Consider the following 144,179-nt stretch of genomic DNA (forward strand, 5'->3'; position numbering starts at 1 on the left):
CTAATAATTTGAGTTATCTAAATTTGAGAATGCAAAATTTAATGGACTACCCTTGAAAGGCAGTGAAATTCTCTATCACTAGGCATGAAATAGGAGTTAAAGGACCATTTTTCAGGGATGTGATAAGATTTATTCATTAGATAATTGTTAGACCACATAACCTCTGAGATCTCTGAAAACTCAAGATACTCCAGTGCTATAACTCTAAATCCAACGGTCTCTATACATAGACTTGGGAGAAGTATAAATAAAATTCATGATCTCAGAGAAATCTTCAAGAGGCATGTGTTCAATGGCATGTTTATTAAACAAATGCTCACGACAGATTTTCACAACAGCAACAAATGTTATTTCACTCCCTCAAATCTCACTTACTAAGAAAAAAACGACAATGACAAGGTTGATGGATTTGAATTATTTTTTCATGTTTCTTGGGGGTAAAACCAGTCTCCTCAGTTGTTTTCCTCACTTTCATTTTCTTGATCATCATCAGGTTTCATTTTCTTCACCTCTTCTCTGGCTAAGTGTCCCCGGAAGGCTGCCTGGATTTTGAGAGCAGCATTCTCCTCTTTTTCCTTATCTTCTTCAGAAGATTCCTTCATGGAAAAGAGAAAAGTAAGAGACTTCTTGATGCCATAAAAGTAAGTGCATAAATTTAATCAATTTAGGGATGCAACAATCGAGATCTGTTGCTTCCTGAGGGAATTTTATATATTGTCATGTTGTATGTGTACCAAATGATGAATGCCAAAATAGCAGGCATTTTGTTTTGTCACTCTTTAATATGTCTCTGCAATAAAAGGTCATTGCCAACTTTTTCCCCCCAAAAGAGCTCCTATTTAACAGTTTCCTATTTAACAGTAACGTTTTGGGGGGGGAAAACATAGTAAAAATTTCAAGAATAGTAAATGTGCTGTTTCAAAATAATCATGATTACATAAAATGGATTAAAGTGTTAACTTCTTAATTTCTCAATGATTAGCTAATCAAAACCATACTCCTAAAGTAGAGTACCAAAGAGAAATCCATGCAGTATGATAATGTCAGTTTTAACACGGTTGGTTGAACTTTTGCATTCTTTTTTTTTTTTAACTTAGATATAATTTAGACAGTGAAATGCGCAGATCTTCAGTGTATAATTCAATAGATATATAGCTTTTAATATATCTTTTTAAATTATAAAAGTGATACATACACATTTAAAAACTTAAATATCACTGGTAGTGAAATTTTCTCCCACTTCCCAAATCCTACTCCCAAGAGGTAACCATTATTATGGGTTGAGTATATATAGCCTTCCAAAATTTTTCCATATACAAAGTATTCATATGGGTATATATATGCCTTTTTATTTTAAAAATGAAATCACGGTAATCACAATGTTCTGCAACTACTTTTTTTGTGTAACAATATATCTTGGTTACCTTCTTCTATGTTATTATTCAGTATATAACTATGCCCATTATTATTATTATTTTTTTATAACACCATTGCATTACATTGTACTGATGTACTTTATTTACTGAGTCTCCTATTGATGGACCTTTGGGTTGTTCACCCCCGTCCCCTATAAACAGTGAGGCAAATCTAGCTCTTAAAACTTTTAAATGCAAACAGAATGGTATAAAATCCTCTGAGAAGAGAACAGTTTGGTGGTTACCAGGGGGAAGGGAGTTGGGGCGTGGACACAAGGGGTGAAGGGGTGCATTTATAAGGTGAGTGACAAATAACGTACAACTGGAATCTCACAATGTTATAAACTATTATGACATCAATAAAAAAAATCCTCTGAGATGTTGCTCCAATATGGGCAAATGAATTACGCGGAAGTTGGAAATCAATGAGATCTCAACTCGAACTCATGAAAACCTATGTAAGGGCATCTATTAAAGATGTAAGAAAATGACACTCCCTTTCCCTGACCTCCCATTGCACCTTAGGCCAACGTTAGGCTGATTGAGTTGTATTGATATAATTCTGGAATAATTTGTAAAGGTTATAGGGATAAGTTATGCCCCACTGGGTAGGAATTAAGGTATTCCTTGAGGAGGATGTCCATTTTGGGTGTCAATTATTGGGTAACTAACTGGGACATTAAGACATGAAAAGGAACTCAGAAGTTTGGCCTTGAACGTTGTAGAGAGTGAGTTCTTTCTCACTAGGCTTGGTCCTCTTGAGTCTGGACTATGAAGAATATAAACAGTGATATGCTGGTAAATGTTTAAAAACTGGCTTTCCAGAAAAAAAAAAAAGAAGGCCTGATTTTTAGTATTTGCTATGGTCTTAATACTTTTATTCTGGCTCATTTCAAGCTACCAAAGTGCCATTACTGAATATGGGGTTGTGCAGAGATGTGCACAATCGTCTCGAGATCTGGCTCTAACACACCACTAAATATAGGTGTCTTTGAGGGTGGACTCTTCCCAAGTCTTTTTGCTTAGATGTAGACTGTCAGGCAGGAAGTCATTTTTTGTAGAGGGAAATGCAGGGAAGGTGACTAAGACACACGTGTAAAGCCATTTTATTTGGTTGTATGTAATTCCCTGTGAACTTCCTTTTGTTATCCTTGAAACTTTGCCACTGTGTGGTGGTGACAGCATCAATTAGTGAAAAATTCCCAAAGTGGAAGGTGAATCTGAAGGATCAAGACTGGGGCTGTGAACTCTGTCTGTTCTTCCCCTTGGGGAGATTTTTCCATCCATTGACAATATTGGAAAATAAGATTTTATTTTTAAGGGGAAGAATGAGTTTTCCTTTATTTATTTATTTATTTTTTTGTGAGGAAGATTGGCCCTGAGCTAACATCTCCAATCCTCCTCTTTTTTGCTGAGGAAGACTGGCCCTGGGCTAATATCCACGCCCACCTTCCTCCACTTTATATGGCACGCCACCACAGCATGGCCTGACAAGCCGCGCGTTGGTGTGCGCCCGGGCTTCCCAACCCGCGAACCCTGGGCGGCTGCAGCGGAGCGCGCGCACTTAACCGCTTGCGCCACTGGGCCGGCCCCTGAGTTTTCCTTTATAAGAGGCATTGCTAAAAATGATCCACCAGTTAGTTCATCACTGATGCTAGTTATCTAGAAAGCAAAATCATAATTTTAGCAATATGGATAACAGACTAGATTCACATTTGGAGGACAATTTTAAATTGAGTGATATCATTCTTTGTAGGAATCCAATAGTACATGGAAACTATAACTTACTAAGGCTGTGACTGGAGTCTCCTCTTTCACAGATGTCTGAGACTTTTCTTTGTCAGGCTCACATTTCTCAGGTGGTTCTTGCTCCTGGAGAGAGGAGAGAGGGCCAAATAGGCAATGTTTCCAAAATAGTAAAATCTTGGATCAAACTGCTTAAAGGTAACTAAATACCACTTTAAGTTATTGAGAAGTAGTGGAAATTAAATAATACTGATTTTTTAACAAGGAAAATAGATTGGAAAAAGAAGAAATAAATGAAAACTCTCAAGGAAATATGCATAAACAAATATTAAAGAGCAAAGAATTGATAAAAAATGATCTTTTGCTTTTGGAATGTGTGTGACATTGTTTGATATTAAAAACAAACCGTTGTCCTATAGTAAAAGTTGATAAGGTGCTGTAAAGAATCCTGGAAAAAGTATAAAAAAGAGGTGCCAATAGCTTCTAAAATAGGAACAAAATAAATGCCATTGTATTCTATAGTATGAGGTCAAGTTGATTTTTTAATGAAGTTTGTAGATTAAAAACTAAGTCCAACTTACTTCAAGTTTTGCTGTGGGGAACAATTTAAATAGAAAAAGGGAAACTAGCTCTGCCCATTTTGACATGGTTATTGAAATCTTCCTCCAAAACAGAGGCATTGCTAATTCACAACCTATGGAAAGAGCTTCTTTAATCCATAAAACAGAAATTTAAGGACATATAAGCTAATCAAATAAAGCCTTCAGAATTCAAAAGAAAAGAAAAAAAATCCTGAAATTGCTATGTGACACAAGGATTTAAAAATATTCAACATTATTCTTTTGATTTCAATAAAACATGAACACAGAGAATGCAGTTAAATGGAAATAAACAGAACACCCTCACATCTGGCAGATACAAATGGATGGAACTTCACTTTTGAACTTATGGAATAAGTGACAGATATTTTCCCAGGAAGTCCCCAAATGTGTTGTGGAACACCACCAAAACTTGAACATTGTTAATTCCTTTTAATTCTAATATCTGCTGGTGCTTTGTGGCTAATGTGTTATCTCAGTTGTTTAGAGTAGTGTTTCTCAGACTTTAATGTACCTAGGCATTACTTTGAGGATCTTGTTAAAATCCAACTTCTGATTTGTAGACCTAGGGTAGGGCCTGCGACTGAATTTCCACCAAGCTTCCAGTTGATGCCAATGATGCTAGATCCCACACAGCCTTTCCCAGTGTTCCTCATCTGGACCACAGAGCACAGAATGTTCTGAGTGACTATTTTCTTTTTCTTTTTTTTTTTAATTTTTTGTTTATTGCAGTAACATTAGTTTATAACATTGTAAATATTTCAGGTGTACATCATTGTACTTCTATTTCTGCATAGATTACATCATGTTCACCACCAAAATACTAATTACAACCCATCACCACACACATGTACCAAATTATCCCTTTCACCCTCCTCCCTCCCCCCTTCCCCTCTGGTAACCACCAATCCAATCTCTGTCCCTATGTGTTTGTTTATTGTTGTTATTATCTACTACTTAATGAAGGAAATCATGCAGTATTTGACCTTCTCCCTCTGACTTATTTCACTTTGCATAATACCCTCAATGTCCATCCATGATGTCACAAATGGCTGGATTTCATCATTTCTTATGGCTGAGTAGTATTCCATTGTGTATATATACCACAGCTTCTTTATCCATTCGTCCCTTGATGGGCACTTAGGTTGCTTCCAAGTCTTGGCTATTGTGAATAACGCTGCAATGAACACATGGGTGCATGTACCTTTACAAATTGGTGTTTTCAAGTTCTTTGGATAAATACCCAGCAGTGGGATGGCTGGATCATATGGTAGTTCTATCCTTGATTTTTTGAGGACTCTCCATACTGTTTTCCATAGTGGCTGCACCAGTTCGCACTCCCACCAGCAGTGTATGAGAGTTCCCTTCTCTCCACATCCTCTCCAACACATGTTGTTTCCTGTCTTGTTAATTATAGCCATTCTGACGGGCGTCAGGTGATATCTCATTGTAGTTTTGATTTGCATTTCCCTGATAGTTAGTGATTTTGAACATCTTTTCATGTGTCTGTTGGCCATCTGTATATCTTCTTTGGAGAAATGTCTGTTCAGGTCCTTTGCCCATTTTTTAATTGGGTTGGTAGTTTTTTTGTTGGTAAGATGCGTGAGTTCTTTATATATTTTGGAGATTAAGCCCTTATCAGAAGTATGGTTTGCAAATATCTTCTCCCAATTGTTAGGCTGTCTTTTCGTTTTGTTGATGGTTTCCTTTGCTGTGCAGAAGCTTTTTAGTTTGATGTAGCCCCATTTGTTTATTTTTTCTATTGTTTCTCTTGCCCGGTCAGACGTGGTGTTTGAGAAGATGTTGCTAAGACTGATGTCGAAGAGCGTACTGCCTATGTTTTCTTCTAGAAGTTTCACAGTTTCAGGTCTTACATTCAAGTCTTTAATCAATTTTGAGTTAATTTTTGTGTAGGGTGTAAGGTAAGGGTCTACTTTCATTTTTTTGCATATGGCTATCCAGTTTTCCCAACACCATTTGTTGAAGAGACTTTCTTTTCCCCATTGTATGTTCTTGGCTCCTTTGTCAAAGATTAGCTGTCCATAGATGTGTGGGTTTATTTCTGGGCTTTCGATTCTATTCCATTGATCTGTGTGTTTGTTTTTGTGCCAGTACCATGCTGTTTTGGTTACTACAGCTTTGTAGTATATTTTGAAATCAGGGAGTGTGATACCTCCAGCTTTGTTCTTTTTTCTCAGGATTCCTTTAGCTATTCGGGGTCTTTTGTTGTTCCATATAAATTTTAGGATTCTTTGTTCTATTTCTGTGAAAAATGTTGTTGGAACTTTGATAGGGATTGCACTGAATCTATAGATGGCTTTAGGAAGTATGGACATCTTAACTATGTTAATTCTTCCAATCCAAGAGCACGGAATATCTTTCCATTTCTTTGTGTCTTCTTCAATTTGTTTCAGAAATGTTTTATAGTTTTCGGTGTACAGATCTTTCACCTCTTTGGTTAAGTTTATTCCTAGGTATTTTATTCTTTTTGTTGCAATTGTAAATGGGATGGTATTCTTAATTTCTCTTTCTGCTACTTCGTTGTTAGTGTACAGAAATGCAACTGATTCTTGTATGTTGATTTTGTATCCTGCAACTTTACCATATTCGTTTATTACTTCTAAAAGTTTTCTGGTGGATTCTTTAGGGTTTTCTATATATAAAATCATGTCATCTGCAAATAGTGACAGTTTCACTTCTTCCTTTCCAATTTGGATCCCTTTTATTTCTTTCTCTTGCCTGATTGCTCTGGCTAGGACTTCCAGTACTATGTTAAATAGGAGTGGTGACAGTGGGCATCCTTGTCTGGTTCCTGTTCTTAGAGGGATGGCTTTCAGTTTTTCACCATTGAGGATGATATTAGCTGTGGGTTTCTCATATATGGTCTTTATTATGTTGAGGTACTTTCCTTCTATACCCATTTTATTCAGAGTTTTTATCATAAATGGATGCTGTATCTTGTCAAATGCTTTCTCTGCATCTATTGAGATGATCATGTGATTTTTATTCTTCATTTTATTAATGTGGTGTATTACGTTGATTGATTTGCGAATGTTAAACCATCCCTGCATCCCTGGAATAAATCCCACTTGATCATGGTGTATAATCTTTTTAACGTATTGTTGTATGCGATTTGCTAGTATTTTGTTGAGGATTTTTGCATCGATGTTCATCAGTGATATTGGCCTGTAATTTTCTTTTTTTGTGTTGTCCTTGTCTGGTTTTGGTATCAGGGTAATGTGAGTGACTATTTTCTCAACTCTCCCAAGGATGGTACATAACTAGAATCATTCTAGATACAAAGGAGAGACATTGATTTCTTACATGCAATGGGTGCGTTCAGCTTAGGGTTTAATTATTTTGAGGAACCTTGGTTGAGAAAGGCTAATTCTGAGAATGCTGCTAAAGAGAAGATAGATTCAGTCTCTAAACAGATTAGTTTTACAGAGAAAACTCTATACAATTACCATCTTGAATTCTTTTTTTTTTTTAAAGATTTTTATTTATTTTATTTTTTTCCCCCCAAAGCCCCAGTAGATAGTTGTATGTCATAGCTGCACATCCTTGTAGTTGTTGTATGTGGGACGCGGCCTCAGCATGGCTGGAGAAGCGGTGTGTCGGTGCGCGCCCGGGATACGAACCCGGGCCACCAGCAGCGGAGCGTGCGCACTTAACCACTAAGCCACGGGCCGGCCCACCATCTTGAATTCTAATCAGTCTTTTGTGAGATGTCAATGATAATGAATAATTGGACGAATAGTATTTGATTTTATGAAATATCCTTCATTAATTCAACAAATATTATTGAGTATCTGCTATTGCTAAGCACTGTGATACTCAATAAAATTTGAAGAACAAATGAGAGTAATTATTCTATAACTTTCAAGTACATTCTTCCCGTTGATCGTCTTTAAATTTAAGCTGAATCATCTGTACATGATTCAGATACGTTATGATTCTGGAGAGATCCCAATAATCTGTGTTTTGGTGACAGGAAGAAGAAATAACCAAATCTAATAGCTTCACAGGACCATACCTGGAATACATGGTTGTTATAGAAGCGGTCATCTACTTTACTCCCCCATTCTGCTGGATCAAAGTTGGTTTCTAAATAATAAAAATATAATAATTGCAGAGTCATTTTGAATTCATTAAAGTAAATCTAAAATAGTAACACAAAACAAGTTTTCTTTTTCAAATCACAGGTTCTGTACCGCCAGTTGAAAATGTTATTGATGTTGTACGTAGCCTAGTGCTGCAGAGATAACTGATGTTCAACAAACAGATGATGACAAATTAAACACTAGATGAGCCCTTGAGGATATTTAGAAAGGCAGTAAAAAAATATAATTGCTGCCTTCATAGAATTTATAATAAAATGGGAGAGAGAGAAACAAATGCCAATACTTAAATATAAGTATAGAAACTTATAAACATGTATTAGTAAACACAGGAAAACGTACAAAAATAAATGCTAAATAGTAAGGAAGTTTGGAAAGCAGAAGGATGGGAGAGGTTTTTTAAAAATGAGGCTTATTATATAGTCGTTGACATAGACAGGAAGAAGCATTTAAACAGAATTTTTCTTTAACTTTTCATTATGAAGAATTTCAAACTTAGAAAGTAGAGAGAATAATAGAACAAATTTCCACGTGCACATTACTCAGATTCAACAGTTATAAACTTATGATTTATCTTATTTTAGCTCTAGTTCCACTCACTTTCCTTCCTTTACTTCTGACTATTTTCAAGCCAATCCCAGGCATCCTATTATTTTATCTATAAATATTTATTTCAGTATTCATCACTAAGATATAAAGCCACAATATCATTATCACACCTAAAAACACTAATTGCTTAGTATAATCAACTATCTAAATTTCCCCCACTGTCTAATATATTATTTATTTATTTTTTTACTCTTGGTCTGTTTAAATCAGGACCTAAATAATGGGCATACATAGCCTTTTGTTATGTTTCTCTGCCTTTGAATTTCCTGTAGACTGCTACTTAGATCTATAGGTTTGATCTGATTCAGGTTTGATTTTTTTTTTGGCAAGAACACATTAAAGGTAGTGCAGTGTATTTCTGTCAGGAGATATATAATATCCAGTTGTCTCTCTTTTTATAATTTTTATGGGCCGATTGATGATGATTGTTTAGTTTCTTTAGGGGTTGCAAAATGGCAATGTTCTAATTTGATCATTACTTCTTCATTTCTGGAGTACTCAATAAAGAAAAACTTTCCCTCATCAACTATTTGGTTACCCTGAAATACAGTTCTTACAGAAAAGACATGTTAAAGGTTTGATCTTTCCCATTATTTACCAGTTTTCAAAATAACCATTTGGTTCCTTAGCGTCCTCTCAAGGAGTTCTTTTTGTGCTGAGGAAGATTCGCCCTTAGCTAACATCTGTTGCCAGTCTTTATTTTGTATGTGAGCCGCTGTCACAGCATGGCCACTGATACATGAGTGGTGTAGGTCTGCGCCTGGGAACCAAACCTGGGCCACTGAAGCGGAGTGCGCCGAACTTAACCACTAAGCCACTGGGGCTAGCCCTGTTTTTGTTTTTTTTTAAAATCATTTTGAACTCATGAGTATTTAACAAATTGGATGAATTTCAATTCATGGCATTTATTATTCTTACTGATGCTCTAATTGTCCAAAATTGTCCAGTAGGAGCTTTTTCAGGTGTTCAGATGCTCCTGAGTCCTTTGGAAACAACTCCAGTAATCTTTAATAGTTTCCTTATTTTCTGGGATGGCAAGATGTTCAGGCTCCTCTTGCATATTTCCTGCCCAGGTCATGGAATTAGCGAGTTCTCCAAGAAGCTCTGGTTCCTGGGAAAAGGTGGTTAGAGGCCACAGTCTAGGGCTAGGTGTTCACTGGTACTGGGTTGGTCATTATTTTGAGGGCTTTTAAAAAATGTGTAGAGCTAGAAAATACTTTTCATTTTTTAAAGAGAAAATATATCATGAGGACACACTGATATTTTCCAATTTGAATTTAGGATTACAGGATTTTATTAACTTCTTTCATTTTTGTATTTGTATGTTATTTTTCTTACATTAAAAATCTTATTCCTAATGACAGTAGGATAGTTAGTTATTTGCTATGTCCTACAATATATAAAAAATAATTTCAAAATAACTATACTATACTATTATTAACAATGACTACTGAAACAATTTAAGAATTTTTTTTACTTCATTTTGTTTTCAGGCTATGTCCACCAGTGATATACAGTCAAATTACTGTGTTATGAAGTCACTTCAAATAATCCCTTTCTGTGTAGTTATGCTACCCATTCAATACTAGAGGGTTCCTTTGTTTCACTTTCCTTCTAAATTTTAGACATCACTTAACAATTTTTAAATTTAATTCCATTTTATAACTATGTTAAGCATTTATGATTTTGAATTCAGGATATATTCAGAGAAGTCTAGCTTCTATCCTATTCCCTCCACTCTGTTCCTTCTCCCCCTAGAGGTAAATGTAAAATTTTTAAAGATTTATTCTTCCATTTAAAAAATATAAATGGACAGTTATGTATTCATATCAATACCCCTTTGTTAGATAATTGGTAGCATACTAAACACACTTTTTTCCACCTTAGTTTTTTCACTTAATATATCCTGAAGATCACTCCATAGCATCATATAGAGATCTTCCTCATTCTTTCTTTACAGCTGCATATCATTCCATTATGTGGATGTACTCTAGTTTATTCAAAAAATCCCCTATGATGGATATTTGGGTTTTTGCCTCAAATAACGATGCAATGAAAAGTGAAGAAGTGGAATTTCTGGGTCAAAGGTTAAATACATATATAATTTTGGCAGATATTGCCAAGTTCCCTTTCTTGGGGTTGTATCATTTTGTGCCTCCTCCAGCAACCTTCAGGAGTGCTTATTTCTTCTCTAGCCTTGCCTAAAATAAATTTGCAAATTTTTGGCTTTTTGCCAATCTGATGGGGGAGGATGGTGGTGGTGGGTGGTGGTATCTCAGTGTGGTTTTGATATGGTCTTCTGTTACTATGGGTTAGTTTGAGTATGCTTTCATATGTTAAGTGCCATTTGAATTTACTTTTGTGTGAATTGTTTGCTCATATCTCTTGCCCATTTTTTATATAGGGTTGTTGATTTTTTCTTCACTGTTGTTACAAGCTCTTTATTTATTAGGTTTATTAACCAGTTGTGATATAAATTGCAAATATTTTTTCTCAGTTTGTTATTTGTAGCTTTATTTTCCCTATGGTGATTTTTGCCATGTAAAAGTTTACTTTTATGTGGTCAATTTTATCAATCTTTTCCCTAATTGCTTGTGGACTTTTAAAATAATTATAGCAACTTAGCCAAAATTTTTTCCTCTTTTATGTTATAGAGAAACTCATCCATGTTTTCTTCTAGCATTTGTATAATTTCATTTAAAAAACATTTAAATCTCCAATCAATTGGGAACTTATCCTAGTGTATGATGTAAAGAACAGATCCAGTTTTGTCTTTTTCCATCTTTACCCTAACATCATTTAATAAAAAGCCCACTTTTTCCCTACTGATTTGAGATGCCACCTTTATCATATACTAACACATTTCCTGTTACAAAAACCAAAATTAAGACTGGTAATTACCTATGAAGAATGCTGGCAAGGAAATTCTCATATTGTGTGAGAAACTGGGCTAGAGGATTTTTTTCTTCCCTTTTGGAGAGACTAAATTCTGATACTTGTATCAGTTAGATAATTCACCTTTGGTTTACATGAGTGGAAATGGGTGTGATGCTTAAAATTTTTTCAAATAGTTTTACCCATTTTTTATCAGTTAGAGAGCTAGTATTCTGAGACCATTAATCTGAATCACCAATTGCTTTAATTATCATGATCCAGTAACGACGATTCATATGTTTTTGTAATGGGATGTTTCTGAGGTCTAAAATTAAGTAAATGACTACAGATGTTTTACTGCATAAATTTGCAAAATTAATGTTACAATAACAAAATTAAATTAAGGTTCATTACAATTTACCTCTTAGCCTAAAGGATTTCTCTTAATAGTTTTTTAGTGGCACTTAAGTTTCACATTGTACAACAAATATTCACACTGACTGAATCCGGAAAAGACCAGCAACATTCTGGAAATTGGCAGATTTTGAGCTTTGCCAGGGTAGGGCAAAGAAGGCAAGGGGGTGGAGCTGTGCAGTGTGTTTGGGAGTTGTTTCAATTCAAGCCTTACAGTAGGTTTCTTCCCTTTGCAAAATGATTTAAAATGGAATGTGGCTATTTTCAGTCACCTTTACCACTCTGCTGGAATATTGTAATCAAAAGTAATGATGATAACAGCTTATACAAAATGGTTGTTCTAGTCAAGAATGGGTTTTTAGTAGATACTTATAGCTGTAATAATTCCAATTTTGACCATTGGGTCAGGTCTTGATAGCCATGAACCTTCAAGGTTGGAGATTTGGAAATTTTATTTATGAAAGTGAAGAAACTCTGCTTTGGCTCTCAACCAGAGTCACTGTTAGCATGAATCTTAGTCTCTGGGCAGGATGCGACCTTGGGAGTATAGAGAAAGAATATAAATTACCTTCCCAAGCTGGAAGTTCACTTTTCAAAGCAGTTTTTCTCTATGCCTTTATTGCAGAACAGTTTCATATCTCCCAGTGAATACCAATTTATTTAATCTAAGGAGTGTAGAATTATTTTTTACAACACTTATAATACTTTCAAGTAAGAAGAGTCAAAATGTAAAGAAAACCACAAACTCTCCTCCTAGAAAGAACACACAGTCAACTGCCTGAGATACATAGAAGAGCCTGCTAGAAAATGAAGAGCTAGACTGGATGATCTCTTGAGGTCCCCTTCCACCCAGTGTGTCCATGAGGAATACAATGAGGAACATCTGGGTAATAAACTGGTAATTTTCAATAATGTGATTTAAGAGAACCTGTCAAAAAGTCACATGTTGTTTCAAATAGCAACAACTGTTATTTGAAGCTACCTGCCTCATAAAGGCTTTCTGTGGAATAGGAGTAGTCTTAAGCAAGTTTCACCATAACCAAATGCTTAGTCTCTTATTTTTTTTAGAATGCCTATTTTTAAAAAGCTTACTCTCTCTTATCTCTAGAAGATTCTCAAAATACGCTGCTGCAAAAGCTGGTATATTGTCCGGTTGCTCCCTCAGAATCTCGCGTGTCAGCCCTTCAAGAAGATTTCCAAATCCTTGTGGAATTCGGTAGTTGGTGTTGGAGAATGGAATCGACATCTCCTTGGAAGGAACTGCCTATTGTACCTAGAGATTCATTAAAGAGTACTGTCTTTAAATTTGTCTGATTTTACTTAGATAATCACAACTATGACAACAATTATTTCTGAGACAAATTTTCTGAACTTCAATTCTTTGTTCCCCAACACAACCCAAGTCCATCCATTTCTTCCAAAGAGTTTTGAATTCTCCATTAGTTACAATATTACAAATACAGACCCATTTAATAGGCCAAATCATTTTCAAAACTTAGAAAAATCACAGATTTTTTCACTATAACACTAGTACTTTTTCTCTCTGTCCCTCTTCTTTCTGTCTTTAAAAGGTGAGGGTAATTTTTGTTATCCCACAGGAATTTAGAGAAAATAATTGTTAAAAATTCATCATAAATTGCCAAGAAGACCCTGTTTAGGGTCTAAAATTAAAAAAAAAATTGTTTTACTCCTGGTTCTAGAAATTAATTTGTTGAAGAATTTTCACACTTAGTCCTTCCCTGAGCTTCCACTTCTGAAGCATGACCTATGATGCCTCAAAACACATCACACACTTTGGAAGGGGCAGCGGGGCTGCAGGCGGGAGGGCAAGGTCACGATTTTGCAATTCCAGTCTCCAAAATTTTAGGATTCTTATATTTTCTGGTGTTGTCTTGACCAGGTCTTCTCTTCCTGTCTTGGAATACAAGGGCTAGATTAAGGATAGCTGCCAAGCAGCGGGCTGGGCTACTGAGTATGCAAACGACACTCAGGGACCTCGCCTGGTTGTACGTGAGGGTGTCAACGCCAAACACGGCTGGAAGCCGTGGTAGGGGTCGAGGTGGGGGGCTAGACGGTTTAATGAGGCCCAATCTGTGGAGGACTTCTTTTCTTTTTCGAGGGAACAGGAGATGAGGTATCGAATCATTTCAGGGTTGAGAAAAGGCCTGGTGAGACCCTGAACCAATCTAGGGGGCAGAGGGCGGTCAGAGGGGGAACACAGGCCTGGCGGGGGGCGGCGCGTCGAGGATCTGGGAGGTCAGACTCTCGGAGAATGGGCAGCCTCGCTGTCTGTCTGCCCTAGGGTTCCCGGAATGCGTCCGGGATTCCGAGAGAATACGAGAATACGAGAGAGAGAATACGAGAAGCGAAAGGAAAAGGCGAGGTCTCAGTTTTGGAGAGGAAGTGGGGTAAACCGCCTCACCTCTTGGTTCTCTGAGAGCTGGTGCCGATGGTTGCCGTTGTTTTTCTCGTTGCTGGGTAACCGTTTTTTTTTTAAATCTACTACGGCGGCCGAGAAGGGGAGAGGCACTGCCTCCCCCGGCGGCCGCGGGCAGCTTCGCGAACCGAACGGCCTGAGAGGGTGGAGTCAGGCCTCCCCGGCCCTGCCCCCGCCTAGAGTCCGAGTCCCGAGTCGCGACGCCCGACGCCCGACTCCCGTGCGGGAGTGGCGGATCCTCGCCAACATGTTCGCACCGGGATTTGTATTTGGGTTGGTGCTGCTATTAATCCTGCGGGCCGACACAAGTGCAGGTGAGGCGGCCTGGTTCGACCCCTGCCCGTCAGCCTGCGCGGGCTCCGAGCTCCGCGCCCCCCTCTCAAGGTGGGGGAAGGAACTCCGGCTCGGTGCCAGGTTCTCCGCTGCAGGCCTGGGCTGCAGGTGTCAGCTGGGCGGGAGATCCGGGCCGTCTGCTTCCTCCACTCCCTTCCACCGTCGTTATGGTGCAGCGGGAGAGTTCGGTTTATCCGAGTGGGGAGGCCCAAATGTGCGCAGACCGAGACCCTCAGGGTCTCTGCAGGGGAGCTCGACGGGTAGGGGGCGAAGCTAGTTAGATACTATTTGGAAACAGGTGGCTGAGTCATCCGAAACATTTCAGTTCTGCCCCCTCAGGGTACCCTTGGGGAGGGTTTGCTTCAGGCTGGGCTCCTTGGGGGAATTAAATTTTACTAGTTTAAGTGGTGATTAGGGCTAAGAAATGCAACTGCCTCACTAGTTCAGAATATTTAAGGCTCAGCTTTGATTTCTGGTGCAGCTTACAGCTTTGGTGTTGGGAAAATATGGGTAGCACTGGGGAGGAGGGTGACTCATTTTCACTGTTGTCCAGGTCAGATCCTGTCATTTGACCCGAGGCTGGACACTGAGTAACAACCATGGAGAAACCAGAAGACAGAATCTGTCTGCTAATGAAAAGTAAAGTCATAAGGCTGGACCCGTTTTTTTCCCTCAAACCACTCGAATAGTGGACCCCAAAGATCCCTGTTAAGAAATGAAAGTTGAGGTGGAGAATGGACAGAGTGCAGAAAAATGGCTGCTGCTCTACCTAAGAACCCAAAAAGTACCCAGATTCAGACAAACTGCAGCCCATAAGTGGTTTTTCAGGGTTTAACAGAAGTGTAAACTAGCAGCACTCTGCATGTCATTTCCTGACTCTCATCCCTACTCAGTGACCTTTGAGTCAAGCCTATGAGGTGGGGAGAAGGTAGAGAGGAGAGTAGGGCCATAATTTTATTAGTTTTTCCGTTAAAGGCTAACTTTAATATCAATATTTTATCTTTGACTTTGGGTCGTACCGTTACATCACCTTCATGAACATTAAATATATTTTTCATTCATTAGTGCTCTAAATTTTCCTTCCTTCTTATTTGGTTGCATATCCTGACATCTTCCCTTCAAATGATCCGTTCTGTGCTCATGTTTATCATGTAATATTTGAAAAGTACAAATATATATGTAGCAATGAAACAATCGAATGAGCACCCATGGGCGCTCCACCCAACTTAACTAGAACATTACCAGTTTTATTGGATTTTCCTCCCTAATGCACCCACTAGTTCCTCACCAGAGGTAACCACTGTTCTAATTTTGTCAGTCTACTTTTAATGACGACTTTGAACGTCCCCAGAACACTAATTCCTGTTTGTCTACCCCAACACCCAAATGAAGGAAAAATTGAAGACCTAAAAAAAAATTTAAATGTTGAGTCTTGTGTTTGACAAAAACAATGACCGGTCCCGCCTCCTTTCTTGTTCTCCTGTTTTGTCCATTGCTCAATTCCTTGGTAGTGTTCCACTGTCTACTCTTATCAGCTTGGAACGTGAGCTTTTTAAGGACAGGGAATATGATTTTTCTTTGATTTACCACCAGTATCTAACTGCCACAGAGTGGAAATTGCAGTAAGTTTGGAATCAGGTGACATGGTTTCTAGTCCTGTCATAAACTACCTATGTAATTTGAGACCAGTCAAAGAAATTTAATGTCTGCAGTGTGTTTAACACTGTGCCCCACAAGTAAGTTCCCCAGTAGAATGTAAGCTCCCTGCTGGCAAGGATTTTTGTCTTTTTTTTCTTTCACTGTTATATCCTCAGTGCTTAAAATGGTGCCTGGCACATGGTAGGCAACAAATAAATATTTATCAACAAATAATATATATATCAACTAATAAATATTTGTTGAATTAATTAATTGATATGTAAGCTATTTTAAAAAATTACCTAATCTACTTGGATCTCAGTCTGTTGATCAGTAAATAACATGATTATACCCCAGGGTGTGAAAGATCCTTTCCACCTCTAAAATTCTTTAACTCAGAATAGAGCCATGCAGAGGAGTTTCAGTAGATGTGTGTTGGTGAAAACAAACTGACTTGGAAAGGTATTTCCCCAAGCCTATGAAACAGTGGCTGCACACATCTCTTGGAGCCCCTTGCATGCACCAGCTCATATGCAAGCGGCAGCCAGTTTTTTTCACTCCATTCTGCCACCCTGACCTCCCTCTGCTTAGCTCTTAGGCCTTTGGTTTTCAGTTTTTATTCCATATGAAGCACCTACCCAAGACTAGGCCCTCCCACACACGTGCCTCTCCCCTTCCCTCCAGCAGGCTGCCAATGTGCTTATGCAATCCTGGGGTGTTGTAGTCTCTTCTTAGAGCATTTTGCTCGTGGTAGCTGTGCATCTCCAGCCCTGTGGGCCTTCTGGATGATCCTTGATTGTCATGTAGGTTTTATGATGGAACTAACTCATAAGAGAGAGCTGAGGATGTTTAGGGACTGGGCTGTTATTTGAAGCGTAGTACAGATAGGCCACTGACTCTGTGTAGGAGACCCCATTAGCTATGCTGCCATGTTAACTATAGCCTAAGGGGCTGTCATCATTCGTAGCTTCCAGAGAGGAAAATGTCAACCTTGTTAGTTCTAATTCTCTTTCCTCCCTGTCATTTTTGTTTAAAACCCTTAAAAAATCTTAATTTTGTTAATTATTTTCTTCTAGGGATTTTTGTCTGTTTTGTTCAGACAAATTGGGACGTAACTTAAGAAGCTTTTTTTTTTCTTTGTTAAGTTTTGATGAGGAACTCACTGAGATAATTTGGATAGATGCTTGTTGTTAATAAAATACTTCGATATAGGCTAGATGTTAAAAATAGGAATGATCTTGTTAAAGTAAGTTCTTATTCAGTCTTGTTAGTGACTCTTTAGAGTAGAATCCATAGTTTCAAGTGGTCTTCCTCTTGTTCTTTTTGTATAATTTAGCTTGTGAAATGGGTAAAATTGCAATGAAAGACCTTTGTTCAGACATTTTGACCTTCTCTCTCTCACCGACCTCACTTTTTGCATCTTAGTTTATCTGAATTTACCTTAGAAGGAAGCAGATGTTGCAGATATTCATAAATGCTCATTTAGAATTTTTGGTGGGTTGTCAAAAACCCACAATAAAGGGGATTATTTGAGGGACATTGACACTGGTAGGAAGGAAAGGGGGAGATAGAGAGTGGACCTCTAAAAGATTAGAGAAGGCTGTGTTGGAGAGAGGCAGGCTTCTTTATTCCCAGCTATGAGGAGTGGGTGTGGTAATGGAAAGTAGGGGAAGGAAGTGGTTTATTTTTCTCATAAATCACTTAATGGCTGTCACTTAATGGCTATATAACTATCTGTGGGGTGCAAAATAGGAATAGTTTGGTGACTTGGGGGAAAGAGTTAAACGTTAGGGCCAAGCCCGAAAGCAAAGGAAGGTTAAGAGCTCTGAAGGGGAGGAGGCTTGTGACACGTTGGTTGTCCCAGGCTCTTTGAGTTTTCCTTATTTGTCATCTTGTACTATGATGCATATTGTTGGAAACTGTTCTTGTTATGTTGCTTACCTAATTAGGAGTAACAGGATCTAGTTTTGGAAGATTAAAAGGACTGGTTATTCAAATTCTCTTGTATAAAGACTCTCTGTTCTTGCTATTTAGCCAGATTCAATCCGTGATGAATCTTTCCAATGATGCTCTTCTAAGTGTTTGCTAAATTTTTTAGGTGCTGATTTTCGCTTTGCGTCGTACGTCCATAATCACATGGTGCTGCAGAAGGAGCCTGCAGGGGCAGTGATTTGGGGCTATGGCATATCTGGAGCCACAGTGACAGTGACTCTGTGCCAAGATCAGGAAACCATCATGAAGAAAGAGACCAGTGTGAAAGGTAAGGCAGCCCATCCTCTGTTCGCTTGGTCTTCTTCTGCCACCTGCTGGATTATCTGAATATGAATGCTTATGCTCCAGCTCAGGTCATCCATCCATCCATCCATCAATCCATCCATCTATCCATCCTTCCATAAAAGTTATTTGAGTATTTACCAGGTGCTAGGCACTGACGACACCAAGAAAAATAAGACTAGGTCAAAGTCCCTGTCCTCAAGGAACTCACGGAATAATGGAAATAGACACCAAGTCGTATAGTGCAGTGTGATAAATGCTATGATGAAGGTGTATATGGAGTGTCATGGGATACAGAAGAGAAACGTCTAACTCCAATTGGATGGTAAGGGAAGGCTTCCACAGAAGGTGACATTTGAACTGAATCATATAAAAGGGAGGGGCAGTATGGCGGAGAGGTTAAGAACGTAAGCTCTGGAATTCACTGTCTGAGTTCAGGTCCTGACTTTGTCACTTAATGGCTGTATAACCTTGGACATGTTATTTAACATCTTTGTGTCACAACTTCTTTATTTGTAAAGTGGAGATAATAATAGTTAGGATTATCGTGAGGATTAAATGAATTAACACGTGTATAATACTTAGAACAGTACCTGGCACACAGTAAGTACTGAATAAGTATTAGCTGTCATTACTATTATTATTATTACTAATAGTCATTCAAATATTTATTGAATTCCTACTGTGTGCCAGATAATGTACCAGTACTAGTGATACAGTGATGAGCAAAACAAATATGGTCTCTCCCCTAATGAAGCTTATAGGTTAGGAGAGGAGACAGAATAATGATAAACAATTACACTTAACTGTGATAAGTGTCACAATGAGGAAGTACAGGGTGCTATGGGAGGGATCATTAACTTAGTCTAAGGTTTATCTTGAAAGATGAGTAGGGCAAATCAGGTAGAGGGAAGAGCCTGGCAAAGGCATGGGGCCTGAGTGAGCACGGTCATTGGAGAAATGGCAAGCAGGTTGGTTTTTCTGGAACACTGGGGTATGTGACTGGTGGTGGATGACAGGAGATAGGCTGGAAATTTTGAAGGCCTTTTTGTCATTTCTAAGGAGTGTATACTCTATTTTGGATCAATGGATTTTAAGCAGCAAAATAACACAATCAGATTTTTATTTTGGAAAGATTACTCTGGCAAAGATTACTGTGGAAGATGGATTGGAGATCAATAAGACTAGAGCTGGCGGGAGCTATTAGCAGGCTATTATGATATTCAGGCAATAGACAATGAAGGCTTGACCCAAGATAGTGGCTGTGAGGATGTTCAAGAAGGTGAGAATTAGCAGTCTTTATGAGCAGAGAGGTCCTACCAAGAAGTCTGTCTAGAAGAGATAAAGATGTATGAGAGTGTGCGGAGGAGCAAAGCTAGAACTTACTGGATACAGGAGGGCATGCCCAGGGCTGGGTCAAGTGGAGACCTGATTATATCTTGGTTAGAGTTAGCTACATAGCTGTGGATGTTGAGATGAGAGTCAGACAGGTGAGGAGGCTACTCTGGGGGGTGCTGGAGTATTGTGGAGTTGGTGGTTTGAGCAGTGACTTGAATATATATGTGACAGGGAAGCTTGTGGAAATTTTACTGGCCTCTGAAAACAAGGACTGCCTAATTAGTTTTGTCAATATACAGTGCTGATATCCAGAGTGATCCAGACCCTGCTGCAGGCTCTTCATAATTCATTTCCATTCAAAAACACTTTTAAATACTATGTACTAGGCATAGAAGCAAGGTAAGTACTTCTAGCTCTTGGATTTTAAGACTTTTTTAGGTAAGAATGTTACTGGGTGAAACTAAGAGACCTGAAAGGGAAGCTTAAGCTGATTGAAAAGTTGTTCTCTGTTGAATTTAAATGCTGTTGGTGACTTGTAGGATGTACTGACAATGAAGAAGTCAGGAGACTAGCAGTGCTTTCCTTTTGTGTCGTGTCCATCTTAGAAATGAGCAGCACAGAGTACAAGTAGTGGTGGTCTCAGTAATGATGATGATTTAGAAATCCAAAGAACTGTGTAGTTTAAGAATAAGAAATAGGATTTCCTTGGTGCTAATAATTAACGTTACCAATAAATATTTAGGGGACAGAGAATACATCGAACTATAGAGATAGGTACAGAAAGCACATACTAACTATATGGCATTTCAGTTTAAAAACATATTTTTATGCATTATTTTTAGTTTCTCCCCCTTTCATGGCTGTTTCAGGACCAGTATTTGGAGTAGCCAGAGATGAGGCAGGAGGGTAGATGGTGACAGGAAGGAATAAAAAGTGTTAATTAGGGGATGAGCCTCTCTTTTCCTTTACAGTGATGGTGAACTTGCTCACTTATCTTGAGTTCAAATCTATGAACATCAATTGAGGGCTATTTATGTATACAACACTGAGCTAGAAACTCTAGAAAATACAAAGCAGACTGCAAACAGTGCCCATTCTCCAGGACCTCACTGTCTCCTGCTGTCCTTTCTCATTTAGTGCTTTAGGTTCAAGTCATGCTTCAGTTGCTTCACTGCAAAGTGATGCGTCATTTGGAGTCAAAATATCCAGCAGCAACTCAAGGGAACCAAGTGATTCATGGACTGTTGATGGCAATTTCATGGGAAAAGGGGTTGTTGTTATCGGTGGTGGTGGGATTAGATCTATTAAGTAGGCTTTCGACATTTGCTTGGTAGACAAGACAGGTATTTTAGTTTATATAGATCCACAAGCCTACTTCAATGGGCATCTTGCTGTGTCCTGTCCGTGAAGCAAAATGGATAAAGTGTTATTTGGAATGAAGGAGGTAGGCATGTAGGAAATTTTATAGGGCAGAAAAGAAAATGTTCCTCAAAATAGACACCACAGGGTATATTGAAGGTTTGACTTCTGTTTAAATTTTGATGAGGACTCTGGGATTTTCAGCAAGACTACCTCAATTTGCCACTCCGTCTATCTCTGTTAGTATTTAACTTATTACCTAGAATCCCCTAGGTGCCCACAACAAAGTGGAATTTAACAACATGAAGGTTTTTGTCCAGCAGACTGACACTTAAGCATTGGGAAAATTAAAACCTGAGGGATGATTGGGAATATGGTCAGGTACTAAGCCTGTTCGAACTATGTTGTCAATGATTCATTATGATTCTTTCAGATGCAAGGAATAAAATTGGGGAGAATAGGGTATATCTTCTCATATGGGGGAAGCATAGGTAGGTGATAAAATGAGGATGTGTCTGCCTGAATTTATTATCATGATTGAGGTAAATAGATATATTTTTCTCTAATTTAGAAAAATATGAAAAGCCTCAACCACTTAGAAAAATAGAAAGCTCCTGGTTGCAGTGTTAGCATGCATACTAGTTTTCTATGCTACGTAATAAATTACCACAAACGTAGGTGTCTAAAACAACACACTTTTACTATCTCACAATTTCTGTAGGTCTGAAGCCTGGCCATCATTTAGCTGGGGTCTCTGCTCAGGGTCTCACAAGGCTGAAATCAAGGTATTGGCCAGGCTGCATTCTCATCTGGAGGCTCTGCTAGGGAATGATCTACTTCCAAGCTCCCTTAGATTGCTGGCAGATTCATTTCCTTTTGCCTGTAGAATTCATGGCAGTATCTCTGCTGCTTCAGATCTCTGAGCCCTAGACCCTCTTTTAAAGGGCTCACCTTGTTAGGTCAGGCCCACCCAGGATAATCTTCCTTTTTATTAATTTAAAGATAACTGATTAGGGACTTTAATTACATCTGCAAAACCTCTTCATCTTTTTGGTATAACGGAACCTAATCACGAGAATGACATCTCATCCTCTTTGCCAGTTTCTGTTGGTTGGAGGCAAATCACAGATTCTGCCTGCACTTGAGGGGAGGGGATTATACAATCCCCTTATTGGGGATTCCCCAGTAAGGATTGGACTTACTGGTTATCACCTTAGCGTATGTCCACCATAGAATGCTATAGTTAAAGTAACTTGCATAAGTTTTATAAATTTTTTTTTTGTGTGTGTGTGTGTGAGGGAGATCAGCCCTGAGCTAACATCCGTGCTAATCCTCCTCTTTTTTTTGCTGAGGAAGACGGGCTCTGAGCTAACATCTGTTGCCAATCCTCCTCCTTTTTTTTCTTCCCCAAAGCCCCAGTAGATAGTTGTATGTCATAGTTGCACATCCTTCTAGTTGCTCTATGTGGGATGCGGCCTCAGGATGGCCAGAGAAGCGGTGCGTCGGTGTGCCCCCGGGATCCGAACCCGGGCCGCCAGCAGCGGAGCGCACGCACTTAACCGCTAAGCCACCAGGCCGGCCCCTTGCATAAGTTTTATTGGTAGAAAAGTATTTAAGCTGGTTTTGGTTTTATGTTCATATTTGGTGGTGATGGAGGTGAACTTTATACAGAATAAATGCAGATTGGGGAGGGGCAGTTTGGACAGAAAGGCCGTCTTTACCTCCAAGCCACTTCCACAAATCACTGAACCAGTTTGCAGCTGGGGAAGTGCCAGGGTTCTGTGGGGCAAGAAGTGAATAGGGCTGCTTCTTCCGGCTTAGGTTGTTCCTCTTGGGAAGCGGAAGGTCATGGTTAATTTTCCTTTTTCTCTTCTTGGCATCTGAGATTGGCACAATAAACTGAAAAATAATTCACATCTGACGTGAATAGCAATAGGAAGAAAGCAAGAAAGCACTTTATGACTAATTGTGTCTCTAGACAAATTATTTTAATTTTTTCCCTTTGATTGTTCTTCCTATTTTGAGGTGGAAGTTGGTTGGAGAGGTGGAGAAAAAATGGAAAGAGTTCTTTACTTATACCTTTGGCTGGAATATGAAGAGAAGAGGGACAGTAAGAAATAGGCCAACAGATATGCTAAGTGTTAGAGACGAAAACACAAAGCCCTAGTCAGTTGGCATGGCTTTCTTGTCCGTATCACCCAGGGCTGGGGTTTACTCTGCCATCTGCTTGATGGAGTGCCTGGCAAACAGTAGGCACTCTAAGTAGCTGTGTAATGAAGGAAGGATATGAATCTTCCTAGATGGGAGAAGAAAGAATGTGAGGAAGCAGAGATTTGAATGCAACAAAAATGAGAATTTACAGAATCCTGGGCCTGGATTGGTAAGAGAGGTTACAAGATAGCAAGTGATTAGGGCCTAGAAGAAGGAACCAGAGCAGCTGTTGCTTGGAAAGCCCATCAGCATCAGTGGAAAGCCATCTGGATGGTGAACGTCACCTCTGTGGTCGGTGACTCAATTTTATTATTTGGTGAGTCAACACAGTTTCTAAAAACTATTACTCGACTGTGGTGAGCTCCACTTTAACCAAATAGTCCTGAACTGAACTAGTCCAGGCTTTTGCCTTTATAATCCTATCCTTGCCTTTAGTCTAACAAACAGTCTCCACAGGGGCTGCTCTACTTTGTATGTACTTAGGTGGGAATAAATCCTCATTGTTTTAAAGGAATCGTTTCTGAGTTAGTTTGACCATTAGGGACCTCTCTGTAGTGGATCTGGTTCCCCCTGCCTTGCCTGGAAGTTAACTTCACTTAATGCCCATTATTGTGTCAGAGTTTATTTTTCTTTTATCAAGTGGGAGAGGAAAAAAGCTAGAAACTGAAAGAATTTGAGGACTAGCGCAGAAGGAAGTTCTCGAAGGTCTTTGAGGAAGTTGAGAGGTTTCATTACGAGAGCAGTTCTTGGGAATAAGGCTTAGGTCTTGATGCTTAGTTCTCTTCAGATGCTTTAGGCCCTAGAGAGAGCTTGGCGTCTGGCTGTAGTAGGATGGTTTTGCCATGGTTTGCCCAAATGTCTCCCCCTTCCCTTATTGTCTTTCTATTGCTGGGCAGCAAAACCTTTTGAAGCTCTGGCGAAAGTAGTTTTCTTCACCAGCCTTATTGCCTGGATTGAGACTAAGTGTAAATATCTAATTAACAGCAGTGACTACGAATAGATTGTACAGTAGTAGAAGGCTAGAAAATAGTCCTGTCCTAGGTTTTCTGGGGGTTGACCTCGTCACCATAAATGGGTAATGTCGTTGGCAGGAGGACAGAGTTCCAGTAAGATGTGTCAGTGCAAGAAGCCTGGAAAGACCTTGGCAAGACTGTAGTGAGGACAGATTGGAGCGTCTGCCTGCTCAGAAGTGAGCCATATGGAGCACATCACACCTGTGCGACACAATCTGTACTAGCTGCCCACTGTTTCCAAAACAGTGGTTTTTCTGCTTTAGTTGAATTATGCATTTAATATGTTGATGTCTGGCTATTAGTGGTATAAAAACAGCAGTGAGCGTTTGGTCCTAGACTTAATTGACCTCTTATGGATGGGAGTAGCAAGCTTAGTCAGTTGTGCTTTTGAGAGGAGCAAACATGCATCCTTTCACTGGTGCCTTGAGAGTTTTGGACATTTCCCCCAAGACTCTGGGCAATTCTTTATGGTTTGAGCTTTTACTAATCTCCCATCATACATCCAGACGTCTCATGCTTCTCCTTAGCTCTTGCTAAGTAGAAAGAACTTAGCACAGTATCTACTACATATTAGGCACTTGGACAGTATTTTTGTAATTATTCTTTACAGGTTGGTATATAACTTTAGGGTGATCCATTTCCAGTTTTAACTGCTCTTATCCTTTGAATTTACATTGATCTGATGGGCACAAATTATAAATCAGTTCGTATTCTTCAGCATTATACCAAGAATATTTATTTTAAAGTGATTGTTTATATAGTCTCTTTTCTCTTGTTTCTTCAACTTTGTTCATGTTGTTTGGTTCTCCTAGGCTTAATTTTGCCATTTTGAAGATATCTTCCTTAAGTTTCCAAGTATGATGTTGGCAGTGGTGGTGGGGTGAGTGGGTGAGAGGTAGGAAGGTGGTAGGGGGGTGGTTCCTAAGGAATATGCTATGAATTTCTGAAATAGGGTCTTGGATAGCTTTTCATCTCCCTAGTTGAGTTCGAAAACCTTAAGTCTGGTAAATAACTCTGTGAAAATAATTAAATGGGCAAGCCTAAATATCTTCTTCACTGAGATTAATTTATATACCTCTCATTACTTTATGTGTTGGTTTCTCCCTTTGCCTATTTAACTGTTGATAGGAGAATGCGGAACCACTAGTGGTATTAATCTTGGTAGCACTATGGGGAGGAGGTAGGGCGACTGAGGACAAGGATGATACCATCAGCGAGGCGAAGTTTCAGATCATGAATGATTTTCTCTAACCTGTGCTCACATTTGATCAGATAATTACAAGTTAGTTTGGGGCACTGTGTAAATCTGTTAGATTATGATTATGTTAATATTGACAGTTCGATAGTATAATAAGAATTTCTATTTTATGTTTTTTATTAAACTCCCTTGAATTTTAATCTCTGTATATTTTTGTCTGTCCTCATTTAGGGTTATAACTGGGTAACTTATTTTTCCTGTAAATGCTTCAGTTAAAAGTAAGGAGGGATTGGTACAGATTAAGGATAGAAATGCTGCTGCCTTTGTTATTTCTATTCACTTGTCTGAAATTTGGCCAATCTCCATAGCTTTGAATTCAGTTCATCACAGAGGCTGGGAATAGCCACAGATGAGTATGATGCATGACAGGATTGGGCTTTAATTTCATTTCAATTAATTGATTGATTAATTCCATGGAGCCTTATTATTTCAGCACACTCTAATAGCTGGATGGTGATACTGGATCCTATGAAGCCTGGTGGATCTTATGAAGTGATGGCACAACAGACTCTTGGGAGAATGAACTTCACCCTGAGAGTTCATGATGTCTTATTTGGAGATGTCTGGCTTTGCAGTGGGCAAAGTAACATGCAGATGACGGTTTCACAGGTAATTTGCAGAGTCTTAGCCAAAATAAATAATGTTGCTGATGATAAAGAGGAAAAAGAAGGAGGAGGAAGGGAGTAAGGAGGAGAAGGTGGTAGAAATCTTCTTTTTTACCATGAGCCAAGATCTGTTCTAAGTACTTTGCATGTATTAATTTGATTTAACAACTTTATGAGGTAAGTACTGTTATTCACATCTCACAGATGAGGAAACTGACCCATGAGGTTAGATTACCCGGCTGAGGTCACACAGTTAGTAGTGGAACCAGGATATGAACTGGTGACGTGACTCCGGAGCCTGCTTTCCTGATCATGGCTAGTGTACGCTAAGTGTGCTGGGCACTGTTTTCTCACCTGCCTGGGCTAAGGGCAGAAGTGAGAGAGTATCTGAGGGTAGTGGTGATTTCATATCAAATTGGGGCTAAAGTACATTACTCTTCTTTTTGATTGGTCTTAGAAGATGAGCTTCTGGAGAGAGCCTAGGAAATCAAAACAATTAGATTTTGTTTTAATGCTGAGCAGCTAATATACTATATGTCTTTTGTTGTCATGGAGATTAAAAAATTGAGACTGAGTGTTGGTCATACGACTAGCATGACGTGGAGCAAATCACTTGGTATTTCTGAGACTTTGTTTTTAAAACATGCTTTAACAATTGTGATTAAAATGAATATAACAAAATACTTATCATTTTAACCATTGGTAAGTGTGCAATTCAGTGGCATTAAATATATTTACAATGCTCTGTGTACCCATCACCACTAACTGAACTCAAAAGTTTTTCGTCATTCCCAACGTAAACTCTGTACCCATTAAAAAATAACTCCCCCTTTTCCCCTTCTTCCAGCCTCTGGTAACCTCTGTTCTGCTTTCTCTTTATGAATTTTCCTGTTGTAGATTCCTCATATAAGTGGAATCATGTAATATTGTCCTTCTGTGTATGGCTTATCTCACTAAGCATAATGTTTTCAAGGTCCGTCCATGTTGTAGCATATGTCAAAATTTTATTCCTTTTTATGGCTGAATTGTGTTCCATTGCATGTACCACATTTTGTTTATTCATTCATCTGTTGATGGACATCTGGGTTGTTCCTAACTTTTGGCTATTGTGAATAATGCTGCTATGAACATTGGTGTACAGATATCTGTTCCAGTCCCTGCTTTCAATTCTTTTGGATATTTACCTATGAGTGGACTTTCTGGGTCATCTGTTAGTTCTATGTTTAACTTTTGAGGAACCACCAAACCATTTTCCACAGTGGCTGCACCAATTTACATTTCTACCAGCAATGTACAAAGGTTCCAATTTCTCTACATTCTCACTAACATGTTAATTTTTTTTTCTTTTATTAAAGCCATCCTAATAGGTGTGAAGTGGTATCTCATCGTGGTCTTGATTTGCATTTCCCTAATGACTAATGATGTTGAGTATATTACTTCATATGCTTATTGGCCATTTGTATATCTTCTTTGGAGAAATGTCTATTCAAGTCCTTTACCCATTTTTGAATTGAGTTGTTTGTTGTTGAATTGTAGGAATTCTTTATCTATTCTAGATATTAATTGCTTGTCAGATATATGATTTGCAAAGATTTTCTCCTATTCTGTAGGTTGTTTTTTTCACTTTCATTATAGTATTCTTTGGTACACAAAAGTTCTTAAGTTTGATGAAGTATAGTTTATCTGTTTTTTCTTTTGTTATCTATGCTTTTGGTGTCATACTCATGAAATCATTGCCAAAATCAGTGTCATGAAGATTTTCCCCAAGGTTGTCTTCTAAGAATTTTATAGTTTTAACTCTTAAGTTTAGCCTTTGATCCTTTTTGAGTCAATTTTTATATGCAGTGTGAGGTGAGGGTCTAAGCTTCATTCTATTCCAAGGGGATATCCAGTTTATCCAGCACCATTTGTGGAAAAGACTGTCTTTTCCCCATTGAATGATCTTGGTATTCTTGTCAAAAATCAATTGACCATATATATGAGGACTTATTTCTGGGCTTTCTATTCTATTCCATTGGTCTATATGTCTCTCCTGATGCCAGTACCATACTGTTTTAATTACTGTAGCTTTGTGGTAAATTTCAAAGTTGGGAAGTGTGAGTCCTCCAGCTTTATTCTTCTTTTTCAAGATTGTGTTGACTATTCAGGATCCCTTGCACTTCCATATGAATGTGAGGAAATGCTTTTCCATTTCTGCAAAAAAAAGCTGTTGGAGTTTTGATAGGTATTGCATTGGATCTGTAGATTGCTTTGGGTAGTATTGACATTTTCACAATGTTAAGTCTTCCTATTCGTGAACATGGAGTGTCTTTCCATTAATTTAGATCTTTAATTTTTTCCAGCAATGTTTTATAGTTTTCAATGTACAAGTCTTTTATCTCCTTGGCTAGATTTATTCCTAAGTATTTAATTCTTTTAGGTGCTATTGTAAATGGAATTTCTTTCTTAATTTCATCTTGGGATTGTTCATTGCTGATGTATAGAAACATGATTTTTCATATTGATCTTGTACCCTAACTTTCCTGAATGTGTTTATTAGCTCTAGTAGCATTCTTGTGGATTCTTTGGGATTTTCTATGTATAGGAGCATATCATCTGCAGTCAGAGATAGTTTTACCTCTTTCTTTCCGATTTGGATGCCTTTTCTTATTTTTTCTTGTCTAATAGTTCTGGCTAGAACTTTCAGTACAGTGTTGAATAGCAGTAGTGAAAGTAGACATCCTTGTCTTGTTCCTGGTTTAGGGGGAAAGCTTTCAGTCTTTCAGCACTGAGTATGATGTTACCTGTGCCTTTTTCATAAATGCCTTTTATCATGAATTTTCCCTCTATTCCTAGTTGTTTGAGAGTTTTTATCATGGAAACATGTTGAATTTTGTTAAATGTCTGAGGCTTAGTTTTTAAGACTATACTATACCAATGATTATATTTGACCTAACAAATTTATAGGGCCATTATGAAGATTAAATTATTTTTTTTGTCTCTGAAGGCTCTTATAAATTGAAAACTGCTGTCTAAATATAAGATGTCATAATTTTTTCAACTTTTTATCATAAAAAGTTTCAAACACACACAAAAGGTAAGAGACTTATAAACACCTATATACTCATCACCTAGATTGACAGTTGTTAACATTTTGCCATATTTGGCTTATCTTTTTTTGTGTGTGTGAACCATTTCAAGGTAAGCTGCAGACATCTTGATACTTCAATTAGGTGTCTTATATCAAATTGATATATATATTAATATATATATCAATTTGATATGTGTGTTATATATATTTCTTTTTTCTTTTCACGGAAAGAAGAAATAATAATAGGCCAGTGATGACTTATTTTTGTGCAACTTTTTCATAGCCTAGGATTTCTTTTGTTAGTGTCAATTTTTTTTCTATTTCAGTCATGACTTTTGAAGGTTAATTATTCTTAAATTTTGAGACCTAGCATTTTTTCTCCTTTATTGTAACTATTTAGAGGCTTCACTGGGCTCTATTTACCCTGCTAAAGTGTCAGGAGGAAGAACACTTTGTAGGCTCCCAAGTAGGGATGGAGCACATATAGTACATGGAGAATCAAGACAGAACAAGGGAATGCTGACTTGCTGACATGTTGGTCTGTGATGAAACTCCCCTTGCAGTGTTGCTGTCTCCATTGCTGTTAGAGAATAGGGCCCCTCTGACAGACTATGAGTGAGGTCTCTTCAGTAAAGCTGGATAAAAAGGACATTGAAACGGTTATCCAGGGAAGCCATCCTCTTGATAGTTTGATTGGTATTCTAGCAAGGCAGCAGTGGTAGAACAAAAGCCTTGGTGCTATATGTCTTTAGCATTCATTTCTTTTTGGGATCAACTCTACTTTCTAATTAAACACAAAAACAGTCTAGAATGAAGAGAGTGGATTTCTGGATAGAGCATGATAGGAGTTAGTGCTCTGGGCCTCAGAATTGTTGTCACTTCATTTGTCTAGTGGAAGCTATCTGACTTAAAAGTAAAGATAAGAGTGACCATTATTGTTTCATTTAAATTAAGATCAAGGCAAGACAGTGTAATAGCAAGTTTATAGGCATATTTGAACTATATAGGCTTAACATACTGCTGAAATATTATTAAATATTTTTTACTCAGTATCAGAGCTCCAGAGAAACTAATATGAGTTAAGCTCTTTGGCACATTTGAAATTGGGATTGATTTTCTTTGCTTATCTGTATTTTCTGATTTTTCCATAATGAGCATGAAATAACTGTAATTTTTAAAAGAAAATTATAAAAACAAGAAATTGATATTGACTTAACCTCTTAAATATCTATCAAAGCCTCAGTTTACAATAAAGAGGCACATTATATAAATAAGAATGTTAGGAATAAATTCTTGAATTTGAGTTATTGATTGGCACTAATATGTTCTGTATACTTTCATTTGCTTCCTTTAATAGGTTGAGAACTTGGAAAGGTTATTGTCTTCCCCAGCTCTTTCTCTAAAACTTGGTTTCTTCTCAAGTTATTTTTATTTTCCTGCCTTTGCGCTATCTACCTCTTCATCTTTGAGAAATATTTAAATTTGAGATTTAAAAGTTCTCTGCAATTAGACCATGGTCTCAATTTCTTTCTTTTTTTTTTTAAATTTATAAAAGTGAGCCCTTTCACATACTTTATGATTTCTTATTTTACTTCTATAGCTTCTGCCACTTATAGTTTCTTCTTTTTTTTTTGGTTTTTTCTTTTTTTAACCAATTAGTAAATAATGCTACTAAAAAGATCCTCTGGACATATCCACTTCATTTCATCATTAGTTTTCTAATTCAAAGTCTGAATTCTTGTGTTTATGTCTTCCTAACCATTATTTTATTTCCTCTTGCTTCCTGCCCTACTTAAATATACAGAAGGCTTTTTTTTTTTTTGAGGAAGATTAGCCCTGAGCTAACATCTGTTGCCAATCCTCCTCTTTTTTTCTTTTTTTTTTTGCTGAGGAAGATTGGCCCTGGGCTAACATCCATGCCTGTCTTCCTCTACTTTATATGGGACGCTGCCACAGCATGGCTTGATAAGCAATGTGTAGTTCTGTGCCCAGGATCCAAACCTGCAAACCCTGGGCTGCTGATGGGGAGCATGCACACTTAACTGCTATGCCACTGTGCCAGCCCTTTTTTTTTTTCTTTGCTTGAGGAAGATTCACCCTGAGCTAACACCTGTGCCAGTCTTCCTCTGTTTTGCATGTGGGTCACCGCCAGAGCATGGTTGACAAGTGGTATAGGTCTGCACCCAGAACTGAACCTGGGCCAACGAAGCGGAGAGTGCCAAACTTAACCGCTAGGCCATGGGGCTGGACCCTACAGAAGCCTTTTGAATTTAAATGTTTATTAAACTGAAGTTTTCTGGGCTTTTTTTTTTTAGCATAAGCGAATGAAAGCAAAATTGAAGTTTTATTTCTTGATAGAAGCATGGTTTTGTATAGAAGTGGAATTGCTGTTAAGTCATTAAGGAAAACAGTACTTTCCTTAATGCTTTAATTGCAGTTCCATGTTTGCACAGAAAGGCATGGACCAGATCTATTTGTATCCATACAGTCAGGTTCTCAATAGCAGTCTATGCCAGGGGATTCCATCCCATTTTCTGTCAAGCTAAATCAGATTTTGATTGTTAAGAGTAAACACATTCTTTCTGCCTAGAATTTGCTCTTAAGTGTCTTCTACTCTTAAGCATTTTACTTCTTAAGCTAAGGCGACAAACTCTGAGATATAGGGAAACAGAAAAAAGAGTCCATCTGAAACATCCAAGTGTTAATTTTTTATTTTTTTGTTTTAAATCATGCACTTGGTTTGCAAGACAGCATTTTAGATGCTGACAGTACCAAAAGCCAAGGTTTCTAGTCTGTTAACACGCTGTAGAACTTTATATTTTGTGATCAAAAGGATGCTCTACATGACTCCCAATACACACACGCGTGCGCGCACACACACAGTGTTGTCTCTTTTTTTCTCCCTACCCCCATGTGACTTTTCTGAGGAGGTAAGATTTCCACTATAACCTAACACTCTTCACATTTAAATGAAGGAAATGGCAGATTGTGTGCCCATCTTGTTGTCAGGGTAAAGTGGAATTTTAAAATCGAGTGTTATTTATAACACAGAGTGAGATGTTTATAAATGGAGAAAAGTCTAAATGTTCATCTGTCGCTTCCTAAGTCAAGGTAGGTCTTTTTTTTTTTTTCCTGAGGAAGACTCCCCGAGCTAAAATCCGCTGCCAATCTTCCTCTTTTTGTCTGTGAGCCGCCACCACAGCTTGGCCACTGAGAGATGAGTGGTGTAGGTCCATGCCTGGGAACCGGACCCAGGCCGCTGAAGCGGAGTGTGCCAAACTTAACCAGTAGGCCCCCTGGGCTGGCCCCTCGGATGGGTCTTAAGACTTGGATATTTCTAGTTAGACTCAGAAGAAGATGGCCAACGTTAGACAGCACACCCATTTTTCACTATTTCAGCAATCCCCGCATTCCTACTTTACATGTAGAGAAATTAAAATCCAGAAGAGAAGGGCTGGTATCACATTACAATAAAAGAATTACAGGAGTTATGATGGCTGGCTTGTTTATAGTTATTACCCTCAACTTTAGAACTGCTACATTATGCTGTAGTAGAAGGTAAAATGACTTCCAGGATCCAAATTCTTTTAAGTAAAGTTTCCCTGGGTCCTTTAGTGTGTGCGCGTGCTGTGCATGTGCGCACACACACACGCACATACTGTCACACACACACGCCTTGCTCCCCCATGCAGACCCCATGCCAAGATTCTCTGAGGAAATGGATTCTTGACGTCTCTTCATTAATTCAAGAATGTGGTATAAAGGTTACAAAATGAACACCGGTGAGCAGCTGCTTTGATGGTGAACGGCCAGTCCCTGGAGATGCAGTGGCGCTCTCTCTCAGCCGCCACAGCATTAATGACTTCAAATACTTTGGTATTCATTTACATCCTCATTTAAATACTTGGTAGAAAAATAATTACACTGAGGTGTTTGATGAGATGAAATTTGATCTCAGCAGATGGAGTAAGGCTTCCCCTTTCATCAGCAGGGAAACCAAGTGTCATTTAAATGAAAATCTTCCTGAAATCTCTTTATTCCTGAGTTTGCTGCCAATATCCCTGAGGAAATGCTTCCATCAAAAAGGCTTGGTGAGATTGGGAAAGGATACCAATTTCAGAATTAATTGTCATCAGGTATAGCCAGAATTCCTTCCCCACCCCCATTTTTGTTAACACTTTCTATAGCTTTCAAGTTTTGGCTTGAAATAATACACAAATGTGAGCTTGAACATGGAAGTTTTCCAGCCAACGTTTTGGATCCAGTTCTGTGTGCTGGTAACAATACAGGAGAACGCCAGCCACTCCAACTCTGTTGGCCTTGAATAGTCTACAGTGTTAGCAGCGGGTCTGAAAGACAAGTAGCATGTTCACTCATACTGCCTCCCAAGCTGGCATCTCGTTGCGACGAGGCACTTGAGTTCCCAGTCAGCGCGGAAGCTGGTGTGGGTGGAAAGAATGAAGGCAGTTTTATCCACTGTTTCCATGGAAGCAACATGCGATCTTAGCGCTTAGTGCAGAACTGAATTTCAAGGGAGGCGACTTTTTACAGGTACTTGCTGCTGAAAAATAATTTCCCTGCCAGAATATACTGTGAGTGCATTAGCCTGTTCTTACTCTTGAATGTTTATTTTACATTAAACTTGCCGGGCAAGATCCTGAATAAACAGGTCTGGATTTCCTATGGAATTTTCCCGAGGCCATTTGTAATCTCTGTCCTGATAGTGGGAAGACCAGTAACCCTGACAGGCTAGAGCTGCTGCTACCCAGGGAGCGTTTCAGGCTGTGGCTCCCATTGTGACCAAAAGAGCCATTTCATTTGCATCTGGCCGTCTTACTGGCCACAGCAGTCTCAGTGGCAAGTCAAAAGGTGATTCAAGGGGCTGCGTATTTCAATGAAATGCTCTGTGGGGCCACTCTGGCTGCTCCATCATTTCACTTACACTGTGGGCTGGAGGGCCAGCTGTATTCTCTGTGGTGGGTGGAAGGGAAAGCAAACCAGCTGCACACTGTGGCTAGCGGCCAGTGGAAAGTATCCCAGCCTCCTGTGCATCTCGCTGTGGCGGTCCTGTCTCAGCTGGAGCTCTTTTCCCTGAGACCAATGATAACTGGGCTTCCTGATGCTCCCATTAGCCCTTTGTTTTGGGAAAACCAGACTAGTCCAGAGGGATAGAGAGAAGACAGGAAAAAAAAAAAGCACATATAAGAAAGCAAAACAACATATTTATGATACATTCTTTTTAAAATAAAGGAAAAACATAACTAAAAAATTCAGAATTAAAGGAAATAGCACTTATGTGTAGCTCAGAGAGGAATGATGTTTAATAGGACTAACAAAGAAACTACTCAGCGTAGCACACGTGTTCTTGTCCAGGAAAACCCTCAGCCGTTCCTGTCATGCTCTTGGCAGCTCATAAGGTTTCATGAAGTGATTTGGGAAAAAGGGATGTGTCTTTGGATGGCCCCTTTTCTTTGTCTAGGTTCCTGGGACTGTCCTCAGCAGTCACCCTGAACACCACCTTTCAAATTGCCATGCCTCTATGCTTTCCTTTGGTGATTTGCCAGGACTGAGATGAGAATATAAGCATTTTTGAGACTGATTTCAGTGTGTTTCAGTAGTTCAACAATCATTTCTCAGGTGGGTTTCCTTTGAATACACTTCTCTTATGTGGTATAGGTTACACAAACCTACCTCCCCATGGCCTTTTGGCTCCATTTTTGAAAGAAGTTAATGCCATGGCTTTATGTTATCAGATACTATTTCTGAATGCTTGATCTTGTTTAGCCAAAACTACTCCATAGCTCCTCTCTTCTAATATAGACAGGCTCTTTGAGATCTCAGATTTCATTGTATTCCTACCTTCTTTGGCGACATGATTCATCACCGTCTCTGTTGCTCAAGGTGGGTCAAGGTGACTCAGACCAACCCATCATCGGTTTTGGTCATTCATTTGGTCTTGATATATTGAAGGCTCAGAAAGAGCTCAGAGGGTTGGTAGTGTTTACTGAGAGGCAGTAGGATAGTTGACACCCACTAGGTTGGTGTAAGAAATGACATTTCCTATTTCTTTTCTAGATATTTAATGCTACAAGCGAGCTGTCTAACACTGCTGCCTATCAGTCTGTCCGCATCCTTTCTGTGTCTCTCGTTCAGGCACAGCAGGAGCTGGAGGACCTTGCTGAGGTTGACTTGCAATGGTCTAAGCCTACCGCAAGTAAGTGATTGCTGGAACGTGTGCCGTCTCTTATATAATGGGTTAGTGCCCTATGGAATCTGTAATCCTGAATTTGGTTCTGATCTGTTTATTATTATTCAGCCATCCTTTCATTCATTTCTTATTGACTCTCCACCCCATTCCTGTTGGTGGCCATTTCATATGTTGCTTCCCAAGCAAGACTCTACCGGTGAATCTTCCCCCTTGCTGTGAGCAGATGACTCTTTCTTCACCTTCTCTGAACACACTGAGGCCATTCAGCGTGAGCTCTGCCAGCATCACTCTTCGGCTCTTCAGTGCTCTGTTCTTCTCTTCTCTTTCTTCTTTTGTTTCTGTGTCTGAACACAACTGACTGGTGTTTCAGGGTCCCCTCTGATTTGGTCTTGTACCTCCTCCACGGCCTTCTTCTATCCCGCAGGCTCTGTTCTTTTATCCCATTGTCCATCCAGCAAGAAACCTTTATTTCATGCCCACTCTGTGCCAGGCTCTGTGCTAGGCCCCAAGGATATAGCAGTGAGCAAGACAGACTCAGTCCCCACTCTCAGAGCTTATCTTTTCTTTTATTCTAACAAAACAAAGCAAAACTAAACATAACAAACACCCTCCTCATCTCTCCCCTTTGCTTGGTTAAACTTTTCTAGAACATCTTTGGTTTTCATCCTTTTCATTGTCTTTCCACGTGTTCACTCTGACCCTTTGTAATCTGGCTTCTGCTTCCACCTCAACAACTTGTTCCCTTGGAGGGTACTACTGTTTTTCTAGTTATAGACTCTGGGCACTTCTGTAGCATTCAACACTGCTGACTGCCGCTTTGAGGAACTGCACGTTCCTCTTAGCTTGCGTGGTGCTTCCTTTCCCTGGTTCTCCTCCTCTGTCTTCTCCTTCCCTGTTTCTTTGCTTTCAATCCCTTCCTCCAAACGTGGTCCCTTGTGCTCTTTCTAGTCCTTTTTCTCTTTTGTCTATATGTGCTTTACCTTGGTAACCTCAATTGCTCCTGTATTTTCAAGTATTAATTCATTCAGCAAATATTTGAGTGCCTACTATGTGCTACGCACCATTCTAAGTGCTGGGAGTATAGCAGTGAACACAACAGGCAAGCACACCTAATCTTATGGAGCTTACATCCTAGTGCGGGGGGTACAGAAATAAATAATAAAATTAGTAAATTATATACAATGTATCTGATACTATTCAGTATCATACTATCTGAACTCTCCCTGTAATAACTCAGGAATTGAATAGATTTGGGTAAACTTTTGGGTGACTCTTTTGGTCTATGAGCTCTTACTATGTGGTATCCAAAACTCAAGAATCAGTTAGATTTCGATAATGTATTATACCTTGCTGTCAGCTCCCTTTTACTCTCCGAACTCAGAGATTGAATAAAGTTTTGAATATTAAGGGATAGGCTAGATGGTGATGCATGCTGATGAGACAAGAATAAATCAATAAAATACATCAGGGAAGGGGGGCAATACAGACTACTGGGGCTGGGGTGGGGTAGTGGTTTCCAATGGAGAGTAGCTGTGGTAGTCCCAACTGAGAAAGGCGACATTCAGTGATAACCTGAAAGAGATGAGGCAATGCTGATATCTGGGCAAGAGCATCTCACATTTCAGATCTTGATTTTAAGGACCCATGTAATTGGATTGGCTCCATCTGGATAATCCAGGACAATTTCCCTGTCTCAAGGTCCTTAACCCCAATCACATCTACAAAGTCCTTTTAGCCACATAAGGTCATAGTCACAGGTGCCAGGCATTAGAGTGTGGACATCTTTGGGAGGCTCTTCTGCCTACCACACATTCTCACTCTCAGGCATTTTCAAGTGGCTTTCCATTTTCTTTACTCCAAGATGTGACTCTAACCTCCCGTCCAGTCTTATCTTCCACTATTCTCCTTTTATAATCTATGCTCCAGTCAAATACTTTCAAAATTTTTCCTATTCTCTGCACCTTTTTACATATTGTCTCATCTGCCTAGAATGCCAGCTCTGCTTATTAAACTCCTGTCTATCCGTCAACGCTTCCCCACCTCTCTCGCCTTCCCTCTTATTTACCTTTCCCCCTACCTACCTGTCACTGAATCCACTTTGATACCGGCTATCCACAGCCACCCAACACCAGTCAGTAGACATTTACTGACTCTCTGTTAGGTACTAGACACTGGGGACACCGAAGTAAATAAGGTGGAGTCCCTGCCTTCAAGTAGTTAATAGTTTAGTGGGGAAAGGGAAACACTATGCGCAGAGTGTTATGGAAGCACAGGGGAGGAGGTCAGGCTTCATTAGGCTTTTTATGATCTGCCTTTCATTTGATATTCTTTCTTTTGCTGTTAAAACCCCTTAACACTTGTTTGTGCCTCTTTAGGCACTTAACCATATTTTTTTCATATATTTTGTTCAGCTGAATATTTGTCTTATTCTGTAGAATATAAGAGCTATGAAGAGAGGTTCCATGTCTCTCCATATCTCTTTAATTACTGTATTTCAACCATCTAGAAGTGCCTGGCACCTAGTAAGTGCTCAATCAATTGTAATTGATTTGAAATTGGTTTGAATTCCCACTGTTACACTATCAGCTTTTTGAGTGCCAGGACCATATTGAGTTTGAATCTTTCATGGTGCCAAGCCAGTGACTTATACATAGTAGTTCTTTAATAAATACTGGGTTGAATTGATCCCGTCAGTTGTATGCTTGTGCATGTTCCCTTCTTTATCAGCTTTCTTCTGACAAATTGCGCATTCTGGTCTGTGTTAGTTATCGGGCTGTGTGGACTCATGAGGTAGACTGTGCTGAAAACTTAAACACTAGTTTTGGTTTCTGTTGCTTTCCTTTTTGGCCAAACTTCCCGTGACTTACTTGTCCATGTTTTCATTACCATTGCTATAAAATTGGTTATAAAACTACCCAGAAACAAATACACATTTCTTCTTGACATGCTCCCTGCTTGCTTATTCCCTTCCATAGAGCTAAGTGGGGATGAATGGCGAGGTGAGAGGAGAGGTGTAGATGATGGTAGTATAGAGGCCCAATGGCCTTTCTGCACCTCACCTTTGAGGAGGAGTATTAATATTCCTAGATTCTCAGGAAGCTGTAAGAGATGGGGAAGCTTGGGGTCAGAGGGGAAGCCTTCTTGCTTGGCCAGAGAGCTTTGGCTTCTCAATCTTTTGCCTCTCAATCTTGTCCTACTCTTTGAAAGTCTTAGAAAATAATGCAAGGAATGACTCATACCCATTCTTCTCACCTAGACTCATCTAGTAGCTACAGTTTGTATCCATCTAATTTTTCCCTGACTCTTTCTTTAACTATTTCTCTGAACAGAAAACTTAGGCCACGGAAATTTCCAGTACATGTCAGCAGTGTGCTGGCTCTTTGGGCGTTACCTGTATGACACTCTGCAGTATCCCATTGGGCTGATCGCCTCCTCGTGGGGTGGGACACCCATTGAAGCCTGGTCATCTGGAAGGTCACTGAAAGCCTGTGGGGTCCCTAGGTAAGGGTAAGAAAGCATTCTCAGTCTGGGAGAAAGCCTCCCGGGAAGTTATGAAAGAGAGAAGGATCATGGTCTCCTCTGGGGACTCAAGTATGTGTTGAATGTCCAAATATGTATTGAATGTATGTAACTTATTCCATGCACAGAAATCACCATTGCAATCATCTGAGAATATGTCAAGAAGCAATTATGATTCTTTTCCCCAATAGTAGTAATAGCTAATACTTAACTGAAAGCTTTCTATATGCCAGATATTGCTGTAAGAACTTTATATTTATTAATTCACTTAATCCTCACAATAACCTCTTTAAGTGTAGAAACTATGAACATACTATGGATAAAGACACTGATTCTGAGAGAGGTTTAGTAACTTGCTCATGGACACGACTAGTAAATGGCAAAGTCTGGCTTCAATGTCTGTGCTCTAAAGTACTGTGTTATATAAGAATAAACAGTCTAATAGAAAAAATATACATGTAATTAAAGAAATATATTAGTATACTGATTATGAAAGCACACTTAGGAAAAGCTGGACCAGGAAGAATATTTGGGATGGGGAGAAAGGGCTAGTTACTAAAATGCTGATACTAATATTAACATAGAGAGTAATGATATGTGAACTGCTTTCACAGACGTTGTCTCATCAATTCTAGGAAGGCCTCTGGGAAGAGGATGGACTTGGGCTCTTGAATAGTATGGTAAAGGCTTGTCTGGAGGGGAGTGAAGACATTCGACTTGAGAACAGAGAGAATGGCCTGTGGCAGAGTAGGAGGGATCTAAAGCCGGGCCTCCCATATCTCTGGGGACATGAAAGGGACAATACCAAGGGTGGGGGGAAGTGGGAATTCTCATACATGGCTGCTACGAGTATAAATACATATGTAAGTATTCTACAAAGAAATTTAGAAACACGTTCAAAGCCTTACAAAAATGTGTTTTTGGACCCAGCAATTTCATTTCTGGGAATTTATCTTAAGGAAATAATTAAGCCTGTATGAAATGATTTAGCTGAAAGGAAGATAATCATGGCATTGCTTATAAAAGCAAAAAGCTTAAAACAATCTAAGTGTCCATCTATTGAGCACTAGTTAAATACATTTATTGCCTGTATTAGAGACTCATAATAAAACACTCTTCCTCTCTGGTTTTGATGACCTTATCTGTGAACTGGGATGGCCCACTTTTTTTTTTTTTTTAAAGATTTTATTTATTTATTTTATTTTCCCCCCAAAGCTCCAGTAGATAGTTGTATGTCATAGCTGCACATCCTTCTAGGTGCTGTATGCGGGACGTGGCCTCAGCATGGCCGGAGAAGTGGTGTGTCGGTGCGCACCGGGGATCTGAACCTGGGCCGCCAGCAGCAGAGCGCACGCACCTAACCGGTGTGTCGGTGCGCACTGGGGATCTGAACCTGGGCCGCCAGCAGCGGAGCGCACGCACCTAACCGCTAAGCTACCGGGCTGGCCCTGGTATGGCCCACTTTGAACTCCTAGAAAGCTGACTGATACACTTATCCTGGAAAGAACCTGGAAGTGAAATTTGGAGACTGTTCACATGTTTTCATGTGAAGCCGAGAGGTTCAATTTAATTCTCTGTTGCTTTCATCAGAAATTTGACCCAAATGCAAGCTGGATACACTCCCAGCTTAGGGATCATCATGTGATCAATCACTAGTTCTCTCCTGACGCTCGTGCATTTTATGGATTTCAGGTTCATTCCATCTGATTTTGTAACTGGTCCCAGTGAGTACTCTGTTCTCTGGAATGCCATGATCCATCCGCTACATAATATGACTCTGAAAGGGGTGATATGGTATCAAGGTGAGTGTTCAATTGGCTATTTCTCCATTGTATGAGTTAGCTTTTCCTGTATAACAAACCACCCCAGAACTTAGTGACTTACAACAATAATAAGTTTATTTAGCTCTCTGTTCTGTGGGTTAGCAGGGTAGTTTTTCTCTCTGGGCTGCTTTGGCTAATTTCTGCTGGGATCTGTTGTGTGTCTTTGGCCACCTGGCAGGTTGTCTGGTGGCTGGATGACCTAGGATAGCCTTTCCCTCATGTCTGTTGACTGGGGGCTGTCTATCTGCTGGGGCACCATGGTTCTCATGTGGCCTCTCATCCTTTAGCAAGCTAGCTCAGACTTATCTATCATTTACATAGCAGTTTCAGGGTTCCAGGTGTGTCAAGGGAGAGTAAACCCCCAAAGCTGAAGTGCTGTTCAAGCCTCTGCTTGCATCATGTTTGCTGATGCCCCATTGGCCAGAGGAAATCACAAGTCCAGTCCAGAGAGCCTGCAGGAAGGCCCACTTCCTAAGGGCATGGATAGAGTTTGGGGAGTAATGTGTGGCTGTTTTTGCTTCTACCCCAAACTCCTCTCACAATTTGGACTGTTTTTAGGGGAGGCCAATATAAATCTTAACAGGGACCTGTACAATTGCACATTCCCTGCGCTCATTGAAGACTGGCGCGAAACCTTCCACCGCGGCTCCCAGGGACAGACAGAGCGTTTCTTCCCGTTTGGATTTGTCCAGGTATGTGTTGAGAGGAAGAGGGGTATGGGCACTGGTGTGGGGATGTGCTGTCTAGATCTCTTTCCTGGAATCCATATTCCTTTTTATGCTCTTATAGCCTGGTGGTCAAGAGCTGAATGTAAGACAATTCATCTCAGTTCACTGGTGGGACCATTAAAACTTCAGAAAAAGTTAATAGGTAACTAATATTTCTTCTGTTGAAAAAGCACTGCATGTTCATTAAAGAAATATTAAAAAGATAAGCAAAAAAGAAGCTAAAAACATTTATAATTCCACAATCTAGAAATAAGCAGACCTCTTCTGCTCATGTATTTTTGAAATAGAATCCATGCCACGATACTGTATCTTATCTTGCTTTTTCTCATAATGTCATATTTTGAACATGTTTCATGACAATAAATATTAATCTTCAGCACAATTTATAATGATTGCGGAGTATTCAGAAATGTGGCAGTACTGTACTTTATTTAACTAGTCCTCAATAGATGGCCACTTAGGTTGCTTTAAACATTTTGCTTTTTTAAGCAGTGGCATGTTTCTTTTTTTTGTAGCTAAATCATTACATACATGCTTAGTTATTTCTATAAGATAAATTCCCAGAAATGAAATTCCTGGGTTAAATTGAAACTTTTAAAACTTAAACTTTTTAAGGCATTGAACATGTCCCAAAATTTCTCTGTAGAAATTTATAGATTTGTATAAAATGATACTCTTAGCACCTGTGTGTGAGAATGTCCCCACACCCTCCCAACTTGCTGTTACCCTGCGGTTCCTTAGAATGAACCTTGCTCTTGCACTCGCAGCCTTTCCCACGTGCTCTTCGCCTGGAACGATCTTTCTGATCTTTCTTTCTCGTACTTTCCCAGCTAACTTTTAATCCTCCTTCAGGTCTCAGCTCGGATATCAGTTAGGAAGCCTTTTGTGACTATCCAAAGTCTGGGTTAGATACCCCCTCTCCCCGGTTGGGTGATTCTTAGCACCCTTTACTTCTGCTTTTTACTTGCATGGAGGTTGCACACATGACTGTATTTTCCTGGATCACATTTATATCCCTAGTACCTAATTGGTTGGCACTTATTAAACATGGCCTAACACATGAATGAAAAAACAGATCAAGAGAAACCATACTTTTAATTAGCGGTAAATAGTCATATTCTGCTCTATCCTTGCCTAAAAAGAATAAACATTTTTAACCAAATTCGTAATTGCCTTGCCTCACCTGTTCATATGACTCCTCCAAGACCTAGACTTTTTAGCAGGGTGGTAGTTCTGACTTTTCTGGAACAGAGGAAATTAAACAAGTAAGGTGTTATAAAAACAAGGCCCAACTCAACATAATAACTGAATGGGCTTTAATATCTGAATTGGACATACGTACTTCCAGACAGCTGCCTCTGTATGTCCCACAGATACCTTCTTCTCACCATCCTCCCATCTCCTTTCCTTGTCCTAGTTCACTATACGTTTTTTTGGATAGACTTTTATAGACCTCTTTCCATTTATAATTACTTTACAATCGTTTTCTTCCTTCTTTCTTACATTTGTTTTGACTTTGAAAAAAGATTTTTTTGCTTATTATTTTCAAAATAGCAACTCTTGGCATCAGTCTGTACTACTGTTGGTGGAAACTACATTTGGACTTTTGAGGTAATTTTTTGGCTCTTAGCCTGTGTACATGGTGATTTGAATGTGACTTCAGCCAATTCAAACCAAAAGTGTGTGTTGAATGCTTATTGTATGCCATAAACTGTGTGAAGTGCTGGCAATACAGCACGAGTCAGAGACCTGGTCCTTGCGCTTGTGCCTTACAGTTTAGTAGAAATTCCTTAGCCTCTGGGCTCTCACTTTACCATCATCAACAAAAGTATGCTGGTTACTTGTGGAGAACTGAGAGTATAAATGTACACCTTCAAAGGGAAATATCAGCTATGACAATATAATGGTTCAGAGCATGGATCCAGAGCTAGTCTGCCTGGATTCAAATCCCAGCTCTGACACTTCTTTAGCTATGTGATTTTGAACAAGATATCAAACCTCTTTGTTATTTTCAGTATTAAATGAGTTAATCCATGTAAAGTCTGGCACATGCCAGATAATAGTGTTTATTATTATTGAGAGAAGTCAGAAAATCTGGAGGGACAGTTGGTCTGTGAGGAAAGATGAATTGGCTTTATAGAAGTGCTGAGTTTGTAACGATGGTTGCAATAACCAGAGCACAGTTAGAGATGGGGGGGGGTGGCGCGGTTAGTCATTTTAAGGCATTGAACATCACTGAGCTCAGTTGAGAGACAAGAGCTAGAGACATGCATCTGAGAGTTATTAGTAGAGAGGTTACCTGCAGCAGGAGAGGGAAAGAAGAGCAGATGGCTAGGGACTGGAGTCCTAGGAGTATGTTTTTTAAAAAGGGGTTTGGAGGACCAGTGGAACAGACTGCAAACTACAGTGTATTTGTAAAATCCTCTGAATGTGGCCGCTTTTATATTCTTTGCCTATTACGTGCCTTCATTAGCAATAGTATTTCTACCAAACACTGTGGGAGACTGAACAGCACCCTACTAATATCTCAGATTAGGAAAATCACAGGAATTTCTTTTGATTGTGGAGTATGCTGGTGCCCCCATGTGGCCAGTATGTAGTCGTGCAATCAATGCAATAGAGAGAATTGCTGCAGGCATTTTCAGCAAACTGCCATTTTGAGAAAACTTCCTTGGCTTAAGTGGCTATTATTAGCATTGCTTCCTGTTGTGCTTGAAGCTGGAATTTACCCTAGACTCTTTCTGGTAACTTTGTTGCTACGATCCTTATCATGGCACTGGCTGGTGAGCATGGTTCCACCTCCATTCTTCTGGTAGTGTGGGAAGAAGATCACTGGATCTTTCTAGTCCTGTTTTCTAGTTTTCATGAGATTCCATTGTGAAGTTTCAGCACCTTTTATCATTTCATATGTTAAAATAAATTTGCATAAGAGATTTTAATAAGAGAATTGGAAATGTCCCCTTAGTTCCATATCACATCCTTCGTTCCACATTCTTTCTGCTACTATTGCGACCTTTCCAGTGTTTTCCTGATGATTTTCTACTCTTTCTGGAACAACTCAAGAAGCAGAAAACTTCTTCTATCCAAAGCTTCATTTGGCCACATTTGCAGGGAGGATCTCAGGTATTTCCTGGGCTATGAGAGTAATAAGACTAGAAGGAACAGACTACTCAGAGTGCAGCTCCTCTCATGGGGACAGAAATTTTGAAATGGAGTTCAAAGACAATGTGGTTGCTTGCCCAGGCTGTTTCCCAGTTTGCGATTTGACTTACTTTAAGATCATGGTTTGTAAAAGCGAGATAGTATGTTGATGCCTCTCGTTGGCTGGCACTAGGGCTAAGAATAGGTGCTATCTAAGTCAGAAAACAGGATGATATAAACGTCAGAGAAGTAAGTAAGGAAGAAATAGTGGGACCACATGCACTGTAGTAATATTAAATGTTTTTAGTATTACTATGTTGTATCAGAAGGCTCCAGTGTTTCCTGCGTATGACTGAGATCAACAAGGTGGTACATGGTCTGCCCTGCCTCCATTACCCCTGTGACCTCATCTCCTAATTTTCTTTGCCTTGCTTACTCCACTTCAGCTGCACTGACTGCCTTGCTTTCTTTAAGCACACTAGGCATACTCCCTCCCTAGGGCCTGCCATTTTCTTTTCCTTCTTCCTGGAAAGTTCTTTCCCTAGTATATTAGTTTTCTATTGCTACATAACAAGTTACTGCATATTTATTGGCTTGAAACAATACCACACACATTTTTTATCTCACAGTTTCCATGGGTGAGGAGTTGGGGCATGCATGGCTTAGTTGCGTCCTCTGCTCAGGGCTGCAGTGAAGGTGGCTTGGGGTTTTCTCCAAGGTCATGTGGCTGTTGGCAGAATTTATTTCCTTGAAGCTGTAGAACTCGTGGCAACTGACTTCTTGAAGGCCAGCAGATGAGAGGTCTCTGTCTTCTAGACCCTCTTTAAAAGGGCTTACCTGACTGGGTCGGGCTCACCATCATACTCTTCCTTTTGGTTACCTGGAAGTCAACTGATAAAGGACCTTACTAACATCTGCAAAATCCCAAGCAGATAATTCAGATGTTATAGAAACTGAATATTGGATATTACCCTTTCTCTTGTGTTCCATATCCAGTGGGTTGCCTGGTTGTGTCGGTTTGTTTTTAGATTATCTTATTTCTAACTGTCTCATTCCCACTACAAAACTTCCAGGTTAGACCTTTCTTTTTTGTGTCTAGAATATTATAGTAGCTTCGTAATTAATCAGTCTCTCTGCTTTCAGTCTTGTTTCTTCACAGAACCATTTACATGATCACTAGATTGATCTTTTGAAATAGTCCTTTTATCATGTCAATAATTTCAGTGGCTCTCTAATTTTTAAATTGAGGTGAAATTCATGTAATATAAAATTAGCCATTTTAAGGTATCAATTCAGTGGCATTTAGTACATTCACAATGGTTCCCTATTGTTTATAGAATAAAGTATAAACTATCCAAACACTTGCCTCACTATCTTTCCACTGCATAAATCCTCCAGCTATATTGCTCTGTCAAAGCTCCCTTTCTCCTTCCTACCTTTGCATCTTATAAGGTTCTAACATGTGAAATATGAGCATCCTATTTGTAGTGACTTCTCATATTTTCTGTGCCCATCCAAATTTTTTTACATATTCTGAGGCCATGTTTTCTTATAATAATAAACTTTGTCTCTTCTAAATGTAGAGCACTTGCTGTCTGTGCCACCAGTAGAGCATGTAATCCATACTATTTTATACTGTGTTTATTAACATTTCATATGTGCAGGTCTGTCCCCTCAACAAACTGAAGTACTTGTACCAGTTAGCTACTGCTGTATAACAAACCACCTCAAAACTCCATGACTTAAAATAATATTTATTGTTATAGCTCACATGCCTGGGTAGCTGGGGTTGAATGACCTTGACTGAGCTCCACTGGCCTCTTCCAAATCTCTGTGGGTCAGCTGGGGGGCTCTGCTCCAGTCTAGGCTTGGCTGGAGTAGATTAGATGAGGCAGCTCTGTTCCACAGCTTTCCTTCTTCTCCAGAGAGTAGTGGGCTAGCCTAGGCATGTCATTCGCATGGTGATAGCAGAAATGCAAAAAAGCAAGTGGAACCACACGAGGTGTCTTGAGGCCTAGGCTAGGAATTGACACACCATGACTTCTGTTTCAGTCTGTTGACCAAATCAAACCACATGGCTGAGCTCAGAATCAAGTGGTAGGGAAATATACTCTTTTTCTCAATTGGAGAAACCACAAAGCCATATGGCAGGAGGGTGTGGATATAGGAAGGTGTGAAGAATTGTGGTCTTTGATGCAAGTTACCACATGCTCAAGGGCAGATTTCTCTCTGCTTCCTTATAGTACCTAGCCCTGTGTTGTACACAGATGTATCAGCTAACTATGGCTTTGTGTAAAACTTAGTGGCTTAAAACAGCAGCCATTTTATTTGCTTATGATTCCATGGGTTGGCCAGGCAGGGCTTAACTGGGATGGCTCATCTCTGCTCTATGCGATATCAGCGGAGCTTGCTCTTGTGGCTACAGTTTGAAATTGGATGTTGGCACCTCTCTCTCCTCATGATATTCCAATTTCTAAGGCCCCTCTCTCTACATAATTTCTTCAGCAAGGTAGCTGGGCTTTTTTTACATGGCCATCTCAGTGTTCCAAGAGAATGAAATCAGAAGGCAAGAGCTCTCGAGGCAAAGACTCAGAAGCTGCACAGCGTCACTTCTGCTGCATTCTGTTGGTCAGAGAAAATCACAGGCTTAGCCTAGATTCAATGGGAGAAGAAATAGACGCCACCTCTTGATGAGAGGCGTGGCAAGGTTACATTGTGTCATGTGGGATGAGAGGGATTCAGTCACACCAGTAAGAAGCTCAGTAAATACTTGTTGAATGAACATTTGAACAAATGAGTGAAGCAGAAGCGGGGTCTGCTTGTGAAAAAGACTCCAGTGTAGGATTCTGATGCAATAAAATTCTGATGTAACAATCTCTCTACTTTCCAGTTATCTTCATATTTGTCTGCAACCTCAGATGATAAATTTCCCCAGATCCGTTGGCATCAAACAGCAGACTTTGGCTATGTTCCCAACCTAAGGATGCCCAACACTTTCATGGCTGTAGCTATGGATCTCGGTGATAGGAACTCACCTTTTGGCAGGTATGGTTGCTTCTTGGACTTTGCTTGAACAATATATGTCCTTTTTAGGCTTCATTCTGATGTTACCTTGTGAGGCAGCAGAGAGTAGGTGGTCTAAGGATTGGCCCTTAGAAGCATTATCTATCAGTCATTTATGCTGGGATGTGCTGCAGTAACAAAAAAAACCCTCAACATTTCAGTGCCTTGATGTAACAAAAATTTATTTCTTGTTCACACTACATGTCCAAAGAAGGTCAACAGAGAGGCTCTGCTCATCATAGCCATTCACAGATCCAGAGTGACAGAGGCTTCACAGTCTGTGCTTCTGCAGTCACCTTCAAGTCTCACACTGGCAATTAAATGCTTCCACCTAGAAGCAACGTGAGACACTTCTGTTTACATTGCATTACCCAAAGCAAAGCATATGGCCATGCCTACCTTCCTCTACTGTGGACTCAGAGGAGGAGTAATGGAATATTTGTGAACGGCCCTGATGACTACCACATATTAGCTATAGGATATAAGGGGATTTCAAATGTGAAATGGAGCCTAACACATAGTGTCTGGATTATAGTAGGATCTTGAATACATAAATATTTCTTTATTTTTGAATGAATGAATATTTATTGAATGAACGAATAAAAGCTGGAGGGGACCAAATAATGAACAGCTGATTCAAATGGAACACAGGACTTTTAGAGGTTGGAATAGTCTTATGAGTTACCTCTCCTAGGTAGTTTGAATGCCTTCCTTCCCTCCCTCCCTCTGTTCCCTCCATCCAGGTCATCTGTTATCTCAAGATTTCCAACCCATAGAAGGCCCAGAGTTCCATCTATGGTTACCATTCACCATTTCTCTTAAACTAACTAGCTACCGATCACTGGCTATTAGGTTCAGTCAACTTTGTTCTCCTTCTTTAAAAAAGTGTGGTTATTATTGAGCTCAAACCCAAAGTTCTCTCCTTGTTCTTTGTCCTGTAGCATCCACACTCGAGATAAACAGACTGTGGCCTATAGGCTGCATTTGGGGGCCCGTGCTGTGGCTTATGGTGAGAAGAAGCTGATCTTTCAAGGACCACTGCCTGAGAAGATAGAACTCTTGGCTGACAAGGGGCTGCTCAACCTCACATATTCCCAGCAAATCCATGTGCAGAGGCAGGACGACAAGACATTTGAGGTGAGAAGAAGAGCAGAATCAATAGGGGTTCATCCTGTGTTGTGAGTCAGGGTTTCCTCCACACTGAAGCCCATCTCTTTAATTATAGCTTTACTATGGGGCAGGTCTTGGTTGGTGGGGTCTGAGTTTATCTCAGAGGGGTAAAAGAAGCAGCTATTAATTCATTTGCTTAGAGGCAATTTTGATAGACAGGACAATCAAGGAAGGGAAAATGAGACCATATTAAAATGATACTCCTTTCATATTTTCCCTCCCAGAAAATATGAAATCTTTGCTCTAGGAAGGGCCTGCAGTTTATTTGTAGGTTACCTATTGAGAGGATCCTTGCTGCAGAACACTTCCCTCATCCTTGGGTGTCTCTTTTGTTGTGCTATCTTGAATTCTGATATCCTTTTGAGTTTAATTGTTTCTTTTGAGAGGCTTAAGCTTGGTGATTTGTCGCTTAGTGTGAATTAATGTAATGAAACTACTTTCTTTTAATACCTAGCAAGGATCATTCTACTGTGGAACTGGGCTATTGATTAAAGAGGTTATAGCAGTCTCTATAGTTGGGGGTGGGGGTGGAGGCATTCCTAGATGGAACATTTAAATGAGTGTCTTTGGGAATCATGAGGCTGTTAGTGGAGGGGGGTGGGGGGAAGGATGTATGAAAAGAGGGCATTGGGGGAGCTGAAAGATTATGAAAGAGAAATTTAATTGCACAGGAGTTCATCTAGGGCTGCTCCTCCTCTGGAATCCTGACTACTGTATCTGCTTGCCTCAGGTGCTTGGTCAGCGCTTACCCCACCTAGCTTCTTTAGACGCTGGTTGTAGGTGAATTCCAGCTCCCAAGAAGTCTCTGCATTCTGCGTTCTCTTCTTCAGTCAGTTGCTGGCAGTCTACCCATCATATGGACCCTGAATCATAGTTGGGGTCAGGACAGAATTTAACCTTTGGGTACTGGATAATTTATGTTCCCTTCCCTGAATTGCTTTCTGACTTGAGAAAGGCTTATTACCAAAAGTTCCTTTGTGCCCCTCCTTTCCTCAGCTCCTTTGGGAGCGCCAAAGAGTAGTGGCAGCCCCGGATTGCTTCCTCACGCGATCTCTGCCCGCACTGCCGCTTGGCGGGAGTGGTCGCAGCGCGAATGTTCAGGGAGGTCTTCTCTGCATGCTTTATGTGGTTGTGCTTCCTTGTCTTCCTCAGTAACTTAATGTTTTATTGATTGATTTAAGTTATTTATTTTATCTCATGAACCTTTATTATCAACCTGTGGCTGTGCTGACCTGTACTCAGGTTTGTTCTGATTGTTGTAGGAAATGGTCCTTGGCTAAGAATGGCTCCTTTCCCCTCTTCTAGTCTGCCTGAAAGAGCAGTTCCCAGTCTCTTGGAATATCCTACTAACTCACCTAACCGTTCCTGTTTTATGCTCTCTTAATAGATCTCATGTTGCGAGAACCGTCAATGCAAGTGGCTTCCAGCTCTTATGAACACTTTCTCCACCCAGACCCTGGCCCTGAATATCAGTTCTTGTCATGACACTCTGGTTGCTGTTCGCTATGCCTGGGCCACATGGCCTTGTGAATATAAACAGTGTCCTCTATACCACCCCACCAGTACCCTGCCAGCTCCTCCCTTCATTGCTCTCATTACAAATCAGATTCCTGGAAATCATAGCAAGGTTGCAAAATGATTTAGCTGCAGTATGATCATATCTTAGACATAGTGTGGATTCTTTAGATTTGGGCATTTAGGAGTTTAAATGATGACAACTATTGCTTTTAAAGGAAATTAATACAAAGGTCTCATTGGACAGCTCCCAGCTAGCACATGGCTGTTTCTGTATTCTGAGATGATCCAGGGCTGATAGGTAAATGGAATGATTACTTTTTGTCCCCTGGTTGGTCTAGGTGTCTGTATTAGACTAATTCCAAACCACAAACAAATTGAACCTCAGTGTCATTCACTTCCTTCATTATTGGGACTGCAATGTCTAACACTTTTGTCTCTTACATCCAGAATTGTGGAAACTCAGGACTGGAAGAGATTTCAAGGCTATGTAAGCCAGGTGGTGTTTATGTGTTCTTTACAAAATCTGACAAGTGGTTATTATCTGTATAAGGTTTCCATTCTAAACTTCCCAACAGTTTTTCCTTATCTGGAACTGAAATCTTTCTTCCACTACTCAACTGTCTTTCAGATAACTGAAGATAGCCCTATTTGTGTTCTAAGCCCAAAACAATTCTGTTCCGTCAGTCTAAATGATGAAAATGTGAATATTGAAAACAAACCAACCAGAACCCTGTGCAGGCATCTGGGGAGGTGCTGAGGGACTGCCTTAAGAAATGAAGAGAAAGAGTGAGGCGGTGGTAGCCCAGGAAGGCCCTCAGGCTACCCAGAGCAGGAGTGGGGGAATCACAGGCTTAGGAACACATGACAGTGGAGGTCACTGAGAGGCGAACAGTTCATTAGAGTTAAATATGAATCTCAGGCTCTTTAAAGTTAAGAGGTTTAAATATAAAAAGGATAATCCAGATGGAAGAAAAAAGTGAGGCTGAAAGTAAAGCTACATGATAAGCATTTAGAAAAATAATCCAGATGGGGCAAATGTGAAAGAGGGCTTGTGTGTGTACTCTTAAGAATCATAATGCTGTTGATTGGTTGATTAAAAACAGCTAATGGCACTTGATAATTGTGGTTATCAGAAGTTGGAAATAAAGGTATAATCATTAGTGGCATGTACACATTTATATCCAGTCAAAATTGGGTTAGGAATGAGCTTGTAAATTGTCTTTTGAAGTATGAGAAGGGAGTAAGACTGTTACCTATGAGTAGCTTTCATTCCCTTAATGTGAAAAATGAGAACTAAAGCAGTAAGCATCTTTCTCTCCACACCTGTCCTCCAAATCGTCCTGGTGTAGCTCCAAACAGCAGGAATAGCTTTGTGAGTGTCAGCATTTTATTTAGTAAAAAAACAAAACAACTATGCAGTCTGCAAGGAACTTGGGCTCCTCTGAGGCCTTCCTAGTACCATTAACTCCTAACACCCATACTTTGACCTGTTATGCATCTGGCCTAATGGGAACCATGAACCTAGTAACAGACTCCTAAGAAAAAGTAAATTTACCCATCTACCCCTTCCCATCCCCAATACACACACACTAGGGGCTGGTCTAATTTGGAGGCAGCTAGAGATAGCCAAGAAGCTCGGGTTCCTTTCACCCCAGTAACCTGGTGCACACGGTGTAAAAAATTAGGCTTAGGTAGTGGATATATTAATGGAGGCATGTGAATCTTAATTTATTTTTAATGGTTGAATAATTTAAAACATTCTGTGGTAATGCAGTTTATTTCCCAAATGAAAATAACTTCTTATGGTTTGAAAAATGAAATTTATAATCACTGTAGAACATTTGGATGCTAACAAAAAAGTATAAGCAAGTAAAAACCACCCCCAAATTCATAATTTGGAGAGAAACACAATATTTTGGTGAACAGTCACTTGATTTGTTTGGGTTATATTTTACACACTACGTGGTATATTTTGTAATCTGTGTTTTTGACTTATTCTAGCAAAATACTTTTCCTGTGTCAATTGACTATAGATTTAGTGTTTCAGTTTGTGGGACCCATACTTACTTTAACCAATTTCCCCTTAGTAGACATACAGGTTTTTTCCAATTTTTCACTATAAAACTAATACCGTGATAACTATTACCTGCTGCAAACATCATACCACACTTATTTCCTTAGGGTCCTTAATGTGGAATAACATGTTTAAGGATAAATATGTTTAAAATTTTGATTATCTACAGCTTAACCCTCCCAAAGGGTTCAACGGTTTACATTCCCACCAAGGTATAGTTCCATTTTTTCCCTCATTCTCATTGACACTGGATGTCAAATTTAAAAGACCTTTTACAATCCAGTAGATGAAAAGATATTTTAAGTATATGAGGGCAGTGTTTTTCAAGTTTTTTAAAATGATGATCCATAGTAAAAACATTTTTATTATTCCGTGTATCCCCATACATGTGTATGCATGTGTGATATTTATATAAATACATATACACACTATAGTTGAAACCAAAGTTTCAGCCTTTCAACATGCGATGCATTCCAGTATGTGCTAATTCTCTATTTAATTTAATTTAAATTAATTAATTTATTTTTTGTGAGGAAGATCAGCCCTGAGCTAACATCCATGCTAATCCTTCTTTTTTGCTGAGGAAGACCGGCTCTGAGCTAACATCTATTGCCAATCCTCCTCCTTTTTCTCCCCCAAAGCCCCAGTAGATAGTTGTATGTCATAGTTGCACATCCTTCTAGTTGCTCTATGTGGGACGTGGCCTCAGCATGGCTGGAGAAGCGGTGCGTTGGTGTGCGCCCGGGATCCAAACCCGGGCTGCCAGTAGCGGAGCGCACGCACTTAACTGCTAAGCCACGGCGCCAGCCCTCTATTTAATTTTAAAAGATGTAGGTCTTGACTCCCTAAGTGTAAGAACAACTAATGGGTTGAGATCTGTAGTTTGAAAAACACTGTTCTAGGAAAGTTACAAAGTGAATACTCTTATTAAACAGCACACTAACTTATTTAAAGGCTCTCTTTTAATAAGTGTTTTACTCAGGCTGTAACAGAATGGAAAGATATTTGCTTTATGATAAAAGCAGCATATATCATTTCTCTGTAAGTGCAAATATGTTCAGACAACTTATAAGAAAAAAGAGAAAAGAAAGAGAGAGAGGAAAAAAAAAAAAAAGAGAAAAAAAGACCAAAGAAAAACATTAAAATATTAACAGCTTTGAGTAATCCCCTTTCCACCCGATTTGCTTTTATCCAAATTTTAATAGATTATTTTTTTGCAATGTAAAGTTATACCAAATATAAAAAGACTGTAATTAAGAATCAAAACATTAATGCTCTTTAGTTTTGATACTTTGTAGTGGCTGGTGCAGTGTGCTCTAAATGCTATTGTCTGACCCCTCCGTCTGCTGTTCAGATTTATTTCTATAAAATGCTAATCACATTTGTGTTCTCCCCAATTAGCAGTTATGAAGTGTAGCACAACAACAATCCAGTTCTCACCACTCCTTCCCCTTTCTCCTTCTGGGGTCCGTTTGTTCCTGCCCATTCCAGCCAGCCCTGGTACCTGGTACTATGCCCTCACTGCCCATCCAACCAGGTGCTGTGGAGTGGTCAGGCTAGGTGATGCAGTAAACCTCCACCTTAATGCCATAAGCAGGGTCCAAACAATTTAGTTGCATTGAATGTGGAGTTATTACACAGTTAATGAAATGATGGGGTGACTCTGTTTTGGAGGATGGGAACCAATCCCCAATCATATCTAAATTTGTGTTATCATGTGGTTACAATGTATTTAGCTAAAAGAACATTCTCCAATAAGGAACCACAAAGAGGATACAGAAAGGGTGAAACAGGGCTTTTCGATCTCCTTGAAGGATGTGTGAAGTGTGAAGAAAAAGATGAACAGCGTGCTGTGGACTGGACTCGCAAGCTTAGGGATAAGCAGGATTTGATTCTGATGACACTCACATGAAAACCAGCAGCAGCCTGGGTTGCGGGGGCTGGGACTTAATATTCCGTGAACTAGAATCAGAATCAAGGGTAGTACGTTGTCAGACTCTTACCACATGCATCCTTCACGAGGCAGCAGCCATCGTTCACTCTGGTTTATAAAGGACTTAAGTTTACCTCAGGCAGAGCTAAGCACAAAAGATTATATTTTGATTACAACAAGATGAAAATAAGCAGAATTGTCAAGAGAAATTTATTACTAAAAATAAAGCAGCTGAAGTTTTTCTCAGGGAAAACTGTCACCACAGGAACTCCACGGCAAAAGGTGTTAATTTAACATCTTCACTCCTGAACTGCTGCCTTCGTTCATATATTCTAAGTTTTAGTTTAAGTTAAAAAATTCATCATGATGAAAATGATGTGGTATCTGATCCCTTCTTGTTCAGTCTGAAGACTGAGTTGGGCTACACTGCGACGGAGACTTCAAGTGCTGTAGGTGAGTATCTACCAAAGATTCGTGTGTCAGGAACATGGGTCGGTAAGAAGACACAAAGGCTGTAGGCTGAAGCTCTGGGAGGTCCAAGGATCCTGGGGAAAAGAATTCCTTAAGTTCCAGTGCCACTGACCAGACACATATGTTCTTCCAACTCCTTAACACCCTTGCATCTGTCAGCCAATTCTGCCCTTGTTTGGTAAGACAGAACAGATACTTACTATTACAATGAAGAAAACTGGTGGAAACAGATTAAGTGACTTGCCCAGGGTTATATAGTATATTAGGTAAAGAGTGAGAATTTTAATTCTGTTTTCTTATTTACAGCCCAGAGCTCTCCCTATATGACCCCAGTGCTGGATCCCCTGATCACTCCACCCATCTGTGGGAGGGAAGCCATGGAACATAGGCACGACCAAGGCCATGACCTGACCCCCTTTACCTCATTTGAAATTTTAGTCCTACACGGTCAACTCTCCCCTGGAGTTCTGCTTAGGTCTTACTTAGGTAGAAAATGAGAAACCCTAGTTTCTCGGTGCGCCCTGCCTTTCTATGACCACAGATGCTCCCTGTGACCTCTGTGACGACTGCTGGAGAGCTACGTAGGGTGACAGATCCTCCCGACTCAGGACTCTCCATGATTGGAACAACGAAAGCTTATATCACTTACTGCTCAGATATTTGGGGTACTCAGCTATGACTGAAGAGGGGAGGGTTAGCCTAAAATGGTCAATTTTCAAACCAGAAAGGTAAAATTAAAAGATACCTTGTAGAATGGGATCATTATCTTCATCAAAGGTCTGTCTCTGAAAAGCTTCAAAGCTTATAGTTGCATCATACTCCGGCAGTCCTTGGGGTAGCTGCCCATCTCCAGGTTTGCACACATCAAATTTCACCCATTGGTAACTGCAGATCAAAGGGAATCATCACTGAGAGCTATCTGTTGGTCATAATAACCCATTCTTACCTCCAAAGGGATTAGGTATTTTTTCTGTAGATCTCTCCCATAACTCTAAAAAACATATTAACTAACCAAAAAAACTAAAAGAAGATAGACAGGCTTTTTTTAGTAACACATTATTCTGTAGGACTTCCCAACTCTTTTGCTGTCATGGTACACACGGAAAATGATGATAATTATGGTAACGTGGGGTGCTGGCTCCTGTTCCCCTGTCCAGAGGGTTAAGAGGATCAATACTGAGGCACACTGGTCGAGAAGCAAGCATGCCTTGCACACAGAAGCAGCTCAATAAGTATGTGAATGAGCAAAACGATTTAGGTCCCTGGCCTGCCAATCACAGAGCTTCTCTCAAGGGATCTGACCACACTTACTTGACGCATTTTCGAGCTCCTGGACAACTCTGGATCAGGTTGTGGATGGTTGGATGAGAAAACCCAAAGAAGTCAGCTCCAGATGGAAGCAGGTTGGGCATTAGTTTCCCCCTAAATAGGAGAGGGAGGATTTTAGTTTAAGAGCCTAGAGAGAGATGAGAATGGATTTAGGAACGGAATGTGGGTATGAACACACAGAATAAGCTTTCTTATTCTGGAGATACTCTGGAGAATCTAGTTGCTAAGACATCCGAAGGATGCAGGATAGTGTTCTACAAGATAAAGGATCTCCACTCATTAAAAGCAAGAGAAAAGGTCTCACTGTACAAAAAGTGATCTTTTTAGTCTGTCTTCAAGCTGTTGGTCAACTTACATGGTAGCACTTATGGTCTTGAGCAGTTCTGCATGACAGGCATCTGCAGAAGAGCTGACGATGGCGTTCTGGAGGTCATCTTCAGGAACAATTTCAAACTGAGAAAGATAAAGGAGCAATTAGATCCATCTTCAAGGAAGAAGTAGTAGAGAGAAAGTCATACTACTCCTGTAACTATTTCTTCACTCTGGAACTTGAAGCTCATGTATACCATACTAGGAGGAGGGCACAATTTCCTAGAGTACTGTTAAAAATTCAAACAAATCCAAGAAAACAGAGAAAGTCCTTTGTTTCAATTCTATACTTTTTGGTTGACTGCTCTCTAGAGATCAACACTTAATTTGTTACCTTCCCAGACCCTTTCCTAACACTTACTTATATCTACAAGTACAAATACAAATGGTGTTTTAAAAACAAATGAGATCGTTCTCCATGTAATCTTAGATTTACTTTATAATATCCAGGCCATTTTGACTGCAAACCCCCATTTCACTTTATTTTTTGAATTGCAAAATATCTTGACTATTTATAGAAAGAAACTTTTTTTTTTGTTTTTTGTGAGGAAGATCAGCCCTGAGCTAACATCCATGCTAATCCTCCTCTTTTTGCTGAGGAAGACTGGCCCTGGGCTAACATCTGTGCCCATCTTCCTCCACTTTATATGGGATGCTGCCACAGCATGGCCTGACAAGCGGTGCCTCGGTATGCGCCCGGGATCCGAATCCAGGCTGCCAGCAGCAAACCGCCGGCACTTAACGGCTACGCCACGGGGCTGGCTCCTATAAAAAGAAACTTTTAAATCAAAATTATAGTAATACTGAGGAATTTTGCCAAGAAAGTACTTTTGTAACAAGCACCATTTAGTCAACTTAATTCCTTGACCAGTTTTCTATAAAGTTTAATTAATTTTTGCAAAGAAAATATTTCTGTAACAAGTTCTATTCAGCCAATTAAATTTCTTGACGAGTTTTCTATAAAGCTCAGTTAAACAGTTTCCAGTTTTTCAATGTTTACTTTAATCAAATTATTCCAAACAGGATTATTTTCTGTATATATATATTTTACAATAATGTGCATTACTGATCATTTTTTCAGAATGCAAAACTGAGTACAGTTTCTACCATTGTTAGTTTTCTTCTGAGGTTATTATTTCACCTGATTCAGTTTTACTGTGTCAAATTGTAGAGATCTTTCAATTTTGTCAATAATAAATTATCTTGTGAGTAGTTTTAGTCAGTGGTGGTTTTGTTACTTCAATCAATGACATATGTTGCAAGTTTAAGACACTGATGGTTTATATTTATTTGTCAGCTAATTCATGAAAAAACTGTGAGCAATTATCTTCAAATGTTTCAGGATTGCTCTACTATTTGGTATTGGTCATGCCAATTCCAATCTTTTATGTTGTGTGCACAGTAACCTATTTGAGCAAAGAACAATTAAAAGACCAAAATGTCATATTTTGGTCTTAGAGATCTTTCCCTGTTAGTATGTGTAAATCTATTTCATTCTTTTAACTGCTGTGTAATATTACAGAAAGTGGATATATCTTAATTTTTCACCATTCTCCTATTGATGGGTATTTAGGCTATTTCTAATTTCTTGCTGTTGCAAACCATGCTGCAATGCACACCGTTATATGTAATTCTTTTGTTCACATTTGCACATTTCTCTAGGAAATACCAGAATACCTAGAAGTATTGTGTCAACAGATACACATATTAAAATTGTTGATATTGCCAAGTTGCCTTCCAAAAAGACTACAAATTTTCATTTTACTAATGCATACTTGTTTTCCTACACCCTGGCCAACATTCGATATTATCAATCTCTCTGATGTTTGCCTATGAGCAAAATAAGATCTGTTTTATTTGCATTTCCCTAAATACTAGTGAGGTCTATTCTTATCAACCATCTGCACTGTTTCTGTGAAATGCCTGTTTTATCTGATTGCTTTTTATCTTGGACCACAGGAGCACTTTATTTGGCTATTAACCTACTCATACATTTTCTTCCTATTTGTTGCTTGAGATTTAACTTTGATTATATCATTTATAAAGTGTTTAGATTTTTAATAGTCAAATCTGTTCCATTTTTCTTTATGGCGTCTATGTTTCATGTCTTGCTAAAGAAAACCTTTTTACCTCACTCTAAGATTATAAAAATATTCTTCTATATTTTCTTTTAATATATATATAGTAGAAAACATTCTATAAAGCTAACGTAATTAAAAGTCATATTGGCATTTATAGACAAATAGATGAAATAGAATCATCTGGAAACATACTCAAGTATTATATGTATTTAGTATATACTAAAGGTGTCACTTGATGTTAGTTGGAAAAAAATTAAAGCTCACAATGTACCTAAAAATAATGTCCAGATGGGTTAATGAACTAAAAAAAAAAAAAGGAAATTAAACACCCAACAGACTCTTCTTTTTCAAAAATATTTTAATTTGTCTTTCAGAGGAAATTAAGAATCAGCTTGTCAATGTCCATTAACATTCTATCAGGATGTTTGATTAGTTTTTTGATTAGATTTGCATTGAATTGATAGATTTGTTATAAATATGGTATATTGCTATCATATTGAGTCTTTCTGTGAGAGCACGTTCTAAAGAGAACTGCTGCACAGCCAAGGTCATCTGAACTCAGATGCGTCCCACAGCCAAGACAGGAGTGCTCCAGATGCTCCAGCCAAGACAGGAGTGATGCAGTATTATCCACAGGCGTCGGGCAGGCTCTCAGCCTCTGCTCAAAGGTTCCTTACCTTGCTTCTATCTCCTTTCACTCAATTTTCTAACGATCTGTAACATCATTAGACAGTGAAGCCTGGAACTCTGAAAATGGTCTATTTTTCCCTAATGATCAGAGGTGATGGTTAAGAAAAATGAACTGCCTTGAATCATAGCACTAAGAAGGATGAACAAACATATTTAATAAGACTAGGATTCAGGTCTCCCAGGTCCTTAAGAGTATGTGTATCCAGAAACTGAAAATGGCAGAATCAAACTAATCTTCCCTGTGTATGGGCCTGCACTTTACAAATAAACAGGTTTGATCAGCCTCACATAGTCACCATATTGACAGTAGGAGAATCAGACGGATATAGATTCACATCCCAGCTCAAGCACTTATTAGCAGAGGTGTGACTTAGGGCCAAACACTTTTCCTGCATCTTGGGGTTACCCAAATGGCGATTAAACAGTATCTACCTTGTAAAGTGTCAGAACAGGTCATTAAGTGCCTGTCACAGAGAAGGTTTTCAAAAAAAGGGAAAAACAGTAGTTATGATCAGAGTGGGTACCTGAGGCTGCATACCACCATCCTTGATCTGACAGGTATATAGACACTTCTGGTCTGGGCACTTCATGCTGGCAAAGATTCGAGTACTGCAGTAGCCCACAGGGTAGATGGCATTCTCATCATGGAAGCCAGGTCGGTCGGTGATGATCTATAAAAAAGATTCCCCCAACCTGCGATTGAGGTCATGGATAATTTAGAAGTCCAGTGTACTATGGGAGCCTTTAGAACCACTCTGTCGCTGCAAAGAGTGACTCAAATCACACACAGAAAGAGTGTAGGCTGTGCAGCAGACACAACTGACCTGGTTTCCTAGGGATTGGAGATTTTTCTGGGGTTGGTCTGGATCAGCAAGGGGCTGCTGCTAATGGGAAGAGGGAGGGAAGGCTTAACCCCATTCCCGTATTTCTGATTCTCCTCTCTCTATATTGCTGGTCTCACTCACCTCCCCCAGGCTATATACTGTTAGACCCCCCAGTCCGATGGGGAACACAGGCCGTCCTGAGGGATCCAGGGCAATGGGCTGAACCAGCTTGCGAGCACCTCCCTCCATTTTCTTTTTCTTGGATGTTTTCTTCAGAACTGAAACGCAAATCTGGGGTCACCCACTTTAGGCCCCTCCCAATGCTGAGGGGAAGGGAAAACTTTACACGTGAATGCTACGGACAATTAGCCAATGTGGTTCTACATACTCACCAAATGGGCACATGGGACTTTTCCCCAGAGCCCTGAGTATCTTTCTAACCCACCCACCTGGCAGTAACCAATTTTAATATTAGTACTTAGCACCTAAAAGCCTTACACTTTTTAAGGACTCTTACTTCATTTATAAAATCAGAAATTTTCCATCCGTGTGCTCAGAAGGCCACTTAGCCCATTTCCCTGCCTCTAGGAAAGACTGAACTGAAGGCAACCCAGAGAGTGGGGGGTGTGGGAGAAGAGGGAGGCCTTACCCTGCTCCCGTTGCATTTAACCAGTCTAACTGGAATTCCTCCACCCAAAGTGGCTTTAATACACTTGCTTTTCAAGGGCTATTAGGGCTGCTTAAGGATCAGATGAGAGTTTAAATATATTTGTGGCTATGTGTGTCACCAGTTAGTACCAGGTCTCTGTCATTAGTATTGGAGCCATTAGGGCAACTGATATCCTCTCCCCAAGGTACCTTCCAGTTTGTTGTTCTCTTTGCCTTTTTCTTTTTTCTCCTTCTTGGATTTCTTTCCAAATGGTTCCTCAGCCGCAGTGCTGGGCCCGGAAATGGGCCCAGCTCCCTGTATAGATCCCACAGAGCTGGACACACCATAAGCCAAGGGCAAACTGGAGCTGTTGGAAGGAGCTGCAGCCTGTACTTCGCCTTCAGTTAGAGCCTGAAGCTGGAGGAGCTTCTTTAGCAAGTACCTGAGGTCGGGAAGGAAAGGGAGCAGAGGCATAAACTTGTTTTATCTCAATTCAATATTTTACTCTAGTATTAGGAAAAGCCAGAACTAGAAAAGATTATTACACTCATAAAAATAAGGTTCTTATTGGAGCCTGGGAATAATGAAGCTTCAGAGGATAATACCTCAAGAAGCCAAGGAAAAAGGATTGGAGCTTATCTCTCTTGTATCTGGAGGGTTCCTCTACCTTGATGTTGGAAGGTGTTAGGCTTCTGTATACCCCACTGTGATTTGCACAGAGTAGTACGTACTCAATAAATATTTGTAGAATGACAAGTAGTTGCTTTTATCCCTTGGCTTTTATAATTGGTGAGTTATAATTAGATGACCTATTAGATGTGACAAGAGGGTTTTGTCAGAAAGATGAATAGAGCTGTCTCATCACCATGGTTCAACATTACTTGGGTAAAGAGGAACCAATACCACAGGTTGTGGGTTTCTCTGTACTTGATCAGTGGCCAATGGGCCGTGCAATGAACAAAAATCCCACTAGAGAAAAATGCCCAGAGCAATAAAACCTTATCATTCACCACAAATGTGATTCTGAACACAAAATGAAGCCAGCTCACCGTCTTTCTTCTTTTGCTTTAAGAAATTTTTCCTCAAGACGAGCAATTTCATCACAAATAGCAGCATTTTCCTTTAAGAAAAATTTTGAATATAATCATACAAAATGAATAAAAGATCAAAGTATTATGCTGGGAAGAGGAGCTATATTCCAAACCAAAGAAGTCTGTGTTGGTGGGTGAGAAGGATAAGCTAGTCTACCTTGCAGACAAACTATAAGAAACCTACAGGTAACAGTAGAGTCAAGTTCTATGGGCAGGGTAATTACATAATTTATATAAATGGAGGCACCTTTGAGTGAAAAGAGGAAGCTATCAATGATTATGCCAGAACAATATGGCAAACTATGGCTGTCCAAACCAAACCAAGATGTACGGTGACCTTAATTAGAGTAGTGTTTGTCAGAGAAAAGGGCAAACTGCTCACATTTATGGATGCTTAAATTTAATCCTTATAAATATGAGGAATGTGATTCCCCTGTGCCTTGACTCTTGGGGTGCTTAGAAAACCAACCTAACCCAAGGAATCCCAAGCAATATGAAGCTTAAAGAGAAAAACTGGATGGAACAAAATTAACTCCAGTATGTAAAATTCTTAAACTTTATATAATCTACTTATGTGTATTCAACTATCATCTTTCTTTACTGATGACTCAATCCATTTCCCAAGCATCAGTCCTGAAGGGAATGCTCCAATCTGGATGTTCCACAGGTGGGACCTCAACCTCTGAATGTTCAAAACAATATCACTGTTCTTCACAAAACCTTTTTCATGTACTTGATGGAACCAACATCCTTCTAATAACATAGGCTCCAAGCTTTACGTACCTTTGACAAGTAGTGGATAAAAAAAAGGTAAGAGTCAACTAGATATCAAGTCCTCTTAATTCTACTTTTCTTATTTCTCTCCAGTGCACATACCAAGTGCTAAGTAAATGCTTTTGGCATGAATGTTCTAATTTCCAAAGCTTTCCTTATGCTTCCAAAAAAGCTGAGAGATGTTCAAGCTTTTGGTAGAAAGAGGTAAAGTGGTGATTTGGATGTGGGAGGACATTTGAGGACTTCACTCCCTATTTCCAAGCACTGAGGCAAGCCTGAACAAGCCAGAATACTGTAACACAAAGTTGTGGCTGGCAACAGTTCCTTCATTCAATAAACCCAGGGTCTCTACAATAAAGGAATGGCAGAAACACTTGGGAGACTCAAAAGAGGTTAGAAGGGGGTATTACTGATAGCTTCATGTGCCTATGTAGGGAAGGGGTCACTTATGGGTACGTGGGTTGCTTGGGAAATAGGCTGTGGAGTGCAAGTAATGAAGGAACTAGAATCAGAATGTCTGAGTTGGAGTCTGGGCTCTGACAGAGTGCCCTTGAGCAAATCATCTGTCTGGGTTTCAGTGCTGTCATTTTAAAAATAGTGCCTCATTCTCAGGGTTCTCTTGAGAATCAAACGCATTTCTAAGAGTTTTGTGGTAAAAACGATAAAGACTAAAACTTAGTGACACATGTTCTAGGTACCAAGCACTTTACTTGCCTCATTTAATCTTCATTAACTCTGCAAGGTAGTTAGTTCTCATTTCCAGATAAGGAAGCAGAGCATTAGAGAATTAGGTAATTTGTCCAAACACACAATGCTAGCAAGAAGTAGTGTATACTGCAAAAGCTAACACTATATTAATGCTGCCACTCTGGGAAGGGGAAGAGTTTGGGGAAAGATTCCGCGAGTTAGGAGAGTCTCGGCGGAGAATGGCTGAGCGACAGTCAGACTCACAAACACTGTGGCTTTGGCCGCTTTGCGCAGCCGCAGGTACTTCAGCCGGTACTTCTCGTTCTGGCTCTTCTTCGGGAGCTTTTTCATCCTGGCCTTACTGGACGGCAGCGCGGCCCGCGGCGAGGAGGCGAGGCCGCCCAGCAGGCTCATGGTCCGGCCCCGCTAAGGGGGCTCCAGGGGGCGGCCGGCATCGGCTCCTAGGACGAGGAGCGGCCGGGAGCGCCCGCTTCGTTTGGTCTGGGCTGGCGGAAGCGGAGCTCTAGGAGTCGACCTGTCCAGAATGTCCTCAAGGCGGCTGGCTGGGCCAGAAATCCAGCAACGGAACCCGGCTCCCGGCGCCTCCCAGCACTTCCGCGTCGGTCTCGGAAGTAAGACCTGCCCGGAAGTTACGTAAGGGCGCCGGCCGCGTGTAACTTCCGGGGCTGTGAGAGCGTCCGTGCCCCAGCTGGAGGGAGGAGAGGGAGGCGGGCCAGTGCAGGTTGGGGAGAGGAGGGAGGGTCCGCGGCCGGAAACGACTCCGTGACCCGCCTCCGTGGGTTTAGCTGAGGGTTAGACTTGTTGAGCTAAGGCACGAACAAACAAAAGTCTTCCCAACGCGAATGTCATCCACGCTCGCCGCAGCCCACTGCGTTTCAGCACCACTTTTCACACTTGGTACAGACTGGCCTTCCCGAGTGTGGGACGCACTTGAACGCGAGTGCTGGTAGTGCTGCTTTCCTTGCTTGCTTCCTTTCTACAGCTCGCATAAATGTTTCCTGAGTGCCTTCCTGAGTGCCTGTTATGCTGTGATTTTACTAGGAGCTGGGCCTACAGTGGTGAACAGAAAAAAGACCTGTGCTCTCTCAGATTAGAATCTGGTAGGGGAGATGGAAAATTTAACAAGCAGTTTTAATAACATGCTAGCACTAAGTAGGCACTCAGTGTTTGCCTAATGAAACCGAAAGTATGCTTCTGTACGTATACTTATATAGCTCTGACTTGATAACCAAGGTCTATCTGAAATCATCAGATAAGGAGGATACACGATTCTTTAGAGGCAGAATTGGTAAATGCGCTGGTCTGGAAGTCGGAAGGCTTGTATTCATTCTTTTTGCAGCGATGCCACCAACTAGTTGAGTGAGCCTCTCTGGGTCACAGGTTTTTCCTCTCAAAACCGAATATACTCTTTAGAATAATAGAGGTGAATGAGAGTTCTAAACTGAAAGGTACTCTACTCATATACAGTTAGTGTTATATATTCAAAATGTACACTTCTAGAATTGAATATGAAATTAAGGAAACTGTGTACGTAGTTAATAAGTTCATTGAATTACTGGAGAAAAATCTAATGCTAATATAGATAACTTACAATCAGGGTTCAAAAAAAGAGGTTTAGAATTGATGACCCAGGTACTTCATTTCTGAAAATTGTAAAAGTAGTGACAGAGTCTTGACAAAATGGTTTTCACGCAGGGAGAAGCCTTATGAAAGTCTCTCTATGTCCATCCATGTTGAAAGCTGCCCTTTTTGGACCTGGCTGGGTTTTAATAGAGCAGTTACTCATGGTGTCAGTGTGCTTTCACAAACATGCTCAAGGCAGCCGTATAGATTCATTTTTGGAAACTGCCAGGAAAATTTTCAGCCTACAAACTATCCATACTCATGCCTTTCATACTATAGATTGACACTTTACCTTGGAAACTGAAAATAGGTAGTTCTGAGTAATATGAAGAGATTTTCTTTTTTTAAAAAAAATCCTTATATGCTAACTGTCTGATTTATTTCCTATCCAGCTGTATTTTGTCCTTGCAGGCTTTGTGATCTGACTCTATTTTCATTATTCCTCTTCATATACATGTATCATAATTAGTGGGAGGGAAAATGCTATTATTTGTCTTAGTTTTCAAGCTGCTCTGGCTGGTGGATTTCAGTCGAAGTTGCATTTAAAATGTTTATTGTTTCTTCTTCATAGAAATACTTCCTTACAATTTATAAAACATTTCATGCAAGTTTTAAAAATTTGGAAAATATAGTACAAAGATTTTAAAAATCCATAATGCAGCCACATGGAGTGAACCACTTTTAACATGTTAGTATGTGTGTTTAATATTTTCATGCATTTTCATATAGGTTAGATCATACTGAATATAATATTTCCTTTTTGTTCATGTACCATCATTATAGTCATTTTGTAGTGTTACTGTGACTTCTTTATGAACATAATTTTAAATGTCTGCTTAATGTTCCAATTATGGCATAATAATTTTACGTAACTGTTTCCATGTTGTTTGACTTTTGGTCATCAATTGCTGTGAAGTGCATTTTTGTGCACAAAGGTTTTTCAATACAGGCTTATTTAGCGATTGGGTCTGTGTGCTCCAAGCAATGTAAAGTTACCGAACAACTCATTCAGTCACTTATGTATTCAGAAGAATATTTATTTAGTGCCTGTTATGACACAACCTTGAGGAAACTTATTTAAGAGAGAAAGACAGACAAATAAATGGAGAATATTAATACAGTGTAATAAAATTTTATCTCAGAAGTAGGTAGTGGATGACATGGCAGCACCCAGTTAGGGAAGGGGAGAGGAGATGGAAGGCTTCTTGAAGGAAATATGCCTGAGCAGATTCTGAAGGAGAGCTAGTGGTCAGCCCAGCGAAGAACAGAGGAGAGCGTCTTGGGTAGTGGGGACAGCATGTTCAAAGGCTCAGCATCATGAGAAGCATAGGAAAGAAGCATAGCATACTGAAAGTAGTTGATCAGAGTGAAAGATGTATATGGAGAGAGGCAAGGGGAGAGACTGAAGTAGTAGGCAGCATTTGGATATTGAAGGGTCTTGTGTCCCAAATGAAGAGTTAGACTTTTACCCAATGACAATAGGAAGCCATTGATGAATGTCTATATATCAGCCCCTTTGCTTGTTTTATGTAAACTTAGCTGAATTTGTTAGAAGCAACATAACTTTTCTACTTAGCTATATGAAGAAGGGTCTACATGGCCTATGCAAAAATTCTCTGAAGAAATGGGTAATATGCAGCTCTAAAAAGAAATATCAAATGAGAGACAGCGTGGTATTGTGAGCTGAGTATGGCCTTTGGAGTCAGATCAAGATTCCATTAAATCCAGGCATTAGAATGGGAGTTAGAAGCTAAGGTGAGGTGGTGAGTCAGAGAATGGAGAGAAGGGGCTCAACAGCACTTTCCTATTTATCCTGTTTATTTCTAAGGGGTCGCTATTCAGTGATTGGCTGTAACTGGAGATATAGCATCTCCTAGGGTATGAAAAGCATACTAGTGCCCATTAAGAGTTATGAAGGAGTCCGCAGCCTGTAATCTCAGCCCTTGGTGAAGTGAGTCTCTGGTTTAGATGATGAGAAAGTGTATTTGCACACCTCAAGTCTCCACCCATAGCTGATGCACGGCCCTGGTCTTGTTCTACACTCTCCTTAAGCCCCAAGAGCAGATTACAAATTCCTGCCATCAGTATTTCCTGGCCCACTTTGTAGGCGACAGAGAGCCTGGGCAAGGTTGAAGACTTCCACAAAACAAGCTGGGCAAATTCCTTGGATTTCAGGCCACACCAGAGGGTTTCCAGGGATTTTATATCTATATTCTCTTACCAGATTACCACACTTGCTCTTCGGGATAAACTGAGTGTGTATCCTATGAGGGCCACGGAGTAAATATAGTGAGAAGAACCTGCCTCCATGAATAGCCTTTAGAACCTTCTTTTCTTGTAGAATGTCTAGACTTTAATTTTAGTTTTAGTTTTTTTTTTTTTTTTTCCCCCTGTCCTCGTATTGTGCTCTACACCTAATTTTTTGGTTTTCTGACTCTTCAGTTCCAGTGATCAGATTTGTTTCCATGTGTTGATTATATCTTCTCACGTTTAGGATAGCGTGATACAGAATGCATGATTCAGCTGAATCCAAGTTTAGCAATTCTAAAGTGGGTATTTTTGCATATTGGTGTGTGAGGCTTGTGAGGAAGGAGAGAGATTTTTACTTTCCATAAAATTTTTTGCTTCATGGTTTCTTAACTATGGGTTTTCATTACACACCTGGTGGGTGAGATGTTTAGGTTTAGAGGATTCTAAGCCAGCCAATAGAGTCATGAAATCAACCACTGTGTCAATGTTGTGCTTCTCGGTGGTTATGTCCTTCAACACACATAAGACACTCAACCAGCTAAAAGAGATGAGCTCAGAGATGTTGGCTCGGAGGAAAAGAAGGATCACGTTGAGATCATTGATGGGGCATCCCAACATCTTTCTACTGAGGAGATCAAAAGCTGGGAGCATCTCATAGATGGATAGGAGTCGTTTGTCCCACTGACATAGCCGTGTGAGGTTGTATATTATCACTGGAACCAATAGGGTGTATACTGCCACACTGGAGAGACTAACAATCCAGAAAACAGACAGGGAGGTCAGCCTGCACGTGATCATATCGGGGATGTGAGTCTCATCACTTAGCAGCCCTGTCTTGATGGAACAGCTGAATTCCTCTTGGAAGAAGATATCCAGATGGAAGTAGCCAAGGTACAGGTAGGTGGCTGAGGTGAAGAGGAGCAAGAGGGAGTTCCTCATGAGGTAAGTAGCCACTAGTGAATGTGAGTGCTGCTTACATGCCAGGTACCGCTCTAGCAAGGGGAATTCAAAGTATCGTTCTTTCCGAGCCCTGGGCAGGGGAAGAAAGAGGCAAGGTTAGGAGGGACCATTTAGAACCATATCCTGAGAGAGCCCATGTCGGGAAGTAACAGAAGCTGTCTATCTGACATGGCGTTCCCCGCTCACATGAAAATCTGCATTCTCAGCATAACCACTCCTCTCCCCAAAATGAGGTGTATGAGTATATCTTAGTTCTCCAAGCAATGAGTGCCATGTGGTTAAACCCAGTGAATGGTCAGTGAATAATGAATGGTCATATGGATTTCTGCCCAGCAGGGCAGACTACTCCTCTAAGCTGAAGTAGGATCCTTAGGAAGCAATAAGGCTTCTTAAATTAGCACTGGACTGGGAGTCTAAATAAGCACATTCGGGTCCTTGGTCTGTATACTCTGTGTATGATTTTTAGGCCAATTCATCCATTTTATAAAAATAAATGTGCTAATAAGTGTGTGTTGAGAGCTGTAGTGTTCAGGTACATGTAAGCCAGTCTCTGCTCTGAAGAAGCTTACAGACTAGTTTGTGGGGAAGGGGCAGATAAGATATGCAAACATGAGATGAAAATAGCCCTTGATTTGTTGCTAAAATGGTGGAGACAAACCATGGTAGTTGTAAAAGTTAGGAGAGAGAGGTCACGGTGTGGGCTGGAGTGTTCAGAAACCTTTGTGGAGAATAATGTCTCCGAGTTGGCCTTCAAAAGGTAGATAGTGTTCAGAAAGACAGGAAAGGAACTCTTCTCAGAGGATAGAGTAGGTGCACAAACACGAGACACTATGTTTTCAAATCTTAGCCCAGCTGTCCTCTTGGTGGGGCCTACCCTGGCCACCCTTTAAAACTGTCCCCTTCCCCGGCCTGGTGGCGCAAGCGGGTAAGTGCGTGTGCTCCGCTGTGGCGGCCTGGGATTCGCCAGTTTGGATCCCGGGCGCGCACCGACGCACCGCTTGTTAAGCCATGCTGTGGTGGCATCCCATATAAAGTGGAGGAAGATGGGCACAGCTGTTAGCCCAAGGCCAGTCTGCCTCAGCAAAAAAGAGGAGGATTGGCATTGGATGTTAGCTCAGGGCTTGTCCTGCTCACAAAAAATAAAAAATAAAGAAAAATAAAAATAAAACTGTCCCCTTCCTCAACCTTCCAGCTTTCCTGAGACCCCTTACCCTGCTTTTGTTTTTTTCCCTTCATACCACTTATCTTCCACCGTATGGCTTACTGAGGTGTTATGCTTTATTCCTTGTCTATTTTCTCTCAATAGGATGTAAGCCCCACATGGGTAGGTGTAGTTTTTCTTCCTCCCCACCCCCACCCTGACCCTGGCACGCATACACACATATCCGAAGCACCCAGAACAGTGCCTGGTACTCAGTAAATGATGGATGAATGCTTAAAGGAATGAATGATTTGTTCAGGAGAAAAGGAGGAGACTGCTTAGGTAGACTGGAAGGTTTCTGTCACTTTGTAGTTAGAGAGAAGTTTGAAAATGTAGTTGGTGACAGTGTGTGGAGGGCGTTGGAAAAATATTTGGGAGAATTTGGATATTTTTCTGTAGGCTTGGGGGGGTAGCTATTCAAGGTTTCTGAGCAGGGGAATGGTATATGAAAGTGGCATTTTAGAGAGATTAATCCCTTTGTGACTCAGTGTGTTCGTAGGTAAACTAGAGGTAGAGTCCTTTCTCTTCTCCAGTACAGAAATGATAGAAATTTAATGAGATGATGTGTTAAGCACTTTGAATTCTTGAGAAGTATGGTATAGAAGATAGTTTACTTTGCAAGGATGTCATTTTAATACTGAGTCCTTCATAAAGGAGTGGAAGACAACTCACTTCTCCAGCTCATCCCAGAAAACATGGGGGTCCGAGCACTTCTGCTGGATCTTCACCATGTGCTGCACCAGGCGGATGGAGCGATTATAGGATTTGTCCAGTTCACTGATGATGAACAGCAGATCTGAGCTGAGGACCGGCACAGCTGCGTACTGCCACAGCAGAACTGGGAGGTACATGACCACAGCTAGGACCAGCATGGAGTAAGGGAGGGCCTGCAGGAGGAGAGTGAGCTGAGGAGGGAGGCCCAGGGTGCTGGGACCTTGTGGAGACAGCTCTGAGTGAGGGGCTCTCATTCCCTGGTTCCTGCCTCAGAGAGGGAAGGCAGTGTGGGGAATGAGTACCACAGGCCCAGGACCTAAGGCTCTCTGCTAACCTGGCTGAATATAGTGAGGCCCAGGAGAGAAGGGATGGTGGATATCTATGCTCTCCAGCTCCACTCTTCAGATATGGGGTCTGTTTAGGTGTGTAGGGCCCCAGGGAAAGGGGAGGCAGACGGACAGGGAGGAGTGTGCTCCCCATTCTCTGTTCTCCATGATGTTAGCCTGGGTAGCTAACTAGAGATCATGGCATCTTAGGGGAGAGCATCTTCATTCTCAGTCTTCCACCTTTCTTTCTTTGACTGCTCTAGGTTCTCATCACGAGACATTTAGAGTTCATTAGCTTTTAAACTCCAGCCAGGGGCCCCAACATTGCTGGCTTTTACTTAGCTGCTCCAGAGAGGAGGTCAAATCCTATTTCCTTGCCTGACTCCTCTCATGTGCAGTGGTCTTTTCTCATTTCCAGTTTCTTGGTAATACCAAACCACACCATCAGCCACTATCTTGGAATTCTTTGGGGCTATTTCTGGTAAGTATGTGTATAAACTGACATTGAGGTATGCATAAGCCTTGTGTCCTGACTACACTATTTGCTACCTGAGGTAGGGGACTTCTCCTAGGTTTTCTCATCATACTTACCACAGCTAACAGGGTTGGGCCCACTATTTTGCCCATGGTAAAAACTCTGCTTGTAAAGGCTTTTTTAAGCTACATTTGTACTGGGTGCTTAACATGCATTATTTCATTTGATCTTTACAAAGGTGCTATCAGGTAGGTACTATTGGTATCTATTTTACAGACAAAGAAACTGAAGCGTGAAAAGGTTAAATAGCCTGTACAGGGTTACATGTCTAGTGGGTAAGTGAGCAGATTTGGAACTAGGCTGTCTGATTTTTGAGCTTATTCCCTTAACAGCTACTTGACTACAGCTTCTCCTGAACCAGAGATGCTTTTTATTTTAGAGGAGAGTTTGAAGAAAAAGAGGGAGGATGCATATTTGGTTGCATCTAGATAGAGGAGAAAGGTATGTGTGTGTTTCCCAAATAAACAAGAGAGACAAGTTAGGAAAGGTATATTAGGCCACCAAAGAAAATTAGAACCTTTTCAGTCCTGTCTAAGAAATGACATTTCTTGAAAATAGGCTCTTCACCCCTAGAGATTCTGTTTCAGTAGGTTTGAAGTGGAGCCAGAGAATCTGGGTATAAAGAGCTCTCAGGCGATCCTGATGATTAGACAGTTTAACTCTTTTCTGGCATCTGAATCCCCTCTGCGATATCTTGAACTTGTTGCCATCTAGATCCTGTTTAAACACTTCCGGTGATAGAGACCTCAGGAACTCTTTCCATTAAGACTGTTGTTTTGTCTGGGTCCTAGAACTGTGGCAATTCTGAAGCCTTGTAAATTGTCACAACTAGAAAATGTCATGAGTGACTTCTGATTAAACATTGTGAATTGGATGTACATATTACTTCTGCTCCCTCGTGAACCTCCACTAGAATGACAGTAAAGGGATCAAAAAGACATAATCTTATAAAGACAGAGAAAACAGGAGGGGAGACAAGAGCAACAAAATGTTGAAAACTGGAAAGCAATTGCATGGTATAGAAGACACCAGCCTGTGGGGTGGATGGGGAATTGAGGGAGGCACAAGCACGCTATTTTGTACCACAGAACCAGAAAGACTCAGGAATCGGAGATACCAGGTATGTCTGAAAGTGGGTGTGCAAGTGGGGCTGAAAGTGAGAATGTTGAAAAATAGACCTGCAGGTCCTTTCTGTAACATGATGCACTCAAGCAACTACCCTTTCCCTCCCCTGGCAGAAGGCTTCTGCTTTACTCTTTGGAAATATTAAACCAGAGAGATTCTGTACTTGTGTCCATTGAGAGCAGGGGAACCATCCTGAGAACGGGAGGATAAGTTGAATGAATACTGAATACTGAGACCCACAGTTGACTTCCAAGAGGGTGGACAGCTGAGATTGATAATAACTGCCCCCTGTCCCCTCTCCATGAATTAAAGATCAAATCACTCTTCTTGGGAAAACTGACCGGCCCAAAAGGAAGGATTACAGATAGTGATATTTGAGGTTTTCCCAATGAAATGGTCCAAAGGGATCACGTTAAACTCAAGGCTGCCAGTCAACAAGCCTCACCCAAACGCACAAAGCTTCCAATTAGATAAAAGTGGGCAACCAGAGATCACCAGACATATGAAGACTGCCTGAAACATGAAAGTCAATGACCAAAATAAAAAAGTAGGGAGAAGCGGTGAAGAGGCAAGAGAGAACATAATGATGCAGTTCCGTCCCACTCCACTCAGCCATGAAGCCAGCCTGATAAGAGTCCCAGCCCACCTTACCTTGTGAGGCCAGAGGGATTTCGTTTTGACCCAGCCAAGCTCATCCTGTTTGTGGTGAACCAGTGAGTCCCAACAAGAACTGTCCACGTAGGCAGCTTGATGGACACTGAAGTTACTGGGAGAGAAGCAGCTGATGGGAGACCCTGGAACAGGAATACAGCTTTGAGAGCTCTGAGTTGGAGCAAAGGAGTGGAATCCACAGTGCAATCAGCTAAGTTTTCTAGGGGCTGCCCCTACCACTCTGCTAATTTCTATATCTGGGAGGTGCTTTCTTCTTCCCATGTCCCAGTTGCTGGGTTTGGTACTGTTGTGTCACTGTAGGACTGTTTGGCCCAGGCCTGCCAAAGTGGTGACTCGTCTTTATGACTACCAGTCATTCTTTTCTCTCAGAGCAACCTCTGGACTCCCAGACAGGCAGGCAGCCAGGGCCCCCTGCACTCCTGCAGTTTGACACCAGAGGGCTTACGGTTTGATGGTGACATCTCCTTCCTGAGAGAGCCGACATCTTTTAGGTTCCAAAAGAGGATTAATTTCCTGGACTTCTGAGCCCAAATCAAGAGAAAGGGTGTGCATGTAGTGCTGGAAGGAAAGTGGGCTTGGAGGGAGAGTCTCTGCTTTTTGCATCACTCTCTAAAAAGGGGCAGAAATGGGAACCAATACTTCTCCCCATCTTGTGGGTGAATGAAGAGGCAGTGGGAGGTTGACACACCTCCTTGGGAAACACAGTAAGCTAATCACACAGCCAGAAAAGAAAGCCGGAAATCCCAGTTCTCGGAGAGTCCACATTTTCTTTAGTAGAGGCAGCAGATTTGCTGAGTTAATATAGCATCTAGAACTAGATACATGTGTTTTTGCGTGTGTGGTTGGAGTTCCTGGAGAGGAAGGAACATCATATTCAGCACCTGTGATGTGCCAGGCTCTGTCAGGCACTTAATATATGTTCTCAAATCAGTAACCCTGGAGGTGGGGAATAGGAAGAAGGCTCTGAGAAGGTAAGAGACTTGTCTGAAGCATGGCTGAGTAAGACCTTTAGAGGTTCTAGGTCCTGAAAAGACTATTAGGCCCCAATCTCTCTCATCCATATGAAAATCAAAATAAAAGTTTAATTATTGCCATGACATAAAATATGTGAATACCAGAATTAAAACTAAATATTTTTTATTGCAAAATTTTGGAAATGACTTTCAAAATCTTTTGGTGCCTCTGCTTTGCTGGTGTAGGGGAGGAAGACAATTTCACTACCCTCTAGGTCCTTCTGGCTGGCCTATGAATTAAATTGACATGAGACAGAATAACAGGAGAAAATCAAACAAAGCTTTATAACATGTATACATGGGAGAAACTCAGGAAAACTGAGCAACTCGCTGGAATGGCCAAAGCCGCCACCTTAAATACCATTTTCAGCTGATGACAAAGGAGGATGTTGGGGGTGGCAGGAGTCAGTTATGGAGATTACCAGAAAAAAGCACAGTAAACAAGAGTAAGGTTATTATGCAGGTTTAAGTCCTTGCCTTCCACATTGATAAGAGTTTCTAGAGATAAGGTCATCCCCTTCTTCCTGGTACAGAGAGGGAGACATCTTTACAAATGGAGATTTCCCTTACAAATGTAAATGTCTCTTACAAAGGGTAACTTCTAGTTTGTTTTCAGAGCTTTTCCCATGTCTGAAATTTTTTAAAAGAATAACCAGCCAAAAATAATCCTCATACCAAAGAGACACATCTTGAGCTGGCAAATTCTGCTCCCCTACACTGGTACTCTAAACTCATGCATAGTCTGCCTTTTGGGTAACACCCAGCCCAGTCATGAAACCTAGACACTGAGAGCTGTCACACTTCAGACCCCATGCAAAGAGTCAAACAAAGTGGAATCTCTTTTATACACTGGGTCTTGGAAGCCACTTACCGGAGGAGAACTCCTGGGCAAATGTCAGGGACATCAGCAGCAAGGGGAAGCCCACGGCTACAAACTTGACCATCCGGTCCAGGGGAAGTTCCAGGCGCAGTCTTTTGAGGCGAGGGCCCCTGTGGTCCGGCAGCAGGGCATCTGAGAGCATGTACTCTGCAGCTGTGTGTGCAAGCGACATGATGCTGCTGAGATTTGGGGAGCAGAGGCAGCAGGAGGGGTCCCAGGATAGTAGAGTGAGGAGATGGCAGCTTCAGGCAGCTGACTTTGAGGAGACAGTGCCTGCAGCCCCAGCCTCGCAGATATCTGTGCTAGGAGCAGGCGCTGGTTCTCTAAATAACCGGCCAGGCCCTGAGCCAGGAACCTCTTAATTAGAGGGAGGTGTAACTTAGTGGGTCCTCACTGGAGGAGGGTCGGGCTTTGGCTGGGGCTGGTGCCAGGCTGCTGTCTCTGGATTGTCCCTGAGCAGCTGGAGTCCTGTGGCTTTATGCTGCCCTCTCATTATTAAAGTATTTTTAGTGGGGTGGTGGAGAGAAGGAGGGCTGTGTAGCCAGGCCCCCCATGTAATTGGTGTGGAATTTGGGTGGAGATTGCTTAAATGTGTTGAAGGCCCTCGTTTTGTGGTTTGGGGTGGGAATGGAGCCCCCAAGACTCAGCTAGGACTGCTACTCCTATATAGTATTCTTTGTCCTGATGATGACTTTGCTTAGGGTCCATGCTTTTTCCCAGAATCTGCTCTGAATTTGGTATTAAATTTCCTTCCTACCTCTGGTCTTTTTCCAGATATTTCAACCACATATATTTATAATTTCCATAGAATTTACCTTTTTTTTTTTTTTTTAGCCCCATCAGTTCTCTAGAAAGCTGAGGGGTGGGTGGCAGTGTTGAGTAGTGGAAAGAACATAACCTTTGAAATTTGGAGGGAAAAGTCTTCCACTGGAGACCTAGCAATACTCATTTTTTTACTGCATGATTTCAGGCAAGTCACTTTTGGCTCAGTGTGCTCATCTATCAAATGGTATTAGGTTGTAATCTTACAAGATTGTGAGGATTGATTAAGAGTATTGTATGTGAATGTGCTTTGTAAACTGTCAAGTGTAGGGCAAATGTCAACTCCTATTTCAATTTGGTGGGGTTGGGTGAGTGGAAAAGCTAACACTGGGGAATAGGGCACTCTTGTCTCTAGCACAGCCCTGAGACTTGGCAAGAGAGGCCCTGGCCTGGGCCTTTGCACTGGTGCCATTTGGCTGCATCCTTCTCACAAGGCAAGGAGTCCATGGGGCCAAGGGGATGTGCCCATTCAGAGCCCATGCACCCCCTCCAGACCACTCTTCTAGCACCTGGGATGCTGCCATTCCCTGCCCAGATGGCCCCAGGATGCTTCAAGGGCCTGTGTGGGCCATTTTCTCAGGTGCATCCTCTCCAGGGTAGGTCATGCTCCTGGTGTGCACCCCCAGGCCTAAGGAATGGCTCAGTGTGGGGGTTTGGATGGAATTTAGAAGTCCTGGGGTGCCCAAACATGCAGTTGTGAGGCTTCTTGCAATGTGAGACCTAGCTGGGTTGGGAAGAAGGGGCCTGTGAAGTCTGAGGATTCTAAATTTGAACGTGGCATTCCTGATCATTATGAAGGGGTGTGTGTGTGTGTGTCTGTGTCTGTGTCTGTGTCTGCATATGTAGTGGTAGGCAGATAGAACATATTTTATTTAACAGTTTGTTAGCTTGATTTATAACTTTTAATTTTTTAGATATATAGTGTGTGGACCTCTATTTGCACTGCTTTTCTTTGGCCCACCAATGTTTGGACTGGGCCTGCCTCTCTCCTTGTCCCCAGGCTAGAGGCAAACTCTGATTCAGAGCTACCCTATGTGTGCTAGCTAGAGTGATCCAGGCCTGGGAGCAGGAGAAGGGATCCTTTACTTCTACTCCCTGTTAGCCTCTCCACACTCCCATTTCTGATTCTTTCCATTGTGTGTGTGTGTGTTTTTTTTTTTTCGAGGAAGATCAGCTCTGAGCTAACATCCATGCTAATCCTCCTCTTTTTGCTGAGGAAGACCGGCTCTGAGCTAACATCTATTGCCAGTCCTCCTCCTTTTTTTTTTTTCCCCCCAAAGTCCCAGTAGATAGCTGTACGTCATAGTTGCACATCCTTCTAGTTGCTGTATGTGGGATGTGGACTCAGCATGGCCGGAGAAGCGGTGCGTCAGTGCGCGCCCGGGATCCGAACCCGGGCTGCCAGCAGCAGAGCGCGCGCACTTAACCGCTAAGCCCCGGGGCTGGCCCCCATTGTGTGTGTTTTTGCTTATTATTGGTTTTATGTGTATATTTTCTTTTGCCTTTTAAAAATAGTTTACATTTTTATTGTAGTATAATATACATACATTAATATGCAATAAGTGTGCAGTTCAGTAAACTTTTATATGATCAAGAAACAGATCCTTACTAACACCCCAGAAGCCACCTTTGTCCTCCTTTCTAATAAGTGTCATTTCTCAAAGAGTGATCATTATTCTAACTTCTAGTAGCTTCGATTAGTTTTGCCTTCTTTATAGAAATGAAATCATATGTAAATAGTCTTTTGTGTCTGGCTTCTTTTGCTCTACATTATGCTTATGAAAATCATTCATTTTATTGCCTGTTTTTGTACTTTCTATAAATGGAATCATATGTGTGTATTTTTTATGTCTGCATTCTCTGCTCAACATATTTTTGAGACACATCATGTTGTTTTATGTATCAGAAATCCATTCCTTTTTATTGTACAGAAATACAAAAATTTGTTTATCCATTGATGGACATTTAGGACCATCAATGGTTCAATTGATGGACATTTGGGTTTCCAGTTTCTGGCTATTACAAAATAATGCTGTGAACATTATAATATATCTTACGGTGAATATATCTATACATTTCTGTTGGGTATATAGCAATGAGTGGAATTGCTGGGTATAATGCTTTGCATATGTTCATCTTTATTAGTTTTCCAAGTGGTTGTATCAGTTTTCATCAACAGTTTATGAGAATCCTAGTTGCTCTACATCTTTACCATTATGTTTTTGCAATTAAAAAAAATTTAGCCATTTGGCAGTACAGTATTTGACATTGATCTTAGCAGCATCTTTTCAAATAACATGTCTGACTGGGCAAGGGAAACAAACAAAAAAATTAACAAATGGGACTACATCAGACTAAAAAGCTTCTGTAAAGCAAAGGAAACCATGAACAAAACGAGAAGACAACCCACCAACTGGGAGAAAATATTTGCAAATCACTTATCCGACAAGGGGTTGATCTCCAATATATATGAAGAACTCATACAACTCAATGACGAAAAGACAAACAACCCAATCAAAAAATGGGCAGAGGATATGAATAGGCATTTTTCCAAGGAAGATATACAGATGGCCAACAGACACATGAAATGATGTTCAACATCACTAATTATTAGGGAAATGCAAATCAAAACAGCAATAAGATATCACCTTGCACCGATCAGAATGGCTATAATTACGAAGACAAAAAAAACAACAAATGTTGGAGAGGATTTGGGAGAAAAAGGAACTCTCATGCACTGCTGGTGGGAATGCAAACTGGTGCAGCCTCTATGGAAAACAGTATGAAGATTCCTCAAAAAATTAAAAATAGAAATACCATATGATCCATCTATCCCACTACTGGGATAGTTCTTATCCAAGTTCTTATCCAAAGAACTTGAAATCAATGACCCAAAGATATTTATGCATCCTTATGTTCATTGCAGAATTATTCACAATAGCCAAGATGGGGAAGCAACCCAGGTGTCCATCAACCGATGATTGGATAAAGAAGATGTGGTGTGTGTGTGTATATATATATATATATATATATATGGAATACTACTCAGCCATAAAAAAAGACAAAATCATCCTATTTGCAACGACATGGATGGACCTGGAGGGTATGATGTTAAGTGAAATAAGCCAGACAGAGAAAGACAAATACTGCATGATTTCACTCATATGTGGAATATAACAAATACCTGGATAAAGGAACAGATTGGTGGTTACCAGAGGGAATGAGGTAGGGGGTGGGTGAAAGGGGTAAAGGGATACATATGTACGGTGATGGACGATAATTAAACTACTTGGGGTGACCACGATGAAGGCTACTCAGAAATTGATAAACAGTAATGTACACCTGAAATTACACAGTGTTCTAAATCATTATGATCTCAATAAAGTTACCAGAAAAAAATATTTAGCCATTTTGGAAGGTGTGTGGTAGCATTGGATTGGGGTTATAACCTGCATTTCTCTGACGATGAATGCAGTTGGCCATTTTGATCATTTGGATCTCTTCTTTTGTGAAGTATGTCCAAGTCTTCTTTCACTCACTTTTCTTTTGGGTTGTCTATCTTTTGATTATTGATTTGTAGGAGTTCTTTTTATATTCGGGATATGAGACCATTACCAGATATATGTTTTATTTATATCTTCTCCCACTCTATTGGTTGACTTTTTATTCTCTTAATGGTGTCTTTTAATGACTAGGAATTCTTACCTTTACCATAGTCAATGTATCAATTTTCTTCTTTTATGGATAGTGCTTTATGTATCCTAATTAATAAACTTGGGTTATTCCAAGGTCCTGAAAAATTTTTCCTAGCTATTCTTTAAAATATTTTTGTTTTACTTTTCTCATGTAGATTTGCAGTCCATCTGGAATTTGTTGTTTAATACACTGTATGAGATAGGGAGTTAAGATAACGTTATTTTCCATGTGAATATCCAACCAACTCAGCACAATTTATTAAAAAGACCATCCATTTCTCATTGTAATGCTGTTTGCTGTTGTCATAAATCAGATGACAAGTTGTCTATTTTTGTACCAATACTACACTATTTTTACTATTATAGCTTTATAATATTTCTTTGCACCTGTAGTGTAAATCTCCTTGTTCTATTATTTTTCAGGATTGTTCTGGCTGTTCTTGACCTTTTGCATTTCTATATTAATTTTACAATCAGCTTATCAATTTCAAGAAAAAAACCCTGCCAGATTTTTTTATTGGGACTGTTAAATCTGTAGCTTAATTTGAGGAAAATTGATGTCTTTACAGTGTTAAGTTTTCAAATCCATGAACACAGAACACAATAAATATCCCTCCATTTATTTAGGTCTTCTTTAATGTCTGTTCATAGTGGTTTTTAGTTTCCAGTGTGGCTGTCTTACATATCTTTTGTTAAGATTTATTCTTAGGTGTTTGATGTTTCTCAAAACTGTTGTTAATGGTATCTTTTAAAAAATTTGATTTCTTATTGTTGGTAATATATGTGAAGACAACTCATTTTTGTACATTGATCTTTTATCCAGCAATCTTGTTAAATTCATTTATTGATTCTAATAGTTTGTAGATTCTTTTGGATTTTCTATCTATGCAACTATGTAATCTATGAAAAGTGACAGTTTCACTTTCTAATCTTTGTGCCTTTTATTTCTTAAAAAAATTATTTTTCTTGCCTAATTACACTGGTTAGGACTTCCAGTGCAATATTGAATATAAGTAGTAATGGTGAGTATCCTTGTCTTGTTCCTTTTTTCTCTCTCTTTTTAAAAAATTTTTGGTGAACATTCTTTTTCACATTAAGGATGTTCTCTTATATTCCTTATTTGCTAAGTGTGATTATTATGAATGGATTTTTAAAATATATATATATCTTTTTCTTTTTTCTCCCCAAAGCCACAGTACATAGCTGTGTATCATAGTTGTAGCTCTTCTCTGTGGGAGGCCGCCTCAGCATGGCTTGATGAGCAGTGAGTAGGTCTGCGCCCAGGAACTGAACCGGCGAACACCGGGCTGCCAAAGCGGAACATGCAAAATTAACCGCTATGCCACCAGGCTCGCCCCCGAATGGATGTTTAAATTTTAAAAATACTTTTTCTGCATATTTTGATGTGTCCATATGATTTTTTCCCATTACATTTGTTGTGATGAAATGTGTCGATTGGATTTTGAATGTTATACTATTCTTGCATTCCTGGAATAACTTTGTTTGATTCTGATATATTATCTTTTGATTTTTTTGGTGGTTTCAGTTTGCTAAAATTTTGTTAAGATTTTGCATTTATATTTATGAAAGAGAGCAAGCTTGATCTAATTTACCTTTCTTGTAAGGACTTTGGCAGGTTATGCTGGCCTCACTAAAAGAGTTAGGGGGGCCGGCCCCGTGGCTTAGTGGTTAAGTGCGTGTGCTCCGCTACTGGCAGCCCAGGTTCGTATCCCGGGCGAGCACCGACACACTGCTTCTCCAGACATGCTGAGGCCACGTCCCACATACAGCAACCAGAAGGATGTGCAACTATGACATACAACTATCTACTGAGGCTTTGGGGAAAAAAAAGGAGGTGGATTGGCATTAGATGTTAGCTCACAGCCAGTCTTCCTCAGCAAAAAGAGGAGGATTAGCATGGATGTTAGCTCAGGGCTGATCTTCCTCACAAAAAAAAAAAAAAGGAAATATTTCTGTTTTATCTGTTCTCTGGAAAAGTTTGTGCAAGAGTGGTATCAGTTCTTCAGTAAATATTTGGAGGAATTCACAGGTGAAGCCATGTAGGCTTGGGGTTTTCTTTGTAAGGAGGTTTTAGTTAATGGCTTCAATTTCCTTAATAAATATTTGACTATTCAGATTTTCTAGTTTCTCGTGTGTTATTTTAAATTTTATTTATTTATTTATTTTTCTCCCCCAAAGCCCCAGTAGATAGTTGTATGTCATAGCTGCACATCCTTCTAGTTGCTGTATGTGGGACACGGCCTCAGCATGGCCGGAGAAGCGGTGTGTCGGTGTGCGCCTGGGATCCGAACCCCAGGCTGCCAGCAGTGGAGCGTGCACACTTAACCGCTAAGCCACGGGGCCAGCCCTCGTGTGTTATTTTAAATGTGCTAGTTTTTTTTTATTATTCATAAAAATTTCTCTAAAACTTAGGACTTAAAACAACACAAATTTATTATCACTGAGATTCTGTAGATCCGAAATTTAAGAGCAGCTTTGCTGGGTTGTTCTGGCTCAGAGTCTCTTGTGAGGTTATAGTCAAGATGTTGACTGGGGCTGCAGACATCCAAAGGCTTGACTGGGATCCACTTCTAAGCTCACTGAGTGGTAATTGGCTGAGAGTGTCACTTCCTTGTTGGGTGTTGGCAGGAGGCCTCAGTTCCTCACCATGTGGGCCTCTCCATAGGGTGACATGGCAGCTGGTTTTCCCAGAGCAGGTGATCTGAGAGAGAGCAAACAGGAAGCCATAGTGCCTTTCATGACCTAATCTCTGAAGTTGCAACTGCTACTTCTATTTTTATTCTATTCAATTGAAGGATGTCACAAAATCTAACCCATATTCAAGGGAAAGGGAATTAGGCTCCATATTTTGAAGAGAGTGTCAAAGAATGTGTGGATATTTTGAACTACTATATCAGATAAGTTAAATTTTTGAGAAAATTGTCCATTTTTCATCCAGTGTCAAATTTATTTGCATACTGTTATTCATAAAGTCCTCTTATTATAGTCTATCAATATCTTATTATAAAAAATTTAAATATACAGCAATGTTGAAAGAATTTTACAGTGAACATCTGTAATAGTTAATTCTATCATTAGTATTTTGCTTGACTTACTTTGTTATACTTCTATCTATCCATCCTTCTATCTACCCATCAATCCATGTTATTTCTTTTGGATACATTTCAAAGTAAATTGTAGACATTGATATACTTCTCCCTAAATACTTCAGCATGCAGGTCACTAATGATACTTTGATATTTGTTTATAGTTTGTTTCTTTTAAAGTAAAATTTACATACAGTGAAATGCACAAAGCTTAAGTGTGCATGCACAGATTTTGACAAATGCATATACCTGTGAAATCCACACCTCATCAAGATTAGAACATTATTATCACTCCAGGAAATTCCATTTTATTCTTTTTTAGAGATCTCAGTTTTCTGGTGAGAATCTTCATACTTGCATCTAATTCATCCATCTTCTATTTTCTTGATCATATCAGTCAGAGTTATTTTAAAATCCTATTGCTAACTCCAGGATTGGGGTAATCTGTGGATCTGCTTCTACTGTCTACTTTTTGCATATGGTCTTACCTATTTGTAATTCTACTTTGTATGCCAAGCATTGTGGATAAAAGAACCATAAGAACCAGAGATACTCTAGATGATACTATTGTAGGGGAGGAAGAAATACTCCTCTACCTGCTAGGTCCTTCTGGCTGGTCTAAGAATTAAGTTGACATGAGACAGAATAACAGGAGAAAATGAAACAAATTTCATAACGTGATTACATGGGAGAAGCCCAGGAAAACTGAGTAACTCGCCAAAATGGCTGAAGCCACTGTATTAAACACCATCTTCAGCTAAAGACAAAGGAGGATGTTGGGGATAGTGATTTGGGACTTCAAAGGGGAGGCAGGCAATTCACATGGAGATGGAAAAGCAAATGTTTGGTAGACAAATGTTTGCCATGCCATGCAAAGACAATGTGACACAGGGAGGACTTTGATCAAGTGGGCCTTGCTAGGTTCCTCCCTGTCTATCACCTAGTTCACATTATACAATAGTTATCTTATGGTATTAGCTCCTTCCTGGAACAGGCCTTCTATCTTAAATTTTTTTAGGCAGTTAGGGAGAAGGTCAAAGTTTCTTTCTGAGTCTTTTGTTCTTAAAAATAATTAAGCCCAAAAGACATGTTTTAGAGTCGCAAATTCTGATCCCTCACACTATCTTTTGCCAAAGATGGTTCCCTTTTCTTCTTTTTAGCATATATGGTGAGGAGTAGACCACTGAATCCAATCATGCTCTAAGCTGAGTTAGGTCTGTCCTGGAGTTTTAATAAGATTCAGTCTACATTTAGTTTTTCCCATTCCTAGAGCCTGATCTTTCCAGGTTTTTGATTGAGTCTGTTGGGTCTTTGTCTCTTAAGCTCTGAAAGATTATGAGAGGTTCTGTTATCCTCTTTAGAGGATTTCAGCTCAGCTTTTTAGCCTCCCGCTGCATGTAGCTTCACAATCTGGCACATGCTTTGAAGGAGAGACTGGCTCAGTGAGTTAGCATCAGTGAGTTTAATGCCAGCTCTCTCCCTCTGCAGTGTCTTTGTTTCCTAATCACCACAGAGTGCAGGAGATCTCACTTTGCATTTTAGAAGCCTTGGTCTGTCCACACAACTCTAGTACCCAGTAAATGTCCTGGGGGAAGACTGGTCATGTGTTTGAAGTTGCTCAGATTTACAATTGTCACTCCACCCTTGTAAAAACCACTAAAAGCTTTGACAGTTTGTTTTTCCCCAGCAGAGGCCCTCTGCTTGGACGAGACCAATGGAGTGTTGGCACCCAGAAGCAGAAAATTCCTCTGGGGTAAAAATTCCTGGAGATTGTCATCTTACCCCAAAATGGTTCTGTTCCCTTTGGAATTTTAATTCATCTTGTCCTCATTTCTACCATAGCTTCCTGATATGCACAAAACATAATTTTTGTAAGTAATATCGCCTTTTCTATTTGTCATTGTAGGAGCACTTGCCTGTCAAGACATACTGCACTTTACCTGAAAATCTGTGCGTTATAATTTTAATGTACGTGATTTTGTGTTTTATATCTCATTGTTTCTTACTTTTCATTTTTACTCAACTCTGTAGCTCTAAAGTCAATTCATGTTGCTATGTTCACAGCTAATCTGTTGTTTCTACTGCTGCAAAATATTTCATTTTACCTACTCACTTGCCTGTTGATGAATGCTCATTTTGCTTATACTCCTTATACCACAAAAAATGTGTTTCCCCTTATGTTCCTACAAGATAATTCAATTTGGATATATATCCAGGACTAGAATTTTTAGGTTTTGGGTCAGCATATACTTGTCTTAAGTAGTATCATATTGCTTTATAGAATGGCTGTCGTACATAAAATTTCCTATATTCCCACATCTTCACCAACAGTTAGCACCATCCAACTTGAAAATTAGGTCAGTCTGTTGTATGTAAAGCAGGTGTTCTCAAAGTGTGGTCCAGGAATCCCTGAGAGTCCCTGAGGCCCCAAAACTATTTTTGTACTAATATTAAGACACTATTTGGCCTTTTAACTCTCCTTCTTGCCTGAGAGTATGGTGGAGCTTTCTAGTGGCTACATGATATGTGATATTTCAATGGACTGAATGCAGAGGCAGATATGAGATTCCATCTGTCTTTTATTAAGCCAGCTATTAAAGAGATTTGCAAAACTATAAAGCAGTGGTACTCTTCTCACTAAAGTTTTGTTTTATTTTTGGAAAATTTAGTTATTGTTCACAAAAATATGGTAAAATGTAATGGGTTTATTTTTTATTTTAAAATAAATGAATAAATAAATATTTAAAGATTTTCAGTTTTAATTTCTAACATGGTAAATATAAATTGATATAACTCGCAAATATAAAAGCTCTTTGAGGTCCTCTTGATATTTTTCTAAGAGTGCAAAGGGGTCCTGAGAGTAAAATGTTTGAGAGCTGTTGGTGTAAAGTGATATCTTGTTATTTTAATTTGCATTTCTCTTGATAATTCATGAGTTGAATATCTCTTCATATGTACGTTAATTATTTTTGTGTAACAAATTAATTCAAAGCTTAACAGCTGAAAACAACAAACATTATTACCTCCCAGTTCCTGGAGGTCAGGAGTTTGGTAGCAGTTTAGCTGGGTTGCTCTGGGTCGGAGTCTTTCACAAGGTTAAAGTCAACAGATTGGCTGGGGGTGTGGTCATCTGAAGGCTTGATTGGGGTTGGAGGATTTACATTCCAGATCGTCACTCACATGGCTGTTGGCAGAAGGCCTCAGTGGGGAAGGAGGTCTCATTCCTCACCACATGACCCTCTCCATAGGGCTAATTGAGTGTTTTCACTACATGGCAGCTGGCTTCTCTTAGAGTAAGTTGTAGCGGAGGAAGACATATCCTGTACCCACTTTGGGTCCTTCTGGCTGGGCTACAAATTAAATTGACATGAGACAGAATAACAGGAGAAAATCAAACAAAGCTTTATAACATGTATACATGGGAGAGACCCAGGAAAAACTGTGTAACTCAGTCATCTGGCCAAGGTTGTCATCTTAAATAGCATCTTCAGTTAAAGAGAAAGGGGGCTGTTGGGGGTAGTGGTTTGGGACTTCAAAGGGGAGGAAGGAAATTCACATGGAAATGGAAAAGCAAATGTTTGGTAAACACAACTTTGATAAGGATGGGCTTAGCAAGGACCCTCACAGTCTACCGATACCCAGAGTTATCCATGGTGATGGCCCGTCCTGGGGACAGGCCTTTTATCTTAAATTCTTTTAGGCAGTTGGAGGAAAGGCCAAAGTTTCTTTCAGAGTCTTTTGTTCTTAAAAATAAGCCAAGGCAAAGAGACACATTTTGGCGTGGCCAATTCTGATCCCCCCCAAAGTAATCTGAGAGAGAACAGAGAAGAAGCGTGAATGCATCAGATCTGTAGAAAAATCCCAGCGCTTCTGCTGAAGGCTTTGGACTTGCCCTCTGTGAAGCTGACGTGGAGGATTCTGGAGAGAAAAGGCATTAGGAAACAAGGACTGTTAATCTAGTGACTACAATGTTGAATCAAGCCAAAAAGAAAATTGTCATATCAATGTCATACATGCTAATGGATGAGAGAAGTAATGACTGATGAATAACTCATGAAAGGACAATTTTAGTACAACACACAATGTCTATTGTTGAACCAGTACCGTTACAAATACTACAACTTCCAGCCGGGAGCTGACTTGTTGAGATATGGTGACATGGAAGTCATTGGTCACCATGTAACCCTCAGCCATGACAAATATAAGCAAGAAGTAGAGCTGTGACATGCTGTTCTCAAAAGAAGTGATGTTCTTCTTTGACACAAAGCTCATCAGTATCTTAGACGTAATAATAGAGCAGTTGCAGAGACCAACAAATGATGAATTTCTGCTGAAGTCATATATGGGAGTGTGAAGCCTCAAATTAAGAAAAATCAGAGCAATCAAGACCCACTCCCCACTATGGTGCTCCCTGGAAGAGGGGGAGCTGGAGCCCTGGCTGCCTTGTTGATTCCCTGAAAATGAAATCTGTCACTGTACAGTGATTTTCTGCCGTGATTCTCTTCCAGATGGGAGGCCTGTCGTAAGGCCGGGTATGAGCATCTCTCCCTACTGAACTGTTTCCTGTGTTTACTCATCTCACTACTGCTAATGTTCTTTAGGATTCAGACCAGCTGGGCAGCGTTTCAGAGACCAGCACGGTTAGAGGAAATGGGCAAAGCCTGGAGTTTTTGCTGCCTACAACTTTTTCATATATTTAGAGATAAAAACTTTTGTGTTTCACTTCTTGGGTTTGGATATGTATTTTGCTCCCTTTTCATATAGGCAATTCCAAAATATTCACCAGAACATGATAATGTAAAACTGACGTTATCCCAAATCCAGGGAGTACAGCATGGTGTGGTTATACTACTTACTGAATGACAAGTTATGTCCCTATCTATAAAATGAGAAGTAAAAATATCAACTCCTGAGGTGTTTCATAAGCACAAAATGAGACAATGCATATGCAAATATTTTTTGCAAATGCTCAGTTGCTATGGAAATGTGAGTTGTTATCATACCAGACATCTGAAAATTGACCTCAGTTTTTCCCTAGACCTGAAGCTCTAGGATCCAACAGAGCAGGTGTCTTCCCACTGTGGGGAGGTTAGTTACTAGCTAAATCAGAGGGCAGTAGTTGGGGTGGGAGCATCATGTGGTGGATCTTGAGAAACCATTCCAAAAAGGAGTGCAATCTGCACCCTGACAGGCCACGAGTATCAGTACTAATGGAGCATGACTGATTGAATTTCAATGTGCACAGATGTAAAAGTTAGAAGACCATGAAGAAACTCTTGTTTTAGGTGCCTGCGCTTGGTCTGTCTGTGGTATGAGCGTGATGTAGCCAAAAAAGAAGGAAAATAATAAAGAACAAGGAATTGTACACACCCACAAATAACATGCCTGTTATCAGTAATGTATTTATGAAAAATTGTATATATGTTTGTGGGTATATGTATTGAAAAGAAAAGAAAAGATGAAAATAAATGGGATATAGCACTTTGTGCATTTATGTCAATAACCAGGTTTGCTTTGCATATGAAATTGCATCCAACAAATTGGTAGTTGAGCTGAAGCCCTATGATTTCTTTTTTTTTTTTAACAGTTTTATTTATTTATTTTTTTGTGAGGAAGATCAGCCCTGAGCTAACATCCGTGCTAATCCTCCTCTTTTTGCTGAGGAAGACTGGCTCTGAGGTAACATCTATTGCCAATCCTTCTCCTTTTTTTTTCCCCCCAAAGTCCCAGTAGATAGTTGTATGTCATAGTTGCACATCCTTCTAGTTGCTGTATGTGGGACGCAGCCTCAGCATGGCCGAAGAAGCGGTGCGTAGGTGTGCCCCTGGGATCCGAACCGGGCCACCAGTAGCGGAGCGCGCGCACTTAACCGCTAAGCCACAGGGCCGGCCCTGAAGCCCTATGATTTCTGAAAGCCAGCATCTCTGACTCTAGACTGGAGGCATTGTTCTACTAAAGAAAGATTAGATTCGGTCAACTGAGAGTTTTTTTTTTTTTTAAGGATTTTATTTTTTATTTTTCCTCCCAAAGCCCCAGTAGATAGCCGCATGTCACAGCTGCACATCCTTCCAGTTGCTGCACGTGGGACGCGGCCCCAGCATGGCCCGAGAAGTGGTGCGACGGTGCGCCCCCCCCCCCCCCGGGGATTCCAACCGGGCCGCCAGCAGCAGAGCGCACACACCCAACCGCTAAGCCACGGAGCGGCCCACAACTGAAAGTTTTGTAGCTTGAAAAATTGGGGAATCAGAATAATTTTGTATTTTAAAATATTGGGCAAATTAGTCTTGGAATGTAGTTTACCCTGAGTAAAATAAAAGAACTAAGAAAAAAAGATGAGATCTATTTCTCCTTTTCTCAGAGAAGCTCAGGAAAATTCAGGTTAGGTCAGGGTTAGAAGTAGGTGGAACTAGAAATAGAATATAACATTTTCACCAATCAAAATAAAAATGATTTGAGTAGGGAACCAGATCCTCCTCCTCTGTGTACCCTTTATATTAGGGTCTCAAGAAGTCTGTCAGTCCTTAACTTCCTCTTCTCATGTCACATTCTACCCCTGAAAATGGAGTATGTGGAAATATTGAGAAGAGGCACATAGAAAGTGACGGGGACAGTATTCACTCTGGAAAAAATAAAATCAGCAATTAATAAACATAATCATAGCATAGTAAACATCAAGGATTGAGAAATGAAAATTGTGATGTACCTATGTTGGGAGGAGGGGAGAGAAGAATTGGGGGTCCGAGGAATGTAAGAGAACTAAATTCAAATCAAATCTAATTGGCAGCAAATAACTCATCATAACTATTATGAGTTAGATACTATTCTAGTCCCTGAATCAATGAATAATGTCTGAATTAAATGAAGCAACAAAGAGCATTGTAAGCATATTATTTAGAAACTCTGCTTCAGATCTTTACTGTGTGACCCTGAGCGAGTTATGTGACCATTTGAAGCCTGAGCTTCCTTACCTACAAATTGGGAATTTTTACAGCAGCTACTCCATAGGATTGTGAGGTTTAAATTATTACATTCTCTGGTAAATAGTAAGTTTTCAATAGATTTTAACTCTTGTGTTTTTATTATTATTTACATGTTCACATCATGGTATTTAACCAAGGCACTATTATCTCCACAGTGGCAAAGTACTCACATTTCAGACATGCTTTCCAGAACATGGATCTTCATTGTTGGGAATCTAAACTGACAGACATCTGTGTCTGAGATGTATTTCCTAAAATAAAAATAATTTAAATTCTACCTACTTTAGTTGCCTAACTTATATAATCAATGCTATTTGCATAATTCAGTAGAGTTTATGCATTCCTTTCACAAGTTTAAATCATTTAATCCTCATAAAAATCTTGGGGGCAGATGGTATTTATTAGCAGGAATTATAATGTTTTTTATTGGTGAGGAAACTCAAGTGCAGCTAGATTGAGAGATTTGCCCAAGGTCACAGAACTAAGAGAGTGACTTGGAACTTGAACCTGAAGAGCCTGTGCTTTTTTCCCTGGCCTCCCATTCAGTGGTCCTTCACAGCATCAGTGGTCCAGAACGGCATTATCAGAACCACCTAGGAATTTGAAATATAAATCCTTGGGCCCCACCCAGATCTGTCAAAATTCTGGAGATGGGGCCCAGCAATCTGAGTCTTAACAACTTTTCTAGGTGATTCTGATGTACATTAACATTTCAGAACCACTGTTCTAGTTTGTAACCTTTTAAATCTGCACGCCTGTGCCTCTCAGGCATTGTGGTGCACATGCTTTACTCTTGATGTCCTATTATCAGCACAGCACAGGGTGAAAAAGAGGAATGCTGCCTGATTTTTTTCATCTTCTAGGAAACTGAAGCTCAAGAAGTCTCTCAAGTTATCCAAGGTCGTGTAGCTAGTAAGAGGCAGAACTGGGCCTAGAACCCAGGCCCTCTGACCACCAGCCCATCCTGTCTTCTACTGTAACATGCTGTTTTGCTATAATTTACTTTTATGTAGGACTATATTTTTTAAAGTAAAATCGATTTATTGAATTTCTGGAGATAAACAGGAGAGAGATTTATTACTGTATTTCATAAGCATTTTAAAAAATTACAAAAGCAATATATGTGCATGAATAAAATGAGAAAACATAGGTAAGTGAGAAAAAATGAGAAATTAAAAACACCATATTTCCTCTATCCATTGATTACCCTTCTTAACCTCTTAATGTGTATCCTTCCAGATATTTTTGTATGGATACATATGCCTTTTATTTTTTCCTGGGACGAGACCATATTATATATACTATTTAAAACTCGCTTTTTTTTTTTTTTTTTTAAATTGGGATTCTGAGCTTGCAAGTGTGACTCCAAAGGCCTTGCTCTTTTTTTGTGAGGAAGATCAGCCCTGAGCTAACATCCATGCTAATCCTCCTCTTTTTTCGCTGAGGAAGACCGGCTCTGAGCTAACATCTATTGCCAGTCCTCCTCCTTGTTTTCCCCAAAGCCCCAGTAGATAGTTGTATGTCATAGTTGCACATCCTTCTAATTGCTGCCTCCGGCCTCAGCATGGCCGGAGGAGTGGTGCATCAGTGCGCGTCCAGATCCAAACCCGGGCCGCCAGTAGCGGAGCGCGCGCAATTAACCACTAAGCCATGGGGCGGGCCCCTAAAATTCGCTTTTTTATATCGCATTTTAAAATGCATGGTTTCATTTGATCTCATCACCCCATGCCCTCCCCTCCCAAATACCTGCCCTAACCATGTCCCTTTATGGTTGCAGTAGGAAAGGCAGGGAAATCCACAGTGCATCATAAGCTTTATGCCAATTACGGTGCCAGATATGGTACCATTTGTTCATAAAAACTCTTTGAGTTGTGTTTATTATCCTCGTTTTAAGATAAGGGATTTGAAGTTCAGAGAGATGTTAAACAAATTTACCACTTTCATCCAGCTTGGAAGTGGCAGAGCCAGGATTTGTACTGAGATCAGACTGATTCCAAAGTTTATTCTCTGTATACTTAGTGGGACCATATCATTTATCATTCAACTGGGATATATCAGATTTGAAAGGGGATGTTTCTAGAGTGATGTCAGCCAAAATGGCAGAGTAGGGAACTCCCAAAGTCCTTCCATCCACAAAAGCAGTAAACAAACTGGCAAAAACTTTCAAAATCAACTTTCTTGGAATTCTGGATACTAACCAAAAGCTCGCTGCAACCAGGAGAACACAATCAAGAAAAAATGCTGAATCTCTCTATAAGAGAGCTTTTTGGTATTTTAACTTATCCTGGTTGCATCTCTAGTTCCCAGCTCAGTGTTGGCCTTGAAGACAACAGCCTGCATTCCTGGTATAAGTACCAGTCCTAGAGGGAGCATAACAGACCTTATTCTCCAAGAATTGTGGTGGTTTGTTTTGATCTGTCTGGTGGCTCTCTGAAATAAAGGGCTTGCCTTTATTTGGCCTAACCTGGAATTCTCCCAGGGCTGAGGTGGCTACAGGGGGAGGAGGCTGTTTGTGGAAAATGTTTAAAGGCAAATATATTAGTCACTGCTACTTGGGGCAAGGGATAAGAGTTGGGGCAAACAGCAGATTAACCAAAAAGCTCGGGAGGAAAGACTAAGAATGAGATGCTTTGAGAAATACGGTCTTTGAAAAGCTCCCACATATTTCTGGGAACCCAGAAGGCCACACACATTCCCAGGCTGGAAAGACCTGAGAAGACCCTAAGCTCTCACCTCTGGCTGACCTTTAGGCAGCATTATTTATAATAGCCCCAAAGTAGAAACGACCCAAATGTCCATCAACTGATGCATGGATAAATAAAATGTAGTATATCCACACAATGGAATATTATTCAGCCATGAAAAGGAATGATGTTCAGATACCTGTGACAACTTGGACACACCTTGAAAACATTATGTTGGTTGGAAGAAGCCAGACACAAAAGGCCACATGTTGTATGATTCCATTTATATGAAATGACCAGAATATGCAAATCAATAGAGACAGAAAGTGGGTTAGTGGTTGCCAGGGGTTGGGGGTAGAAGGGAATAGGAAGTGGCTACTTATGAGTATGACCTTCTTTTTGAGACAAGGGGATGTTCTGGAATGAGTGCTGATGGTTGCACAGCACTGTTAAGGTACTAAAAACCACAGTGTGTACATCTTAAAATATTTAAAATGGTAAATTTTATGTTTTGTGATTTTTATCGCAATAAAAATTAAAAAATAATAAAATAAATAAAATTTAAAAGAGCATAAAGAGTGCTCTAATAGCTTTGAAATGCATTTGAATGAAGCCTCCATGGCAACAGTCTCTGAAGTGACATCAACTCAGGGCAATTTTCCCTGGTGTTGCATCATCCAGACAAGAACTCTCAAAGATTCGTAGAGAAAAGTCAACTTTTAATGAATCCCTGAGGTCTAATTTGCTCTTAAGTCCCAAAGAAAGTCTGCCTTATGGGGCTTATTTGAAGCTGGTGATGATGAATTGTTTTTCTCTATTTGTAAATTTTGAGCAGTGGGATTGAGGGCAGGAATTGGGGTTTATTAATGATATGGAAGGAGGTAGCAAATTTCTAATTGGTTTATCTATAAATAAGGCACCATTACTGCTGAGCCTTTGTTGAATATTGGAGAAAAGATAAAGATAAGCAATTATTGATAAGTGTGTACATATAAACATAAACAGGTCTCGAAGAAAGTGGGTTTTGGCCTTTGTGTTATGATTTCATAACTTCTGTAAGGGGACTCTAGCACTTAACTCTGACCAAAAATATATCTAACCCACCCACTCACTGAGGCTTGAATTTCCCCAAATTGAGATTTATTGCTTTGGCTAAAAAGTCTGTTCTCATTAAAAATATCCCTAATAAGGAATGTGGAGTACAGGTGGTCACATACCAGTTTTATTAGCCCCTGAAGGAATGAGTTTATCACATCCCTTCCTGAAGCCAATTACACAATGAATGGCATTTAGAGCAGCCAGAGCTGAGTGTTTGGAGAACAGAATCAGATGTACATAGGTACCTTCATTATATGACTTATGATTTCTTAAAATTCTCAGAAAGGTCTTTCGCTCCTCTAACTCTCACTGTGTCTAAAATTCTCTCCCTTAGAGCCAATGCTTTGAGTTAAGGTATGGTTACTGAAGTACATAGTAAAAATGTATTGCCTGGGAGGGATGATTCATTGAGCCGTGTTTACCCAGTAGGACATAAGAGTAGATGATATTATCAAGCCCAACTCTGGCCATGCCTTTTTCAAGTATTTGTACAAATATCTTCACAATGAGGCCTAAACTCACCACCCTACTTAAAATTGTAGCCTATACCTCTCCCTTTCTATCATCTTTCCTTGCTTTATTTTTAAAGATGTTAAAAATTGAGAAAAATAGCCTTTATACTTATCCACACATTTACAATTTTAGGTGCTCTCCAAGAGTACATTTATATTATATCTCCAAGGTTATTTCTTACAATTTCAGGGGTTCCCCAAGTTTCCATCTGCCTAGAGAACTTCCTTTAACATTTCTTGTAGTGCAGTCAGCTGACAACAGATTCTCTAAGCTTTTGTTTGTATGAAGAAGCTGTTGTTTCATCTTGAATTTTGAAAGCTATTTCCGTTGCATATAGAATTCTAAATTGACAATTTTTTTTCTGCACTTTAAAGATGTCATTCCATTATCTTACTACTTGCAACATTTCTGATGAGAAGTCTGTGGTAATTTTTATCTTTGTTCCTCTGTATGTAATGTACTTTTTCCCTCTGGCTACTTTTAAAATGTTCTCTTTATGATTGATATTCAGCAATTTAGTTATTATGTACCTTCATGTGGTTTTATTTGTGTTTATTCTTCTTATAGATTCATTGAGCTTCTTGGATCTGTGAGTGTACAGTTGTGTGCTGCATAATGATGTTCTAGTCAATGACAGACTATATATATGATGGCCCTTTTATAAGATTAGTACCATACAGCCTAGGTGTGTAGTAGGCTATAACATCTAGGTTTATTTAAGTACTGAAACGGAGGGAAACATTTTCCTCTGCCCTCCTAGGTTCTTCTGGCTGGTCTAAGAATTAAGACCAGATTAACAGGGGAAAAATAAACAAAAGTTTAATAACAGGTATACATGGGAGAAACCCAGGAAAGCCAAGTAACTCACCAGAAGGGCTGAAGCTCTCACCTTAAATACCATCCTCAGCTAGAGACAAAAGAACATGTTGGGGGTGGGGAGAGTCAGGGACTTCAAAGGGAAGAAAAGCAATTCACAGGTGCGTGAAAAGGAGCAAACGAAAAACAAGTGTTTGGCCACACAGAAACTGAAGAACGCAGAGAGGAGCCCCAAAACAGGCTTTTCTAGGTCCCTCCCTGTCTACCACCTAGTTCATGTTATGCTAAGGTGATGGCTCGCTTCCTGAGACAGAGTTTTTAATCTGAATTCTTTTAGGCATTTAAGGTGGAGGCAACAAGAAAAACTTTCTGAGTCTTTTGCTTCTTAAAAATAATCAGCCTAAAATAATTCTCATGTTAAAGAGATGCATTTTGCAGTAGAAAATTTTGTACCCCTTTAGTATGCTGTATGATGTTCGTACAACTACAGAATTGCCTAATGATGTATTTCTCAGAATGTATTCCCATCATTAAGAGACACATGACTGTATAGTTTTCATCAAATTTGGAAAAAATTTAGCCATTATTTCTTTAAATATTTTTCCCTTTCCCCCTTTCTCCTGCTGGGATTCAAATTATACCTGCTTGATATTGTTCCATAGGGTACTGGGGCTTTATTCATTTTTTACGTCAGTTTTTTTCTCTCTGTGTTTCATTTTAGATAGTTTCTGTTGCTATGTCTTCAAATGCATTGATATTTTCTTCTGCAGTGTTTAATCTATAGTATTAATATAATCAAATGGTTTTTTCTCTTTAGGTATTATGTATTTTAAGATATCTAGATGTTCCATTTGGATTTTTTTTATATCTTCCATTTCTTTTAATATCATGTTCATTTTTTCTTTAAATTGTTGAGCATATTGAGTGTATTTATAATAGCATTGTAAAGTTCTTATCTGTCAGTTCCATCGTCTCTGTCATTTATGGGCTTTTTCTGTTGCCTTATTTTCCTCCTGGTTACAGGTCACATTTTTCTGCTTCTTCCATATCTAGTAATTTTTGATTGGATGTGGATATTATAGATTTTATGTTACTGAGTGCTAGATTTTATTGTATTCCTTTAAAGAGTATTGGGCTTTCTTCTGGCAGATTTTTAAGTGTCTTGAGGATTAGTTTGATCCTTTTGAAGTTAGTTTTTCAGCTTTTATAGGGTATGTCTAGAATAGCCTGGGAAATGCCCCATGTATTTATTGAAATCTCTTCACTCTGCCTGGTGGGATTTGAATGATGCCAGGCTGTGTGAACTCTAGGAATCGTTCTGCTTATTGCTCTCTGGTAATTGGTTTTGTCAAAGAAACTTTTTTTTAAAACCTGGCCTCATGGAATTTAACTGTACTCAGATTTGTTATTGAGCCAAAGTCTCAAGTAGACCTCTGTGCAGATTTGTGAGTTGTTCTTTGCAAAGCTCGCTCTGCTCCAGTATTCTGCTCCACAGGTTCTAGCTGCTTTGGGCTCTGTGAACTCCAGCATCTGCCTCCTCAGTTCAGCGAGACGACCATGCCCTGTTGCTTCCCTTTCCCTGCATCCTTGTTTGGAAATTGCCTCTGGGAAGAAAGTCAGGGTGATCACATTTGTTTTCGTTTTTTCCTGATATTCGATTCTTCTGCTACCTTTTGTCAATGTCTGAAAACAGGTGTTTCATATATTCTATTTTTCTAGTTGTTTAAGGCATAGGGAAAGTCTGAACCATGTTATTTCCTCATGATTGGAAGAGGAAGTCTCAACCCCACTTTTTCTTGAAGTATCTTTTTTGTAGTTTTAATGCGCATTTATTATATGAGAAAAGTTTAGCATCTTTTCATATGTTTAAAAACTATTAATATTTCTGTATTCTCTGAAATCTCTATTCATATATTTTGCCCACTTTTCTCTTGGTTTGTAGGTCTTTTTATTCTCAAATTTTAGAAGCTCTTTATAGTAAAGACTTTTAGCTTTTTGTCTGAAGTATAAATATATACATTTGGATACATTTGAAATTTATATTATTTATGGTGTGAGAAATGGATCTAATTTTATTGTTTTTCATATGGTTATCTAGTTGTACCATCACCATTTAAAAAATGGAAACCCATATTTTCCCTACTGATCTGAGATGCTACCTTCATCAAATATTAAATTTCTGCTTGTTCTTGGTTTTATGTGTGAGTTTTACATTCTATTCCAGTGGTCTACAATTCTATTCATGTGCTAACACCACCTTGATTTAACTACAGAAGCTTTGTAATATTTTCATTATCTGTTAGGGTTAGTTGCTACACATTGTGTGACTTTTTTTAGGATTTTCCAAGTTATTCTTGCTTGTTCATTCTTTCATATAAACTTTATAATCAGTTTGTATTCCTTTAGAAAAAACTGATACTTTTTTATTGAGACCATGTTACATGTATAAACAAACTTAGAGAGAACTGATGTATTTTGGTTGAGTCTTCCAATCCAAGAACATGGAAAGTCTTCCCATTTGTTAGAGCTCTTTGTATCCTTTTCGTGTGTTTATACCTTTAGTTATGTAGGTTTTCTACAATTCTTAGATTTTAGCCTAGGAATTTTATTTTACTTTTCTATTGTAATGAGATCTGTTGTTATATGTTCTAACAGGTCACTGTTTGTATATGAAGTATATTCATTTCTGATTTTATTCCTGCAATTTTACTAGTATTATTTTTAGTATATTTTCATTCATTCTCTTGAAGTTTCCAGATTTATAATAATATCATCTGCATATACAGATAGTTTTACCTCTCCTTTTCTGATTCTTCTGCCTCTAATTCTTTTCTCTTGTCTAATTGCATTTTTTCCCTTCTATACAATATTAAGTAATAGAAGAGACAGTAGGCTTGGTTCAGGTTTTAATGGGAATGCATCTGTATTAGTTTGCTAGGGCTGCCATAACAAAATACTATAGACTAGATGGCTTAAATAACAGAAATTTATTTTGTCACAGTTTTGGAGGCTAGAAATTCAAGATCAACGTATTGGCCAGTTTGGTTTCTCCTGAGGCCTCTCTACATGGCTTACAGGTGGCTGCCTTCTCCCTTGTCCTACATGGTTTTCCCTCTGTGTGCATGTATTCCTGGTGTCTCTGTGTGTCTAAGTTTCCTCTTATAAGAACTTCAGTCAGATTGGATTATGGCCCACCCTAACAGCTTCATTGTAACTTAATTATGTCTTTAAAGGCCCTGTCTCCAAATACAGTCACATTCTAAAGTACTGGGGGTAAGGACTTCAACACCTGAATTTCAGGGAGACACAATTCAGCCCATTTACAGCAACAAATATTTTTATATTAAGAATGATTTCATATCATATTAATAATTGTCTATTAATTTCTATTTCACTTAATATTTAAAAGTAATGAATGGGTATTGAATTTGGTCAAATGCCTTTTCATATCCTCTTGGTCCCACCCCCTCCCATCCCCTCAGGTATTTCAAATTCTTAAATTTCCGTTTTCTTTGTTGTACCTTCAGTATTCTCTTCTCTACTAACTTCTTTTTTCAGTGTACAAACATAAGCATACCTTTATTACCTAAAAATATTCCAATGCCCTTTCTCTTTCTTCTTTTACTGTAAAAAAGTTTAAAAGAGTGACGTATACTTCTGCCTTCTCTTCCTGTCTACATTCAAGGGCTGGTGTTCATTGTTAAATATTTTACTATTCTTTGCCCATCTTTCTCCTCATTCCCAGCGCAACTCCTGTGTAGATAGATGTACTTGTAAATCAAAATCTGAGTTTTCTGTGGTTTAGAATTTGCTGATTATCAAGTCTTTCTTGGGCTACAGGGAGCTCCTGAGCACATTTTTTGATTCTTGTCCTTGAATTTTAGGCATGTTGTCACCAGGTGGCAGTAGCTGAAGGAGTCAAACTATCTGAACTGAAATTGAAGATGTTTAGTATTCTGTTGAGTGTTAAATACCATCTTCTATTTCTTTTTAATGGAAATATATAAACATAAAATGTATGTATATAAATATACATATTTATGTTTTATATATACATTTATAATTTATTTAATGGGGAATATATAGATACACATACGTGTACACAGTGTACATACATATTTATATGTAATATATATGAATATTTATTTAAAAAAGTAAAATAAAAGCAAGCACTAGAGTTTGGCATGTGGAGAATTTTAAAACCCTGCCCAATTTCCAGGTCCATAAATTGTGTTACTGAATTTTGGTCATCTTTGTAGAGAGCCCACATAGGGATTTCCCCTTAGCATCAACTTTGGATCCCAGGTCTGAATGGGGAAAGGGACTGAGTAGGCACCTCCCTCTGTTGTTCTCGGGGTAAGCAGTAGCAGGGTTGAAGTGAATTGTGCATGGTGGTCAAGTGTGCTTCATGTGTGAACTCAAAGGCTGCAGTTTCTTTTTTTGTATGGTAACAATAGGATGGTATTTGAGAGAACCTCCTTTGATTACTCCTTATGCCTCTGATATATCTACATGTAAAATAAAACTCTTTTAAAAATATCATCTTATGGCCACAGTGATACGGACAAATGATGTTTCCTTCCTTCAGTTGTAGAGGAGCCTCTGGGCACAGCCTTAATCAGAAATCACGGTCTTGAGCTCAGAATTCCTGCCAGGATAATGTAGAAACAAAGGGACTAGGCTTTTCTTTTCTTAGCATAACAGGAAAAACTAGGATCTAGATTCAGGACTGTCCCCTCCTCCCTTATCTGAGTCTTTTCCCTTCCAGGAGCAAGAGAGAACGGACTGAAAGACCCAGCTCTGATGACACCAGTGGGAGAGTGGCTGCACCCCACGTCTCTTCTTGTTCTTCTTACTCTAGAGTCACATGACAAAATGTTTTGGATTTGATTTTGGTTTGGATTTGTCTCCTGTTATTTGGATCTGGAGTAGGGGAGATTAAAGCAAGGGAGGAGAGATCATGATGTCTCTAGGTCTCTTTCCAGGTCTCAGTCTTTGAACCTGGTTCAAGGCCAAGTTCTGAGTAGCCTGGGCAACTACTGGTCTCTCTGAGATGCTGTGAGGAGTGAATTATGGTGCACAGCCTAGAGTAGCCCAGCCTGGACTGGGGATATGCCCTGGGGGGCTGCATACCTGTGGTCACTTCAAACCTGTGGATGAATTTATGAGGGAAGGGCACACTTAAGTGTGAAAGGGGCAAGAAGAGATAGACATTACTACCTTGCTCCTCTTCCTTTGCATGACGACTAGCCATTCTCTTGATATGGAGATAGAAATTCTCATTCTGGAGGTAAGGAATTGGTTCTACCTCTAATAAGGTTCTTCTTTTCCAAACCTAGAGATCACTACCAGAAGAGGATGGCTCAGCCGTGACTACTGGATCCCTGCTGAATTCACACATGGACCAGAGCTGCAGGCCATTCACTTCTTCCTGATCTTAGGGAAGCCAGGGCCTCACCACTCTAACTGTGGTAAGTCGCTCAGCACCCTGTGTTCTTCCTCTTTTTTCTTATCGTTAGCTTCTCCTTCATAGATCTCTTCTATTCATTTTTCAGTTCACCCAAAATGATAATAAAACTTTCTAGTCATCATCACTTATGTGAAGTGCAAGACTTAGATCTTTTTATTCATTTCTTTGTCATTGGCGATCACTGTGTTTAGATACTAGTGGCCTGTGGTCACTATTGAGGCTATATTCTCTAAGGATTCTTTCTTGCTCATGCTTGGTACCTATGTTACAATGTTTGCTAGAGCCATGGCTTGACTGGGAGGCATGTTCTGATTAAGTTTTGTGATCACAACAGCATCGACTTTTACACGTATGCTGTAGCTCCCTCCCTCCAGCTCTCCTGAATTAGCACTAGGTCAGCTGGTGGATTTTGTAGTCATGGGCATTCACTTTGTAGTTCCCAGTCTCAATATCTTTATCTCATGTTTTCATTTACTGTATCATCTTAGGTATCATCTTTGATGAGGGCAGGTCCCAAATTTCAGTATCTGCAGATTCTGCGTAATTCTGATCACTCTCTCTTCTTGCTCTTTCTTCTTCTTTTCTCCTTCTCACTCTTCCCCTCTTCTTTAGCATTCATGTACTTCAGAAATTCTCTTGGAACTATAGTCTGGGGTAAATAATCCAATTTGAGTGTGCTGCTTTTTTCCCTTTAATTGAAGTAACATGGGTTTATAACATTATATAGATTTCATATGGCTTTTTTATGGCTAAGTAGTATTCCGTTGTACGTATATACTACATTTTCTCTTCCATCCATGGACACTTAGCTTGTCTCCATATCTTAGCTATTGTAAATAATGCTGGAGTGTGTTGTTTTCTAGTGGGACTCTGAGGGATATTGTCTTAGTTTTCTGGGCAAGCCCTCAGTTTCCTTGACCTGGACTCTAACATTGTCTCTTACTAGCCCCCTTTGTAAATCCTGTTTTTATTCCCACCAGCCACTGATTGTGGCCCTAGTGTATATGGGAAGATCACCAGAAAGCAGGAAAATGATTCCTGCCTAGCTTCAAGTATTTCTTCCTGCCTTTACTTTTCATGTAACCTAGGTGTATAGTAGGCTATACCATCTGGGTTTGTGTAAGTACACTCTATGATGTTCACACAACAACAAAATCGCCTAACAATGCATTTCTTAGAATGTGTCCCTGTCGTTAAGTGATGCATGACTGTAGTCATCATGCTGCACATTACATCCCCAGGACTTATTTATTTTACAACTGGAAGTTTGTACCTATTGACCCCCTTCACCCATTTTGCTCACCATGCCCTCCCACCCCCACTTCTAGCAACCACCAATCTGTTCTCTGTATCTATGAGTTTTTTTTAGATTCCACATATAAGTGAGATCATATGGTATTTGTCTTTCTCTGTCTGACTTATTTCACTTAGCATAATACCCTTGAAGTCCATCTATGTTGTTGCAAATGGCAGGATTTCCTTCTTTTTTATGGTTGAATAATATTTTCATGTGCTTCTTGGTCATTGCTGAGTACTTGGTGAATCTTCTGTAGGAGAGGGAAAAAAGAGGGAAAAGCCATTCCCCCTTTTGGGGAAAACCCAAAACATTGAAATTTGGAACTGAAGATGACTCTTAGGATGGAGAGAGGTGACTGGACCAAGCGACCCAGACATTGCCTGGAGATTTCCCTGTCCCTTCCCTTGGGTCTTCTCTCTCATGTCCACCCATCAGCATGCAGGCCTCAGAGGGCCTCTGCTTCCCTTCAAGACTGGACAAATGACCATCACCTTGTTGCCCTTTGGTGCATCATGAGACAAGGCTGGAGAGTTCCAACACGACTCTCCTAAAGTCTAAGGGATGACCAAAGGGAAATAAGCATGGAACATGTCTACAGAATATGTCTTATGAAATACTGTTTAATCATTGTCAGCTGTGGAATCCCACAGGGGTTGCCACACCCCAGGTCCTGTGGCAGAGGCCATCTTTTACCCTCACTATCCAGGATCTCATCTGGACTTTCTACTCTCAAAGTCCAGACTGAAAAAGGAAAGCCAGGTCCTCTCTCTTTTTCCATCTAGGCCCCTCTTCTTACAAGGTTGGTTTCCTGTATGAGAATCCACTTATCCCTTAGGTGATTGTCACTGGTAACACCTTTCCTTTGCAGGAGAAGTACCCAGCAGGGCACCTCTTTGTTTTGCAGTTAATGAAGGCATCAGAGTTTGCACTCATGTCCCCCTGACTACAAAGCCCATAGAGTTTGTGATGTATGCTACTGCCACAATGTTTGCATCTCTCTGAGCCTCAAGATGATAATTCCCATCTTTAGCCCATGTGGGTTTATACATGTTTCCAATCTTAACTATAACATAAGGACATTGTGCCTTGAAGAAGAGCATGATCTTTTGAGATACACTAGATGTGCTCTTGCCTCTCTGCTCTGCTTCTTACTAACTCCTGACCTTGAACTAATTATCTCACTTTTGTTAAGCTCAGTTTACTTGTCTGTAAAATGGAAATACTACCTATATCTTATGTACTTGGGACACCAAGCACAGTTGGGTAAGTTCTTTTGAAAAGATGAGGATGAAGTGCAAGTGTGTGTGCACTGTGTAAACTGTGACACCTTAATGCTCTTTCCATTGCTGGTCTTGGAATGTTGGCAGCCAGTGTCATGGTCACATTCCTTGTCCCCTACCCCCTCCTCCCCCTTAAATTGGGAGGTTGGAAGACTTCTTGGTAAAACTGACAAGTGTAAAAAATTATACATATTGACAAAGTGGTTTACATGGACATCCTTTAACTAAAGCAGTGCTTCTCAAAATGTGGTCCCCAGCTTAGCAGCATCACCTGGGAACTTATTAGAAATGCAAGTTCTCAATCCTCACGCCAGACCTAGTAAATCAGAAGCTCTGGGATGCAGCCCAGCACTTTGTCTTCTCAGACCTCCTAGGTCATTCTGATGTCGGCTAAAGTTTGAGCACCATCCCTCTGTCTACTAGTCAACAACGTGTCTTGATTACATTGGGGTCCTCGGCTATGAAACCATTAGAGTGCCCAATCTCCCTCAGCCATATGAAATTCAAAATAAAATTTTAATATTTGAAATGACACAAAAGTTACATATATTCTGAAGTTAAAATAGTTTTTAGCTGTTTTTTTGATTGAAAAATTGTGGAGATATTTTCCAAACCTTTTTGGTGCCCTGATGCCCTGATTTGCTGGTGCCTAAGCACATGCTTTGTCTGCTTGTTTCATTACTTCCAGCCCAGGCCAAAGTAATAAAACTTAGTCAACATATGAGTCACACTTGGAGCTGTCTTATTCCAAATCTCAAGCAAAGAGAGGAATAAGGTGGTGGAGACTCCTCTGCTGCATGGTGTAGCGGCAGCAACACACTGGAGGGGAACTCCTGGGCTAGGGATGTCAGCAGCAGGGGGAAGCCCACAGCTATGAATGTGACTCCTCTTGGGGAACTAGGGCTTCTGAGAGCATGTACTCTGCAGCTGTGTGTACAAGCAACAAGACACTGCTGAGCAGGGGGAGGGGTCGGGGGAGTGTGGACAGAGACAGTAGGAGACATCCCAGGAGAGGCAGGGCGAGGACACGATGGCTTCAGGCAATGGACTCTGAGCAATGATCTATGCTAGGAGCAGGAGATGCTTCTCTAAATAACTGGCCAGGCCCCTGGTAATTAGAGGGAGGCTTGGTCTGAGCTGGTCTTTGCTGGAGGAGGATCCAACTTCAGCTGGGTCTGGTGCCAGGCTGCTTACCCTGAGCTGTCCCTGAGCCGGGGACAGATTTGTACTAAACTCTCACAAATTAAAAATTTTAAGCATGGTGATGAGGAAAGGGAGGCTATGGGGCAGCGATTCTATGTAATCGGTGTGGAATTTGCTTAAATGTATTGAAAGCTCTCATTTTGTGGTTTGGAATGAGAAGGAAGCCCCAAGACTGCCTGGGATTGTTACACCTAGTGTTTTGTTCTTTTTCCCGATGAAGGCTTTAGCTCTGGACTATGGTTCCTATTCCAAACCTGTTGTGCATTGCTCAAGGCCATCCTTCCTATGCCTCTGCCCTGGACTTTCCCCACACTGTTTCAACTACATTTGGTCCTTCTGAAAAGTCCCAGAATGCATGGCTGGGTACAGAGGTGGAAAGGGCATGAATTTTGAAAGCTGCAATCAAAAGATCAAGGATGGGGCCGGCCCCGTGGCTTAGCGGTTAAGTGCGCGTGGTCTGCTACTGGTGGCCCGGCTTCGTAACCTGGGCGTGCAGGGACGCACCGCTTCTCTGGCCACGCTGAGGCCGCATCCCACATACAGCAACTAGAAGGTTGTGCAACTACGACATACAACTATCTACTGGGGCATTGGGGGATAAAAAGGAGGAGGATTGGCAATGGATGTTAGCTCAGAGCCGGTCTTCCTCAGCAAAAAGAGGAGGATTAGCACAGATGTTAGCTCAGGGCTGATCTTCCTCACACACACAAAAAAGAAAGATCAAGGAGGGTAGTATCATTTTTTCACTGTGTGACTTTTCAGAAATTGAATATACAAACAGATAATGGCCAGACTATGTATAAAAATAGAATTCTTACCCACAACCTCTCCATCAACTAGCCCGGGAAGCAAAACCACAGCCTCTGCAATAATCAGCCCAGAAGGGGCAGGACTCAGTCATTGACTGCCAGCTTCCCTAATTTTTGCCCTCGTTTCCAACCTGGGACCAATCAGAAAGAGCCAAATATGCTTCCCAAACCAATCACAAAGGACGCCCCACTTGTAGTTAGCCTGCCTGCAGCTTCCCATGGCAGCAGCCTCCAATCAGAGCCCACGTGGAGCCTTCCCCTTTTGTCCCACTCCTTTGCCTGCTTATGAGTCTCTGGCAAACGCAAGTGAGGGTGGATGGCTCCCTTGCTATACAAAGCTCTGAATAAATAGCCTTTGCTTCTCATTTGGTGGGTTTTGTTTATTCTACACTTTGGACACGTCACTTACCCCATTTATCTTTTTTATAGACAGTATATAGATGATCTCACAAGATTGTAAGCATTGATTGTTATTGAGTGTTAAGATGCTTTTTTTTTCCCTAAAAGAAAGAACCATTTTATTGAGGTATGATTGACATATAAAAAGCTGTGCATATTTAATGTATACAACATGATGAGTTTGAAGATAAGTATACTACACCCATGAAACCATCACCACCATCAATGCCATAAACATATCCATCACCTCCAAAATTTTCCTCCTGACCTCTTCATTTTTATTTTTTTGATAAGAACACTTCACATAAGATCTACCCTCTTAGCACATTTTTAAGTATACAATACAGTATTGGTAACTATAGGCAAGAAAGGAAGAGACCCTTTGAGGTGTAGGCTGAGGACTTCTCAGAGGACACATCTGAGGGAATGCTCCATGTGTCCGTTCCTTCTATCTCCAATGGTGTGAAAAGTGAACAAGGAGTGTATGAGATACTCACATGGCCTTCTTCTCTTTTTAAGCAAACACTATGCCACACTCATAATAAGGGAAAAAAAAACCCTAAGAAAGCTGAAATTAAATTTGTCTTGAATTTAATATGACTTTCCCATAAAGAACGGTCTTCTGCATATGAACCTGAATTCACTCTTCAAAAAAAACATGCTTTGTAAACTGTAATATGAGGGACAAGCATATTTTATCTCAACTGTGGGACTTGCCATCAGGCAGAGAAGCAGCTATGGGAGGACATGTGGGCAAAGGTCACCTGTCTCCAAGGTAGTCTTCTGAGATTTGGTAGGAGGTGCCCTTCCCCAGCCCTTCTCTGGCTCTGGCTGTGTCTGTCCCCAGGGGGTGAGCGGATCCAAGGGGATGTGCCCAGCCTGAGCCTCCTCTAGACTTTCATTTCAGTGTTGGGATACCAGAATTCCCTGCCCAAATACCCTGTACCTGTTTGTAAGGCTCTTCCTGAGGCCCATCCCCCAAAGGCAGACCACACAGCTGGGTGTTCACCCCTAGAACAAAGGGATGGCCAGGGGGCAGCTGAGTGCAGGAGGTATGGATGGAGCTTGGACATGAGTTATGTGCATACTGTGGAGGGGGACAGAACTGGGAGTGGGAAGTGGAGGGGGCAAGCTGTGGCTGTGGGCAGGGGGCTGGGGACCAGGGAGAGCCTTCCTTGAGTATCATGTTCTGGCGTGGGACACTTAGAATGCTGAGATTTCTAAATTTGAACCTGGCTTTTTAGTTTGTTGTAAAGGTATATTTGTTAAGGTAGGAAGAAGACAATATTTTTTAACATTTTGTTAGCTTGATTTTTAACTTCTGAATATTTAGAGAATCTTTCCCCAGGTCCCACAGATACTAAGGGTGGGCCTGCCTGTCTCCCTATTCAACAGTTCAGTGGCTAGCTAGCTCTGATCCAGGGCTGCCTGGATGTGTTGACTGGTATGCACCTTGGGGTGGGTCTAGGAAAGGAATTTTTATTTGTGTCTCTTTTTCCCATGCCCTGCTTCTGTGCATCTTATCTCTCTGGGTAACCATTCTAACCTAGTTAATGCATATTTTATATTGTTTTTTTTCTTTCTAAATGTGCTTTTTTTTCTGGTTTGTTGCATGTAATTTTAATATACATAAGTAATATTGTGTTTTATATCTCTTTATCTTTCGTTACTTTTATTGCTTATAGCTAATCCTTTGCTTCTAATTGCTGCAAAATCTCCACCACAATTTATCTCTTTACTGAACCAGTGGTGGGTGTAAGGAGATTTCTCGTTGTTTTAATTTGCACTTCTCTGATTAGTAATTGATTTGAGCATCAATTCATAAGCTTGGTGGGCATTTCAGGTTTTCTCTTCTGTAAAATGTTTGTTCTGTATACCTTGCCCATTTTTTTCTGTTGATGTTGATGTCTTTTTTCTAGTTAATTTGCAGGAGTTTCTAATATATGCTAGTTAGCTATCTTCTTCCATTCTATTTCTATTAACTCTATCCCTGTGTCTTTTTTTTTTTGCCGGGGGGGGGGTGTGTGGGAGAAGTTTAGCCCTGAGCTAATGTCTGTTGCCAACCTGTCTCCTTTTGCTGAGGAAAATTAGCCCTGAGCTAACATTTGTGCCCATCTTCCTCTACTTTACATGAGGGACACCTGCCACAGCATGGCTTGATGAGTGGTGCGTAGGTCCATGCCCGGGATCCGAGCCTGTGAACCTTGGGCCACTGAAGTGGAGCATGTGAACTTAACCACTATGCCACCAGGCCGGCCCCTATCCCTGGTGTCTTTTAATGAACAAGAATCCTAATTTTTGATATAATAAAATTCACCAATTTATTTGGCTTTATGGTTTTTCACCTTCAGATAAATTTATTTTCCTACATTTTTTTTCCAACTAGAGGGAATCTATAGAGGCAGAGATGTCATCTCTTGCTAGAGAAAGTTTGGGAAAAAATGGGTAGAGTAGCCACCTGGGAGTGGCTCTTTCAATATCTGTTCCACCCTCCTTCTAGTCAGGTTAAAAACTAAAAATGATATGTTCCAGATTCTCTTGTAGCTAGAGCCCTGGGATGTGAATTAATTTCCACTAATTAAATGCATTTGTGTGAGATTTGAAAGGTGGGACTGAGGTGGTTCTCAAGCTCCAGTGTATGTCAGAATCCCCTGAGGGCTCGTTAAAACACAGATTGCTGAGCCCCACCCAGTAATTCTGTGGGTCTAGGAGCGGGGCCCGAAAATTTGCATTTCTGACAAGTTTCCAGGTGATGCTCATCCTAGGGGTCTGTTATTTGCCAGTTTCATGAGTGTGACGGACAATTTGCAGGGTGGCAGCAGTGACAGTGGCAGCAGGAGCTTCCTGACCTCTGGGTCAAAGCTAGTGTGGAGTCACTTTGGCGGCTCCCTCACCCCTTCGCTGGTCATTCAAAAAACTGTACCCAAGTAATTCCCTGTATTAAATCCGTTTCTGCTTGAGAAAACTAGAGCTATTTCTGTTTCCCATGATAAACCACTGCTTAATACAATTATATATCAAAAATAGCTACAAATGACAAGACGATGTCCATAAATCCTTTGCCCGATATCAGGCTGCTGAGTCTAAAACACGTATCTTTGATATTCTTACAAGCAAGGGGAGCAGGGAGAAACTTTGTCCATGGCCATTGGATTTACTGAGTGAGGTTTTCAGGAGATGTATAGTTATGTAAGCAGGACAAGGGATTTTGCAGCAATATATACTCTAGGGGGACCAATCATCTGGGTTTGTCTGGGACTGAGGGAATTCCCAGGATGTGGGGCTTTCAGTGCTAAAACTGAGAGAATGCCAGGCAAACCAGGTCAAGTTGGTCACTCTAGTGTAATCTTTCCTTAGTCATCCTGAAGAAGTTGCCTATAAAGGGAAAAAGGCTGGAGCAGATGGTAATAGGTGAGGATCTGAGAAATCATTGTCAGGAGATATTTGAAATTGGTAGAGCATAATGAGGGTTGTCTTAATAGGCTGTTCAAAAGGACTGTCAGCATCAAACCAAGGGAATAATGTGTAGGAGCCAAGAGTGTGGGCTCTAGAGTCACTTAGACTTGGGTTTGAGTCCCAGTGTCTTTGTTTACCAGCTTTGTGACCTTGAGCAAGTTACTAAACCAAGTTTCCATATCGGTAAAAGGGGGTAACAACAGTACCTCCCTGTTGTGAGGTGTAATTGAAAAAGTGCATATGGAGAGTTGCTGGCTCAGAGTAAGCATTCCAAAACATGTTAGTGGCTAGTATTATTATTGTTGTTACTAAAGAAATTACATAAAGGGATTGGGTAAAAGTTCTTGGGCAGGAATAAGTAGAGGAGAGGCAAAGAGCAGAGGAGGAAGTCTGGATGAGGAGGAGATGTGTATCACTTCTTGGTGACTTTTAAATTCACCTCTTTTGCTTTGTGTACTCCCAAAGGCAAAAAAGTAAGAATTGGGTTGAGTAATATTTTCTATATAGAAGGTAATAAAGCAATGAATGAATTTCACATCAATGCTGAAAGTTTAAAATTTCTATTAAATTATAATTAAGATAGTAAATGTTTACCAAAGAACTCAGGATAGAGAAAATGGATCCCAAATGACAGAAAACATGAACTTGAAATCATTTGGTTTCAAACAGAAAGGAGAATAGAGAGAGAGAAGGAAGGAAGAAGGAAGAATGGGAGGAGGCATTCACTCAACCATACAGAGAAGCGATTGTTTGCCATCATGGTTGGGCAAGTATTCAGAGGGCTTCCCTCTGCTGCTTATAACAACTTACTTTTAAAACTGAGAAAGAATAATAACATTTGCATCAAAACATTTTTCTCCTCAGTGTTTTTTGCATGGCAGCCTTTACCTCCTTATTCCTCAAGCTGTAGATTAAAGGGTTCAGCATGGGGATCACTGTGGTGTAGAACACGGAGGCAACGTTCTCCTGGGCCAGGGAACTGGCCGTGGAGGGTTTTAAGTACATGAATGCAGTAGATCCATAGAACATCCCCACTGCTGCAAGGTGGGAGCTGCAGGTGCTGAAGGCTTTGGACCTTCCCTCTGTGGTGCTGATGTGGAGGATGCTGGAGAGGATGAAGACGTAGGAAACAAGGACTGTTAAGCTGGTGACTATGATGTTGAATCCAGCCAAAAAGAAGACTGTCATTTCAACATCATAGGTGCTAGAGCAGGAGAGCTTCATGAGGGGGAGGATGTCACAGAAGTAATGACTGATGAGTTGCTCACAATACGACAGTTTTAACATGAGGCCAGTCTCTATTGTTGAGCCAATGAGGCCCATGGCATAGACCACAGCCACCAGCAGGGAGCAGACTTGATGAGACATGATGATGTTGTAAAGCAAAGGGCTGCAGATGGCGACATAGCGGTCGTAGGCCATCACTGTCAGCATGTAACACTCGGCAATGACAAACACAAGGAAGAAGTAGAGCTGTGACATGCACCCCGCATAGGAGATGACGTTCTTCTCTGACACAAAGTTCACCAGCATTTTAGGGGTAATGACAGAGGAGTAGCAGAGATCCACGAGTGACAGATTGCTGAGGAAGTAGTACATGGGGGTGTGAAGCTGAGCATTCAGACAAATCAGTGTGAACATGCCCAGGTTCCCTATCGTGGTGACTGAGTAGATCGAAAGGAAGAGGAGGAAGAGGGGGAGCCGGAGCTCTGGCTGACTTGTGAATCCTCCGAGAATAAACTCTGTCACTGTGGAGTGATTTTCTGCAGCCATTGTCCTCTTGTTGGGAGCCCTGTGTGGGTGGGAGAGAAGAACCCCGCGAAAGGCTGCATCTTGGACTGCTGGGTGAAGCTAGTTTTGAGCATTTGGGGCCACTTGAGCGATCCTGGGCTCTTTCCTGATGCATCTTTCCCTCATCCTACTGTTTGCTGGGATGAAAACCAGACCCTGTGTGTTTCAATGATGATGGAGATGAGAGGAAAAAGGGGGCAATATCTGGAATTTTTACCACTTTCATCTTTTTCAAATATCCTAGAGCAGGTGTTCTTAAAGTGTATTCCCTGGAGCAGCCACATCGGCATCACCTGGAGATGTTAGAGATGCAAACTCTCAGGTCTCCCCAGAGACCTACCTAATCAGGAACCCTGGGGATCGGGCCCAGCAATCGGTGTTTAACAGGTGATGCTGATCCATGCAAAGTTTGAGAACTTCTACCCTATAGGTAACAAGCAGTATATTTCATATTTTGTAGTTGGAGATGTATTTTGTTTCATAAATGAAATTTCCCTATCATCTATGCAATTCCTAAATATTCACTGAATGTGAATGTATGAATACCTTTCTCAAATTGATGCAGTGTGAGGGCGATATGGTAGTTACAACTGTATAATTGAGTATAAGTCAATGTCTGTATCTGAAAGATAAAGAAATTAGTTATCTCAATTCCAAAGGTGGTTGCAAAAATAACATGGGATAATGCATATTTATAATTTTTTTTTCAAGCACTCAGTTCCTATGAATATGTGAGTTGTCATTAGGTGTCTGGAATTTGTCCTTAGTTTTTCACTGAACTTGAGGCCCTAAGACATTGGTCCTCAACATTGGCTATACATTCCAGTTACCTGGAGCATTTAAAAGTATTGATACTTGGGTTCCCCCCATAGAGGTACTGATGTAATTGATCTGTGGTGCAGCCTGGGCCCTAGCACATAGTGTAGTCCAGAGTAAGTGCTCAGTAGCTATTTTTATTATTATAATTGTTATTATTTTCAGATGATAATATCAAAGCATGTCCCTATTATCTCCCTAATGGCAAAGAATACAAATTATAGATATGTCCGTAAGAAGCATGGATCATCATTGCTGGATACGACACGTACAGACATGCCCATCTCTGAGATGTATTTCTGAAGCTAAAGACTTTAACTTCTTGCTATTTAGTTGCTTCCTTATGTAATTACTATATTTTTGTATAATGGTCCTCAAAGGTCTACCTCATGAACTCTAAAAGTTTTGGGTTTGAGGAGAAGTGTGTTTATAGTAGATTTTTATTCCCATTTTCATATTGAGAAAACTGAATTGCCAGACACCAATTGATTTGCCGGAAGTCTTTAATTTTTGGGGACTTAGAACTCAAACTGCTCTCTCCTGACCGTGAACTTCTTCCTTTGACCTAAGTGTGTGTCCTTATAAATCTGCACACCTACAGCTTTAAGCAATGTTGTGGTCGAATGTGCTTTAGACTTGATGTCTTTGTGCACAGCATATGAAAAAAGAGGAATGCTATATTATCTTTTCCATTCTCTAGAAAATTGAAGCTCTAAAAGTTAAATAAGTTATCCAAAGTCATACAGCTAGCAAGAGGCAGAACTGGGCCTAAAACCCAGGACTTCTGACCACCAATCTGTTTTCTTTTCACTAAACAATATTGTTTTGCTGTAGCTTATCTTTGTGTAGCAGTTTATTATTACTTAGTAAACTTAAATTATCGAATTTTTGGAGATAGAGGATGGATTTGATTGCTATTTCAGGCATTTAAAAAATTATGGGGGCTGGCCCGGTGGCGCAAGTGGTTAAGTGCGCGCGCTATGCTGCGGCAGCCCGGGGTTCTCAGGTTCGGATCCCGGGCGCGCACCAACGCACTGCTTGGCAAGCCATGCTGTGGTGGCATCCCATGTAAAGTGGAGGAAGATGGGCACAAATGTTAGTCCAGGGCCAGTCTTCCTCAGCAAAAAAAGAGGAGGATTGGCAGATGTTAGCACAGGGCTGATCTCCTCACCAAAAAAAAAAAATTATGAAGGCAATATATATGCATTTTAGAAAATTAGAAATACAAATAAACCAAAATAAAGTACCATTTTCCTGCTACTTGGAGACTAATACTGGTAATGACTATCCTTCTTGATTTTTTTCTATGTATATATGTATTTACATGTGTATATGTCTATATGTATTTTTTAAAAAACATTGTGTAACATGCTTTTTTAATATAGCACTTTAAAGTACATTGTCTCATTGATTCCTATAATAATAATAACTCTAGCACTAACTGTATTTATTTTTCTTATGTGTAAGAGTCTTTAAATCCTTAGGATGTGGTGTAAAGACAAGAAAATCTGCATTGCATTGTAAACCTTATTATGTTAAATTATCGGTTTACATATAATATGTATATGTTGTTGAATATGTATGTGTTATTGAACTTTATAATAACTACTATCAGAAGTGGCTAAGATTTTTGAATATTATTTCAGTTTGTTACAAGGGCGAAAAATTTCTTCTGGATAGCAAAAATAGGTTAAAAAAATCTTACATATCCCCTTGTACCCAATTTACACCTCTTAAAACAATAAGAAACACAGAAAGTCCACCTAGAATTACCATTACCAGAAATCAAAGTGCCTTACAAAGCAGTGCAGAGTGATCACCATTCACTCAGCACAGTGCAGATGGGAAAATTTTAGAGAGCATTGATTGAACTTTTACTCCATAATCATCTAATACTATAAAATAGGCACACATGACCCACATATTTGATATCAGTTGCTAGAATTATTACCTGTAGTTTTACCAGACATCAGAGGGTCCGGATTGCTGCCGATGAGAACACAGCACACAAAGAAAAAACACTTAGAGATGAAGGTAAATGTATGGTTGGAAATAGCCTTCATTAGAAACAGGAGTCATGGAAGAAATATTTTCTCATGCAATTGCTTTAAATCTGTAATTAAACACTCGTGCTGAGGAAAAATGGGACACAGTCTTCTGGAAATTTTGGGAGATGCCTTGATTTCAACAGTCAGGAAATAAATATCAGGAAATGAGAGAATCATACAGATTTATATCTAGTCCTAAATTCACTCAGAGGGGCCTACACAGTCATGAAAAATGGGTCAGTGATATTGGGAGCCTGGGGGGTCTGTTTACACAAATATATGGGCCGAACCTCTCCTGGGATGCAGTCAACTTCCGAGACTGGAGTCCTTACTAAAGGAGCAATTAGCATCTTGGTTTACACCTGTGCTGTGAATCATGTTTTTTTTTTTTTTTTTTTTTGACTCCCAGATGTGGTAAGTTTACTTTTATTGCAAGTGTTACCTTGCAACTTGAGAAACTTAGAGTCTGATGCCAGCTACTCAAATATTTTATGACTAACAACCCCACTACCACCATCATCATCATCACCACCACATCCACAACAACTGCAGTTATTACCATCAACATCATCATCGGTTGCTACCGCTATGGTCATTACTCATCATTAGTTAATCACCATTAGGCAAAATCAACTAGACTTAAAATGTTTATTTTACAGGGTTTTTTTAAAACAAATTCAATTATTTTACTAAAACAAACTGTATAATTTCAGTAAAGGAATGTTAATTTCTAAGGAATGTTAAATTTCATCACCCAGCAGCTGCACCTGTAGACTGAGAGTGTAGAATGGCAAGAGATGGAGGGACATAAGAAGTCTTCACTCATATATTCTCATTCATGTGGGAAATATGTTCATAAGAAAATGTACTTTTCAGGAATACATTCAGTAATATATTATCCATGAAAATACTGTTAATGAAGATTCTTAAATTAAATTTTTTATTTTGAGATAATTGCAGATTCACATGCAGTTGTAAGAAATAATGTAGAGAGATCCTGGGTGCCCTTTATGCAGTTTCCCCCACTGGTAACAATTTTGCCAAATTATAGTACAATATCACACCCAGGATATTGCATACTGCCTCTACAATCCACTGATCTTATTCAGATATCTTGAGTTTTACTTATGCTCATTTGTGTGTGTGTGTACGTTTAGTTTGATGCAATTTTATCACATGCATAGGTTTGAGTATCCTCCACCACAGTTCAGATAAAAATACTTACATCACCCTCATTTTCTAATTTTCAAAATAATGATTTAGTTTCTTGTTATCCTCCAAAGGTGACCAGTTATTTTTATTTAGTATCTTTATACTTTCACCGATTTAAATATATTTTATGTGTTTCAGTCCATTGCAATTATTATCCTCTTATTGATCAAAATTTTCTATCTTCGGTCTGTAGAATTCTCTTTAGTTTATCTCTTGAGTCTTTTTGACACAGTGCTATTAGTCTCCTATACCTTCCTTGCTATCTGATATGACAAGAGGCTCTGAGCTCATCTCATGCATTTCATTCTTCAGACCAGGAATCAATGATTTCTCCAAGAAATTTGATTTCTTTTAGTGGTAAAATGATGCTTCAAGGCCAAAAATTAGATGCTACAGAGGCTCATTGCTTTTGGGTTAGTTGTGTTTCTAAATCTTTTCAAAAAGATCTAGGAAATTTGGACTACATGGTTTTCAAATGACCTCTTTTTTATTAAAGGAGACCAATAATTTTACTAGGATGTTTTGATATTCATTCTTGGGCAGTTTTCTTCGGTGTGATGTTTCTTTTCAATATGTCACTTCAAATCTTTTTTTTTTTTAGCACTAGGAAAATTTCCTTGAATTATAGTTTTTATTATTTATTCTGTCCCTTGATTTGGTTTCTTCTTTTGGGTCTCCTATTCTAGTTAGAGTAGATCTTTGCGTTGTAGCTACATCTATTACTTTCCCATGAATTCTCTTCATTTATTTTTTTCTTTTTACTTTTACCCCTCTTTTTTGCCTTCTGTTTCTCCTAAGGTATTATCTGTTGTGTGTATTTGCTCTTCTGTTACTTTTAATTCAATCTTAATTTCCTAAACTATTTTTTCTTTTATTTCTAATAATTTCCTGAGTTCTATTGCCTAATTTATGAGTTTTTCTAATTCAGAGTTTTGTTGTTCTTTCATACCTTGTATTATTTTCACAATGTGTTTTATCTCATTTTAAAATAATGTAATAGAATTCATTTATTTGTGGAAATGTGCTATGGACTGAGTTTTGTCCCCTGCAAAAGCCATCCACCACAAGCAATTGAAAAACTGGGCAAAACATATAAAATAATTGTTTTTAGACATTGGACAACAGGTGTTGCTGGATTATGATCTAAGAGAAAGAGGAAGAAATGAGGTGAGCCCTGTATTCACCATGACTTTTTGTCTGGAGACATTTTCTAGATTGTGGACCAAAGAAGGTATATGCAAAGAAAGCACAACACGTTTAATGAGTTGAGAAGAAGGAGACCAGAGTTTTGGGAGGCTGACATAGCTGGAATATGTGGAGTATATTGAAGCCACACAGAAGGAATGGCAGAAATCTGTATAGGGGTCTCCTTGTGTCTTTGTCTGAGTACTAAGCTATGCTTTTCTAAGATAAAACTCCATGAAGCTGGAGAAAGGATAAATTCCTAAAAACTTTAAGCTAAATAATTAATTATCAGAACTTACACAGGACTGTGAGATATTTGTGTTATAACCAGCCAGTAAGATCTTCTTGAACACTTGTGGCATTCCATGGAGAGCCCAGAAGGTTTGTGTTTTAACATTAGGGCTAAATTAGTTTTAGAAGAAACGTTATACTTGACATGTACTAAGAAAGCTTAACTCAAGCCTCAAAAACATCAAGTCAATCTACAAGTAGCTTAACTGGCTGCCAAAACAAACTTTAATACATTTTAAAGAAATAAAGAACAATTAAGAAAGCCAACAATGTCTAATGTCTTATCAAAAATTACTAGACATTCAGATAAGCAGGAAAATATGTAAGAAAAGCAAGAAAAAATAAATAGAAATAATAGATATGATGAAATTTAAAGACAAGTGTTTTAAAACGGCTATTATAAATTACATAAGGATTTAAATGAAGATGTGAACATAATGAAAAGAAAAATGGAAAGTATAAAAAAGAATGAAATAATACTTTTAGAGATGAAAAATATGAAATGAAAATGTATTGAATGGGTTTAATAGCAGATTAGATATTGAAAGAGAAAAAATCAATGACAGAGCAATAGAAAGTATTAAAACTAAAGCACATAGAAAAAAATGAACAAACTCAATAACTTGTGGAACAATATCAAGTAGACTAACTGTGTAATTAGAGTCCGAGAAGGAAGAGAGGAGATAGAAAAATTATTCGAAGACATAGTACCTAAAACATTTTATAGTTGATGGGCAGAGAAATAGATGATATAAGAAGTGCAAAATGTTGATAATTGTTGAGCTAGGTTTTGGGTTCATGGACATTTACTAAGCTATTCTCTTTATGTTGTGTATGTCTAGAATTTTCCATTATAAAAGTTAAAAAAATTTAACTACAATAGGTAATAGATCCAAGAGTAAAAGCAAACACTTCAAAACTTCTAGAAGAAAAAACAAAATTTTCACGATGTTAATATAGGCTAAGAGATTTTAGACTAGGCACAAAAGCACTCGCCATAAAAGACAAAAAATAATAATTGGACTTTAAAAACTATTCTTTGAAATAGACTATTAAAGAAATGAAAAGACAAGACACAGACTGGGAGAAGATATTCAATGTCAATGAACTTGCATTCGGAACATATAAAGATTTCTTAACTCACTAATCAAGAAGACAAATAACCAAATTAAAATTGAACCAAAAATTTGGATAGACACTTCATAAAAGAAAAATTGCAAATAGTCAAGAAAGACATGAGAATTTGCTCAATATCATCAGGCACCAGGTAAATGCAAAATGACAACATATGGCTAACACTATGTAGCCACTAGAGATGTTAAAAAAAAACTGACAGTATCAACTTTCGTTGAGAATATAGAGGAAGCGTACCTTTCATACCTTGCTGTTGGAAATGTAAAACTAAACAACGTCTTTGTAAAATCGTTTGGTAGCTTCTTATAAAGTTAAATTTGCCTATGACCAAAGAATTCCACTCTTAGATATTTATCCAAGGTAAATGAAAACATACGTTCACAAAGAGTTCTGTACATGAATGCTTATATCTGCTTTATTCGTAATAGCCCAAACTGGAAACAATCAACTGTCCATGAACAAATGAATGGGTAAACAAATTTGTAGATATAATCATACAATGGATTACTTCTAATCAATAAAAAGGAATGTATTACTGATATACACGACAGTATGAATGAATCTCAAAAGCACTGTGCTGGGTAAAAGACATCAGACACAGAAGAGTACATTCTGTAGAATTCTATTTATATGAAATTCCACAACATCAGGCAAAACTAATCAATAGTGATAGAAAGCAAGTTAGTGGTTGCCTGGGCTCAGGGATAGAGGAGAGGCTGACTGCAAAGGCATATAAAGGGACTTCTTGTGGTAATAAAAATTGCTCATGTATAATAGTTGTATTTAATAATTGATTGAATTTAAATCAGTAAAGTTGACTTAAAATGAAAAAATTGAAATGGCCAACAAACAAAAATGCCCAATGCTCAACATCACTAGTAATCAAAGAAAGTGAATTAAATAATGAGATGCCATTTTCAGAATCAAATTAGGTTGAGAAGTTTTGGAGTGATAAGATCTATTGTTAGCTTGGATGTAGGGAAAAAGGCATTCTCGTATATTGCTTATAGGAGTATAAATTGGGAAAAATTTTTGTAAGTACAATTCAGCAATATGATGAAAAGCCTTAATAAAAAGCACATCATTAGACACAACAATTGCACTTTCAGGAATTTATCCTAAGAAAATAATAAGTTATTTTTGCAAAAATGCACATTCTATTCAGCATTGTTTATCATAGTGAAAAATTGAACATAAAAATTGTCAAACAATGAAGAATTGACAGACTTAATTATGGTTCTCCCATCAAAGGGATGCCAGACACCCCACTAAGAATGATGTTTAATTTTAGTTATTTATATGAAAGATATTAATGGTATTTTTTTAAATGAAAAAAACATTAAAATTTTATATACAATGTATCTTTTGTCATAAAATAATACTATGCAAATTAAATGTATGCATAAAATATTTGGAGCAATATACACAGAAATGTTAACTGATTATTTATGGATTGTGGAATATGAGTAATTTTAATTTCCTGCTTTATGTTTACCTATGTTTCCTAATTTTATGAAATATACACATACTACTTACAAAAAACTGACAGTAAAACTAAACATAGCAAATTGACCATTTCACAAATTGGCTATTCAGTGAACTGGCTTTCAGCAAATTGGCCTGTTGGTAAATTAGCTTTCAGTAACTGATTTTCAGGCAAATGGCATGAATCATTTAAATAGTAAAATCAACATGATTTAAATATTGATAGAGAGGAGTGAGCAACTAGAAAAATGGTGCCATCTTCTGAGATGGGGTAACATAGGAGAAGGAAAAATTTTAGAGGGAAGATAATACTAAAATAAGTGCTCAATATATTGAGTTTTAGGTGTCTGTGGGACATTCAAGTGCAGATGTCCAGTAGGTTGCTAGTATTTCAGGTGTTAAATTTAGCCTGGGAACATAGATGCAACAGGTCAAATCACTCAATGTAAGGAAGTGGATGAGGTCTCTCAGAGAAAGTAAGTAGGATGATCTGTGGATCATCAACATTTATGGGCAGGTGAAGAAGGAGCCTTGAAGGAGAATGAGAGGAAGTGGCCTGAAGTACAAGGAAAAACAGAAAGTTCAGGTGTCTTGCAAGTGAAGGGATGTGAACAGTTCAGGAAGGAATTAGCTGTCAACAGTATCAAGTAAAATAGCACTGAAAAGTATTTACTGGATTTAACAACATCTGATTTGATTTATTCAACAACATCATGACAGATAAATCAGGTTTAATTATTGCTATTCTAAGAGGAGGAAATAATAGGAAAAGAGAACTTAGTGTCTTGTGCAAGGCAGTACAATCAGAGCAGATCTTTAGACTCAGCTCCTTCCACAAAACACATTGCTTTCTGATTTGAGCTAGCCAGCAGAATAACATTCCTGAGAAAAGGCTTGTGAAATTCTGCAACACTTTACAGAGAAAGTGTGTAACTTTCATTCTTAGTAAAGGTCCTTGTAAATTGCAGACATTCCCTTCAATCTTTGTTCTGTATTTGTCTGAGACTTTTGTTTTTTAAAAAATTTTTATTGCCCATAGAGATGTCTTTATTATGTGTAGAATCATCTCCCTGCTCCTACCTATCAAACCACAACTTGCACTTGAAGGCCATCTTAATTTTTTCTGATTAACTCCATCTTTCTTTCAATCTACTCCACAATCGATTCATCTTTCTTCCTTGGGAAATTGTAGGTTTTATAGTATTGTAGAGGCAGATTTTCTTTATGAAATAGTACATATGTTCCTGAAATGTAATGCTTAAGATAAGAATTTTAGTTTGAAGATCTTTGAGGCACTACCTGTAGCAAAGATGAGCCCTGAGGGAGCTTGATAACTGAATTCTTTTCCACTATTTCTGTGGTGAGTTTAAGTATACTGGTTTATTCACAAATACCTTGATTTTGGAAATCTCAAGCAGTAGGCATACGTGATCTGGCATTGTCAGTAAAACACCAACACTAGCGCATTAAGGCCTCAAACTGTTTTATCAAACTAGTTATATTTCTATTTTTGGGAGAAGGGAACTGAGGGGGTTGACTAAATGTTTATAGGATCCCCTGCCGTATTCCTGTGGAAAATAAAAGACCACCCCTGAATTTATGAATTTGCAATATAGGTATTTATTGAGATATATTCACATGCAAGTCTATTCAATAAGATTTTATGGTGCATCTAAAATATATTCATCACTGTTGTCGATACTGAGTGTGTTAGTGTATACAAAAGTTATGAGAGAGAGATTTTTCCTGGAAGGAGCTTTTTATCTGGTTGGGGTTTATAAAATATACTCTTGAAATAACCTATAGTAGAAGGCTCTTTTACACTAAGTATGTATAGAGAGTTATGTAAGAATGAGTGAACAGGACAGCAAGAGAATGATCTATTTTTTATGTTCAGCCCATCTATTGACGTCTCAGGAATATAGGTATCCCTCAACTTCAACTGTTCTCCTCCTTTGGCATCCATGACACTTCATTTATCCCACAATTATTTACTAAATTGAATATTTACTAATGCCACATCCAATTCTCACAAACACCTACAAGTTTGATATTATTATCTGTGTTTTTCAGTTGGGGACACTGAGTCTAGATAGGTTAAGTAACTTGCCCAAGTTCACACAGCTAATGAGTAATAGGGTCAAGATTTTGTTCTAGGTCTGGCTGACTCCAAGCCTTTTCAAATACTTCTGATGATCACCTCCTTTTTGCTATTTGTAGGCGTTATTTGGGAAAGTTTCAGTCCTTAAACATCAGGTATTCTCTCTTTAAATACGTTTGTTTGGAGCAATTCACTGTTTCTCTGCTCTTTGTGATCAAATCTGTTCCTATAATCCTCCAATTGCATCCCTTTCTTTTCTCTTCCAAGCTCTGATTTTCCATTGCTGACTTCTTTTTGATCTTTGCCTTTTGAAGGTTCTGCCAGCACTTTATATTCTTGTCCAAAATTCAGTTCATTACCCTCTTCACTCTTTGATTCTTCATTTATGTCATAATATTCCTGACTCCCTGAGCTTGAAATCTTAGTCTAATTTGATTTGCTCTTCTTTCCATCATTCTCTCCTGTACCACTGAGACACTAAATTATGTTAATTATTCCATCACCACATCTCCTACACTGTTTGTGTTTCTGTATTTGCTACTGTGGAAAGTCTTCTAACTGATCTCCCTGTTTGCTGTTCTCTCTGTTTCAGCTTATTCTGACACCACTGGCTGTATTAAACACCACTGTTATTAAGAGAGATAATTTTGAATACTAATAGTATTAGTATTTAACAGTTTATTAATTTTAAGTATTTAAAATTAAATACTTTAAAATTTTAAATTTATTATATTATTTAAACTACTTCATTTTATGCATTATAAGGGCTGTAATTAGCACTATTTATTCATCACAGTAATCCTTTGAGGTGTGGTTATTATCTGAATTTAAGATAAGAGACTTGAAGTTCAGAGAGAGGTTAAACACTTCCTAAGGTCACACATCTAGTAAGAGGCAGAGGCAGGTCTTAAACTGAAGTTACTTTGATTCCAAAGTTCATGCTCTGAGACTTAGGGACACCATAACTCATCATTCACTGGTGTATGTCAGAGACAGAAAAAAGGTGCTATTAATAGTTCTGCTGGAATAGCAGGCATAAACTAGGACTATTTTAGCCAAATTGACAGGCAGTCACCTCATTGATACTCCACTGTCGTTCCTTCCAATGGTTATACCCACTTAATGGGGCAGGCTGAGGAGGTACCTGTTTTTGTAGAAGGGAAGGAGAGCTCAGCTTTGAAGTTGGTGTTTGATTGATCACAGGACAACCTATTGGAAATATCCAGTAAAGTGACTGGATAACAGTTTAGGGCCTTAGTAGAAAGATGAGGACTGAAGTTTCTAGTTTGGGAGCCACCTTTATAGAGGAGGTTGTTGAACAGAGGAGCTCACCAAGCACTTGAAGAAGAAAAATGAGTGCATAGGATGCTGAGGAATGTGAAATATGAGGGGAGAGGAAAAGGAACAAGAGACAATATGACAGCTGCGTTTATTAGATTGTAAGCTCCACCAGTGCGTGAACATGTCTTTTTGTGTCTAATTCTAGAATTTCAAAATGCTAAATGATGTACAAATTAAAGATGAATTAAACATTAAAAAGAATGGTGTCCCATCTGACTCGTGTTTAATGACCTTAATTTTATTCACTTACTTAGGAGTTGAGGCCATTTCAAATGAAGACCTGTCAGCTGCCATCTTTTCTCTCCAGCCAGGCTTTATGCCTGTTCTTGTGGAATTAATGCGTGTTCTTGTGTTTCTCCGGTGTGTGGTGATGAACAACTCACTTGGTCCCATGCTAGTGCTATTTGATGGTCTACGAAGACTCTGAGACATATATGTAAAGACATTGTATACATGTTTAAACATCAGACATACATTTATATCACAGGTAATATGTATAATGTAAATATATAAATGTTAGATATGTGCTAGAAGTGACTAAAGAAAAGAACCCAGTAAGCAGCGATTCAGTTTTTGGAAAGGGGAAGGTTCTGTACCAAATGAACATGTTCAAAAATATTTCTCTCTGTACTGTTTCCTGCTTCCACTGGAGCAAGTCATCATTGAACTTGACTTTGGGGAAGCCATGGGTGAAATGAATTTGAAATAGTTTTCATCGCAATAGTCTTTTTTTTTTTTTTTAAGATTTTATTTATTTATTATTTTTCCCCCCAAAGCCCCAGTAGATAGTTGCATGTCATAGCTGCACATCCTTCCAGTTGCTGTATGTGGGACGCGGCCTCAGCATGGCCGGAGAAGCGGTGCATCGGTGCGCGCCCAGGACCCGAACCCGGGCCGCCAGCAGCGGAGCGCGCGCACCCAACCGCCAAGCCACGGGGCCGGCCCATCGCAATAGTCTTGAAGTGACATCAGCTCAGAGGAAGTTTTTCTGGTGTTGCATCATACGGACAAGAAATCTCTGGGGCTTTTAGAGAAAAGTCAACTTTTGCTGAACCCCTGAGGTCTTCTTTACCTCTGGGTCTCTATGAGAGTTTCTGATGGTTAATTATTTTTCTCCATATGTAACTTATGTGTAGTGGGATTAAGATCAGGCTGTGGGATTCATTAGAGTCACTGTAGGACACAGCAAAATTCTAAATGTAAATCTGCAAATGTAGCACCATTATTGTGGAGAATTGGCTGACAGTGTCTCACAGAGGTGGATAAGCAAGCAGACAATATGTGTGCACACACATAAACATAGTGATAGGTATAGTAATTGTAGGTAGACTTGATAAGGAGCTGAGTTCCTGCCTTTGTGGTATGATTTCATAAGCGTCTCATGAGAAGCTCTGATCAAAAACATAGCTTACGCACTTGTTCACTGAGGGTTGAGTTTCTCCAAATAGTGATACATTTTCCCCTCTGCCTAAAAATATCATAAATGCCTTGTGAAAGGATTTGGAGTATAGGTGGCCACATACCAGCTCAATTAGTCCCTGTACAAAGGAGTTTATCAGATCCCTTCCTGAGAGCTGTCTTGAAAATTAGAGTTTAAGAACAGCTGGCATCTGTTATTTAAAGACCAGAAATGGGTCGGCAATGACCTTCCTTGTGTGAGTTGTGATTTTATAAAAAGCTCAGAAAAGTCTTTGGCTCTCTCTAACTTGTCACTAAGTACAAAATTCCCTCCATTAGAGCCAGTGCTCATGGTGAAGTTATTGTCTGAAGCACAGGATAATAATGCATTGCCTGGGAGGAGTGATACATTAAGAACATTCACCCATTGGTCCATCAGAGTAGCTGATATTAACAGCACAACTCTGACCATAGTCTTTCAAGTCTTTGCTTCACAAAGAGACCTAATCTACCATTTTATTTAAACGTGCAAACCACAACCCTTTGGATTGTTTTTTATTGCTCTTATCTTCTAGAATGTTACATAAGTTACTTATTTCTTTTATTTATTGTCTGTCTTCCTCCTACTAGAGTAAAAGCTCAGTGAAGGCGGGAATTTTGTTTTGTGTAGAGCTTTATCTGTAGTCTCTGGAACAGTGCCAATAGTTTCTCAATTCATATTTGTTGAATGAATCAGTGAATGTCACTCTGTTATTCAAGAATCTTGGAGGTTTCTTATTGGCTAACAAACTGCCTGTAGGATTAGCATTGTCGACTACCCTTAGTGTGTTCCAGGTGTACTTTTTCAGACTAATTCCTTATGTGTTTTCAAAATTTACCGAGGTTGTTGTATCAATAGTCTGCCCTATTTTATTGCTGAGTTGTAATCCATTGTATGAATATACTATAGTTTATTTACCTGTTTTCCTGTTGATCCTTATTTGGTTCATTTCCGAAAAGGGAAATGTTTTTGGCTGTTATGAATAAAGCTGCTGAGAACATTTGTGTAGGAGACATTTTGTGGATATATGCATTAATTTTTTTGGGTACAAGACTAGAAGTGGAATTCTTGGTTCCCAGGGCAGGTGTATGTTTCACCTTATTAGATACTTCCAGTTTTAGAAATATTTCTATCATTTTACATTCCCACTAGTGATATAAGAGTGTTTTATTTGCTTCACATTCTTGCCAACATTTGGTATTGTCAATCTTTTAAATTTTAGGTATTTTACTGGGTATGTAGTGATAGCTCATTGTAGTTTTGCATTTATTTGAGCAACTTTCCATATGTTTATTTTCCATTTGAATAGCTTCTGAAGTGTCTGTTTATATATTTGTCCTGTTAAAATTCTTTTAGTCTTTTGTTTATAGGCGTTCTTTATATAATGTACATATAAGTCCTTTGACAGATACATGTATTATGAATATTTTCTTTCTGTCCTTGGTTTTCCTTTATGCTTTCTTAATGATGTATTTCAAAGAACAGAGATTTTTAATATTGATCAAATAGAATTTCTGTATTATGGTTAGTACCTTTTATGTTTAAGAAATTCTTCTTACTCTAAGATTTTGAAGATATTCTTCTGTTTTCTTCTCTATGCTTAACTTTTACATTTAAGTCTCTGATCCATTATGAATTAATTGTGTATGGTATGAATTAGAGGTGGAGGATCATTTTTGTTTATATATAGATATCTAGGTGTTTGAGAATCATTTATTAAAAATAACTTTCTTTTCCCACTGAATTGCTTTAGCATCTTTGAAAAAAAATCAATTGACCCTATACATAGGGATCTATTTCTGGATACTGTACTCTGCTCCATTAATCTATTTACCTATCCTTACTTTACTACTATATCGTTTTAATTTCTGTAACTTTATGTGATTCTTGAGTCAGGTATGCAAGTCCTCCAACTTTTTTCTTTTTTCTTTTTTTTTTTTGTGAGGAGATCAGCCCTGAGCTAACATCCGCCAATCCTCCTCTTTTTTTGCTGAGGAAGACGGCCCTGGGCTAACATCGGTGCCTATCTTCCTCCACTTTATATGGGACGCCGCCACAGCATGGCCTACCAAGCAGTGCGTTGGTGCGCGCCGGGGATCCGAACCAGTGAACCCTGGGCCGCCGCAGCGGAGCGCGCGCACTTAACCGCTTGAGCCACCAGGCCAGCCCCCAACTTTTTTCTTTTTCAAAGTTGTTTTGGTTATTCTAGGACCTTTGCATTTCTGTATAAATTTAAGAGTCCACTTGTCAATAGCTACCAACATGTCTGCTGGTATTTTGACTGGTACTGAATTGAATCCATAGATCAATTAATATAGACTTAACAATTTAACAATACTGTTTTCCAATTCATGAACATGATATGTCTTTCCATTTATTTAGATTTTCTTAAAAGTTCTTTAGTGATATTTCATAGTTTTCAGCATAGAGGCCATACACAAATTTCGTTAAATTAATTCCTAGATATTTCATTTTTTTGCTAGTATCAATGGTATTTTAAAATTTCATTTGCTAGTATGTAGAAAAACTATTAATTTTTGTATGTTAACCATGTATTCCTGACCATATTAATTTACTTTTAAATTCTAGTAGTTTGTTTATAGATTTGTTTATATTTTCTATGTACACTTACATCATCTGTAAATAAAGATGGTTTTTTATCTTCCATTCCAATCTTTAGATATCTTTATACAAACAAAACAGGGAGAAGAAATTTATACTGGGAATCTTATCTAAGAGGATTTAGTTTGAGAGCACTGACCAGCTGGAAATTCAGTTAGGAGCAGTGTGCAGTGAGGTGTGAGTGGAGGGCAGAGGCAATCAATGGGAATTTTGGATTACAGAGATGTGCTGCATAATAACATTTTGGTCAATGATGGAATGCATATACAATAGTGATCCCATAAGATTAGTACCATATATCCTAGGTTTGTAGTAGGCTATACCATCTAGATTTGTGTAAGTACACTCTGTGATGTCAGCACAACAACAAAATCGCCTAATGATGCATTCCTCAGAATGTATCTCTGTCATTAAGTGACGCGTGACTGTATATGCTTTCCTTTTTGGCTGATACATTGTAGAGACTGACTTATTTTATTCTTCTTGGAGAGGGTTGAGTAGCTCAACACTTTTTATTATTGAATTGGCTAGAACCTCCCATACAATGTTGACTAGAACTTGTGAAGTGGACATTCTTGACCTGTTATTGACCTTAGGATGAAACCATTCAGTATTTGACTATTGAGTATGATGATAGCTGTAGGTTTTTAATAGACATCCTTTATCAGATTTAGGATGTTCTTTTCTATTCTTGCTGGGAGTTTTTATCATGAGTGGGCATTGATTTTATCAAATACTCTTTCTGCATCTATTGAGATGATTATATGGTTGTATTCTTTTATTGTATTAATGTGGTGAATAATATTGATTGATATTGCAAATGTTAATCCAAAATTCTTCCTCTTTTCCTACCATCTCTTGGATTATCTGAATGTTTAAAATTCAATCTTACATCTTCTATTAGAATTAGTTCTACTTTCTCTGTTATTTTTATCATATTATTTATTTTATTTGTATAATTGTATTATGTTTTATTGTGCTATCATTTTATATGTTTTACTTTTACATATATTTAAAAATCCACCATAAATTGTTTGTCTGTTGCTTTAAATTGTAAAAGTAATTTGACTTCTCAAGAAATTTATGGAAATTAAAAAAATAGCCTTTTATGTGTACCCACATATTTCCCATTTCCAGTGTTCTGCATTTCTTCCTGCAGATCTGAGCTTGCATCTGGAACCATGTATTCTTCCTCCCTCACATTGTTTTTTTATCTTATAGGGTTATTGGTGACAAATTCTTTCACTTTTTGTCTGAAAATTTCTTTCTTTTTGTTTGAAGAATATTTTTGCCAGATACAGAATACTAGATTGACAGATTTTTCTTTCAGTATTTTAAAGATGTCATTTCATTGTCCTTTGATACTCATTTTTTTTATAAGAAGACAGTTATTCTTATTTTTGCTCCTTTGAAACTGATGGGCCTTTTATTTTGTTTGCTTTTAAGTTTTTTCTTTATCTTTGGTTTTCAGGAGATTGAGTAAGTGTGGTATATTTTGTATTTATATTGCTTGGTTTCCTGAACTTTTTTGTTCTGTGGGTTCATGTATTTCATCAAATTAGAAAAATTTTCATCTATTACCTTTAAAAATATTCCTTCCTCCCAATTCTCACTCAATTTACCTTTTGAAACTCTGATTACACATATGTTGACTATTTAGCATTGTCCTAAGGATGGTATATTTATTTATTTATTTTTTTTGTGACGAAGATCAGCCCTGAGCTAACATCCATGCCAATCCTCCTCTTTTTGCTAAGGAAGACTGGCTCTGAACTAACATCTGTTGCCAGTCCTCCTCCATTTTTTCCACAGAGCCCCAGCAGATAGTTGTACGTCATAGTTGCACATCCTTCTAGTTGCTGTATGTGGGATGCGGCCTCAGCATGGCCGGAGAAGCGGTGCGTTGGTGCGCGCCCTGGATCGGAACTTAGGCCGCCAGTAGCGGAGTGCGCACATTTACCTGCTAAGCCACTGGGCTGGCTCCTGGCCGAAGGATTTTAGTTGCTGTGTTCTTGTTGATTATTGTTCTATATGTATTTTAATGGAAATTTCTATTGATCTGTTTTGCTGTCAGTGATCCTTTCTTGGGCTGTGCCCAGTCTGCTATTAAGCCAACTCAATGCATTCTTTATTTCCAATATTATAGTTTTCAGTTTTGAAATCTTTTGAAAGTTTCCTTTAGTTATTTTTATTTTTTTATTTTTTCCAGCTTTGACATAGATTTTATTTTATTTTGATTTTTTTGTTTATTGCAGTAACATTGGTTTGTAACATTGTATAAATTTCAGGTGTACATCATTGTACTTCTATTTCTGCATAGATTACATCATGTTCACCACCCAAATACTAATTACAACCCATCACCACACACATGTGCCGAATTATCCCTTTCGCCCTCCTCCCTCCCCTCTTCCCCCCTGGTAACCACCAATGCAATCTCTGTCTCTATGTGTTTGTTTCTTGTTGTTATTATCTACTACTTAATGAGGGAGATCATATGGTATTTGACCTTCTCCCTCTGACTTATTTCACTTTGCATAATACCCTCAATGTCCATCCATGTTGTCACAAATGGCTGGATTTCATCGTTTCTTATGGCTGAGTAGTATTCCATTGTGTATATATACCATATCTTCTTTATCCATTCGTCCCTTGATGGGCACTTAGGTTGCTTCCAAGTCTTGGCTATTGTGAATAATGTTGCAATGAACACAGGGGTGCATGTATCTTTAAGCATTGGTGTTTTCAAGTTCTTTGGATAAATACCCAGCAGTGGAATAGCTGGATCATATGGTAGTTCTATCCTTGATTTTTTGAGGAATCTCCATACTGTTTTCCATAGTGGCTGCACCAGTTTGCACTCCCACCAGCAGTGTATGAGAGTTCTCTTCTCTCAACATCCTCTCCAACACATGTTGTTTCCTGTCTTGTTAATTATAGCCATTCTGACAGGCGTGAGGTGATGTCTCATTGTAGTTTTGATTTGCATTTCCCTGATAGTTAGTGATTTTGAACATCTTTTCATGTGCCTGTTGGCCATCTGTATATCTTCTTTGGAGAAATGTCTGTTCATCTGTTCAGGCCTTTTCCCCATTTTTTAATTGGGTTGTTAATTTTTTTGTTGTTGAGATGCGTGAGTTCTTTATATATTTTAGAGATTAACCCCTTATCAGATGTATGGTTTACAAATATCTTCTCCCAATTGTTAGGTTGTCTTTTCATTTTGTTGATGGTTTCCTTTGCTGTGCAGAAGCTTTTTAGTTTGATGTAGTCCCATTTGTTTATTTTTTTCTATTGTTTCTCTTGCCTGGTCAGACATGGTGCTTGAAAATATGTTGCTGAGACTGATGTTAAAGAGCATACTGCCTATGTTTTCTTCTAGAAGTTTCATAGTTTCAGGTCTTACATTCAAGTCTTTAATCCATTTGGAGTTAATTTTTGTGTATAGTGTAAGGTAAGGGTCTACTTTAATTTTTTTGCATGTGGCTGTTCAGTTTTCCCCACACCATTTGTTGAAGAGACTTTCTTTTCTCCATTGTATGTTCTTGGCTCCTTTGTCGAAGATTAGCTGTCCATAGATGTGTGGGTTTATTTCTGGGCTTTCGATTCTATTCCATTGATCTGTGTGTCTGTTTTTGTGCCAGTACCATGCTGTTTTGGTTACTATAGCTTTGTAGTATATTTTGACATCAAGGAGTGTGATACCTCAAGCTTTGTTCTTTTTTCTCAGGATTCCTCTAGCTATTTGGGGTCTTTTGTTGTTCCATATAAATTTTAGGATTCTCTGTTCTATTTCTGTGAAAAATGTTGTTGGAACTTTGATAGGGATTGCATTGAATCTATAGATGGCTTTAGGAAGTATGGACATCTTAACTATGTAAATTCTTCCAATCCAAGAGCATGGAATATCTTTCCATTTCTTTGTGTCTTCTTCAGTTTCTTTCAGAAATGTTTTATAGTTTTCGGTGTACAGATCTTTCACCTCTTTGGTTAAGTTTATTCCTAGGTATTCTATTCTTTTTGTTGCAGTTGTAAATAGGATGGTATTCTTAATTTCTCTTTCTGCTACTTCGTTGTTAGTGTACAGAAATGCAACTGATTCAACTGATTTTTGTATGTTGATTTTGTATCCTGCAACTTTACCTTATTCGTTTATTACTTCTAAAAGTTTTCTGGTGGATTCTTTAGGGTTTTCTATATATAAAATCATGTCATCTGCAAATAGTGACAGTTTCACTTCTTCCTTTCCAATTTGGATCCCTTTTATTTCTTTCTCTTGCCTGATTGCTCTGGCTAGGGCTTCCAGTACTATGTTAAATAGGAGTGGTGACAGTGGGCATCCTTGTCTGGTTCCTGTTCTTAGAGGGATGGCTTTCAGTTTTTCACCATTGAGGATGATATTAGCTGTGGGTTTCTCATATATGGTCTTTATTATGTTGAGGTACTTTCCTTCTATACCCATTTTATTCAGAGTTTGTATCATAAATGGATGCTGTATCTTGTCAAATGCTTTCTCTGCATCTATTGAGATGATCATGTGATTTATATTCTTCATTTTATTAATGTGGTGTATTACGTTGATTGATTTGCGAATGTTAAACCATCCCTGCATCCCTGGAATAAATCCCACTTGATCATGGTGTATAATCTTTTTAACGTATTGTTGTATGCGATTTGCTAGTATTTTGTTGAGGATTTTTGCATCGATGTTCATCAATGATATTGGCCTGTAATTTTCTTTTTTTGTATTGTCCTTGTCTGGTTTTGGTATCAGGGTAATGTCAGCTTTGTAGAATGAGTTAGGGAGCTTCCTCCCCTCTTCAATTTTTTGGAAGAGATTGAGAAGGATAGGTATTAAGTCTTCTTTGAATGTTTGATAGAATTCACCAGGGAAGCCATCTGGTCCTGGACGTTTATTTTTTGGGAGGTTTGTGATTACTGTTTCGATCTCCTTACTGGTGATTGGTCTATTCAAATTCTCTACTTCTTCTTGATCCAGTTTTGGAAGGTTGTATGATTCTAAGAATTTATCCATTTCTTCCAGATTGTCAAATGGGTTGACATATAGCTTTTCATAGTATTCTCTTATAATCTCTTGTATTTCTGAGGTGTCTGTTGTAACCTCTCCTCTTTCATTTCTGATTTTACTTATTTGTGCCTTCTCTCTTTTTTTTTTTGGTGAGTCTAGCTAAAGGTTTGTCAATTTTGTTTATCTTTTCAAAGAACCAGCTCTTGGTTTTATTAATTTTTTCTATTGTTTTTTTGGTCTCTATTTCATTTATTTCTGCTCTGATTTTTATTATTTCCCTTCTTCTACTGATTTTGGGCTTTGTTTGTTCTTCTTTTTCCAGTTCCTTTAGGCGCATTGTTAGATTGTTTATTTGAGATTTTTCTTGTTTGTTGAGATAGGCCTGTATTGCTATAAACTTCCCTCTTAGAACTGCTTTTGCTGTATCCCATAAATTCTGTCATGTCGTATTTTTATTTTCATTTGTCTCCAGGTATTTTTTGATTTCTCCTTTGATTTCTTCATTAACCCAGTCGTTGTTCAGTAGCATTTTGTTTAATCTCCACGTATTTGTGGCTTTTCTGATTTTCTTCGTATAGCTGATTTCTGGTTTCATACCGTTGTGGTCAGAAAAGATGCTTGGTATTATTTCAATCTGCTTAAATTTATGGAGACTTGTTTTGTGGCCTAATATGTGATCAATCCTGGAGAATGTTCCATGTGCATTTGAAAAGAACGTGTATTCTTTGGTTTTTGGTTGGAATGTTCTGTATATATCTACTAGGTCCATCTGTTCTAGTGTGTCGTTTAAGGCCAATGTTTCCTTATTGATCTTCTGTTTGGATGATCTATCCGTTGGTGTAAGTGGAGTGTTCAAGTCCCCTATTATTGTGTTACTGTCTATTTCTCTTTTTATGTCTGTTAATAATTGCTTTATATATTTAGGTGCACCTACATTGAGTGCATAGATATTGCCAAGTGTTATACCCTCTTGTTGGATTGTTCCCTTGATCATTATGTAATGCCCTTCTTTGTTTCTTTTTACAGTTTTTGTTTTAAAGTCTATTTTGTCTGATATGAGTATTGCTACCCCAGCTTTCTTTTCATTGCCATTTGTGTGGACTATCTTTTTCCATCCCTTCACTTTCAGTTTGTGAGTGTCTTTAGGTCTGAAGTATGTCTCTTGTATGCAGCATATACATGGGTCTTGTTGTTTTATCCAATCATCCACCTATGCCTTTTAATTGGAGCATTTAGTCCATTGACGTTTAAAGTAGCTATTGATAAGTATGTACTTACTGACATTTTTTAACTTTTTTTTTTCTCAGTGTTTTAGTAGTCCTTCTCTGTTCCTTTCTCCTTCTATACAGAATTGATGGTCTCTTTAGTTTGACCTCTGTCTGAAAGCTCTACTCTTTAACTCCCCTTCTCCCTCATTTTATGTTTTTGATATCATATCTAAACTCTTTTTTGTGCATTTGTATCCATTACTCTCTTATCATGGAAATAGATAATTTTTCCTATTTGTGGTCTTTTTTCCCCTTAAATCAGTCCCTTTAACATTTCTTGTAGCACTGGTTTCTTGGTGGCAAAATCCTTTAATTTTTGCTTGTCTGGGAAACTTTTGATCTCTCCTTCCATTTTGAATGATAACCTTGTTGGGTAGAGTATTCTTGGCTGCAAGTATTTTCCTTTTAGCTCTTTAAATATGTCATGCCACTCTCTTCTAGCCTGTATGGTTTCTGCTGAGAAGTCAGCTGATAGCCTTATGAGGTTTCCTTTGTATGTAACTTGTCTTTCTATTGTGGCTTTTAGGATTCTCTCTTTATCTTTAATTCTGGACATTTTGATTATGATGTGTCTTGGTGTGGGCCTCTTTGGGTTTATCTTGTTTGGTGGTCTCTGTGTTTCCTGTACCTGGATGTCTGTTTCCTTCCTTCGGCTAGGGAAGTTTTCATCTATTATTTCTTGAAATAGATTCTCTGCCCCTTGGTCTTGCTCTTCTCCTTCCGGGACACCTATAACATGGATGTTAGTGCGCTTGATGTTGTCCCAGAGGTTCCTTAGACTGTCCTCACTCTTTTTAATTCTTTTCTCTTTTACCTGTTCAGCTTGGGTAATTTCTTCTGGTCTTCCATCCAGCTCGCAGATCCCTTCTTCTATATCCTCTACTCTGCTTTTGAGTCCCTCTAGTGAATTTTTCATTTCCAGTTTTGTATTCTTCATTTCTGATTGGTTCTTTTTTATATCGTCCATTTCTTTGTTGACATTCTCACTGAGTTCATGTATTCTTCTGCCCAGATCAGTGAGCATCCTTAACACTCTTTGTTTGAACTCTCTGTCGGGTAGGTTGCTCATTTCTGTTTCACTTAGTTCCTTTTCAGGGGTTTTGTCCTGTTTTCTTACTTGAAATGTATTCCTTTGCCTCCTCATTTTGCCTGTGCTTTTGTCTATGTCTTAGGTAGGTCAGCTATGTTCTCCTGCTCTTGGATAGGTGACCTTATATAAGTTATGCCTTAGGAGGCCTGCAATTTGCTTCCCTCAGTTCTCAATGTTCCAGGGGTGACCCCTATGTGGGCTATGTGTGTCCTTCTGTTGTGGCCTGTTCGCTTTCCCTGTAGGTGCCCAGGGAGGCCGAGTTATGCTCCTGACCAGCTGTTGTAATGCTCACTTGCTTGTAGTTGTTGTGGGCCCTTCAGTCTCTTTATTGGGTGTGGGGAGCCCCAGCACAGTTGGCTGCAAGTTCTAATACCACATTTGTGTTTCAGTATTTCTTTTACGTGAGTAGGCCCCCAGCGAGGCAGATTTTTAGGCTCAGGGACTTACAAATGCTATAAGCCTCCAACCTTTAGGTCTCTTGTCAGCTCTCTGAGGATTGCAGCTGGATGGGGCTGGCCTCAGGCATGGGAGCACCCAATTTTTTCAGGCTTTGGAAGGTGGGGCAAACTCCCTGTGTGGGTCTTTGAGAAGCACAAGTCTTCTGCAGCTGACAAGCCCTGCTGCCCACAGGTCCACACACACAGTCCACACAGTCCTGCCCCATGTGTGTGCCCTGATCTCCTGAAGTGGACCCAGTCTCTCCACGGCGGGAGCCCCACACACTCCACCACTGCCCCACACTCTCCACCTGCTCCTTGTGCATGCCCTGCCCCACTGAAGTCGGCTCAGTTGCCAGGCTGCAGAGAATCCAGTCACCAATCTATGCAGGCCCACAAGTTGCCTTAGGGCTTGTTGTTGGGTGGGGCCAGTCTCTAGGGTGGGCTGCCTGCCCTGGCTGAGCTGGATTAAATCGGTGCTCTGGTGGCTGGGGCAGACCCTAGACTAGCAGGCCCCAGGGAGTACTCCAATGGCGTCTGTGTCAGCACGCCCACAGCAGGCCACAACAATGGCCGCCGCCAATGTCTCAGTCCCTGGAGAGGTCTCACTTCTCACTGCAATGCACTCAGAGCCTATCAGGTGAGTCTCTTTTCACCAAAGCACTGTGCACCTTTCTTTCTGGTGATGTTAGTTTGCTTTCTGAAATGGGTGAGTTTGTGCGTGGGGCCTTTAAGAGCCGGTTTTAATTTCTGTGTGAACCAGCTTTTCTCGGGGTACTCCCCAATGTTTTAGTAGCAGGCAAAGTCAGATATTATGCCACTCGTCTCTATTGTGCTTGGTCCACAATGTGCCTACCGTGGGGGTGCTCCCAGCTCAGAGCCCCGCTCCTCCAGGGAGGGCTGTGTACCTGTGGGCTACTCCTGCGCGGCCGTGAAGCTGGTGGCTTGTGAAGGCGGCATTTTTTCTCTCAGAAGGGAGTTTTTGCCTCTTCCACCGCGATTAGGATTGTCCTTTGTTGCAAGAGTTCCTCTTATCCAGTTTTCAGTTCTGTCTCAGGGATAATTTTTCCACGAGTAGTTGTAAATTGGCTGTGTACAGGGGAGGAGGTAAGTTCAGAGTCTGCTTATGCCGCCATCCTGACTTCTCCTATTTTTTTATAAACCTGTTGAAATTTGCCCTCTATTAGTCAATTTTATATTTCTTTTATCTAAATTTAAATAAATAATTATAGTAGTTATTTAAAAGTCTTTGTCCACTAATTGCAACATTCAGGTCACAATTGGATCTGCTTTTATTGAATATTTTTTCTTCCTGAATATGGGTCATATTTTCTTCCTTCTTTGTATTTTTAGTAATTTTTTATCTTATGATGCTGGAGATTGTGAATATACTGTAGAGACAATGGATTATGTTACTCTTCTCCACAAACAGTGTTGAATTTTGTTCTGGCATATAGTTAATTTGCTAGCAGAGCACCTTGATCCTGTTGAGAGTTGGATTTAGCCTTTGCTTTGATGGGTCTATTTAGTTTTGCCGTTAGCCTGAGGTCTTAGTCCTTACTCCTAAGGTATGGATTTCAGGGGTCTTATCTTAATGCCTGGTTTGTTCACTAAAGTCTTGCCACTCTCACCAGGTCAGAATTCTAATATTTCCCTGGTACTGTTCATCCTTTGTGATCTCTGTCCAGCTCTTAGTCCCCCAACAGCTGTCATTTCCTAGACCTATGGAGACTCGCCATGCACAAAATTTAGGACTCAGCTATGAACACAAGATATTCCTTTATGCAGATGTCTGAGGGTCCTTTTCTCTGGCTTTTTCCTTTCCATCCTTGACTCTCAAATTCCAGCTGTCTTAGCATCCCTGAACACTGACCTTTATTTACTCCACTAGTAGAGACTGCTGCCATTTGTGTGGACTCCACTTCACTTATGCTTGGTTTGGAAATTGACCATAGGGAGCAAGTCAGGATGAATGTGGTAGTCACTTCACTTTTTTTTTTTCTGGTGAGGAAGATTGGCCCTGAGCTAACATCTGTTACTAATCTTCCTCTATTTTGTATATGGGACACTGCCACAACATAGCTTGATGAGTGGCGTGTAGGTCTGTGCCCGGGATCCGAACCTGTGAACCACAGGCCACTGAAGCAGAGCATGCGAACTTAGACACTATGACACCAGGCTAGCCTTGTCATTTTTTTTTTTTGCCTCTTCTCAAGAATTTCATCGCTGTTCTGTCTGCTTCCCAAAGCTTGCAAATCATTGATGTATTTGTATTTTCCAGTCTTACAGTTGTTTATGTTCAGAGGGTAAGTGTGATAACAGCTACTCTTTTATACTTGAAATCAGAAGTCTCATTGTTTCTTTTTAATTACTTATTCTTTGCATTTGAGCCAAGCTGAAGGCCATATGGGCTCATGGACTAGGAGAAATTGTAAACTCGGAGAGTAAAACTAGATCTGTGACCAAGGACAAGTGGCTTTAGGTCTTTGGATCTCCTTATAGTCTTTGCCTTTAAGATGAGGGTAAATATTAGTTCTGTGGATCCATACATTGCTGGGAAAATTAAAAAAATACAGCTATTGTATTCATACCCATAGAGATTCTGATTCAGAAGGTCTGTGTGGAGTCCAGAATTTCCTTTTAATAAACACTCTAGGTAATTGTGGTGCTCAGCTATGTTTGGGAAATACTGGATTTGATAATTTCCTGTGTCTTTTCAGGTCTAAAATTTTATGAGTCTGTGGGCTTGATATTAAAGAAGTAAGTAAAAAATCTGAGAGATCAAGATATAGGATAGACAATTTTTTGTCATTTAAGAAGTTGGTGTTGGGGGGTAGAAGACAGAAAAAGGCAGAGCAAACCAAAGAGGAAGAATAAGTTTGGATGTGTCCCTGCACTGGGAATCTGGTCTGCTAGGATTCAATTTGAAAGCACTGAGAATCTATAAAGTCAGTAGATTGAAGTGCTCCAAGTCAAGTGGGTGGAAGGCAGGGACAGTAAAGAGAATTTTGACTAGTTAGTAATTTAGTGAAAGGCTGCTCTTGGCAGAGGTTGAGAGCAGTTACCTGATAGGTGTTTGTTGTTACCATTAAACTTACTCTGCAAGAGAATACAGGGGAGGGGAATCAGAGACATCTCCTTTGTTTTCTGAGCTGGAAGTAGAACAATTATTCATGGAATGAACTGGAATATGAATAAATTATTGAATGTACTATCCTAAACTATAACAGATGGCCCTTTGTGTTAATCTTTCCTTGACCTAATCACTTCCTCTTTTATTAAAGTCATTGCATATACATTTGTTACTTTCCAAGAGAATGCCAGATCCAAAAAAGCAAAGATCTTGCTTTATAGATTTCAGTTTAGTCTAGTGAATCTGATTCAGGAGGCTTGAGTGAGATAGACCTCTGAAACATGTCTCTGTAAGCAACTTACCTTTATTTTTTAAATTTTTAAATTTTTTAATATATATGCACTTAACATATTAGCACCAAAGTTTATAAAGCAACCATTAAGTGACCTAAAGGGAGAAATTGACAGCAACACAATAATAGTGGGGGACCTTAACACTCCACTTATGTCAATGGGTAGATCATCTGGACAGAAAGTCAGCAAGGACACAGTGGCCTTAAATGAAACACTAGGCTTGATGGACTTAATATATAATAATTTTATATATATAAAGTTTATATATGTATACCTTATATATAAAGTTTTATATATATATATATAACATTCATATTCCTAAATGTTAGCTATTCCTCTAAGAACAGAAACAAGACAAGTAAGCCCACTCTTACTACTGTTGTTCGACATAGTAGTGGACGTTTTAGCCAGAGAAATTAGGCAAGAAAATGAAATAAAAGATATCTGAATTGGAAAAGAAGAAGTAAAACTGTCTCTATTTGCAGATGACATGATCCCATATATAGAAAAACCTAAAGAATCTACCAAAAAAAATTATTAGATATAATTAACAAATACAATAAAGTTGCAGGGTACAATATCAACCTACAAAAATCAGTTGCATTTATATACACTAACAACGAACTAGCAGAAAACGAAATCAAGAAGAAAATCCCATTTACAATCACAACAAAAAGAATAAAATATCTAGGAATAAATTTAACCAAGGCGATGAAAGACCTATAAACTGAAAACTATAAGGCAATACTGAAAGAAATTGAAGAAGACATAAAGAAATGGAAAGGTATTCCATGCTAATGGATTGGAAGAATAAATACAGTTAAAATGCCCATATTACCTACAGCAATATACAGATCCAATGCAATCCCAATCAGAATCCCAATGACATTTTTCACAGAAATAGAACAAAGAATCTTAAAATTTATATGGAACAACAAAAGACTCTGAATAGCCAAAGGAATCCTGAGCAAAAAGAACAAAGACGGCAGTATCACAATCTCTGACTTCAAAATATACTACGATGCTGTAGTAATCCAAACAGCATGGAACTGGCACAAAAATAGACACACAGATCAATGGAATATAATTGAGAGCCCATAAATAAAATCACACATCAATGGACAACTGATCTTTGACAAAGGAGCCAAGATCTTACAATGGAGAAAGGAAAGTCTCATAGTGTTGGGAAAACTGGATAGCCACATGCAAAAGAATGAAAGTAGACCATTTTCTTATATCATACACAAAAATTAACTCAAAATCGATTAAGGACTTGAATGTAAGTCCTGAAACCATAAAACTCCTAGAAGAAAACATACGCAGTACACTCTTTGCCACTGGTCTTAGCAGTATCTTTTTGAATATCATGTGTGCTCAGGAGGCAAGGGAAACAAAGAAAAAATAAACAAATGGAGCTACGTCAAACTAAGAACCTTCTGCATGGCAAAGGAAACCAACAAACAAAAGGACAACCCACCAACTGTGAGAAAATATTTGCAAATCATATATCCTATAAGGAGTTAATTTCCAAAATGTATAAAGCACTCATACAACTCAACAACCAAAAAATGAACAACCTGATCAAAAAATGGGAGCAGAAGGTATGAACAGACATTTTTCCAAAGAAGATAGACAGATGGCCAACAGTCACATGAAAAGATGTTCAACATCACTAATTATTAGGAAAATGCAAATCAAAAGTACAGTGAACAAGGACCTCACACTCATCAAAATGACTATTATTAAGAAGACAAGAAATAACAAATGTTGGAGAAGATGTATAAAAAAGGGAACCCTCATACACTGCTGGAATGCAAATTGGTGCAGCCACTGTGGAAAACAATATAGAGGTTTCTCAAAAAATTAAAAATAGAAATACCATATGATCCAGCTTTCCCACTTCTGGGTATTTATCCAAAGAACATGAAAACACTAATTGGAATAGATATATGCACCCCTATGTTCATTGAAGCATTATTCACAATAGCCAAGACTTGGAATCAACTCAAGTGCCTACCAACAGATGGATAAAGAAGACTTTAAATACACACACACACACACACACACACACACACACACACACAATTGAATACTACTCAGCCAAAAAAAAGGACAAAATCATGCCATTTGTGACAGCATGGATGGAACTTGAGGGTATTATGCTTGATGAAATAGGTCAGGCAGAGAAAGACAAATACCATGTGATTTCACTCATATTTGGAAGATAGACAAACAGATTGGTGGTTACCAGAAGGAAAGGGGGTGGGGAGAAGGTGAAAGAGATAAAGGGGCACATACGTATGCTGGTGGATGGAAACTAGACTTTTGGGGGTGAACATGATGCAGTCTTTACAGAATCCAAAATATAATGATGTACACTTGAAATTTATGCAATGTTATAAACCTTTGTGACCTCATTAAAATAATAAAAATTTAAAAAGAAAAGAAGTGTCCTTAAAAAGCCAAATCAAACAATAGCAAAGGTAAAACAAACATTTCTTCTTCCTTTGGGAAAGTAATCTCTGAGGAGATGGTCTTGAGGGAATCTCTGTCTCAATAATTAGGCTAATACTAATAAAGATACCTCTAATACTAATAAAGATCTTCAATCTCCTGTTATCCACTAGTCAGGAAAAGGCACTGTCTCCTTCCTTGGTCTTCTGGCCATAGCAACAATTGGAAATCATGTTCTTTGCAGAAAGAGTTACAAGGTAAATTAGAGGTTCTTATCCTTCGCACTGGACTGGGAGGAGAGAGTTCTGAGCTCAAAGCTGTGTTCTCTATTCACTACGGTCACATTCCTTCCCAGGACAATTGTGGACAAGAGACAGCAGAGTATAGCATTATGGCTCTAAACTAAAGGAAGGTGAGTGCCTGCCTGACCCTGGTCAGTCGTGTAACATAGTTTTCACAAGTGCAAACCATGAGAGTCAGATTGCCTAAGTTCACCTTCTGGCCGCACCTCACTAGTTTTGGGACTTCGGGCTAATTTCTTAACTCAGTTGTCTTATCCGCAAAATGGGGATGATAGTAATATTGTCACATAGCCCTTATACACAGCCTGTCATAGTAACCACTTAAATAGGCATTAGTTAAAAAAATTATCATTAAACCTAAAGCCACTTGAGCTAAGAGATCTTGGAAAAATGTGACCTCACCTTCTTGATCTGAAAACAGTGATCCAGAGGTGGGAGTTCTGAGCAGAGGCACAGTGTCTTCTGCCAGTCAGGACTCTCTCCAGGGAAGAGGACCAGGTTTCAGCCACTGAAGCAGAGGCAAGAGAGAGAAAGACAAGAAAATGGATTGACTTAAAATCTTATTTTTGGTATCTAGAAGCACCAGTTCTCATTCAGGAGGCAAAGTTTAGCCTTATATTTTTCTCTGGAAGTTAAAGTCACTTGGGCTGTGAAGATAGATCCATAGCAAACAGTAACAAACTCCAGACCATAGCCAAGTTCAAATCTCTCTCTGTGGATTCCTTTCTCAAGAATGAGGGGTTGATTCTGGGAGGGTGGTGGTGGTGTTGTTTCTTTCTCTCTAAGTGGTGTTCCTTTCTTGTCCCCACAGGCTGCCCCTCCCTTACCAGTCTCCAGAGAAGTATAGCAGCTGAGAACTCTTCTGTGACAGAGTTTATTCTTGCAGGTTTAACAGACCAGCCAGGACTCCAGATATCTCTCTTCTTGTTTCTAGGTTTCTACATGGTCAGTGTGGTGGGGAACCTGGGCCCGATAACACTGATTGGGTTGAACTCTCACCTGCACACCCACATGTACTTTTTCCTCTTCAACCTCTCCTTAATAGATTTCTGTTACTCCACCACCATCATCCCCAAAATGCTGAAGAGTTTTGTCTCATTATCTTGCATGCAGGGGGTGTGACTCAACTCTTTTTCTTCTGCTTCTTTTTTTTTAAATTAAATTTTAATTTTTTGTTTGTTTCAATATGCTTTTTAATTAATTTTATTTCTTTATTGTGGTAATATTGGCTTATAACATTATATAAATTTTGGGTGTACATCATTGTATTTTGATTTCTGTATAGATTACATCATGTTCACCACCCAAAGACTAATTACAATCCATCACCACACACATGTGCCAAATCACCCCTTTCACCCTTCTCCCTCCCCCCTTCCCCTCTGGTAATCACCAATCCAATCTCTGTCTCTATGTGATTGTTTGTTGTTGTTTTTATCTTCTATTTATGAGTGAGATCATATGGTATTTGACTTTCTCTCTTTGACTTATTTAACTTAGCATAATATGCCCAAGGTCCGTCCATGTTGTTACAAATGGCTGGATTTCATCATTTTTTATGGCTGAGTAGTATTCCATTGTATATATATACCACATCTTCTTTATCCATTCGTCCCTTGATGGGCACGTAGGTTCCAAGTCTTGGCTATTGTGAATGATGCTGCAGTGAACATAGGGGTGCATAATCTTTACACATTCGTTTTTTCATGTTCTTTAGATAAATACCCAGCAGTGGAATAGCTGGATTGTATAGGAGTTCTATCCTTAATTTTTTGAGGGATCTCCATACTGTTTTCCATAGTACCAGTTTTCACTCCCACCAGCAGTGTATGAGAGTTCCCTTTTCTCCACATCCTCTCCAACACTTGTTATTTCCTGTCTTGTTAATTACAGGCATTCTGACGAGTGTGAGGTGAAATCTCATTGTAGTTTCGATTTGCATTTCCCTAATAATTAGTGATGTTGAACATCTTTTCATGTGCCTCTTGTCCATCTGTATATCTTCTTTGGAGAAATGTCCATTCCGATTTTGCCCATTTTTTAATTGGGTTGTTAGTTTTTTTGTTGTTGACATGTGTGAGTTCTTTATATATTTTGGAGATTAACCCCCTATCAGATATATGGTTTGCAAATATCTTCTCCCAATTGTTTGGTTGTCTTTTCATTTTGTTGATGGTTTCCTTTGCTGTGCAGAAGCTTTTTAGTTTGATGAGTCTCTTTCGTTTATTTTTTCTATTGTTTCCCTTGCCTGGTCAGACAAAGTATTTGAAAATATGCTGCTAAGACAGATGTCAAAGAACATACTGCCTATGTTTTCTTCTAGAAGTTTCATGGTTCCAGGTTTTACATTCAAGTCTTTAATCCATTTTGAGTTAATTTTTGTGTATGGTGTAAGATAATGGTCTATTTTCATTCGTTTACATGTGGCTGTCCACTTTTCCCAACACCATTTATTGAAGACACTTTCCTTTCTCCATTGTATGTTCTTGGCTCCCTCGTCGAAAATTAGCTGTCCGTAGATGTGTGGGTTTATTTCTGGGCTGTTGATTCTGTTCCATTGATCTGTGTGTCTGTTTTTGTGCCAGTACTGTGCTGTTTTGATTACTATAGTTTTGTAGTATATTTTGAAATCAGGGAGTGTGATATCTCCAGCTTTGTTCTTTTTTCTCAGGATTCCTTTGGCTATTTGGGGTCTTTTGTTGTTCCATATAAATTTTAGGATTCTTTGTTCTATTTCTGTGAAAAATATCATTGGAACTTTGAGAGGGATTGCATTGAATCTGTAAATTGCTTTAGGAAATATGGACGTTGTAACTATGTTAATTATTCCAATCCAAGAGCACGGAATATCTTTCCATTTCTTTGTGTCTTCTTCAATTTCTTTCAACAATGTTTTATAGTTTTCAGTGTATAGGTCTTTCACCTCTTTGGTTAAGTTTATTCCTAGGTATTTTATTTTTTTTGTTGCAATTGTACATGGGATTGTATTCTTAATTTCTCTTTCTGCTACTTTGTTTTTAGTGTATAGAAACACAAATGATTTTTGTATGATGATTTTGTATCCTGCAACTTCACTGTATTCATTTATTATTTCTAAAAGTTTTTTGGTGAATTTTTTAGGGTTTTCTATATATAAAATCATGTCATCTGCAAATAGTGACAGTTTCACTTCTTCCTTTCCAATTTGGATCCCTTTTATTTCTTTTCTTGCCTGATTGCTCTGGCTAGGATTTCCAATGCTATGTTAACTAAGAATGGAGAAAGTAGGCATCCTTGTCTGGTTCCTGTTCTCAGAGGGATAGCTTTCAGTTTTTCTCCACTGAGAATGATATTAGCTGTGGGTTTGTCATATATGGACTTTATTATGTTGAAGTCCTTTCTTCTATACCCATTTTATTCAGAGTTTTTGTCATAAATGGCTGCTATATCTTGTCAAATGTGTTCTCTATATCTATTGAGATGATCATGTGATTTTTATTCTTCATTTTGTTAATGTGGTGTATCACATTGATTGATTTGTTGATGTTGAACCATCCCTGCATCCCTGCAATAAATCATACTTGATCATGGTGTATGATCTTTCTAATGTATTGTTGTATTGGATTTGCTAGTATTTTGTTGAGGATTTTTCCATCAATGTTCATCAGTGATATTGGCCTATAATTTTCTTTTTTTGTATTGTCCTTGTCTGGTTTTGGTATCAGGGTAATGTTGGCTTCGCAGAATGAGTTAGGAAGCTTCCCATCCTCTTCCATTTTTTGGAAGAGTTTGAGAAGGATAGGTATTGAGTCTTCTATGAATGTTTGTTAGAGTTTGCCAGGGAAACCGTCTGGTCCTGAACTTTTAGTTAATGGAGGTTTTTGATTACTGTTTTGATCTCCTTACTCGTGATTAGTCTATTCAAATCCTCTATTTCTTCTTGATTCAGTTTTGGAAGGTTGTATGATTCTAAGAATTTATCCATTTCTTCTAGATTATCCAATTTGTTGGTGTATAGCTTTTTGTAGTGTTCTCTTACAATCTTTTGTATTTCTGAGGTGTCCATTGTAATTTCTCCTCTTTCATCTCTGATTTTATTTTTTTGTGCCTTCTCTCTTATTTTCTTGGTGAGTCTAGCTAACGGTTTGTCAATTTTGTTTATCTTTTCAAGGAAGCAGCTCTTCATTTCATTGATTTTTTTCTATGGTTCTTTTAGTCTCTATTTCATTTATTTTTGCTCTGATTTTTATTATTTCCTTCCTTCTACTGATTTTGGGCTTTGTTTGTTCTTCTTTTTCCAGTTCCTTTAGGTGCACTATTAAATT

The 144,179-nt window shown here is 39.3% G+C and overlaps 5 protein-coding genes across 7 annotated transcripts; 1 reads left to right on the top strand and 4 right to left on the bottom strand.

Annotated features, from left to right (window-relative positions):
• Window positions 1–284: 284 nt before the first annotated feature.
• On the bottom strand, window positions 285–14,229 carry SPA17 (sperm autoantigenic protein 17). Its single transcript, XM_058544433.1, has 5 exons — window positions 14,201–14,229; window positions 12,871–13,051; window positions 7,797–7,867; window positions 3,204–3,287; window positions 285–596 (listed from the first exon to the last, which is right to left on the bottom strand). The coding sequence occupies exons 2-5, from the start codon at window positions 13,022–13,024 to the stop codon at window positions 453–455; spliced, it is 453 nt and encodes a 150-aa protein (XP_058400416.1). The 5' UTR covers window positions 13,025–13,051; window positions 14,201–14,229; the 3' UTR covers window positions 285–452.
• Window positions 14,230–14,396: 167 nt separating this feature from the next.
• Window positions 14,397–53,604, top strand: SIAE (sialic acid acetylesterase). Of its 2 annotated transcripts, XM_058544920.1 has the most exons (11): window positions 14,460–14,529; window positions 15,102–15,187; window positions 18,285–18,446; window positions 26,073–26,248; window positions 35,390–35,528; window positions 38,852–39,023; window positions 40,734–40,843; window positions 41,423–41,556; window positions 47,624–47,778; window positions 48,738–48,933; window positions 50,354–53,604. In XM_058544920.1, the coding sequence occupies exons 2-11, from the start codon at window positions 15,148–15,150 to the stop codon at window positions 50,603–50,605; spliced, it is 1,536 nt and encodes a 511-aa protein (XP_058400903.1). In that variant the 5' UTR covers window positions 14,460–14,529; window positions 15,102–15,147; the 3' UTR covers window positions 50,606–53,604. The 2 variants fall into 2 exon arrangements, with proteins under 2 accessions (XP_058400902.1, XP_058400903.1); XM_058544919.1 differs by lacking the exon at window positions 15,102–15,187 and having other exon boundaries at window positions 14,397–14,529.
• Window positions 53,605–54,685: 1,081 nt separating this feature from the next.
• On the bottom strand, window positions 54,686–64,089 carry TBRG1 (transforming growth factor beta regulator 1). Of its 2 annotated transcripts, XM_058544921.1 has the most exons (10): window positions 63,721–64,089; window positions 61,954–62,024; window positions 61,114–61,346; window positions 60,397–60,533; window positions 60,256–60,315; window positions 59,956–60,102; window positions 56,647–56,744; window positions 56,274–56,384; window positions 55,708–55,847; window positions 54,686–55,036 (listed from the first exon to the last, which is right to left on the bottom strand). In XM_058544921.1, the coding sequence occupies exons 1-10, from the start codon at window positions 63,868–63,870 to the stop codon at window positions 54,891–54,893; spliced, it is 1,293 nt and encodes a 430-aa protein (XP_058400904.1). In that variant the 5' UTR covers window positions 63,871–64,089; the 3' UTR covers window positions 54,686–54,890. The 2 variants fall into 2 exon arrangements, with proteins under 2 accessions (XP_058400904.1, XP_058400905.1); XM_058544922.1 differs by lacking the exon at window positions 60,256–60,315 and having other exon boundaries at window positions 63,721–64,088.
• Window positions 64,090–65,625: 1,536 nt separating this feature from the next.
• PANX3 (pannexin 3) lies at window positions 65,626–75,076 on the bottom strand. Its single transcript, XM_058544923.1, has 4 exons — window positions 74,768–75,076; window positions 72,863–73,005; window positions 70,184–70,398; window positions 65,626–68,380 (listed from the first exon to the last, which is right to left on the bottom strand). Exons 1-4 carry the CDS (start codon window positions 74,946–74,948, stop codon window positions 67,741–67,743), a joined length of 1,179 nt encoding a protein of 392 aa, XP_058400906.1. The 5' UTR covers window positions 74,949–75,076; the 3' UTR covers window positions 65,626–67,740.
• A 34,172-nt stretch (window positions 75,077–109,248) lies between these two features.
• LOC131407828 (olfactory receptor 8A1) lies at window positions 109,249–110,216 on the bottom strand. The gene has a single exon (XM_058544434.1). It carries the CDS (start codon window positions 110,176–110,178, stop codon window positions 109,249–109,251), a length of 930 nt encoding a protein of 309 aa, XP_058400417.1. The 5' UTR covers window positions 110,179–110,216.
• Between the last annotated feature and the right edge of the window lie 33,963 nt (window positions 110,217–144,179).

This window comes from Diceros bicornis, chromosome 7 (genome assembly GCF_020826845.1).
Source record: "Diceros bicornis minor isolate mBicDic1 chromosome 7, mDicBic1.mat.cur, whole genome shotgun sequence".
NCBI lineage: Eukaryota > Metazoa > Chordata > Mammalia > Perissodactyla > Rhinocerotidae > Diceros > Diceros bicornis.

Coding starts and splice junctions, on each gene's coding strand:
- SIAE (XM_058544919.1), top strand. CDS start 14,463: ATGTTCGCACCGGGATTTGTATTTGGGTTGGTGCTGCTATTAATCCTG. Junction 26,249..35,389: donor TGCAGATGACGGTTTCACAG/GTAATTTGCAGA, acceptor TTTCTTTTCTAG/ATATTTAATGCTACAAGCGA. Junction 35,529..38,851: donor ATGGTCTAAGCCTACCGCAA/GTAAGTGATTGC, acceptor TTCTCTGAACAG/AAAACTTAGGCCACGGAAAT.
- TBRG1 (XM_058544921.1), bottom strand. CDS start 63,870: ATGAGCCTGCTGGGCGGCCTCGCCTCCTCGCCGCGGGCCGCGCTGCCG. Junction 61,347..61,953: donor AAAGCAAAAGAAGAAAGACG/GTGAGCTGGCTT, acceptor TCCCGACCTCAG/GTACTTGCTAAAGAAGCTCC. Junction 60,316..60,396: donor CAGTATATAGCCTGGGGGAG/GTGAGTGAGACC, acceptor TCTTCCCATTAG/CAGCAGCCCCTTGCTGATCC.
- SPA17 (XM_058544433.1), bottom strand. CDS start 13,024: ATGTCGATTCCATTCTCCAACACCAACTACCGAATTCCACAAGGATTT. Junction 7,868..12,870: donor TCTTCTAGAGATAAGAGAGA/GTAAGCTTTTTA, acceptor TTTATTATTTAG/AAACCAACTTTGATCCAGCA. Junction 597..3,203: donor AGACTCCAGTCACAGCCTTA/GTAAGTTATAGT, acceptor TTTTCCATGAAG/GAATCTTCTGAAGAAGATAA.
- PANX3 (XM_058544923.1), bottom strand. CDS start 74,948: ATGTCGCTTGCACACACAGCTGCAGAGTACATGCTCTCAGATGCCCTG. Junction 73,006..74,767: donor TGCCCAGGAGTTCTCCTCCG/GTAAGTGGCTTC, acceptor TTCCTGTTCCAG/GGTCTCCCATCAGCTGCTTC. Junction 70,399..72,862: donor AATCCCTCTGGCCTCACAAG/GTAAGGTGGGCT, acceptor CTCCTCCTGCAG/GCCCTCCCTTACTCCATGCT.
- LOC131407828 (XM_058544434.1), bottom strand. CDS start 110,178: ATGGCTGCAGAAAATCACTCCACAGTGACAGAGTTTATTCTCGGAGGA.